This window comes from Armigeres subalbatus, chromosome 3 (genome assembly GCF_024139115.2).
Source record: "Armigeres subalbatus isolate Guangzhou_Male chromosome 3, GZ_Asu_2, whole genome shotgun sequence".
Classification (NCBI taxonomy): Eukaryota; Metazoa; Arthropoda; class Insecta; order Diptera; family Culicidae; genus Armigeres; species Armigeres subalbatus.
Window position 1 is genome coordinate 314,547,806 of NC_085141.1, and position 121,896 is coordinate 314,669,701.

Here is a 121,896-nt window from a genome sequence, read left to right on the forward strand (position 1 = left end):
CAATGAAGACATAGGCAGGTTTATAACATAAGGCAGATTACAGTGGGTTGGACATGTAGTGCGTATGCAGGAAGAGAGACCAGCAAAAGAACTTGCAGAGAACCAGGAACAGGACGTTGGCTCTGGGGTGTGCAATCGAGGAAGATGCGGAAGCAGCCGCTGATGCATTTTGGAAATACTGTTAGGTATTCCTTCGAAATGTCTGTGGGGATTTGCTCAAAATTTTCTTAAAAGGTTCCTACTACACTTTCCACCAGGAATTTTCAGGAATTTTCTCGGCAAGTCCTTTAGAAAATTCTCTTAGGAATTCCATCAGAAAATAGTTCATTCTTTAATAAATTTCCGAATGAATTCATGAAGGAATATTTTATGCTTTACTTTCCCAAAGAGATTTTCCAAAAAGATTTCCCAAAGAGAACCTAAATGGATTATTCTTTCTAAAATAGAAAAATTCTGCATACATTGTCATAGGATTTTATGAAGGAATTCCTAATGAAATTTACTGAGAAATGCCTGTAGGAATTAAAAAAAAATCATAGTTTCCTCCAGAAATTCTTTCAGAAACTCCACCAAGAGCTTTGTTGGCATATTTAGGCAAATTTTTCTGAAACTTAGTTATTTTGAGATCAAAACGACTGAAGTGTATCTAAATCCTAAATTGGAAATTATTGGAAGTTATTACCAATTTGTTCTATGACACCAAAATCTAATTCTTAACACATAGGGGTCACGAAAAAGTGAAGCAGGATTTATTGTTAAAATTTGATTAATCAAAATCAAAGAGTAACAAAATAGTGGTAATTCAAATAACATTTTGAAATCAGGTATTGATTAGTATCGCCGGCAATTTACTATTTTGAATGTGCTGTTTGATGATCGGCAAACGCAGAATATTGCAATTTTAATCCACTGAAGTCGGTTTTTATACGGGCGATTCCTACCGTGTGAATCAAACCGCGTTAATCCAAAAATCCGCGGTAAAATTGATTTTTTCAACCATTTATTTTTTCATCCACGCCGGTTCACGCCGCCGCCGCCGCCGCCGCCGCCGCCGCCGCCGATAAAAGTCAACGGCGCGCCGCCGTGACGCCGCCGCCGCCGGGGCAAAAGTGACCACCACGCCGCCGCCGCCGATGATATGATCGGCGCACAGGTCTAGCCCTTGCAGCAGCCTCATTAGTTTTAGGCCACCAGACAAGGGAAGCGTAAGTTGTCCTGGGACGGACAATGGTTTTATATATCCACATGATCATACTTGGTTTTAGGCCCCATCTTTTACCAAGGGTTTTTGAACAAACCCAAAGTGTATTGAGACCTTTCTGCACAACTGATTGGAGATGAGAGTTCCAATTAAGCTTTGCGTCGAGTATGACACCTAGATATTTTACTTCACTTGAATAAACTAATTGTGTTTGATTCAAGAAAAGGGGTTTCAGTTGTACCTTTCTCCGTTTGGTGAAAGGGATAATGGAAGTTTTTGTAGGATTTATGCCTAGTTGATACTTTTGACACCAGGAAAAAGTGTGATTTAGGGCAGATTGCATTCTTTCCACTATAACACTTTCGAATTTGCCTCGTACAATAATGACAACGTCATCAGCATATCCAACCACTTCGAAGCCTCTTCTCTCTAAGCTGTCTAGAAGCTCATCCACCACCAGTGACCACAACAAAGGAGAAAGCACTCCGCCTTGCGGACACCCCCTTGTTGCTTTAACAGTGATTTATGAACCGCTAAGCTCAGAGGAGATTTTCCGATTAGCTAGCATAGCATGTACCCAGGTAACAATGCATGGGTCGAATTTTCTCCTCAACATTGCTGACCCTATAGACGAATAAGAAGCGTTATCAATATCAAGAAATGCTACAAGAGCAATTTCTTTTGCATAAAGTGTTTTTTTTCGATTTTTTGAACTACCGTATGTAGTGCCGAGATCGTAGATTTTCCACTTTGATAAGCGAATTGATTTTTTGACAAAGGCATTGCTTTCATAAATTTGTGATTTATGTACTCGCATAGTACCTTTTCCATAATTTTGAGCATTACAGAGGATAAACTTATCGGCCTGAATGCTTTGGGGTTGGTTTTATCTCTCTTGCCTGCCTTCGGAATGAAGACAGCCCGGATTTGACGCCAATCGTTAGGTATGTGCCCCAAAATCAGACTCGCCTTAAAAATCTCAACCAAGGGTGGAACCAGTGTTTTCTCCTCTTTTGGATCAACGCTGGAAATATTCCATCCATGCCAGGAGACTTAAATGGCTCGAAAGATCTCACAGCCCTCTCAACCCTGGCCCGAGTGAAAGCTTCCTTTGCAACCTTTATTGCGTCAGACCCAGAAACCCATGATTGGATCTCTTGTGGATCTGAGACAGCAATTCCAGTGCCTTGGTCGCCGATGCTCGACTCAGGGATTGAATCAGGGAAGTGGATCTTTAACAATTCGCTCAGTGTATCGCTAGGCTCTACAGTGAGCGAACCATCCGTCTTTCGGAGGCTACCCACACCATTGGAGTGGTTTTTTGAAAGAGTTTTTTGGAGTCTGGCCACTACGGGTGTATTCTCTATGCTTTCACACATTAGAATCCACGATTTCCGTTTGGCTGACCTTATTTCTTTGTTGTAGTTCGTCAGGGCCTTTCTGTATAGGCTCCAATCGCCGGTTCGCTTAGCACGACTACGCGCAGTTTTCCTAAGCTTCTCAAGAGTTTTATTCCACCATGGAACGTCTCTACTCGAACTAGTTGATTTAGTTGGACAGCTCTCTTGGTAGGCGTTAAGGATTTTGTTTTTAATGGATTTGGACGCATCTTCCAATTGTGTTATGGACTTGATGTGACTTTCTATGATGTACTCTTCGGATCGTAGGATAGCTGAGTAGGATTCCCAATCAGTTTTCTTAGGATCTTTAAACGTTTTTTCCATCGTTAGACCCCCTTCCCATTCGAAGATGATGTGTTTATGGTCTGACATTGATATTTCTTCAGAAACATGCCAGTTTTTTATTTTATCAGAGATAGACCGACTACATAGAGTCAAGTCCAAAACTTCCTGACGAATGGAGTTTTCAAACGTGGGCTTGTCATTACAAATGTTACAACATTACAAATGTCAATGTTCTTGGAAGAGAGAAACTGTAACAGGTACTCACCTCTGGTGTTTATATTGGTAGGTACTTCCCCATTAGACTGGCCCAGGAAACAAAAAGTTGTCTAATTCCACGGGGCACCCCCCAGGATTGTGTCTTTGGGTGAGAAAATCAATCTCTGAAAATTTCAGCTCAATCGCTTGTTGCATAAGCTGGCGCATTTGATTTGAAGTTTGTATGGGGATTTCAGCCAAAATGTATAGGAAAATACACCTCCGTCACTCATTCGATCTGGAAATTGGTTCTGATTGCTCGATTGACCTCAGAATTGCAAAAACGGCAGTTGGTATGCTACAGAACAATTCCACAGAACATTGTATGATGATTAAATGAACTTTTATATGTGTTTCGGCTGATGCGATTCGATCAAAAAACCCAAAAATACACAAATCAGCTCCTAATAATTCAGCCGAAAATTATATAAAAGTTTATTTAATCATCATGCAATGTTCTGTGAAATTGTTCTGTAGCATACCAACTGCCGTTTTTGCAATTCTGAGGTCAATCGAGCAATCAGAACCAATTTCCAGATCGAATGAGTGACGGAGGTGTATTTTTCTATACATTTTGGCTGAAATCCCCATACAAACTTCAAATCAAATGCGCCAGCTTATGCAACAAGCGATTGAGCTGAAATTTTCAGAGATTGATTTTCTCATCCAAAGACACAATTCTGGGGGGTGCCCCGTGGAATTCGACAACATTTTTTTCTCCCCATAGTAATCTGGGCCAGTCTATTCCCCATACGGTGTGATGTGCATTTGCGTCGCACCCTATGACGAAGGGGATGTTGTGTCGGTGGCTGTAGGCTACGAGCGCAGCTATTTCTGGAGGAGGGATTTCGTCCACGTCACCTGGGAAGTATGCCGAGACCACCAAGATCTCTCTACTCCCTCTGGCGGAAGGTACCTCCATCCTGACCGCTACGATGTCCCTTTTTATGAATTCTGAAATTGGAAAGTATTTACAGTTGTTACGTAATAAAATAGCCGCTCTAGGAGAAAGCTGGCTGTCATCATATACCAACTTACATGAGTGTTGTGGAATACCTTGTATTCTGGATTTATTGACCCATGGCTCTTGAATGAGGGCCACAGTTAAATTCTCTTTGGTGAACCTCCGACAGAGCACACCCGTGGCGCTCTCAGCATGGTGGAGGTTCACTTGCAGAACTTTAGTCGCCATTTCCGGGGTTCCCGCTTTTTTCCGGACGACGACTGTCCGGCTTTGGATGTTGCGGATCATCAGGATGTCGTTTGATGTTACAGTTTGGGTTTTCTCTCTTCCCTGTAGCAACCTGGCCCGCCAGTTTCACCTCTGTGGTCAAACTGTCGCTTTTTGCACCCCCTTTGCCCTGTTTAGATACCTTTGGTTTGGTACCACTAGAGCAGGGGGTCGCATGTAAGCTTCGAGCTTTTCCTTTAGAGGCGGACAGACTAGCCTTTATGGTGCTTTTGGGTGAGATTTACTAACCTCGCCCGAACCGGAGGCTTCCTCAGATTTCTCTTGGGTCGGCCTTCCAGTTAGCCGAACCTCGCCCGAACAGGAGGCCTCCTCAGATTGCTCTTGGGTCGGCCTTCCAGTCGGATTGGCGGTAGCGGCAGTCGGTTGATCTGTAATCTTCCTTAGTTGGATTTCAGCAAATCGGTAGTTGAGGGTGTATTTGGACTTCTTCAACTTTTCCATCGACGCACCCTCTACTGTGAAGATCCATTCAACATGAATATCTTTCAGAATGGATCGTTTCACAATACGCCAATTAGTTGTTGTGATGTCATTTTGGCTTTCTATGAGAGCCTTTATTTGGTCGTCATCATAGCTGGAGCTTTGTGGGAAGAATGCTCGGATCATCTCTGGACGTGGAATCGCCACTTCGTCCATTGCCATCAGCTCTGCACCTTCCCAGGGTTTCATGGATGGGGATATTCTCTTTAACCACTCAGCAGTCTCTTGATCCTTACAGATTAGAACCATGTAACCGGACTTGTAGATGAGGTTGTTGAATTTGGGTTTTATTGGCTCGTTTCGCTGTTGAACTACTCTGAGAAGGAGTGCTTCTTGTAGAAGGTCTAGCTGGGCTGTAGTGAGTTGGACGGTGGGAAAGTCTTTGGGTATTATCCCGACCTTCACGCTTTTGGCCATATCACTGTAGCTGATACCAGCTGTTTTCCTCATGGGTGGGTTTTGTTGTCCAGACACGTTTTTTCTGAGGCGCGCGGTTTGAGGACTGTTGGGCGCGCTCTCTCGGATCCAGATAGTGCTTCGCCCTTTTTTGTGAACCCATAGTTTTCGGAGACCCATAGTGTTATATACCAATCGACTCAGCTCGACGAAGTGAGGCGATGTCCGTTCGTGTGTATGTATGTGTGTGTGTGTGTGTGTGTGTGTATGTGTGTATGTGTGTATGTGTACAAAATTTTGTAGACACACTTTTTGGAACTTAGCATTGGCCGAAAAACTTTCAACAAATTTCATTCGACTAAGAACCCTGTCCCATTGTTTGCTATTGAAAATTGGCCAGATTGGACTATGGGATCAGAAGTTATGGCCAAAATACTATTTTCTATGCGCAAAACACGCTAAAAAACACTCACTCACATTATTTTTAGTTTTTTTTTGCACGAGAAAGGCACCAACACCGCTAGGTGGATTAATCAGGGTTTTTTTTAGAAACAATCACGAGACGATAGGTTTAACCAGGATAATCAGGGGACCGATCGAATCCACACCACCCTAACATAACCGGGGCCCCACAGAGAAGGATCCCAAAATGGAATCGCCACAGGACAATTAAAAAAATCCTTTGCTTTTACACTTCTATTACAACAACATTACCTGATATTTTCTCGCTGTCTGCTTCAATTGTTATCTACGACTCATTTTTATCTACTATTATTTACCTGTTTTCTATATTCTTTCATCATTTTCTCAAATTCTATCATATAGGGGAACGGTTCGGCACTTCATCTCATAGCTCCCATTTCCGTCCCATCAAAAACAAAGCAATGAAAAAGGTATTTGATTTGTTTTTTATTTTTGTGATTTTTTCAGCAGTGCGCACGCATGTTCACGAAAAGAAGCGACAAGATTGATGCTGTATTTCTCTGTTTTGCGTTGAGATTAATATATGTTCAGTGAGATGTGAGGCACGGCAAATGCTGGGTAAAGCGTACCATTGCACTATGGGGAAAAGCGTGGCCATTAATCGAAAAATTTACTATCTCCAGTTTGTCTAATTTTTATATTATATGAAAGTATATAACCTTGATAAGAGAATCGGAAAATATTGAAGCGCTGTGTTTATTCAGTCAAAATATATGGGCTGGTGAAGTGAAAAAAGCTGATAAAAATTAAAAAAACATGACTTACTTTGATTTGTATGTTAAGGCTGTGAACCATTCCACCGATTCGTTTAACTTTTAGTTAAAATTTGACAGTTCGATGGTTATTTCGCCGTGTTTAAAAATAACCCTCCTCCGGAGCATGGTTAGATTTGACAGTTCGATAGTTAAACTTTGTTCGCGAGAAAATTGGCGCCAAATCCATTTCGCTCCAAATAACTTCCAATCTGTCAAAACTCAAATGGGTCGGCTTCGGAGTAAAATTTTAACCACGATGGGAAAATAACCATCGAACTGTCAAATTTTAACTAAAAGTTAAACGAATCGGTGGAATGGTTCACCGCCTAAGAAGTCAATTTTTCTCCAAATATAAAGTTTTATATACCATTTCAAAGCTTAAAACTTTAGGTTTTCGATAGTTTGGCTGGTTTTCACGCAAAGATAAATATCAAAAAGTTGTAGAAGAAAAACTTTAATTATCATAATATATACTACATAATATATAATGCTTCGCTATAAAATGGTCCCGCAAACCTAATGTCCCCAAATGTCCTGTAAATGGGGGATTGAAATATAACTCTAGTACCACCTTTTAGTGAGTGATTTGCTTGCGCATATTTGCGCTTTTACGAGAACGCTGCAATAAAAGTTTTCTTGAAAATTGTGGTTTTTATTCTCTATACCTCGTAATGATTAGAAAATGAACAACATTATCACTAGAAATGTGATTGTTTGCTATTTTATACGTGCTGTGTTGAAAAAAAAACAAAAAAAATGTTATGAAAACTCATATGTGGATATGTACGTGACCCTACAGTCCGGGTTCGAGTCCCATCGAAGGGAAAGTGGTTACCTCCAATACATTTTCCAAATCAATATTTTCCACATAACGTACATATCCACATATGAGTTTTCATAACATTGTAAATTAACGTCCAAGTCGGGTGGTTTAATCCCCGGAAATAAGCAATTAACTTTGATTGAACCAAAAAAATTGCCCAAAAAAAAATAAAAATTAAAAAAATCATGGGTAATATTTTTTAAGGGTTAACAATGGCCCTTAAAGGGTTGAAAAAGGATGTTAAATATTCCTTCACATAATATATGTTGCATAGAAACAGTTTTCATTGAAAAAAATATTTTTGACCGCCCATTTGTATGAGAATTCCCCATAGTGCAATGTTACTTCACGTACCTGAAGGAATAAAATAGATCCCATTTCGCGGTCCTTAGCCTCTATCCAGCAACTCCTATCCTTACCTCTTCGTAGCGCTGGCCGTGATGCAAAGCAACCTTAGGGAAGATCGGGTAACCAAACCCCGGCGGGAACTATGGTCGTATGCTGACATGGAAGGGGGAATTTGCTCCTCTCCGGAGGTGCAAATCTGATCGAGCGTCTGTTCTCCATGTTAGAAGCGGCTCACAACAGCGTCTGCTTTCCATGTTAGGGGTGGCGGATCATCGCCGAGTGCCAGCGATGGACTCTAAACTAAACTGTGCACACCAAGTTGCATCGAGAAGGCAGCCCCTTCAACGCGATTTAGGTAGCGCAACCCTAGTAAAGAAGCCTACCGAAGATTCTTTTTTTTTTCTTTTTTTTTTACAAGGGAGAATGCATTTAACCCTTTTGTTACCGACAGGGTACCCGGGTACCTTTTTCGTTTTCAAGTGAAATTTTTTTAGGGTTCTGAACATCGCAGGAAATTGAAACTCCGTGACATCTTCAAACTCGGCAAAATTAAGGTTTGGGTGGTACGAAAGTTAAAATCCAGTAAGGGGGCTTGGGGAGGGCTTCTGAATATTTTTACCCGTAACGTACCGACAGGGTACCCGGGTACCCACGTTTTGGTATGACCATAACTTCGTCAGTTTTCAACCGATTTCGACGATTCCGTTTGCTATGGATTAAGAAATTCATCCTCTATCCGTTCCATGTCACATAGGACCGATCCGGATTACCTGGTTACCGGAGTTCCGGATTTGCTAGACCATGTCTCAAAAATGGAGAAGTTGATCTTATAGAATCCAAATGATGATTTCTTGTACCCTGAGCTACCAGTTTCGCAGAAAATTCGAGGATTATGACTTCCCAACGTATTAGGACCACGTGAGCATATGGACTCGGAACGAACATCCCGGAATAGGTTCCCGTGGGCCCTATAGTGGCCGCAAATTCATTCCTGGCAATATGGGTATCAAAATTCTTGAAATTGTTTCGGGAACATGTTATTCATATAGTTGAAACCATAGGATGGATATGATCCGGAACGGTCATTCTGGAACAGGTTCCCGGAGGGCCCGTAGTGGCCAAAAACTCATTTTGAATAAACCCTAGCAATATGGGTATCAGAATTCTTGGAATTGTTCCGAAAACATGTTTTCCATGTAGTTGAGACCATAGGATGGATATGAACCGGAATGGTCATTCTGGAACAGGTTCCCGGAGGGCCCGAAAGGCCCGTAGTAGCCAAAAACTTATTAGAATAAACCCTGGCAATATGGGTATCAAAATTCTTGGAATTGTTCCGGAAACATAATTTCCATGTAGTTGAGACCATAGGATGGATATGAACCGGAACGGTCATTCTGGAACAGGTTCCCGGAGGGCCCGTAGTGGCCAAAAACTTATTAGAATAAACCCTGGCAATATGGGTATCAAAATTCTTGGAATTTTTCCGGAGACATGTTATTCATGTAGTTAAGACCATAGGATGGATATCAACCGGAACGGTAATTCTGGAATAGATTCCCCGAGGGTCCGCAGGGGCCAAACACTCATTTAGAATAAACCCTGGCAATATGGGTATTAAAATGTTTGGAGTTGTTCCGGAAACATGCTTTCCATGTACTTGAGACCATAGATTGGATATGACCCGGAACGGTCATTCTGGAACAGGTTCCCGGAGGGGAGGGCCTAAAGTGATCATTAATTCATTTGGTAGAATCCCTGGCAATATGGGTATCAATATTCTTGGAATTGTTCCGCAAACATAATTTCCATGTAGTTGAGACCATAGGATGGATATCAACCGGAATGGTCATTTTGGAACAGGTTCCCGGAGGGCCTACAGTGACCATAAATTCATTTGGGAGAATCCCTGGCAATATGGGTATCAAAATTCTTGGAATTGTTCCGGAAACACGTTTCCATGTAGTTGAGACCATAGGATGGATATCAACCGGAACGGTCATTCTGGAACAAGTTCCCGGAAGGCCAGCAGAGGCCAAAAACTCATTTAGAATAAACCCTGGCACAATGGGTATCAAAATTCTTGGAATTTTTCCTGAAACATGTTATTCATAAAGTTGAAACCATAGGATGGATATCAACCAGAACAGTCATGCTAGAACAAGTTCCCGAAAGGCCTTTAGTGGCCACAAACTCATTTAGAAGACACCCTGGCATCAAAGTTCTTGAAATATTTTCGGAAACATGTTTTTCCAAGAAGATGGGACTGATGTTGGGTCATCAGGCTGAATGGCTGTTAGGCCGAATGGTTATTGAGTCGAATGAGAAGTGAGGAGTGAATAGTGAGAAGTGAGCAGTGAGAAATTGAAAGTAAAAAGTGAAAAGTGAAATGAGAGAAATGAGAGAAATGAGAAGAGAGAAGTGAAAAGTTACACAGTGTTGACCCGATTTTGTCACTCCCCGATTTTATCTACCTCCGACTTTATCACATTTTCGACCCGATTTCATCACGTTCCGCTTTTGTCACGTTTTTGACCCATTTTGCATCCATAATTTTTTTTTGAAAATTTCAGTCGTTCTTTTTATTTTTGTAAATTATTCAGCAAACACCAATGATACTTACAGCGTCTGTGGTTCATTATAAATCATTTCTGAGTACCTGTCAAGAATTTTTAAGTCTTTTTGACAAGAAATAACGGGAAAAGAAGAGAGCAAGTGTTTCTTCTAAATGAGGGTCCCCTCGGAAACCTGTGTGAGAATGACCGGTCCATTGTCAAGCCATCTTATGGCCTAATAACCCAACAGATCATGCATGAATTTTGATACCCATATTGCCTGGGCTTCTTCAAAATGAGTTTGTGGCCACTTTAGGCCCCACGGGAACCTGTTCCAGGATGACCGGTCCGTTGTCAAACCATCCAATGGTCCAATTACTTATCAGATCATGCTTTCGAAACAATTTCATGAATTTTGATACCCATATTGCCAGGGTTTCTTCAGAATGAGTTTGTGGCCACTTTAGGCCCGACGGGAACCTGTTTCCGGAATAACCGTTCCTGGATTAATTCATAAAATGGTCCTGTAACGTAGTTAAGTTATATTCTTTAAATTTCCAACGAAGTTGATTAGTCATCACGCAAGAAATCTTCATTTGGTTGAATATACATATATCTTCAATTCACACATACTTTGGGACTTGGCCCAGTTAATCCGGAATTCCGGTCACCAGGTAATCCGAATCGGTTCTCTGTAACATGTATCGAATAGCGGGTAAGTTCCTGCACACCCTACATGCTCTGTTGCACCTCTATCATACCTTGTGAGTCTGACTTGTATGCTCACCTAAACACTTGATTCACGCTCATGCACTCCAACCGAAGATTCTACAGAAAGGAAAAAGTAGAGCAAACGAATTGATTCAACGGCGACTTACCCAGCAACGAATAAAGGACAACGATTGGAAAGTCGGATCTTGGAACGTGAGAGCTTGTTGGGCTCCTGGCTCGTGAGCTGCAGAAGGTCGGCGTGAGTGTGACAGCAATCCAGGAAATACGGTGGCCCAGAACTGGAGAACATGAATTCCGGGCGGTGGATCCCATAGCGAACACTTCATTCAAGTACCACATCTACTATAGCGGCGGTGACAGAGCAGAACGAGGAGTTGGCTTCATGGTAATCGGGAAGCAGATGAAGCGTGTTATCCGGTGGAAGCCGATAAGCAACCGCATTTGCGCGTTGAGGATGAAGGGCAAATTCTTCAACTATAGCCAGACCAGTATCTATGCCCCAACAAACGATAAGCCTGATGACGTGAAGGATGAGTTCTATGAGAGCCTTGATAAGAAGAGTGCCCAACACATGATGTAAAGATTGTCATCGGGGATGCAAATGCGCAGATCGGAAGAGAAAGTTTGTTTCGCCCTGTCATTGGTATGGAAAGCCTTCATTCCGCTACCAACGATAATGGTCGGCGACTACTGATGCTAGAGGGATGCAAAAATGGTAACCTGGCTTAGAAACCTCACAGATAGTACCTGTGGAAGTGCTTAATAAACACTAAGCTGCGAGGCGGCTCTGTCCCAGTGTGGGGATGTAATAGTAATAAGAAGAAGAAGAAGAAGAAGATAGATGTAAGGTCCTTCAGAGGTCCGTGTAATGGCTATTAGTCATCCGACTGGAGGTAAAACAGACAAACCCGATCAAGAAGAGAGTCTGAGCGAAGAGAGCTGAATTGTAGATAGGAGATATAGGTACCGAGTAGAGTTGTACATGAATAGGTGAAATACATTTCAGTTGTTCTGTGACTAGAATCTAAATCAGACGTATATCAGTCTTGTGGTCTTGAGAAAACCCCCATCACCAGTTAAAACCCAGTTATAATAAGTGGCGACAAGGGTCAAATTTACCTAAAGCGCAGTCTTTTTTAAGATTTGTTAGAACATTGAGCAACGATTTCAACAGTTACCCGTGTAGCATAATTTTATATTTTTAAAAGTAGTTTGTAAGACATTTTAAGGTGACAAGTCGTTTTATAGGTGGAACTAAGTAACAGTGAAGTTCTCTAAGCAACTGTAGAAGCACGTTATTACCCGTGGCATATTAAGTGCGCCTTTTGTTCGTGCCATCTTTTGTGTGCTTACGTTTCATTCACCAAGTTTATCGACCGCCACATTGTTATAGTACAGTGAGCCAAAAAGAACTTTGTCTTTAGTTGAAAAGTGAGCAAAGTGAGAAACCCCCTTGTGAAATTATCACCAAGCTTTTAACTTTCGGCAACGCCGAAGAATTTCAAGAAGAGCGTTTCTACGGCTGATCATAGTCAGTGAATTACCTGGAAGCTTTTATCAGCGCTGGAGGTGATAGTGTGCATCGTTTGTTTTATAAGCTTTGGGTGTACAGCATTACCGATTGTAACAGAGGATCGAGATCAAACTTTGGAGAAGGATTTTAAATTTGGTTGTGCTGCTGTTCGTCGCTGTCGAAAGATTTTGCGAGCTTGCCAAATGGATTTGCATTAAGTTTTAAAGCTTGTGCAGGTATGTGATTTTGTTTTTTGTCTAGATATCTCATTTTTTTTTGTTTAAGTGTGGTTTTTTATTTTTGCCTTTCTCGTATAGGGTAACCGTACCCTTAGTGGAGGTAGCACCAATAGTGGAGGTAGTGGGGTTTTAACGAAATTTATCATATTTATACACTTTATGGTGGTTTCAGTTGATGCGTCGTGCTTTAAATATCCTGTTAAATGCAACTTATCCTAATATTTTGCTTGGAAAACTATTGAAAACAATGATTTTCCTTAACAAAATTGACTCCCTTGCACCTATAGTGGTGCAACTGTACCAATAGTGGCGAGTCTAATAAGAAACCAATGGATAGCACCACTATGGGAACCAAAATTAATTTTTACCTCCACTAAAGGAACAGTGTACCCATAGTGGTGCAAGCAATATTTGTTGATGTTAAATGACATCTATCTCATTTTTGTTAGCAGATTTATTAGTTTTTCTATTGACTAAGATATAAAAGCTGTAAATTTTCCATAATTATCAATTTTTAAAAAATATATTCTTTTGTGGATCTACTAATACCTCCACTATTGGTACCTTTACCCTACTAAGTGTACGGAAAGGCTATAGAACTGCTCCAAAACCGAACTTTTTATAGAAGGCTCGGAGACCCATAATGTTATATACCAATCGACTCAGCTCGACGAATTGAGGTGATGTCTGTATGTGTGTATGTGTGTGTGTGTGTGTGTGTGTGTGTGTGTGTGTGTGTGTGTGTGTGTGTGTGTGTGTGTGTGTGTGTGTGTGTGTGTGTGTGTGTGTGTGTGTGTGTGTGTGTGTGTGTGTGTGTGTGTGTGTGTATGTGTACAAAAATGTGAGACACGTTTTTGGGCATTTATCATTAACCGATTTGCTCGCAACAAGTTGTATTCGACGCGGAATGCAGTCCCATTGGTTCCTATTTAAAATTAGATCGATTGAACTTTGCGTTTCGGAGTTATGGCCAAAAAACTGTTTTTACGTGCAAAAAAAAGCAAAACGCTCCAATCTGGACTCGAACTCGTGATCTCTTGATCGGGAAGCGGCTACTAAACCACAGCACCATCAATACACATAGTATGTGGCAAGATACATACAAATAATCGAATTGGGCATATATTCATTACCTCTATAAGCATCAGAGTTTATCCTGCTAGGGTACCGATTCCTATACTGGAAGTATTAATGGATCGAGAAAAGAAAATATTAGCTTTTACCGTTGGTTATTAAAATATACAGTTTCAATACATTAACTTAGAGCAAGATTGCCGGTGGTGAGTATAAGCCGTTTGGCAGCGCAGTATCATTACTTGACACTTTTCCGGTCGCTACTAAACGCGCTGCTAAAACAGTAGCGCAGCGGACAGGTGATCAAATTTGGTAGCGCGATAACAGCGCTGCTATTTGATGAACTATTAAACGTCACCTGTACGGAATGCAGCCACCAAAATGATAACCGAAAATAGTGACCAGTGCGAAAAAGAGTGACTAAACTAAAATGACAGCGTTGCGAGGATGATCAAAACACTCGCGCCCAGTAATGATGCTCTAATAGATAAACTATTGAAATCGCTTGGATACGCTGTTACTTTAATTGAGAAAAAAGTAGATTCAATATTGATTCGAGGATGTAAATGCAAAATTATATTGGTATAATTGCATAATTACATCCAAACTAGTAGACACATAGAGTAGAGTGGGGCAAGAGTACGCACTTAGTTTTCAATCGATCATGTGGCCCTTATGAAGCAAGCTTCTGCATATCAAATCAGTGTCGATGATTCATATACTCTTCCTTTATGTTACCCAGTGGAAAAAATATTGAAATTATTGAGATTCGTTTTAGTAGAACCCTTATTGCAAGACAAGTGAAAAACGCACTCTTACCCCACCGGTGCGGTGGGGTAAAAGTGCGCATCGGGTGGGGTAAGAGTACGCATTTATCCAATCATATGCTTTAAGTATATATTAACACAAATAAGAGTTAATAACATTTAATTGATGTTTAATGAGCATATATTAGGGAATGTTTAAAGATTACGTAACTCTTAAAGGGGGAGGGGGTCCTAAAAATGTGCACTTTCATACGAAAAACCAGTGTTTTTTATATATACAAAAAACTACAGAGGTAAAAATATATATCAGGTTTCGCGTGGCGTATACAAAGGCATTTTCCTTAAAGAAAGTCCACCAATCACGTAACGTAAAATTTGGCTATTTCATCACCCCTCCCCCCTATCTTACACTGTTTGTATGAATCCTCTAAAAATTATATGGATCTTCATACATCTCGCAACCCCTCCCAGCTAAACGTTGCGTAATTTATGAATGTTTCTTTTGTTTAAATGAAATCACCATTTAGATGAAATTGTGTTTTCGTACTATGTTTAGGTGTACAACAAGTCCTAATACAATGTCATTATTTCGCTTCAGTGCTTTGTTCGCTAAGTCCTTTCTAACACCGAATTACTTCAACTTATCCTAAAAACTTGTGATAATTTCGAATTCTGTCCCTTTTTTCTTAGTTGTGGATCTTTACGCTTTGGAAGAAGTCTTATTTCGGCCGGAGATACGGGTTTGACATCATAACTTGAAGATTCATATGCGTATTCTTGCCCCACCGATTCCTGCGTACTTTTACCCCACAGTCCCAAAAATTATTCAAGTAATGGTTTTGACTTCTTGGAAAACCAACCAGATTGGTGTTCTGTACCATAAAGTACTCTATACAATAGGTTATCGAAATGGTATAATGTTCATCTAATTGAACGCATATATGGTAATGAAATACCAGTTGCGGAAACCCAATTATTTTTAGCAAAATGACCAAAAAGTTATCTAACTCCATATCTCCCTTGTTGTTTATTCAAATCGTTTACAATTACACATGATAATAGTTGGCCAGAATACCTGTCAAACTGAGGCAGTGCTGCTAGTTTCTCTTTTTTTATTACTTCAAAAAATCGTAAACGTACTCTTACCCCACGCGCACTCTTGCCCCACTCTACTCTATGTGTATATTAATGGGAAGTATCAATAAGAACCCCTCAGGTTACGGGTGCCCTATGCAAATAACTAAATAGTAATTTTTTTGGTGACCTTTTTACGATAGGACATCCGTTCAATAATTAAAAATCACAATTAATTGCATATTATTCGGCAACTCGGCCGTACGAAAACCATTTTTTTGTTAAATATCTTGGCTGTGCATATGCACAGCATATGTTTCGAAATGGACAAATTGATATGAAATTTGCGAAAAAGAATCCACGTGTCTTGGAGGGACTCGAACCCTAGGAGGAGGTTGAGGGTTCGAGTCCCTCCAAGACACGTGGATTCTTTTTCGCAAATTTCATATCAATTTGTCCATTTCGAAACATATGCTGTGCATATGCACAGCCAAAATATTTAACAAAAAAAAATTAAAAATCCTCTTCTCTGCTAAACGTTAGACCTAACTTTTCTCATGTCTTATTGCTATCAAGCGCTAAGAAAAGCACAAATACCCTATATAACAGCCTGTAAATACTCCTCAGTCGTCATATAGCAATTTCAAAAAGCATCGTGCTTTGTTTACCACGTTCAACGCTTTCCCGTTCGAATGCGCCTAAAAGAAGGAATTGCAATGTGCCGTCGCGCAGTGGTGGTCCCCCATACAAATGCTCGACTAAACCTACGATTGCGCTTAAAATTTAGCAACAGTAATTTTGCAACGCTGAATTCATTTTGAAATTTAAATAGTTATCCGACATATGCTATGCTATCCAAAGACTTCCGGAAGCCAATGACTTAGGATCACAGCAGCGTCTTAATTCTAGCCTTGAAACAGTAAATTTCCCGCTTTGGTGCAGCAAGGCACAATTCGCCAAACTAACCACTGTTAAGTGACAAAATATATATTTCAATGCATCATATCAGTTCTTTCCGAATCTTTCCCGATACAAAATTTAGTCAAATTTAATTTTCCCATACATATATGTTACACCATCAACTTGTGACTTGGTTCATGTTTTAATTAAATTTACCAACTACAATTAACAAATTAACGAAATTATCATTGACTAAATGTGCAAAATTAAAATAATATCAGCTTCACGAAAGAACGATTTGTTTTGGGTTTTGTCTGGGTTTCCGCCACTGTGGATCGGTCGGCTTAACCATCGTAGCATCAGCGGCAAGCCGTGCTTCTGTTCTATTTTTACGCATATGCATTAGACTGGCCCAGGAAACAAAAAGTTGTCTAATTCCACGGGGCACCCCCCAGGATTCAAATATTCCCATCTTGCAATGTTCTGTGAAATTGTTCTGTAGCATACCAACTGCCGTTTTTGCAATTCTGAGGTCAATCGAGCGATCAGAACCAATTTCCAGATCGAATGAGTGACGGAGGTGTATTTTCCTATACATTTTGGCTGAAATCTCCATACAAACTTCAAATCAAATGCGCCAGCTTATGCAACAAGCGATTGAGCTGAAATTTTCAGAGATTGATTTTCTCACCCAAAGACACAATTCTGGGGGTGCCCCGTGGAATTCGATAACATTTTTTTCTCCCCATAGTAATCTGGGCCAGTCTAATATGCATGCATCATTCTTTGCGGCGATCAATCAGCATACGGGAGCGCAGCTGGTGTGCGGGAAGACGCGGGACGCATGCGCATTCGCTTCAGTCTCTTGCCGTCGGATGAATATTGCCGAAGGAAGCATCACCAACACACATCGCATTGCGTGCGGCAATGTTCTATTTTTAGCTCAGCTGGGTTGAATGTTGATCCGAGCAAATGAGATTTGGGGATACTGGTTCATGAGTATGTATTACGGAAAAAATAAAATTTTGGAAAGCTCCGCGGAAATAACGCGCAGAGGAAAATTACTGTCTACTGAAACTCGGTGGGCAAGTTTGATTACTGCCAAGATAAATCAAAAGCTATTTTGTTTCTGCTAACAATCATTAAAGAAAACTGTTGAGTACATATCGATTCTCAACTTATTTATTTATGTTTCGTTTCCTGCCTCCATCATCTAAAATTCAGACCTGAATTCTTTCAAATATTCCAAATAATCAGATGGATTCAATTATGGAAATGTCATGAATATAAATATAAACAATACACAGCATTACGTTCCATTGATTATTAGCATGGAAAATATTAAATACAATTTTTTTTTGAAGGCGCTTGAATTTTCTAGTATTCAAAATTTTTCTTGCAATGCGTATTATACCACACACCTAGAAAATATGAGTTTTGAAAAAAAGATGGCTTACACGAGGATCGAACATAAATCCTCTGAATGAGAGCCTATCACGTTACCACTGAGCTATCTTTGTTTCTTGAGGTATTAGTGTTCGAAGAACAAGAGGCTACGCGATTTGCAATAAATAACTATTTCCCTACATCAAGACATAGGCTGCTTGTGCATACGTGCGGTAACGCACCGGGGGCTGTGCTTTGGTTCGGTGGCATATAATCTGAACCGATAAAAAGTTTAGTTATATCGGAATATAAGTCATGTTCGGGATTTGAGTCAAAACGGTACGATTGAGTTTACGTCAGGTGCTTTTGTGTCATTTCATTCAAATAAGTCACATGTAATTTATATCACAATATTCTAATTGTTTTGGAGCGCAGGTAAGCAACTTCATAATCAATTTCAACATTTTATTTTGAATCCTCTGTAAATGCATTCTTCCTGGCGTTGCAGCAAATAACCCATATTGGCACAGTATATGTAAAACATGGCTGGCCTAACAATTAGTTTGAAAATCAAATTTTTTTTTAAGATTTTGATTTTCTATAAATATTCACTTACTATTTTTGTACCTTTTTGCTTGCATACCTTCTGTGTGGTTTTTGATAGTTAATTCATTCATGCTATACATAAGTCCTAAATCTTGGACTTCGCTAGACCAAATAATTGGAACCCCGTTCATAGTGACAGCATGTCTGTTAAAAGAATTCAAATAAAAAGCACTCGGATTATGTAGGAGAAAATGAGTTTTGGTAGGCTTCGGAGAAAATTATCTATTTTTGGAAGTCAGTAGAAAAAGTATTCAAACTTTTCTATAATCCAAGTATGTTTTAGATAATTTAATAGTCTTAGTTCGATCATTGACAAACTACAATGACTCATTCCAGAGGTTAAATGTCAAAACGTGTTACAGCAGAGTTCTAGTGCGATTATTTTTCTACAGCTCTGCCTAATAGTTTGTTGTTTTAATTCAACTAATAACAGAGTTAAAGCACTAGTTACTAATACTAAATGATAACAAAATTTCGATCAGTCTGTATAATAAGTTACTGCAACTAGCGCTATAACTCTGTTATTAGTGCAATAGAAACAACAATTAGGCAGAGTTGTAAAAACCTTCGCTCTAGAAGTCCTCCACATATCACTTTTGAAATTTATCCTCTGAAATAAGTTATTGACAAACTACTTAATTATCGAAACTATATTACCAAATGATCGAAAACAGCCTTGCTTTAATCCATAACAAATTACACGAAGGTAAGCAACTATTTTCGATTTTCCGATATATGTTATCATTACGATATAAAGTATTGCACAATATGAGCTCAAGAATGCTGATTTTGGTAACACTAGCTCTGTCACGCGTTATCTATCAGATTTTGTGCTTGAATCGTTTACCTGTAAAGAGTGATCTGATAAATAATTTTGGATCAGTTTAGAAATTAAAATATTCAATTTTAACCATACATTCATACCAATTACTGCGAAATGCTTTCCATATAAAGAAAAGCAACCCCAGTAGAATTCTCTTCAGATTTTTTTAAGTCGGATCAAATTTATAAATCTTGTTGAAAAGTGTTTGAATGATAATGACAAAAATGGAACTCATCAGCAAAAATTTACCTTTCTCGTCAAAAATGTTCATTCCCTTAATCGATTCTTTGGCTTAATTGAGGTCAACATTCCCAATTAACCTATATTTTTTACGCCACTAAATATTTTTTAAATTCAAAACAAAAATCGAAAAAGTGCTGTTTTTTAAGATTGACCCGATTTTGAACGAACATCGAGTGAATTTTTGCAGACCGGTTCACACATGCACACGTTTTCGGTTTTTGTTTTCGATTTAATAAAAGATATTTTAGTTACTAGATAAAGATTGTCGCTTCGGTTCCCTTTGTTCTGCTGTCCGGAACATGTTGGGTATCAAGCTGTCAAATCGTATGGATTTTCCTTCATTGACATTTAGCTCCCCTATCATCGCCGGCAAAAGATGTTCCGGACAGCGACGACAGCGACAAACTTTATCTTGTAACTAAAACATCTTTTGATTTAATGGATTTAATATTTTAATAGGAAAGCACTCGAAAGTTTGACAAATGAAAACATTTGTTTTTTCTCACCACGGTTTTTTTGCTTTTCTTGAATTCAAAGCAAACGATACGAACTTTTTCAGAAGAAGTATGTGTATGTGCATGTATGCAAAAAAATCTAACTCATTTTTCGAAATCTTATCCTGAACCGATTATTTAAACGGCGAATCCTGTACCATTGTTTCACATTAAAAATCAGCCCGAACTCACTATGGGCTCAAAAGTTATGGCCAAAATACAAATTTTTATAGGGACACGGCAGGTATTTCCGTCCATCGTCATAGGGGCTAAAACCAACGAAAGCAACGTACATTTGCTAGAACTCCACTATAGCAGAACATTTCTCCTGAACTTACGATTTGGTACATATGCGTTTTACAAAAAAGCGTCTCTTTTATTAGACTATGACGAACAGACGAAAATACCTGCCGTGTCCCTACTATGCCTGAAACTCGATTTGTGCAATTGCACAACCTCATCACATTTTCCGGGCACTCATCCGGCACTCACTCAACCTCATCCGATTTGCTTGTAACAAATTGCATCCGGCAGCAATTATAACAAATCGGGACTGATTTGCGATTTGGGCGTAACTTATTTCGTAAACAAACATTGGAATGCAAATTCTTGATAAAGCAAGCATTTCATGAGAAAACTATAGTATGCATTCGACAGATTAAGCTTCCATCTATCAGATAAGGGAACTAGTTTCGGAAAAAACGCTTGCATTATACGGAATTCACGAAACAATGTTTGTTTACAAAATAAGTTACGCCCAAATCGCAAATTGTTCCCGAAATGTGAATTTTAAATTCAATCTATCTTTATTTACGAGATCTTCGACCCTAGGCCGGTTCATCTGGTATAAATAAATGTGAAAAATAAGTCTTATTCACCAATTGTTATTTTAGACTTTTCATATATGTTTATCAACTATTTTGAACGAGCGAGAAAGGCATCATCACCGCTAGGTGGATTAATCAGGGTTTTTTATTTTATTTTTCATTCGATTTTTTTTTGTTTTGTGTAAACTTATTTTTATTTGTTTTCTATTTTATTTTGTTCATTTACAAGGATGTCTTTAACAACGACTTGCGATCCATTTATCCCTGGTACCATCCCTTTCGCCCAATACGTAGAACAGTTAGGCTGTGAACCATTCCACCGATTCGTTTAACTTTTAGTTAAAATTTGACAGTTCGATGGTTATTTTCCCATCGTGGTTAAAATTTTGCTCCGAAGCCGACCCATTTGAGTTTTGACAGATTGATAGTTATTCGAAGCAAAATGGATTTGGCGCCAATTTTCTCACGAACAAAGTTTAACTATCGAACTGTCAAATCTAACCATGCTCCGGAGCAGGGTTATTTTTAACCACGGCGAAATAACCATCGAACTGTCAAATTTTAACTAAAAGTTAAACGAATCGGTGGAATGGTTCACAGCCTTAGAATGGTTGTTTGTGCATAATAATTACACGGAGGATAGGTACAAGGCTTCGTTTCTGGCTGTTTGTGGGACAGAAGTGTACTCGCAATTAAAACTTCTGTTTCCAGGGCAAAATTCCAAAGATTTGGCATATAAAGATATGGTTGAGGAGTTAAAAGAGCGCTATGATAGGAAGGAATCCGAAGTCATTCTTCTTCTTCTTATTGGCATTACATCCCCACACTGGGACAGAGCCGCCTCACAGCTTAGTGTTCATTAAGCACTTCCACAGTTATTAACTGCGAGGATTCTAAGCCAAGTTACCATTTTTGCATTCGTATATCATGAGGCTAACACGATGATACTTTTATGCCAAGGGAAGTCGAGACAATTTCCAATCCGAAAATTGTCTAGACCGGCACCGGGAATCGAACCCAGCCACCCTCAGCATGGTCTTGCTTTGTAGCCGCGCGTCTTACCGCACGGCTAAGGAGGGCCCCGAAGTCCGAAGTCATACACAGTTATAAATTTTGGACCCGCAAGCAAGGACAATACGAAAAGTCTATCGATTTTGTTTTAGATGTGAAACATTTAGCGGAGGATTGTGATTTCGGCGCGTTTAAGGATCGAGCAATTAGAGATGTTCTAGTAATTGGAATCAATGATAGGCAATTGCAAAAACGTTTATTTGATGAGGATGATCTTACTGCGGCCAAAGCGGAAAAAATTATAGTAAATCAGGAGTGGGTTGCAGAAGGAGCAAATTATATTAAAAAGGACGACGATAAGAGATTGGGCGTAGTTGTGCGTTTAGGACGACGTTCTAAGCTTCCGACTCCGCCAAAACCTAAATATAGAGACAGAAGCCGCAGCAACAGTAGAGATAGATCGTTTTCATACAGAAATAAGTACAGAGGAAAGTTTAATGGAAGAAGAGGAAATGACACCATTCGAGATTACAGTAGACAAACATATTTATGCTCGTACTAGCTTTATGTACCCGGCCTTGCTCGGAATTGCCAGTTTGGTTTGCAGTTTTCTTTTACAATCGGAAAATGATAAAACCAATTGGTCAACAGGGTAATTGTGTTTACTTATTCATACTTTATCATTTGATTGAAAGAAGGGTTTTGGAAACATTGACTAATTTTGAAGAAGGGATTTCAAACCCACGGATAGGCCAACGTCTATTTCTAAGAAAGAAAAAACATTCATCGATGCCATATTCCGGGCAACGCATATTTTTAAAGAAGGGATCACACCCACCATTGCCTTATTCCGGGCAAATGCCTACTTTTAAAGAAGCAATCACATCCACCATTCAGAAGGAAACACATTAATCATTGCTTTTCACTGGGCATACCATTATTCCGATGAACAATAATTATCATTGATTTATACCCAGCAAATGCTTGCTTTCTATGCAAGATTTTTCTGATGATGTTCATAATTATCCCAAATGTCCTTCATGTCGAATGACCTTAGGCCAAATAGTGTTATGTTAATGGTCTGCTTCATTCAGGGATATGTCATTTTCAGCGAAATGTCATATTCTGGGATATGTGTATCGGGAAGTATCGTTTTCGGGAAATATCATTTTCGTTAGTCATTTCCGGGGAAATGTTATTACCTGGAAAATGTTATTGTCGAGGATTTGCTATTTTTAAGGAATTCGGGCAATTTTTTTTTTTCGGAGCATTGTACAATGTCAAAGAACCTCGGATGTTCTAAATAAAGGGATTTTAAATTAAGTCGTTCTCTAAACAATACCCAATCCCAATACCCCCATCCCATTCCAAAAGTCCCTTCCAGCCTCTCTATAATATTTTCCTTTTGATAGGGATTACGTGTTTACGTGTTTGGTTTGAATTGACCTATGCGATAAAAAGGTATACTAAACTGTTCGTTTAATGAAAATACCCTCTCTCTCATTAAGCAATGGCACTCCTACCCAGTCTGATATAGACAGATAATATGGGTTACAAATTTGGTGGACATCGATAAATGGGTTCAGAAGTCATGCTGAATTGATTGATAACTAAGCAATACCCCTCTCCCACACCCTCTCCCTTTTTAAATTACTTAACCACATCCACTAAAATCGCTTCCTTAGGACACACAATATTTTATACAAATTTGGTTTAAATCGGTCATGAGGCTCAGGATTTACATTGAGTTGATGGATTGCTATACGATACCCCTCCACCTACTCTCCCTCTTTTGTAAAGAGCATCCCTAACCTCCTATCGTCGTCTCCTTATGACAAAGAATTTGTGTTCAGAATTTGTTTGAAATCGGTCAAGGGGTTCAGAATTTACACTGAGTTGAAACTGAGCAATACCCCTCCCCCCACACCCTCCCCCTTTTCCAAAGAGCACGCTTAACCCCCTATCGTCCCCTTCTTAAGATAAGGAATTTGTGTTCCAAATTTGGTCGAAATCGGCCTAAGGGTTCAGAATTTACACTGCATGGATCGATAATTAAGCAATACCCCTCACCCATACCCTCCCCCTTTTCCAAAGAGCATGCTCAACCCCTTATCGTCCCCTCCTTAAGATAAAGAATTTGTGTTCCAAATATGGTTGAAATCAGCTATGAGGTTCAAAATTTACACTGAGTTAATCGATATCGAAGCAATACCCCTCCCCCCACACCCTTCCCCTTTTCCAAAGAGCATGCTAAACCCCTCTATCGTCCCCTTTGTAAGATAAAGAATATGTGTTCCAAATTTGGTTGAAATCGGCCAAAGGGTTCAGAATTTACACTGAGTTAATCGATAACTAAGCAATACCCCTCCCCCCAAACCCTCCCCCATTTCCAAAGAGCATTCTCAACCACCCTATCGTCCCCTCTGTAAGATAAAGAATATGTGTTCCAAATTTGGTTGAAATCGGCCAAGGGGTTCATAATTTACACTGAGTTGATCGATAACTAAGCAATACCCCTCCCCCCACACCCTCCCCCTTTTCCAAAGAGCATGCCTAGCCCCCTATCGTCGTCTCCTTAAGATAAAGAATGTGTGTTCCAAATTTGGTTAAAATCGGTAAATGGGTTCAGAAGTTATGCTGGAACATACATACAAACATACATACAAACATACAAACATTGAGTTTTATATTATATATATAAAAAATAAAAATAAAAATAAATATAAATATATATATAAATATATAATATAATATAATATATAATATATAATATATAATATAGAAGATATAGAAGATAGAAGATAGATAGATAGATAGATAGATTGCAAAAATGTAGGGCACATTAGAAAGTATTGCTATAAACTAAAGCGAGTCAATTCACCTAAAGCAAAATCCAGTGTAAACTTTGCAGACTCACCAAAGCCAACTTCCTCTAGTACATCGGGGTTGTTCAAGCGATTAAAAAAGGACATCGAATCGGACGTGATTTCAGATTCTGAGAATGATATGCGCGGCATGACGATCTCATCAATTAATAAAATAAACAATCCATGTCATGTGGAGGTGGTTGTTGAAGATAGACGACTGTCTATGGAGATAGATTGTGATTCTGTGGAATCAGTCATCTCCGAACAATTATTTGTAAAACAAATTGAGCCACCTTCCTATGCATGTTTGCAATAAGCGTTTAGTGGTAATTGACGGTAATAGATTGAAGGTTCTGGGTAAGGTAGAAGTTTTAGTCAAATTAGGAAACAATCAGCAGAGGCTGTATTTAGTTGTGTTGAAATGTCAAAGCGATTTTGTACCTCTCATGGGACGGACCTGGCTGGACGAGTTTTATTCGGGATGGAGAGAAACTTTTACTAGCCCTGCGACAACAACTGCTGTCAACGTGTTGAAGGAGGAAAAGACAGTTACTGATTTAAAAAGTAAGTTTCCTAGGGTTTTTGATCGAGATTTTTCGAAGCCAATAGTTGGTTATAAAGGAGACTTAGTACTAAAAGACAATACTCCAGTTTTTAAGAAAGTATACCAGGTCCCTTTACGCTTAAAACAAAAAGTTTTGGATTATTTGGATGGTTTAGAAAAAGATGGTATAATAACACCCATTGAAGCTAGTGAATGGGCTTCTCCGGTGATACTTACTTGATACTTGATGGGCTACAGCTCTTCGATGAACCTACGCCGAATGGAGTATCCTTCTCCACTGGACTCGATCCTGGGCCAATCGCTTCCAGTCGCCCTGAACATTGAGCGCCCTCAGGTCCTCTTCAACTGCAAAAAGCCATCGTGTACGCGGCCTTCCACGAAGCCTGCGGCCTCTTCCGGGTTTTCTACCAAATATTATCTTCGCTTGACGTTCTTCCGGCATACGAACAACGTGACCAGCCCACCGTAGTCTGCCGTGTTGTATAAGCTTAATAATATCCAGCCCTTTATACACCTGGTACAATTCGTGATTCATGCGACGCCGCCAGATACCGTTCTCCTGTTTACCACCGAGTATTGTCCGCAGCACCTTACGCTCAAACACTCCGAGAGCTGTCCGATCCGATCATGGTCGTATAAAGCCACCGGAAGAATCAGAGTAGTATACAGCGCGAGTTTTGTTTTCGTTTGCAGACTACGGGACTTCAGCTGGTTACGAAGTCCGTAATAAGCCCTATTTGCAGCTGCAATACGCCTTTTCACCTCGCGGGTAACATCATTATCGCACGTCACTAATGTTCCAAGATACACAAATTCTTCTACCACTTCAAATTTTTCACCATCCAGCACCATTTCACTACCACCACCACTAATGAACCCACGTTGATTGCCAGCGACCATGTACTTCGTTTTGCTGGTATTGATCGTGAGTCCAATCCTCGCTGTCTCCCTCTTAAAAGGCGCAAAAGCCTCTTCCACGGCACGGCGATCAATTCCGATAATATCGATATCGTCTGCAAATCCCAGGAGCATATGCGATTTTGTGATAATGGTACCGCTTCTTTGCACACCGGCTCTCCTAATCGCTCCCTCGAGCGATATATTGAACAGGTAGGTTCGAGAGTGCATCACCCTGCTTTAATCCATCTAAGGTAACAAATGACGTCGATATTTCATCCGCAACCCTTACACTTGATTTCGATCTGTCCAACGTTATACGAATCAGCCGTATCAGTTTCGCCGAAAAACCATGTTCAAGCATAATTTGCCATAATTCATTCCGTTTCACTGAATCGTACGCCGCCTTGAAATCAATAAAAAGATGATGTGTCTGCAAGTTGTACTCCCGGAATTTATCAAGGATTTGTCTCAGGGTAAACATTTGATCCGTCGTTGATCGGCCCTCACGAAAACCTGCTTGGTATTCGCCGAGGAAGGACTCTTCAAGCGGTCTCAATCTGTTGAACAGAATACGGGACATAATTTTGTACGCCAAATTAAGAAGGGTTATTCCTCGGTAATTGGCGCACTCCAGTCTGTGCCCTTTCTTAAAGAGAGGGCAAATGAGGCCGTCCAACCAGCTAGCAGGCATTTCCTCGTCTTCCCATATTTTCGACATAATATGGTGCAGAACTTCATAAAGCTGCTCACTGCCATGTTTGAGAAGTTCAGCCGGGAGCTGGTCCTTCCCCGCAGCCTTATTGTTTTTCAGCTCTTTGACAGCTTTTTTAACCTCATCAAGTGTAGGTGACTCCACAGCTTGTCCATCGTCGCTAATATTTATTCTGTTCACCAATGCACCGTCACTTCCTCCATTCAACAAAGTCTCGAAGTGTTGCTTCCACCTGGCAGCCACTTCAGTTTTATCTGTCAGCAAATTCCCTTGTTGGTCGTTGCACATGACGGGAGATGGCGCTGTCTTTCTCCGCACGCCATTGACAGACTCATAAAACCTCCGCATATCGTTCTGCTCCATTTTTTCCTGCGCCTCACTAATCACTTGTTCTTCGTACTCTTTTTTCTTCCTGCGGTGGGTTCGTTTTTCGGCTGCTCTCGCTTCCTTGTACCGATCTCTATTCGATCGGGTATCCGACACCAACATCCGGCTTCTGGCAACGTTCTTCTTGTCTGTCACTCTCTGACACTCCTCATCGAACCAACCCGTCCTGGGTCGCCTCTGTGCAGTGCCTACCACTTCTCGTGCTGTTGTGCTCACCGCTCCATGGATCGAGTCCCATAGATCGTTGATGTTGTCGCTAACGTTGATTGCACTTATCCGTTCGTCGAGCTTCTGGCGGTACTCAGCCGATATTCCTTCCGCCGACAATCGCTGGATATTGTAACGCATCGTTCGCTGTGATCTTTCGTTCGATACAGTTGACAACCGTGATCGAATTTTACTGACAACGAGGTAGTGATCAGAGTCCGAACATTGGACCTCTGAATGTCCGCACATCGATAACGTCCGCGAAATGGCGCCCATCCACCAGAACATGGTCTATCTGGTTGCAAGTTTCACCATTTGGGTGTCTCCAGGTGTGCTTTCGGATGTTCTTTCGTGCAAAGTAGGTGCTACTGATGGCCATCCCTCTGGCAGCAGCAAAATTTACTAGCCGTAGGCCGTTGTCATTGGTAGCGGAGTGAAGGCTCTCCCTACCGATTATGGGACGGAAAAAGTCCTCTCTACCGACCTGAGCGTTAGCGTCTCCGATAACAATTTTCACGTCATGCTTTGGGCACTCTCCATAGGCTTTATCAAGACATTCATAAAACGTGTCCTTCACGTCGTCGGATTTATCGTTTGTCGGTGCGTAAACGTTGATTAGGCTGTAATTGAAGAATTTGCTAATGGGTTTCCACCGCATCACTCGCTTCATCTGCTTGCCCATCACTACGAAACCAACTCCATGCTCTGCTTTTCCGCCGCCGCTGTGATAGATGTTATACTTGAATCCAGTGTTGGTCGTGGGGTCCACGGCTCGGAATTCACGTTCTCCGGATCTATGCCATCGGACTTCTTGAATAGCAGCCACGTTCACTCCGACCTTCTGCAGTTCACAAGCCAGAAAGCACACTCGTCCAGGTTCATTTAGGGCCCTGACATTCCAGGTACCGAGTTTCCAATCATAGTCCTTATTTCGTTTCCGGGTCGGTTGCCAAAAATAACGTTCTCTTTTTCTTCTATCTCCATTTTTCGTGGTATTTGAGAGGCTTCAGTAAGCTACCTTACCGGGGTCGCGTTACCTACATCGCGATGATGGGGCTGCCACCTTAGGTATAGCTGACGCGATACAGCATTTCGTTAATCAGCCGCTGGGTACCAGGCAGACGTTGTTTGAGAAGCACCTGCTGGTGAACAGACGCTCGAGGCGTACCTTCTCACTCAAGCTGATGTCAGAAGGACAACAGTGCCCAGGCTGCACTACCAGCTAAGTACACAACCCTTAGCTGGCGGTCTTTTGTCATCGGACGACCCGTGGAAGCGTGAGATAGGGACTTGTGCGGACCAGAGCTCTGTTGGGCGCTCCTTCCTTGATGTCAACCCACCATTTTGCATCTCCGGTGATAGCAGTGGTAAAAAAGAATCAAGAAATCCGTCTCGTAATAGACTGTAAGGTCTCAATCAACAAGGTTTTGGTGCCGAACACATACCCTTTGCCAGTAGCTCAGGACATTTTTGCTACTTTGGCCGGGACAAAAATATTTTGTTCTTTGGACCTAGAGGGGGCCTATACACAACTGCCACTAACGGAGAGATCCAAACGGTTCATGGTAATAAATACACTAAAAGGACTTTATGTTTACAATAGGTTACCTCTAGGAGCATCATCAAGTGCCTCAATTTTTCAAAAAGTAATGGAGGAAGTTTTAAAAGGATTGGACAACGTAACATGCTACTTAGACGACGTACTGATATCCGGAAGAGATTTTGAAGAATGTAAAAAAACCTTTATTTAGTTTTAGAACGATTGGCTAAGGCTAATTATAAAAGTGAATTTCAATAAATACAATTTTTTTGTGAATGTTCTGCCATATTTGGGCCACGTTTTAACTGACCAGGGTTTATTACCTTGTCAGGAAAAGGTGGATACTATCCGTGAAGCCAAGGCTCCACAGAACGTTTCGGAGCTCAAGGCTTTTTTGGGATTGATAACATACTGTGCAAAATTTATTCCAAATCTATCTACTCGGATTCTTTGTCTTTATGGTTTACTGAAGAAAAATGTTAAGTATGTTTGGTCAGATGAGTGTAACAATGTGTTTAACGATTGTAAACGTTATTTTCTCAAACCGAGACTTTTGGAGTACTTTGATCCGGAAAACCCCGTAGTCATTGTAACGGATACATGTACCTATGGACTAGGGGGTGTCATGGCTCATGTGGTCAATGGAGAAGAAAAACCAGTGAGTTTTACATCTTTTACGCTAAACGAGGCTCAACGAAAATATCCAATATTGCACCTTGAAGCTTTGGCAGTCGTGTGTACCGTAAAAAAAATTCATAAATTTTTATACGGAAAAAAGTTCATAATTTACACTGATCATAAGCCTCTGATAGGAATTTTAGGAAAATACGGTAAGAACACGATCACGGTCACACGATTGCAGCGATATATTATGGAGCTTCTATATATACGATTACGATATAGTATATCGACAATCGTCACAAATGGGAAATGCAGATTTCTGCTCTAGGTTCCCATTAGTGCAACAAGTTCCTGAAAAATTAGATGGCAAATATATCAATAGTTTAAATTTCACTGAGGATTTACCAATAGATTACAAAGAGGTTGCATTAGAAACCCATAAGGATGAACTATTAAGAAAAATAATGGAGTTTGTACATAAAGGATGGCCAAATCGAGTGGAAAGGAGCTTATTGGATATACACCCAATTCTGTTTTTACACGGTTTTTTTTTACACGGCCGTGTAAAAAAATCCAATACAAAATTATTGCAAAGTTGCTCCATTTTGCATGATTCGTCGAGAAATCATAAAACTTTTTTTACACGGATTTTCATATTTTGAGCTGAAAACTTTTTTTACACGGAACGTATCCCCCGTGTAAAAAAAAAGATCGGGTGTATACTCTCATCATCAAGACTTAGAGCAAATTGGCGGCTGTCTGTTGTTTCAAAACCGAGTTTAAATTCCTGACACAATGAAGCAAAAAGTGATGAAAATGCTTTACATAAATTACTCTGGCATCAACAAAATAAAGCAAGGAGAACAGTTTATTGGTTCGGGATGAACCGAGATCTGGAGAATTTTGTGGAGTTTTGTAAAATTTGTAATGAAACAACATCTCTTTCCAAGAAACCACCTTATTCAGAAATGCCGATTTTTTTCATTTTAACAAAAAAACCTTTTTGGTTATAGTTGACAGCTATACTAAGTGGATCGAAGTCGAATATATGAAGCGAGGTACAGATCACACTAAGGTAATTAAGTTGTTTCTTGAGATATTTGCACGTTTTATGTTACCAGATGTGCTGGTAACTGATGGTGGCCCTCCTTTAAATTCTATTTTTTTCATAGAATTTTTCAAAAAGCAAGGTATAAATGTCCTAAAAATGTAATGGACAAGCTGAGAGAATTGTTCGTCTAGTAAAAAACGTTCTAAAAAAGTTTTTGGTGGACCCTGATGTCGTATCTCCGAGATTTTCTTCCAACCGCTGATGAAATTTTGCCGACTATAAAGATTTGAGCGACTTAAAATTTTCTGCTACAAAAAATTTAGCGACCGTTCATCACAAGAATAGTCCACAGAATGACGGCTGTCCGTTTTTTTTTAATTTCCATTTCACTTCCGTATACGAATTTGCGTTTTTCCATATCCTGTTCTTCGTCTATACACTCCTAGCTTGTATCACCCAACTCAACCAGTTGGTCAACAATATTTCAAATCATAATAAAAATAATGCAAAATATATGTTATTTACGCAAGACTCAAAGGATTATTATTTTTTTCGTTGTGTAATTACAATCTCAAATATCTTACAATATATTTATTAAAGTTATTCAATTTCATAACTACTTCCTCCTTTCCTCGCGGAAGCTATCAAACGTATTATTTGTATAAACCCTATTCTGTATGTTACACATTCAGAATCGTCATCTCGATGATTTGAAATGCCTCACATCTCTTGCTATATCTTTTGACGTCATTCTATTTTGTTTTTCTCTCTCATTCCTTTTCCATCGCACCGTCAGAATCGCATTGCATGGCAAAACAATTTTTTTGCCTTTTTCGTATATATTTTTTTAATTATTATTAAGTGAAATCGCGAATGATCCAACTTATCCGAAATGTTGGATTACTGGTAAGTACTTTTTTTTTAACTATTTTATTACTGGTCCGTCATGAATACTACATCTTTTCCCTTCTCTACTCTAAGATTATAAAAAACTATTTTTCTTTACATTGCAGTTAAGCTATAGACTAACGCAAAATGAACTCCCCCAAGAAGTTATGACGTTTGAGCGGGTCGCATAATGAACGCAAAATGAACTTTTGTTCGAGAAGACGACCCGCTCAAATGTCAAAATCCATCGGGTGAGTGAATTCGATGAACCGCTGCACAGGTCTATCGCCAATATTGTAGTCACCGAGAAGATTAGAACGAACTTTCATCAATATGTTTGAGACGATATCTTCTTATGTTTTCTTTCTCGCGGACAATGACGGACACCCAGCATCGCAAATTGAAGCTGCAATAAAATCTGGGATTTCGGAAATAATGCAGAGCCATGATTCTCGGCCTCGATAGCAGTGATTCAGCACTACGCCTACACTCAGGCAAATTGGCTATCGAATATCATAATTCTGCCTTTTGGAAATTTGCCACAAGTTAGAAATTTGAAATTCAAAAGGACTCATTATGAAATAAAATTTCATGGCCAATGCAAAACATAACATTTTCTTAAGGTTCATTTATGAAATTATAATGAAGCATTATGAACGCTGTACGCAGGACATTAATCAATCCATAACCCTACCTTATGAATTGCAGAAGTAATATTTGGGGGCCATAATCACACCTTATGAAATTCGTAATTAGAATCTTAATCAATTCATAATGCAGATTTATGAATTTATTGTTGGATTTTACTGCACATTAATGCATTCATTATGCTGCATTATGAATTTTAAATTCGAGTATAATGGAAATTTTCTTCAATTGTGAACATGTGCTTAATGTCAAAAAGTTAAAGATTCCGGTTCATTCAGGCATGCATGCATTTATTTCAAGTGAGCTTTCCGGTTGTATCATGGACATCAAGGGGGTATGAACAAATATGTGGTGTTCCAAAATGCGAATCGTTGATTGCATTTATCAGTCACTATTATTATTATTCGTATTGAAACTTTTTCTTTGTACTGTTATTATTTTACTAGTGAATACTTTATATTTTACCGTTGACCATTGAACACTTCAACTTGCTTAAGATCCCCTCGATGTTAAATGCAACCGCACTACTTATAATGCTTTACAATATGAGAACATCATTCTCTTCACTACGACGCGTTCCATCCGATTAAAGTTTCTTTAAAATGAGCATGATGCCTTTCATAAAATGCCTTATGATTCCCTTCAAACCAGCTTTAAAAAATGCCAAAAGGTGTCTTATGAAATTCAGTATATGGAATGAATGAATCACGTACTTCCCAATAATGAAATTTAAAGAGCTCAAGATGAAAAACATGAGAGACTTATGATTCAACGATTTTCAAAAATATTGTATCTTCATAATTACTGCCTTATGTATTTCGTATGTTCATTTGCCTGAGTGTAGATTCAATACTGCTCTTGCAGCCTACCGAGAACCAATCGCTATATATTGTGACTTCAAGGCTACACTAGAAACAACATTTATGCAACAAGTTAAATAGAAAGCGGTAAAAAGATTATGAAGATAGTCACAATCTGAGATGTCACTATTGAGCTTTTTCTGGCTTTTTCTGTTTATAAAATTTATGAATAAAACGAAGCAATCACAGACTACAGAGCATTGAAATTTATTCAGTAAAAAATTGTCACCAGAAGATTCTCGCGATTCTAGTTGTAAACGTGATAAACAAAGTTATTATCAAACCTTTGTGGTCGGACTATTGAGCTTCTGTTCCGAAGGGATCGTTGTCTATCGTGTTGGATTGAATGAGGACAATCAATCGAAGAAGATTCCCCATCTCCATCAAGTGTCGTCATCACATTTTCCAATGGACTTGACGTATCGATTTCTTGAATCGCTGTTATTCCAAGTTCAGGAGCCTTCTTCACCTCCTGCACATTTCTTGCATAATGCACACCCGTTTGACTCATGACTACAACTTTTGCTCCTTCTCTAGATATCACCCTGAAGCGCTCCGAGGAAAACACTGGGTCAGTCTTAGTTTTTTTCTGTTGAGCGAGGAAAACCACGTCTCCCACATTAATATCGGAATCTCTCGCACCCCGGACCCGATCTGCATACTGTTTACTCGAAAGTTTTGACTCGGCGTCTCGGTCACGCACATCTGCACGGTCAAGATGAGTATTTCCATTCCATAGGCTCGGAAATGTTCCTCTATAACGCCAGCCCACCATTAGTTCAAAGGGAGTTATTCCCAAACGGGAGTGCGGAACCAAAGTGTTGTGTTTGTGGACGTACTTTTGAAGAGCGTAACGCCAATTTGTTCCATCCAGTCTGGATGCCGCCAAAGCTTTGATAACGCCCTGATTCTGACGCTCCACGGCACCATTAGACTGCGGACTGAGTGGTATCGATTTGCGAATGCTGATTCCTTTTTCTTCCCAAAATTCAATGAACAAAGCGCTCTGGAAAGGAGGACCGTTGTCGCTTTGAATTACCAACGGTAATCCCCAGGTTTGGAAAATCTTACACAGAGCGATGTTGGTACTTTCCGCATTTAAGGATTTCATCTCAACTACTGAAAAAAACGAGAGTAGGTGTCAATAACGATTAAAAATTCGCCTGAGCCAAAATTAGTAACTGTTAAAAAATCGACTTGCAGGATTTCCCAAGGACCATCTGGAAGCTCTCTGGAAACTAGGGGAACTGGAGGGTTACGCTTTGCTAGAAGTGTGCAAGTTTCACAGTTTTTCACGTGTTTAGCAGCTTCACATGACATCTTTGGCCACCAAAAGAATTGACGCATGATGCGTTTCGTGGCCATCTCACCTACATGACCGCCATGCGCGCAATCCAGAGCCTTTTCACGAAGTGCTTTGGGTAGCACTACACGTTCGTCCTTGAAAACTAGGGGCCCGAGCTGATGTAACTTTTTCTTATGTGCCTCGTACGCTCGGAGTTCCTTTGGCCATCGATTTATCTCAACAGCCTCTCGCACTGATACTAGTTCGTCATCGCATTCAGAAGCGGATTCGATTTCGCTCCAAGTTAGCTCCATGCAACCTGTGTCCAGTACGTATAAAAAGTGTTTTTCTTCATCCTCGTCGAATGGTTCGCTATTTTGAGTATCAGGTATTAACCGAGACAGAACATCGGCTACGTTTTCGTTACCGGGGACTCGCTCAATAGAAAAGTCGTACGGCTGCAACCTCAGAGCCCAACCTTCTGCTCGTGTAACCGCTCGTTTTCCCAATCGATGATTGCTGTTAAAGATATACTGATTTGCCTCTGCATCAGTACGGATTACGAATGGTCTGGCTAGCAAATAGTAGCTGAATCGCTCCACGCCCCATACAACAGCGAGTGCTTCCTTTTGTGTCGTCCTTGAACCATTAGAGCAAGTCTGCGCCTCATCAGCATGACATCCGACCCTGAACCAAAATACGATCGCAGGCGATGCATGGCATTGGAAAATGACTGTGAGTCTGGATCCGGAGCGTCTGTAGACGATTTCGTATTCCGGAAGATACCGAGCAAACGAGTACCAGCCTTTACTCGGAACACAGTAAACATTGTCGACTCGTCATCAATTCCTGCCAGCTTCAAAGAGTCACAAAGCAAATCTTTCCACTGCTCGAATACTTGTCTGTGAATGTCCTCTCATTCCGGCGCTTTGCATTCAGGAACGTTTATAGAAGCCATCGATAGATTATTCAAAGAAAAAAGGAACTTCGACTCGTCAACACTCTGGGTCACTCCGGTCTGACGACGCGTGCTGCTGAAACCGGGTTGTCCACCAAAATCTGAGCTGGGACTAACCATCACCCGATTATCTCTTGCATACATTATCGCCTTTAACTCCTCGATCTCCTTCCGTGATACTTCCAGCTCACTTGCAAGCCGCGCACTAGTGGCCTTTTCTTCAGCAAGCTCTCTGCTCAAACCCTTTGGTTTACTACGCTCCTTCTCCTCCTCTTGCTCACGAGCAAAATTATCATCTATTACCTTTCTTCCAGCCGCTTCTCTTGCTAGGTATTTAGCTTTAACTTTCTCGTTTTTGTGCTGCGGAGCTCGCACGTACTTTCCTAAAATAAACAACATAAAATATAGAGTCCTACACGCTCTACATTTACTATATGCATATACTAGCAGACCCGACGAACTTCGTTTCGCCTAAAATTGATTTATTTTCTGATTAGATCTCGAGTTATGAAGAAATTGGTGTTTCATTTGTATGGGAACCCCCCTTTCCAAAGCGGGGAGGGGTCTCGAACCATCTTAAGAACCTTCCCCGGCCCCAAAAACCTCTACATACAAATTTTCACGTCGATCGGTTCAGTAGTTTCCGAGTCTATAAGGCACAGACAGACAGAAATTCATTTTTATGTATATAGAAGAAGAAGAAGAAGATAAACATATACATAAAATATGTATATATTTTTTTAATTCTATTCGCTTCTTCTTTTTTTTTGTTGTAGTCCTACTCGCTCCTATTTTTTATTTTTTTTTGTTGGAGTCCTACACGCTCCATTTTTTTTCTATTTAGGAGGCCTACTCGCTCCTTTTTTATATTTGGGAGTCCTACGCGCTCCCTTTTAGTTCAAAGGCCATAACCTTGTAGTAATACGGCCAATTTCCACACATTGAAAACCCCCAAGAATCTGTAATTTCCCCTTATATTTACTTGCCGACTGCGACATGTCGTATCTCCGAGATTTTCTTCCAACCGCTGATGAAATTTTGCCGACTATAAAGATTTGAGCGACTTCAAATTTTCTGCTACAAAAAATTGAGCGACCGTTATAAGTATTATTAGTATTCATGACGGACCAGTAATAAAATAGTTAAAAAAAAGTACTTCCCAGTAATCCAACATTTCGGATAAGTTGGATCATTCGCGATTTCACTCAAGTGTAATAAATTTAAAAAAAATATATACGAAAAAGGCAAAAATTTGTTTTGCCATGCAATGCGATGGAAAAGGAATGAGAGAGAAAAACAAAATAGAATGACGTCAAAAGACATAGCAAGAGATGTGAGGCATTTCAAAACATCGAGATGACGTTTCTGAATGTGTAACACACAGAATAGGGTTTATACAAATAGTACGTTTGATAGCTTCCGCGAGGAAGGGAGAAAGTAGTTATGAAATTGAATAACTTTAATAAATATATTGTAAGATGTTTGAGATTGTAATTACACAACGAAAAAAATAATCTTTTGAGTCTTGCGTTAATAACATATATTTTGCATTATTTTTATTATGATTTAAAATATTGTTGACCAACTGGTTGAGTTGGGTGATACAAGCTAAGAGTGTATAGACGAAAAACGGGATATGGAAAAACGCAAATTCGTATACGGAAGTGAATTGGAAATTTAAAAAAAAACGGACGGCCGTCATTCTGTGGACTATTCTTGTGATGAACGGTCGCTCAATTTTTTGTAGCAGAAAATTTTAAGTCGCTCAAATCTTTATAGTCGGCAAAATTTCATCAGCGGTTGGAAGAAAATTTCGGAGATACGACATCATCCCCTCTACATGAATGCTTAAAATGGTTTTGTATGTGACCGAAAGACTTATTTGTTTAATTAAGATAACCATAATTCATAAGCTAAACTAAAGCTTAGGCTGCAGTGTTTTCAATAGTAAAATGAAAGATTCCCATACCAACAACTCAAAACAATGTCCAGAGCTACAATCCAGTTTCAAAAGAAAAAAACACATTAATGTTAGCGAATTATTGGAATGGCAGAGGAATTCAGGAAATTACTTGGCAATTCTAGGAATTATTCCTAGGTAATTCATTCTTTAATTCAAGTATAGTGGCTGAATTGACCACTATTATTCTTTTCGTAACCTACATGTTGTTTGATTCAGGTCATTTGTTGCTAAATTTGGTAATTGCTAGAGTATTCTAGAAATGGTTTGAAAGCTTACGAATAACGAATCTGGAATGTTCCTCCGGGTATTTTTGGATAATTTAGTTGATAGAGTTTCTACAGGAGTCATTCCAGAATCCTGATGAAGAATTCCTTCAAAACTTAGAAGAAAATTTCCAGATTTCCAGATTTTCCGGAGAGTCCCTCCTTCTCTATGGCTCTACATTCCAACTGGAACTAAACTTAGTAATTTAGTATGTATTCTGTTAGCATTTCCTCAGTTATTAATTGAAACCATTTAATACTCGCCATTGCATGAGTTTGTATCTTGTGCAAATACAATGGATACACTATTCCCAGGGAATCAGAAACGTTTACCACTCGAAAACATCCTAGATCGGACCGAGAATCGAACTCGCTATCTCAGGATAGGTAATCCTACGGCTTTGCCGGCAAAGCTAACTGGAGACTTTTTTATTTTTTTGGGGAATTCCTGCATAATTCTTAAAAGAATGTCTGGAGGATTTCTTCGAAAATTTTTGGACATTTCCTTCGGAATATTCCTGAGAGCTCCTTCGAGAATTCTTTCATGATTTTGTTTAGAGTTCGTTCGGGAAATTCTGTTATAAGAAAACTGGATATAGATGAACAAGTGTCTCTTTTCCTCATAAATTACAGGAATACTTGTTTAGGAGGGGACAATTAATTTCCATCAGAACGTTTGCTTTCCTATAAACCAAAGATATTGATAGATTTATTGAACCCAAAACTTGATTATACCCAATGATGAAAAACAAGACGATGGTTGTAAAAATCCAGACACTGCGTCTGACAATTTTTCTAATTTGAAGAACGGAGATCTGATATATTACAAAAAATATAAATAAAACAGATGCTAGAAACTGGTTACCAGCGAAATTTCTAAAACATGTCTCTCCTAATATATTGCAGGTATCTTTGGGGAGCAAGTTAGTTTTGGCTCACAAGCGCCAGCTTAAAGCTCTGCCAGTTTCTCGCCGGAAAACAACGAAGGTTTTGGTTTTCCAAGGAGAGAATACAGATAGCGACTGCTTTACTCACCGAACCAACAGTATTTTCGAGCCTATCAGTAACAGCATCAGAACTGGGAAAAGAAAGCCTGATGATTTCGAAGAAGACGTCGATGTTTCGTCGGACTCGAGCTCCGATTTTTATGGATTCGCAGCTGATTCCCCAATTTTCTCAGGCGGAGATCGTTGTTCAGCGTCTCAAGAGGAGCAGAGCAAGTTACGCCGTTCAAAAAGAAAAATTAAGAAGAGGAAGAAGGAAGAATACGTTTATTATTAAGAAAAAAATAACAAACTGTCGGAAATAATAATTTAAGTAAAATGATGAAGTAAGAATTAGAAAAATTAGTATCTACTCAGCATGAGTTAGTGCTATCGATTTCAAATTAAAAAAAGGTAATCAGGCATGAAGTGCGTTCGATAAAAACAGTAAATGTAATTTGTATTTAATGATGAAATAAAATTCTTAAGGGATAAGAAGCTGTAATGGCTATTAGTCAACCGACTGGAGGTAAAACAGACAAACCCGATCAAGAAGAGAGTCTGAGCGAAGGGAGCTGAATTGTAGATAGGAGATATAGGTACCGAGTAGAGTTGTACATGAATAGGTGCAATACATTTCAGTTGTTCTGTGACTAGAATCTAAATCAGACGTATATCAGTCTTGTGGTCTTGAGAAAACCCCCATCACCAGTTAAAACCCAGTTATAATAGTCCGAACATTGACTCGGATCATTACCTTGTAGTTGCAAAAATTCGGGAACGACTTTCCAGCGTCACGAATTCACGAAACAACAGAACGATGCGTTTCAATATCCAACGCTTGTCAGTTTAAGGAGTTGCTGAACAGTACCGCCTTGGCGAGCGGATAGGAGATGCCACCGGATCTGGCGACGTCAACAGAATGTGAGAAAATATCCACGGAGCTGTGACGGAGCACAGGAAGTGTTAGGCACTGCACAGCGACGCCAACGAAATGGTTGGCTTGATGAGGAGTGCCAGCGAGTGAAGGACGAGAAAAATGTCGCCAGGAGTCGAATGCTAGTGGCTCGTACCCGTTCCAACAGAGAGCGGTACAGTGTAGCAAGGGCAGAAGAGAAACAAATCCACTGCAGAAAAAAAAGCAACACGAAGAGAATGTGAGAGAGCTGAAGCGCAGGAGAACATGGATAGAAACAATATGCGGAGGTTTTACGCAACTGTCAATGGCGCGTGGCATAAGACTGCGCCAGTGCCTGACATGTGCAATGACTGAGAGGTGAATTTGCTGACAGACAAGACTATGGTGGCAGCTAGGTGGAAGGAGCACTTCGAAGATTTGATGAACGGTGAAAATAAAGGTGTATTAAGGAGCAGGATGAACATAGTTCGCGACGGTCAAGCTGTGGAGCCACCAACGCTAGACGAGATAAAGAAGGCTCTCAACGAGCTGAAAAACAGTAAAGCTGCTGGGAAGAACGAGATCCCGGTCGAGCTTCTCAAACACGGAAGTGAGCAGCTGCATCAATCAATCCACCACATTATCCAAAAAATATGGGAGGATGAAGAGCTGCCTGCCGGCTGGTTGGATGGCCTCATACGCCCAATCTATAAGAAAGGGCACAGACTAGAGTGTGCCAATTACAGAGGGATCACCTTTCTGAACTCGACGTACTAAATCCTGTCGCGTATCCTGTTTAACACACTGAAACCGCTTGAGGAGTCCTTCGTCGGCGAATATCAGGCAGGTTTTCGTGAGGGCCGACCAACGACGGATCAGATGTTTGATCAATTCCGGGAGTATAACTTGCAGACTCACCATCTGTTCATCGATTTCAAAGCAGCGTACGATTTAGTGAAGAGAAATAAGCTGTGGCAGATAATGTCCGAACATGGTTTTCCGACGAAACTGATTAGACTGATACGTGCAATTCTGGATGGCTCGAAATCAAGTAGTCGGATTGCAGAAGAAGTGTTAACCTCGTTTGTGATTTTAGACATATTGAAGCAGGGTGATGCACTTTCGAATTTATTGTTCAACATTGCACTCGAAAGCGCTATTAGGAGATCTGGCATGCAGAGGAACGGCACTATCATCACACGGTCGCATATGCTCCTGGGCTTGGCGGACGACATCGACCTTATTGGAATCGATCGCAGAGTTGTCCCACTACAGAGGGAGACGGTGAGGATAGGCTTAACATTTAACTCTACCAAAACAAAGTTCATGGTGACAGGTAGATATAGAGGAAGACCTAGTGGTGTTGGTGCTGAGGTAGTTCTTGATGGGGATGTGTTTGAAGCTGTTGAAGAATATGGACGAATTTCGCGCCAACTTCACCAGAGGTTGGCAGCACCATCTCAGAATCGAATGAACTTGGAGGGCATTATTATTATTATTCATTCAGACTAAGGTCGAAGTGGCCTTTGTGGTATTTAAGAGTATTCTCCATTCGGCTCGGTCCATGGCTACACGTCGCCAACCACGCAGTCTACGGAGGGTCCGCAAGTCAGCTTCAACCTGATCGATCCACCCTGCACGCTGCGCATTTTGCCTTCTTGTGCCCGTCGGATCGTTGTCGAGAATCATTTTCACTGGGTTACTGTCCGACATTCTAACTACGTGCCCGGCCCCCGGCAGTCGTCCGATTTTCGCGGTGTGAACGATGGATGGTTCTCCCAGCAGCTCATGCAACTCGTGGTTCAATCCTGGAGGGCATTAATATATGGTATTTCTAAGCCACTCTGCAAACTTAGTTTTCCAAATTTGTCAAGAGTAACATTTGATGAGGGCCTATTTTCTTCATTGTTTTTTTTTTAAATCGATTTACCTCTAAAATGACAAGACGTACAAAAAAGTGTTGTATTTCCAGAAGTTTTTAGGAAAAATATCAAAAAAATAAATAAACGATTTCTACACTGAAAAAAATAGTTTAAAAATTAAAATCGATATTACAAAAAAAACCTCATCTCAGTCTATCATCAACCAACGACACATTTTGGACGTATTAAAATTTGTTTAGGAAGCAATTTAGCATAATCTAACATTAATGTGGACCACCATTTGAAGAGAGCGTATATTTTCCTAGTTTTCTTATATCAATGTTAGACACAAATGACCAGATTTACAAAACTGTGATGTTTGCTAAACTATTGTAAGTCTAAACTGTAAAACCTGAAACATAAAAGAGCGTTTCGTTCACCGAGAAAATTAATCAATGAATGTAAAGATTAAAATTGGCTTAAAAGAAAAAATGGAGATATTTTTTTTGTATCAGGTAAACATTTTAATTCCAAACGATGAAGCCCGGTAGATAATTTCATTGGGGGGGATCTCGGATAAACGCACATTCAAAAAATTATTACCTTTTGTATTTTTTTAATTTTTTCTTCAATTTTATTAATTACTACATTTAATTGATATTTCTACTTGAATACTCATTAATTTGTTAATTTACTCGAACAATTTGAAAACTTTTGGGTCTTCATCTGAGTTGGAATATTTTTTAGCCAGGATGAGCGATTGGTACAAAAGAATGAAACTTTTGTGTGCCAGTTATAGTTTTTGCTTTTTTGAAAAGTTCATCAAACTCTTCTGCCATTGTTGAATATTGCTCATTCGAGATATAACAGAAATGTAAATTAGTGATATTTTTGTCTGTTTGTGTAACTGCCCATTCGTACAACTCCCGAAAAGTCTTAAGGTCTGAAGGAGAGCGCTATTACCATACTAAAATGTCTATTACTCGGAATTTGGAACGAATTTCGCTTATTCCAACTGACAATCTCTTTGTAATTTATCAAGTAATGTCCCTAGAAAATTTTGTGGACTTGCTATTTCCCAAATTTGAATAAAGCATTTGTTGGTTACATTGATGGATAAAGTGGAACGTATTTCTTATTTCATGATAAAAATAATGAAATATACAAAAATATTCAAAAATGACATTAATAGAATAAATGATAACGAATTTGAAATTTAATCGTAGTTGGCATTTGAAATGCCAGCATACTAAGAAGCGGAGAGAGCCAAGGCGTAACACTTTAGGCTGTCACTCAGCCGGTCTATGTTCGATGCTCATCCTGACTCTCTTTCGGTTGGTTGACGCTGGCGCATTTCTCGACTTGCTTTCGATGAAGACGAAACATACTACCCCCGGTTGAGGTAACTCAACGATTATTAGGAGGCGGTGAATTATCTTCGATGGGTAGTATGGACAGCTTATTGATCGGCCGACGATAGATTGAACCTCCAACCAAGATATCGACAGTTCTGACCAAACCGTCATCTCCAGGATACACAGCTGTGATGCGACCTAATTTCCACATAAGCGGAGGTTGGTTTCGGTCGTGAAGCAAAACAACCATGTTTTCACGGATGTTCGGCATGACTCGGAGATTTTTCTTCCTGGGTTGAAGAGTGTTCAAGTAGTCTCGGCTCCACGCTCGCCAAAAATGTTCGCGCATAGATGCTAGATGCTGCCACCTCGATAAACGGGTAGCCTTAACGTTCTCCATTGATGGCTCCGGTATAGCGGTAAGGGGGCGTCCAATTAAATAGTGCGCTGGCGTAATCACTAGCGGATCTACCGGATCATTGGAAACGGAGAATAGTGGTCGTGAATTAAGCACCGCTTCTATCTCAACCAAAACTGTGGATAACTCCTCAAAAGTTAGCTTCGTGTTCCCGATGATTCGCTTAAGATGGCTCTTGGCGGCTTTAACGGCAGCCTCCCAAAGACCCCCGAATTCAGGAGCGTCAGGAGGGATGAAACACCATTCTATTTCACGGTTTCGGCAGAATTCTTCGATGTTGTCAACGGTTTGCTGATCTTGAAACTGTTTGAACAAAGCGTGCAGTTCGTGATTGGCACCTCTGAAATTGGTGCCATTATCTGAGTGCAACTGGTGTATCATTCCTCGTCGTCCTATGAATCGCTTCAAAGATGCCAAGAAGGCATCAGTGCTCATATCGGATACCGCTTCGAAATGGACCAACTTGGTGGTCATACAAACGAAGACGGCTATATATGCTTTCACCAGGGTGGGTCGACGGGCTCCTTGTTTGACCAAAATGTGTCCTGCGTAATCCACACCGGTTACAGCAAATGGTGCTGACGGCACAACTCTTGACGCTGGAAGGTTTCCCATCAACTGACTAGTATTTGTTGGGTTGACTCGAAAACATGTCACACACTTACGTGTAATTTGACGAATGGTGGAGCGAGCGTTTAGAAGCCAATAATGTTGTCTCATCGAATTTATTAGGCCAGATTGCCCTATGTGAAGCTGATCGACATGCATTTGTCTCACCAACTGGCGTACCACCGGATCCTTGTCCGGTAAGATGATGGGATGACGACTTTCAAATGGTAGCTGGGAACGAGCGAGTCGACCGCCCACACGAAGAAGTCCGTCAAGGTACACTGGGTTCAAATTGCCCAACTTCTTACAGGGTTTACGGGCAACAATACGTTGAATCTCGTCTCCAAATTGAACCAGTTGAATTACGTGGATTATGGTTTTGGTTGCCTGACGTAGCTCCGGGATTGTCAGGTGTTTGTCCTTCTTTCGCTCGCTTGGGTTGCTTAGTCGACAATTAGCAGCAAACCGCAAAACGTAACCCATCACACGTTGGGTTTTGCGGAAGCAACTGTATTTTGAGAAAAATAGAAAAGGTTCGATACTCACAGCTGCGGTGACGATGACTGATTTCAATTCTGGCAGCAATGGATCTGGAATGGTTTCGACTGGATCGGTCTGATAATTGACTTTCTGAAGGAACTCTGGTCCATGCCACCAAAGACTGTTGCAAGAGGTAATTGGCCGCGTGAGACGATGTCGGCCGGATTCTGTAGCGATCGGATGTACTCCCACCGGTGTGCATTAGTAAGTTCTTGTATTATAGCGATTCGGTTACGGACGAATAATTGAAGTTCATTGAGTGGCTTTTTGATCCAGGCAAGGACGATTGTACTATCGCACCATAGAACTATTTCCCGAAATGCCATATCCAACGCTGGCACTACTTTCGAAATTAATCGGGTCAACAATAACGCGGCACAAAGTTCTTTCCTTGGAATGGAAAGATCGTGGAGAGGTGCCAACTTAGATTTACTTGTTAGTAGGCACAACTTCGCTGAACCATCGGTGAACAAACTTCTTAAGTAGATACACGCACCATATGCCACCGAGGAGGCATCGGAAAATCCGTGTAGCTCGAACGCCACTGCTTCTTGGAATATCACGCATCTTGGGATGGCAATGCTGTTTAAACATGAGAAGGAAATTTGAAGTTGTCGCCATTCTTGTGCTGTGTCGTTGTCAACCGGGTCGTCCCATCCGATTTTGAGCTGCCATAGTCGTTGAGCCAGTAATTTAGCCAATACGACTGCTGGCGAAACCAGCCCGAGGGAGTCAAACGTCAAAGTATTTAGCGATGGCCGAGTATATTACTCTTTTGGTAACACATTGTAATGGTGGTGAATGATTCGAATGATGTGCGATGTACAACGTGTCGGCAGTCGGATCCCAGAGTAAGCCTAAGATCTTAATAGCTTCGTTCACGCCTCGTTCCTCTAATGGTACCACCTTTTCCCGTTCCTCTACTGGAATTCTCTCGAGAAATGCTTGGGAATTCGAGCACCATTTATGTATCGGAAATCCACCACTTATCAGGAGCTGTTTTAATTGTTGTTGAGCTTCAATGGCATCTTCCACAGTGTCAGCACCTGATAAAACGTCGTCTATATACGTTTCGTTCTTGACTATGCGAGCGGCGAGCGGATAGGACTCCCCCTCTTCTTCGACAAGCTGTAGTAGGCACCGGGTTGCTAGGTATGGTGCAGATGCGGTACCATAGGTGACAGTACACAATTCAAAAACATGCAGTGGTTGCGATGGATGGGGTCTCCAAAAAATTCTCAAGAATCGACGATCTTGTTCCGCTTGTAGGACTTGTCGGTACATTTTGGCTATGTCTCCGGAAAATGCAATCTTGAATTTGCGGAAGCGCAAAATGATGAAAAATAAATCATTCTGGACCACTGGACCGACTCTTAGGACTTCATTTAATGACAGCTTTTCTGGTGACGTCTTCGCACTTGCGTCGAACACAACACGACACTTGGTGCTTGAGCTAGATGGCCTCAATACTGCATGATGAGGAAGAAAATACTTCTGTTGATTGAATGAATCGTCAGCTTCATCGATGCTGCGGCAATGTCCGAGGGACTCATACTCCTGCATAAACTCCACATACTGCGTTTGTAATTCGGGATTGTTCATCAGTCGCTTCTCCAGTATCAGGAATCGTTTCAAAGCCAAAGCACGGTTATCGTCCAACTTGGAATAACTATCATTAAACGGAAATTTAACGATGAATCTTCCGGATTCGTTGCGCTGGTATGAAGCTAAAAAATGCTACTAAAAAATCTAATCTAAAAAATATCTCCTCTGCTGACAGCTTGGGAACGTCCGGAACTTCTTCTATTTGCCAGAACTTATGGATCATACGCTCGGTGTCCTCAAGAGACGCATGGTGAGTATACTTGATGGAAACGTTGGAAATCTGTGGCTCGACGACTACACCAGCGACAATCCACCCAAGTTGAGTGTCCCGCAACAAAGGCAAATTGTCTGCAAGGCTGAGTTGGTTCGGTTTCAATATATCAAAAAATAATTCTGCACCGATCAGCATGTCCACTTTGTCGGGGTTATGGAACTCAGGGTCGGCCAAAGTAATTCCATCAGGAATGTTTCAAATGAGATTGATGTTGACGGTATGGTTCCCGTTACATTCGGGGTAACTAGACACTTGAGACTTGCCTGATAACTTGACACTCGGGATCTGAATTTCAATGTCACTTTTGTCGTAGCCAAGCAAATTCGTCTTCCGATTTGCTTCTTACCAACGAAAACAAGCGTGGAACACCGAAGGATAATTCGCATGTTCTCGCCTCAAAAACAGAACACTGAATGATCGTTTATTTTCACCGTTCCTGTCAGCCTACTGAGATTGAATTTCAAATTTCTTCTCATTAGCTTCTTAGTATGCTGGCATTTCAAATGCCAACTACGATTAAATTTCAAATTCGTTATCATTTATTCTATTAATGTCATTTTTGAATATTTTTGTATCCAGCTTTCCACGTTCGGTAATGGCGGCTTGTCGGTGTGTAAAAATCAACCGTTCACTGTACTGTTTGACACTAGCTGGAGGAAAGCTCACTGGCGTTCGTGGGTGAGGGGAAGGGAAAAAAGGCCTCTTCGCCAGTGAGTTTTCCTCCAGCTAGTGTCAAATAGTACAGTGACCGATTGATTTTTAAACACCGACAAGCCGCCATTACCGAGCGTGGAAAGCTGGATATTTCATTATTTTTATCATGAAATAAGAAATACGTTCCACTTTATCCATCAATGTAACCAACAAATGCAAATGCATTTTTCGGACTCACTTTATTCCCCACAACTAAACTATTGTACAACTAAAATTTTCGCTTCTCAATACCTCTCTCCGATGATTTGAGACATAAAGGAACCGACTTTTGCTAAACCCAACTGACAAAAGTTTTGAAATTTTTCAACGATCATTTTGATGTGATAAAAAGTATATGTAACCGCATTAAATTTTGAAGGAAGCTCTTTTCACCTCAACCTCAAGAGTAGTCAATAGGCCTTTTCATGTGACACTGCCGGGACTGCACTTGTTTACAACCGCTGAACAGGCCTGCAAGTCCGAAGCTGTCACTTTCATAGAAGAACTGTCAATTGACGATGAAATCAGCTGTTTTTAAACGTCTCGTGAAAAGGCCCATACCATATTTTCTTGTGGCGCACGGCAGGAAAGGATCGATAGAAAGTCCGTCAACTTGGTATGTAGCGTGTCACTAGAAAAAAGCGTATTCCCATTTGTAAACACGAAGATATCAAATAAATAAATAGAAATCAAATATAGGAATGGGACGAGATAAATAATTGACAGTAAATAAGACTAGAAGTTTCTCCAGGAATTCCTCCGGAAGTTCCTCTGGGAATTCCTCCGGAAGTTCCTTCGGGAATTCCTCCGGAAGTTCTTTCGGGAATTCCTCCGGAAGTTCCTTCGGGAATTCCTCCGGAAGTTCCTTCGGGAATTCCTCCGGAAGTTCCTTCGGGAATTCCTCCGGAAGTTCCTTCGGGAATTCCTCCGGAAGTCCCTTCGGGAATTCCTCTGGAAGTTTCTTATGGAATTCCTCTGAAAGTTCCTTCTGGAATTCTTTCGGAAGTTCCTTCTGGAATTCCTTCGGAAGTTCCTTCTGGAATTTCTTCGGAAGTTCCTTCTGGAATTCCTTCGGAAGTTCCTTCTGGAATTCCTTCGGAAGTTCCTTCAGAAGTTCCTTCTGGAATTCCTTCGGAAGTTCCTTCAGAAGTTCCTTCTGGAATTCCTTCGGAAGTTCCTTCGGGAATTCCTCCGGAAGTTCCTTCGGGAATTCCTCCGGAAGTCCCTTCTGGAATTCCTCCGAAGTCCCTTCGGGAATTCCTCCGAAGTCCTTCGGGAATTCCTCTGGAAGTTCCTTCGGGAATTCCTCCGGAAGTTCCTTCGGGAATTCCTCCGGAAGTTCCTTCGGGAATTCCTCCGGAAGTTCCTTCGGGAATTCCTCCGGAAGTTCCTTCGGGAATTCCTCCGGAAGTTCCTTCGGCAATTCCTCCGGAAGTTCCTTCGGGAATTCCTCCGGAAGTTCCTTCGGGAATTCCTCCGGAAGTTCCTTCGGGAATTCCTCCGGAAGTTCCTTCGGGAATTCCTCCGGAAGTTCCTTCGGGAATTCCTCCGGAAGTTCCTTCAGGAATTCCTCCGGAAGTTCCTTCGAGAATTCCTCCGGAAGTTCCTTCGGGAATTCCTCCGGAAGTTCCTTCGAATTCCTCCGGAAGCTCCTTCGAATTCCTCCGAAGTTCCTTCAGGAATTCCTCCGGAAGTTCCTTCGGGAATTCCTCCGGAAGTTCCTTCGGGAATTCCTCCGGAAGTTCCTTCGGGAATTCCTCCGGAAGTTCCTTCGGGAATTCCTCCGGAAGTTCCTTCGGGAATTCTTCCGGAAGTTCCTTCGGGAATTCCTTCCGGGAATTCCTCCGGAAGTTCTTCCGGGAGTTCTTCCGGGAATTCCTCCGGAAGTTCTTCCGGGAGTCCCTCCGGAAGTTCCTCCGTGAATTGCTCCGGAAGTTCCTCCGTGAATTCCTCCGGAAGTTCTTCCGGGAATTCCTCCGGAAGTTCTTCCGGGAGTTCCTGCGAAAATTCCTCCGGGAGTTCCTCCGGGAATAACTCCGAATGTTTCTCCGGGAATTCCTCCTTCCGAAAGAATTACTTGAGGAACTTCCGAATGAATTCTTGGAAGAGCTTCCGTATGAGTTCCTGGAGGATCTTCCGAATGAATTCCTTGAGGTACTTCCGGAGGAACTTCCGAAATAATTTCTAGAGAAACTTCCGAAGGAATTCCTGGAGGAACTTTCGAAGGTATTCATGGAGGAACTTCCGAACGAATTCTTGGATGAGCTTCCGAAAGAATTCCTGGAGGAACTTCCGAAGGAATTCCTGGAGGAACTTCCGAAGGAATTCCTGGAGGAACTTCCGAAGGAAGTCCTTGAGGAACTTCCGAAGGAAGTCCTGGAGGAACTTACTTTTTTTGTCTTCTTTGTCTTACCTATCTTATTTGTCTCATTTGTCTTATTGGTCTTATTTGTCATTTTAGAGTCACATCGATTATTAAAAATCAATGGAAAAATTAGGCCCTCATCAAATGTTACTCTTGACAATTTTTGAATAACTAAGTATGCATAGCGGCTTAGAAATACCAGATATTTATGCCCACCAAGTTTCTTTTGATTCTGAGATGGTGCTGCCAGCCCCATAGAAGGATTGGCGCGAAATTCGTCAATGATGTTTCTCGTGAAGTGAAAAGACGTGTTGCTGCTGCGAATAGGGCCTTTTACGGATTACGTAACCAGCGTAGGTCTCGCAACATACAGACAGAAAGGAAATTTGCTCTATTCAAAACTCTGATTCTTCCAGTGGGCCTTCATGGACATGAAGCATGGACGTTAAAAGAGGCTGACTGAAGAGCTTTCGGGGTTTTCGAGCAAAAAGTGCTGCGAACAATACTCGGAGGGAAACTAGAAAATGGTGTGTGGCGCATACGCATGAATCATTAGCTGTATCAAGTATACAAAGAAGAAAATATTGTGAATCGCCAGGCATAGGTGTATCGAAGATGTAGCCAACCAGGTATCCAGGTAGGTATTCTAAAGGTGCACTTTATCTGACGCTACTAATTGAAACGACTTTTTTTTTGACAAAAGACTTTTCGGCCGAATTACCAGTTCGGCCATATGTTCCTTTTGGTCCTATGTCGCTTTCGAATTCAAGCTATTCCTATTAAAACCTGCCATGTGTAAACATGGGAAACACGATCGATGATTAACATAATTTAAGACTCTCATAAACAACTCCCTTTTGAACGATGCTGGGTCATTAGGCCGAATGGGCATTAGGCCGAACGGTCATTAGGCCGAATGCCCATTAGGCCGAATGGTCATTAGGCCGAATGGGAACTGGGGAATGAGGGAGTAGTGGAAGAAGAAAAAAAGAAAAAGTAGAAGGAAGAAAGAAGAAGGAAGGAATTAAGAAGAAGGAAGAAGGAAAAAGAAAGAAGGAAGAAGGAAGAAGGAAGAAGAAAGAAGGAAGAAGCAAGAAGAAAGAAGGAAGAAGGAAGAAGGGAGAAGGAAGAAGGAAGAAAGAAGAAGGAAGAAGGAAAAAGGGAGATGGAAGAAGGAAGGAGGAAGAAAGCAGAAGGAAAAAGGAAGAAGGAAGAAGAAAGAAGAAAGAAGGAAGAAAAAAGAAGGAAGAAAAAAAGAAGGAAAAGGAAGAAATAAGAGGGAAGAAAAAAGACGGAAAAAAGAAGAAGGAAGAAAAAACAAGTAAAAAGGAAGAAGAAAGAAGGAAAAGGAAGAAGAAAGAAGGAAAAGTAAGAAGGAAGATGGAAGTAGGAAAAAAGAAGAAGAAAGAAAGAAGAAGGAAGAATAAAGAAGGAAGAATAAAGAAGGAAGAATAAAGAAGGAAGACTTGGAGACGAGCCAGCCTCGGGCTGAAAGTTTCCTTAATAAATGCACAAAAAAAAGAAGGAAGAATGAAGAAGGAAGAATAAAAAAGGAAGAATAAAGAAGGAAGAATAAGGAAGGAAGAATAAAGAAGGAAGAATAAAGAAGAAAGAATAAAGAAGGAAGAATAAAGAAGGAAGAATAAAGAAGGAAGAATAAAGAAGGAAGAAGGAAGTGGGAAGAAGGAAAAAAGAGGAAAGAAGAAGGTAGAGGGAACAGGGAAGAAGAAAGAAGAAAGAAAGAAGAAGGAAGAAGGAAAAGGAATAAGGAAGAAAGAAAATGGAAGAAGAAGAAAAAAGGAAGAAAGAAGAAGAAAGAATGAAGAAGGAAGAAAGAAGAGGGAAAAAAGAAATACGGAAGAAAGAAGAAGGAAGAAGAATGAAGGAAAAAGAAAGAAGAAAGAAGGCAAAAGGAAGAAGGAAGAAGGAAGGAAGAAGAAGGAAAAAGAAAAGATGGGAAAAGAAAGAAGTAAGAAGGAAGAAGAGAGAAGTAAGAGGGAAGAAGAAAGAAAGAAGACGGGAGAAAGAAAGAAGAAGGGAGGAAGAAGAAGGAAGAAGGAAAAAGGAAAAAGGGAAAAGGAAGAAGGAAGAAGAAAAAAGGAAGAAGGAAGAAGAAAGATGGAAGAAGAGAGAAGGAAGAGGGAAAAAGAAGGAAGGAAGGAAAAAGAAGAAAGAAGGAAGACGGAAGACGGGAGAAAGAAGGAAGAAGAAGAAAAAAAAGAAGAAAAAGGGAGAAGGAGGAACGAAGAATGGAAAAGGAAGATGGGAAAAGGAAGAAGGTAGAAAGAAGAAGGAAGGAAGAAGAATAAAGAAGGAAGAACGAAAAAGGAAGAAGAATGAGGGAAGGAGAAAGTAGGAAGAAGGAAGGAGGAAGAAAGAAGAAGGAAGAAAGAAGAAGGAAGAAGACAGATATACGAAGGAAGATGGAAGAAGGAAGAAAGAACTTCTCATTTTTAACTTTTTGCTTCTTTTTGCCAATTCGGCCCAATGGCCATTCGGCCTAATGACCGTTCGGCCTAATGGCCATTCGGCCTAATGACCTTCGGCCAAATGGCCTTCGGCCTAATGGCCTGACACCCTATTGAACATTATCTTCAATACTCGACGCATACGGCATAAGTGAATTTTTGAGGCGGGTGCAGAGCAATTTTTGTGACGATATGAATCTAACAACCTTTTATCTGAGAAGCTTCCATTTGAAGAAGGGATGAATATCAGCGTAAAAACTGATCTATCTTCATTGGCAAAAGAAAGGAATGAGCAAATTCTATACCAGCGAAAAATTGAATAGCAATATCAAGAAAATAGAAGATATGATTGAGATAAGTATTGGTAAAATTTAGTTACACCGATTTTTTGAACGAATGAATCCTAGTGGTAAATACGGAGTAACAAGCAATATGCGTTGAAGCAAGACTGAACTAGTAAAATAATAATCCGGCATTTCGCAATCCTTTAGAACGCACGCTCCAACACTTGATATCCAGAAAATAAACTACATAATTTATTGATTGGTGTGACCTTTTTTATAATATGGCACGCCTGATACAAACAGTGTCAAATTCAAGATTCCGAAACATTTCGAAAAATAAAAGTTCATGCCAACAAATAAACCTAATTCAAGCAATTTATTTCACAACCGAAATCCGCATTTCCATACTTATGATATGTTTTAATGCAATATGTAATATCTCAAATGAAAAGGTTCAAGTACATCCAATCCCTTTTCTAGCGATTTCCGAAAAAATATTGCGGAAAAAGACCAACATTCTGTGAGAAACTCACAACAAATATTCTGGTTTATGATGTTGATTGTTGATGAATCATAAACAAGTATGAAGAAATTAAAATGATTCATCGTCCTATAGGGAATGAAAGTTTTCCCCCTATATTCTGACAGTCTCAGTCGAATCCCACAGGATTATGCCTACAACTAAGCGTCATCCAAGCATCTCAATTATTCTAACAACCACTAGTGGTTCATTGGGTTTACCTGCGCCGGTAGCCAAGCCGGTTTTTGATGTTTACGTTGGTTCATCAAAGCGTGCATCCCACATCTGCTCACATCAATTACTCAGAGACAGATCTCCATCCAAAGCTTAGAGCTGAGAGCTCGAGCCAGAAAACCCCAACCCAGCGGAAACGATCTGCGGGGGTTGCATACAAGCACGCTCTCTCGGCGTAAAGCTCATTGCAATGCAACGAATCCGTTAGTTGGTTTAGAGGGTGGTGGGGTCATCTGCAACGACTAGGCAAACAAAATTCCCGCGTGCGATCGTTCGCGGTTTCTCTCAGCTCAAAGTGGCGCGCGCGAAAACTGAATCCATCCGAGGCAGTTTTGCTCCAGGTAGCGGCGAGATCGGTCACTAAAAATTTGAATCTGAAGGGTGCGTGAACTATCAGATCATCAAGAGAAAAGATTCACTCGAACGTTTAGAATTTGGATTTTATTGTTCTAGTTTGGATTCGGTTTCAACACTTTTTGACAGGTGATCAGAACGCGTGAAGGTGCGCGGGAGATTGCATTTGCGCAGGCACGTGTCGCAGATTTTTGAATGCACCTGTCGGGTGCCGGCCGTCGTGGACGCAAAGAAGTGATGCAGCAACAACAAAAATAGTGTGACAAGTGCCAAATTTTCCAACCAGTGAATTGCGGTTGTTACTATTGATGCATGATTTATTATATCACCGAGAGAAGTGTGGAAAAGTGAATAAAATATAGAAGAAATTGCGCGCCGTAGGAGCAAAGATCAAGAGTGAAAGGTTTTTCGGTGGTGGTCGAAGAGTAGTTTAACTGTAACGGCCAGAAGCGAATGAAAGATGGAGAACAACGCTTACATCGGCGAGGAAACCGGGCAGACTCGAATCGAGGGAATTACCGTGACAAATGGAAGTATTATTTACCAGGTATGTAATTGCTCTGGCGCAAACAAAGACAAATGAAATGTGGTTTTATTATGCATATTTGGTCATCATTGCGTTCATTTTTTTATGACTTGTTACACAGAACCGTCTGCATTTTTTTTCTTGCAAAGATTTACGAATTCAATGTTTATTTTTGACTTTCTCGTACATTGAAGGTACGTAAAAGCTCACTTTAAACTTGATCTTTTTTATGATATTCTAACAGTGACCATTTTTATATTTCTAAAATAAATGTGCTGATTTTTATATTAAATGGATGTGCTTCATGTCCGTGTGGTTAGTGTCGACAGGCATTCAATTCTATTTTAGTGCGGAGTGTGGGTTCGATTCCCACATTAGTCGCAAAACTTTTCACAAGAAAAAGTATTCGACAGAGCCAATGAACGTTGCATGTTGATACATTGTCTAGTGTGGTGCTTCCTTCAAAGAGCGAAAAACTCTCTGCAGGCATTAAACATTTTATAATATTGAACGGGTGCTATAGGGTTAAAGCAGGCATTTTTGTCTTTTCGTCATAGTCTCGATAACCAATGAAAGATACACTTTTTTGCCAAACTCATCTGTACCTCAGGAGCTCAGGAGAAACGTTCTTCTATAGTGGAATTCTAGCAAATGGACTTTACTTTCGTTGGTTTTAGCCCTTACGACGATGGCCGAAAATGCCTGCCGTTTCCCTACCTACCCAAATCTCATAAATCAAATCCTGGTGCAAGGATTTTTTTGCGGTTACGAAAGAATCATTTTAATCAAGCTACAGAAAAGAAAATTTTGGTTCCAAAAAGCGTCTACTTATGCATTATTATTTATTAGTTGAACCTAAATTGATCTTTGTTCTGAATACAAAAATGACAAAATACGAAGAGCAAATATGGAAAAGAGTTCGCATATCTACATATAATTGTTCCAATTTTCAATAACAAGGGAGAATGATGTTGAAGCCGTTTAATTGAATGAAAAATGTTCTCAGACAGCAGGGAAAACCTTCCTGTTTGGATGATGCAATTTTGCTGAATAAAACTAGCATACGTAGCAAATGTTACACCAGTTAGAAATAAATCACCATTGACAACTGACATATCAGCAAGAGAAAATTCCAGGTTAATTGTTAATAGATTATTTGCACAGAGGGAGAACGGTGCATCATGGTTAAATATAGTGAAGAATGGAATAATCAGTGCGTTTGGATCGAGTTAAAAAACGATGATACAGTTGATATCCCATTGTTGCATTCAAAGCGGACCAGTGATATAGAAATCGGAAACATTACACAGGTATGTTGCTAGCTTCAATGGGTATAATGATCCTTGGGAGATTCTTTTGGGGCTTCCGCGAAGCACTCATCGATTAAAAATTTTAAATGTTTTCGTATTATTTAGAAGGAGAAAAATCAACAGTGCGAACGTCAATCACAAATGGGACATAACTGCCTATATGAAGATCGGGCTAAAAAGAATGTAATGTTATATTCTAAGTTGCTCTTTATTGGGCCGCCAACCGTCAGTCCTTCTGTAAACCGACCGCAAGCGCGGCTTCATCTCCTGTACCACCAACCAGCGAGAGCGGGGTCTGCCCGATAAACGTCATACTTACTACTCGGCCAGCCCAATATAATATGCGGTATTTTACTAGCCTGTGAAGGACTGCGTTTTTGTACGCTCGGTATAGCTCGTAATTTGTGCGTTTCCGTAAATGGTTTCAAAAATTAACCAGAGAATATCAGTAACTATTCTCTTATTGGTTTTTGGAAATTCTTTTAATCAAATTTCGTGATAAGGTCGTTCAAATGGTAAACAATGGTTTTATCCTGCAGTCTACCGAAAAATTCCATGCACAAATTAATTAAGCAGTCGGGTAAGCAAATGTTTACAAAAACGCTCTCAAGAATCTCAGCAAAGATGAATGTTCTATGCTAGTGACGGCAATTTGGTTGTCGAATTTCAGTCGCGACCTTGACCTCGTAATTGCATTTAATTTTGAGGTATGACTACTTTTTAGTTGGGTCTGACCCGTAACGCTGGGGAGACACCTTTACGTGGTGTGTTACGGGGTAAGATCTACCACGGTTACATTGCTAGCTACAGGCAAATCCTGACCCAACGAATACCTTCCTCATTATCCAACTCCGTGGTACTTATGAGGGTGTCGCTAAGTCGGTGGCCTCTCGTTAAGTAAGTACCACATCAACACTTCCTTCCTCTCCCTAGTTACGGTGAAGATGGGCGTGGCCAGGAGTAGTAATCCTCATGCTTTTGTTATTTTTGTTTAAGACTGGAATCAAGGAGCACTCCTTTTCTTGATTTCTGATAGCATTCTAGATGAGGATCTCAAAAGTAAAACATGAGTATCACTAGTGTCCAATCTACGAATTACACCGTAACAATGCTAATGCTAATGCTAAATGACTACTTTTTAGTTGGGTCTAGGTTCATCCAGCGGAAACGGGGAAGGGTCATTTGGCCGAATGCCACTAGGCCGAACAGACCATTAGGCCGAAACCAATCTGGCCGAAAGTCATTTGGCCGAAAGGGTCATTTGGCCAAAAGGGTCGTTTGGCAGCAAGGGTAATTTGGCCGAAAGAGTTATTTGGCCGAAAAGGTCGTTTAGCCGCAAGGGTAATTTGGCCGAAAGAGTCATTTGGCCGAGTCATAAGGTCGAAAGGGTCATTTAGCAGAAAGGGTTTGGCCGAAAGGGTTTGGCCGAAAGGGTAGTTTGGCCGAAAGGGTCATTTGGCCGACAGGGTCGTTTGGCCGAAAAGGTCGTTTGGCCGAATGGGTCATTTCGCCGAAAGGGTCGTATGGTCGAAATGGTCGTTTGGCCGAAAAGATTATTTAGCCGAAAGGATCATTTAGCCGATAGGGTCATTTGGCCGAAAGAGTCATTTGGCCGGACTGGTCATTAGGCCGAAAGGGTCATTTAGCCGAAAGGGTCATTTGGCCGAAAGGGTCATTTGGCCGAAAGGGTCATTTGGCCGAACTGGTCATTAGGCCGAAAGGGTCATTTGGCCGAAATGGTCATTTGGTCGAAAGGGTAATTTGGCCGAACAGGTCATTTAGCCGAATAGTTCATTTGAAAAGTGAGAAATTAGGAATGAGAAGAGAGACGTCTCTCTTCTCACTCCTCGCTGTCAAAAGTGAGAAGAGAAAAATGAAGAGTGAGAACTAAGAAGTCTCACTTCTCACTCCTCATTTCTCACTGCACGATGAAAAAGCGCAAAGAGAGTAGTGAGACGTCTCACAACCCACTTCGCACTCCTCTCTTATACAGTGAGAAATAAGAAATGAGGATTCAGAAGTGAGACGTCTCACTTCTCACTCCTAATTTATCACTTCTCGCTGTAAAAAAGAGGAACGCGAAATGAGTAGTGAGGCCTCTCACTACTCACTTTGAGCTTCTCACTTTTGACAGCGAGAATTGATGAATAAGGAGTAAGAAGTGAGACGTCTCATTTCTCACTTCTCACTGTGAAAAGTGAGTAGTGCGAAGTGGGTAGTGAGACGTCTCACTACTCATTTCGCGCTTCTCACTTTTTACAGTGAGAAGAGAAAAATGAAAAGTGAGAAGTGAGACGTCTCTCTTCTCATTCCTAATTTCTCACTTTTCAAATGAACTATTCGGCCAAATGTCCTATTCGGCCAAATGACCCTTTCGGCCAAATGTCCTATTCGGCCAAATGACCCTTTCGGCCAAATGACCCTTTCGGCCAAATGACCCTTTCGGCCAAATGAACCTTTCGGCCAAATGACCCTTTCGGCCAAACGATCTTTTCGGTCAAATGACCCTTTCGGCTAAACGAACGGGTCAAATGACCCTTTTGGACAAATGGCCCTTTTGGCCAAATGACCCATTCGACCAAATGAAATTCGGCCAAATGGTATATTCGACCAAACAACTTTCGGCCTAGTGGCATTCGGCCAAATGACCCTTCCCCTTGCGGATCTAAATGATCACAATTCTGTGCTGTTAGACATCCGTTGGCATACAACAATGTCTGATATTATTCCTCTGCGTTGATGAGATGCCCGCAAAGAAAATAGTATTATTGTGGATAGGAATGATCATAGGAATTCTGCGTTGTGGGACATCTGAAAGCACGAAACAATACCTGAGTTTATTCTTCCACGCTGGTGAGACGCCCGTGAGAAAAATAGTGTTATTGTTAATGATTAAAATGCTGTACGGTGGGATACCCGCTATATATGGATTGAATTTATCACAATTATCCGTATGCATGGAACAATGGGTCGTATGAATAAAAAGTAGCAAAACTCAGCGCTTGTAGTATCTACTCAAAAATAAAGTCCACAGAGAAAACTACATGTTTGATATGAATAAAAACATTTTCGAACTTATGGCAAATGCTACATTCGAACTTAGCCTTTACTACAGTTTACTACCATTTACTACACGGAGAAACGTCAAAACAAAATTGACCCCATGATGGCGATGATGATTTCATCATTTTTTTGCGGCTAATCAACAAAAGACATGTCTGTTTTGTTTGTTTTCCCTAAATTGGACTTCTATTTTCAAGAACAAAGCCGATTCGCTTCGATTCTGATGAGTAATCTGCATTTGAAACATGAGTAGCAACGTCTTGAGCAGACTACAAGAAATCAGTAGTAAACTCTTGTTTTATTCATACCGAATCAGTTGTTTGTAGTATGTTCGAAATGTGTAGTGTAGTAAAGTCTCTTTTATTCATACGAACATGTTCCACAAGTGACGTTTACTACTGAAAATGTAGTAAAGTTGAACTTACTACTTTTTATTCATACGACCCAATGTCTGAGTTCCTTCTTCTGCATTGAAGAGAAGCCCGCAAGATTTTATAATCGGAATAGTCACCACAACTCAATATGTTAGGACTTCCAAGCCAATATTCTCTGCGTTGGTGAAAAAAACGTTATTGTTGATCGAAATTATTACAGTTTTGTCCAGTGAAACATACATATGCATGGAACAATGTTTGAGTTTCTTCCTCTGTGTTGAGAAAAATGTATTATTGTGGATCCGAATGATCACAATTCTGCGTGTTTGACGCTCGAGTAGTTATGAATCGAAATGATCAAAATTCTGCATGGTGGGACATCCATGTGTATGGAACAATGCCCAAGCTTCTTCTTCCCGATTGATGAGATACCCATAAAGAAAATAGAGTTGTTGTGGATCGAAACAATCACAATTCTACGCGGTGCGGCAACCGTATGCATGGAAGATTGTATGAGTTTCTTCTTCGGGGTTGATGAAAATGTGTGAATCGGAATGATCACAATAATGCGTAGTGGAACATCCTTATGCATGAAAGAATGTCTGAATCTCCTCCTTTGGGTTGTTAAGACGCCCGCAAGAAAAGTACTGTCATTGAGGATCAAAATAATCAATCCTGTGTGGTAAGAATCTCGCATGCAAAATAATGTATTTAAAGCTATTTTGTCTGCGATAGTAGAAAGCAGACAGTTGGGACATGTTTTTTTCTGTTCGGATGTGCCACTTTGACGAGTTAGTAGATCTATTGTGGCATTACCCGCTTCCTTAGTGTATAAGTGCAAGTCAGAAGAAATAAAGTATTGTGACAAGGTTCCGCTATTTAGACCCTTCGCTGAGAGTTATCTCATTAAAGGCGCGCCCCTTATCAATCAATACTTACTCCTGTTATGAGAAAACCAAAACAGTAATACTGTCATTTGGCCATGCATCGGAGCCCTAGCCATATCCGTGTCTTGCTTCTAGAATATCACCAGTAAAACACCAAACCCGGGATTTAGCTCTATCTACAAAAGCATTTCAATCTAGAGAATTTGTTGAGTAACAAGGATTACCGTGTGTTCCTCGAACTACCAATGCTTACCAGTTCATGAAAAGTTAGTACGTATTTAAACCCCTAACTAGATTTATTTTTCCGGCAGTCAGTTCAGCCTAGGATAATGACTCCGAGGTTTCTAACTAATTGCTAGAAAAGTGGTTTCCGCTGCATACAGTTTAGCCTCAAACAAGAGGAATTTGAGTCTTTCAACCATCTGCAGGGTAAAGTTATTTTTGTTATACTTAAAAAAACTGGTATCGGTATAGAGGACTAAATACGATGAATCTCTGAAGTACCACAACTCATTGCCCTAGCTCGAAAAATGGATTATGCTAGGGCTCGGTTTGGTAGATCTTACTCCGTAAAATACTACGTAAAAGTGATCTACCTAGCTTTACGGGGGGTCGTGACATGTTACACAAATTACACAATATAAAGACAAAGAATTCTATCGGCATAAATATTCTATATCCTATCCTTACAGATTTTGTCTAAGCTCCCTTGCAATATATGGCCGACCCATTTCCATCCACGTTTTCGAACATCTATTGTTATCGGTATTTGATGGCTTTTATGTTGCTCGGCACTGTAAGGCCGTTCGAATTATAAATTTTAGACATCATCTGCGTTATCTTTGCCTAAACACAACACGCTTCACGATAGAGTAGTACATTCGAATTTTGGTGCGTGGATCAATCCGGTTGGGTCTCCAAATATTTCGAAAACTCGCCCCAGTCATTCTGACCCGTGGTTCCATGTTAATTCCAATTTTGTCATCTGATGATATCAGTCTGTCAGGATATTGAAGTCCTACGATCGTACGGCTACTGCAAAGTTTGAGGGGCTTTTCCCGTTGACACTCAACCACCTGGTCCTGCGGGCGTTGATAGTGGACCCATACGGTCAGCTCGTAAAGAAGCATACTGCCAGCTCGTAAAGCACACACAAAAGAGCATCGGAGTACTTTTATAGCGTTTCGTTTTCAATAGCCGAATCAGAGTCGTCTAGATGTTCCACAACAAAAAACTGCCAAAACAGCTCAAGGTATGGTACACGGTCAATCGCACCCACCAAGATCTTCCCGATTACGCTGAAAACATGATAGCCAAACGCAATTTCATCGCTGCGTTTATTACGGACTCAAGAAAGCACCGTCTTCGTCACCGGTGATCCATTTCCAGAGGAGCCAAATACAAGTCCTGACAACTGAAAGCGGCTCTATCGAAGTAAGTCAAACACTGTTGGCAGCAGACGGGAGAAACGGGCGCGAGTGGACTCCCCGGTCAACGATGGTAGAAAAGCCGCAACAACCGGCGATAATCGCCTCCTCTACGATATTTCACGACGCCCGATTGGAGCAAAGACAAATCCGTGGGTGCCAGAAAAAAACGCGACATGTCATTCACTCATCGATTCAACTGATCAGCTGAAACGTTGGTTCGACCACTGAACAACTTCTTCAAGTTTTGACGACTTATCCTAATTCAGATATAGGGAAAGGTTGACAATTCTCTGACGGCAGCAGCTAAGATTCAGCCCGGCTGATCATGTGAGAACCATACAGGGACCAGGCCAATGAATTTCAATTTTTTCTTCTTTATTAAAGAGGCTTTCAGCTCTTGGCTGGTTCACCTCTGAGAAATGAATTTCAAGAGTCCCTCCATTTGGTACTGATTGACCACGGAAAAGCCTTCGATCGTCTGAATCAAGAAAAAATGAGGGGCGTCCCTTGAAGTAAAGGAGGGCTAGACAAAATCCAGAGTCCAGCACAATATATTCGCTACCGGTCTTATAAGCGTTTTGCGCCTCCGAATTTTTCTGCTGGTATCGTTATCGGCGGTCACCCCAAGTACACGAATTCTTCAACCACCTCGATTTCGTCACCACCGATAGAAACTCGTGGTGGGTGGCTTACATTGACCTCTCTTGAGCCTCTTCCTATCATGTACTTCGTCTTCGACGTGTTGATGACTAGTCCAATCCGATTAGCTTCGCTTTTCAGTCTGATGAAGGCTTCCTCCTCTCCTCCTTCCATCCTCTCAAAGTTACGTGCCATGATATCAATGTCGTCGGCGAAACCAAATAACTGGACGGACTTCGCGAAAATCGAACCACTCGTGTCAATCCCTGCCCTTCGTATTACTCCCTCCAAAGCGATGTTGAATAGCAGACACGAAAGACCATCACCTTGCCGTAACCCTCCACGCGTTTCGAAGGGACTCGAGAATGCCCCTGAAACTCGAACTTTGCACATCACCCGATCCATCGTCGCCTTGATCAACCGTATTAGATTATCCGGAAATCCGTTTTCGTGCATTAGCTGCCATAGCTGGTCCCGAACGATTGTATCATATGCGGCTTTGAAGTCGATAAATAGATGATGTGTGGGCACGTTGTATTCGCGGCATTTCTGCAATACCTGACGTAAGGCGAACACCTGGTCTGTGGTAGAGCGTTCACCCATAAGTTTCCGCCTGGTACTGCCCCACGAACTCTCTTGCAATTGGTGTTAGTCGGCGGCATAAAATTTGGGAGAGTACCTTGTAGGCGGCGTTCAGCAATGTGATTGCGCGGTAGCTGCTACAATCCAGCTTATCGCCCTTTTTGTAGATGGGGCACACGACACCTTCCATCCACTCCTGCGGCAGAACCTCATCCTCCCAAACCTTGGTAATCACCCAGTGCAGCGCTCTAGCCAGTGCTTCACCACCGTGTTTAAACAGCTCTCCTGGTAGTTAGAAAGCTATGCTACTCTAATACAAAAGTCTAGGGTTGTACTACTTACTTAATCATGCAAATTTCTCAATGCTAATGCTATGATGTTTTTTTTTTAACAAAATCACGAAAGGTTCGCAGAGAAACCATATTCCTGAACGTATGTTTGAAATGTGCATGACAATAATGCTTTCTAGTAGAGAGTCATCAGCGTGGTGCGGTCACGGCCATGATAAACAGTATAGTCTGAGACATTTGCGTGGCCAATTTGGTTGAATCAATCAAGATTCCATTATGGTCAATTTAGAGGCAGGTTAATACTAGTTTTGGTAATTTCGGCATCAGACACAAAGTGAGATAGAAATTGATTTTATTGGTCTTTTTTTGTAAGAAATATTCTAATCAATGCAAAAAAAGATGTGGAATCAATTGGTATAACACAAGCGAGCGGAAAGTAGGTGAGGATGACCTAATAACGTACTCCATGTGCTTTTTATATGTGTTATACAATGAAAACTCATACAGGTATCAAATCAATTCAATCTGCCGACACAGCAGCAACCTGTTTGGTTATTGATGTTAGAACATTGAATACATTTTTTTACGAAAATGGTGGAAGAATAGCGATTCTACATAGAAGACAGTTTTAACGCGGAGATACTACGTAAATCAAAACCGTGTGTTTAATACAGAAATCCCCGTGAAACAATGAAAAGACGGAAATCAGCGACTCCAGTGTAACTTTATTGTTCGCTCAGAACATAGTATGAACATTACCACCACGATTGATTTAATTTGTCTACCCACTCCCTGCCTCATGGGTGAATTTTAGACCATATCCGCCTACGAAATCTGTATAAGTTCAAATTGGGCAGAGTTCCAATTGTAAGGTATTGCTAGTCACTGTTGTTCGGCTTAACTTCCATCCAAAACGGCTTGAATAGGACCGTTGGAGCAGATATACCAAAGTCAGGTAAAATAGTTAATGAATCTTGAGTATATATGTCGTATATTATCAACGTTTCTACATATATAAATTCTGATATAAATCCTTTCAATTCAATTTGAGACCACTCCAAATGAATTCGAACACGCTTGATAATAGTTCAATCTGGCAGCAGCGTGGCGCACGCGTCCCTAGTCACGTTGGAATCACCAGTACGAAAGCTCTCAAGAGCGACTGGACCGCGATCAATGTGTTCTCTAATGCCGCCGCCGTCAAAACAAAACAACTTTGTCTATCACTTGAAAAATTGATGTCAAATGATGTATTACCGTTCAGGATTCGGCGGGTTTTCTTATATTTATTGAGAGAGGGTTTTTGCTGAGCACATTTACTGAAATTCAATAACAAGATACTTTGGTATAGAAAGTACAGGACAAATTCCAGGGGAAACAGATTTGCTCGTTTGTTTTCAAAATTCACGGTTCTTTCAATGTTGTCGTAAAAATCGCGGAATTATATTATTTACACTAACTCGAAAAGGGTTTCTTACCCCATTCCCGGCCTAATATGCATGCGACTGCATTATTTAATTAATATTTTTGACAGGAAGCAACTTTTCCTAAATTTCGTGTGCCGTGCAATACTGCAATGGGGTTCACTTCTGCTTAAAAATAGCTATTCTTGCTAAACATCATTTGAAAAAACTTTTATTTGATTTAAATTAACGAGGTCTAGCACTAATTTCAGTCATAGCGATTTCATTTCCGGCCCACTTCCAAACCGGTTCCCGGCCTAAGCAAAATTTCGCTCAATCTCTCAACACCTTACTCTCATTCTCTCTTGGGACGGTAGAAAATGCGACGTAAACAAAAATAAGCACGTTCAACGCCGACATGATGCCAGATGGTATTTATAATCATTTTTATTTGGTTGAAAAGATATATTCACTCATCCAAATTACTTCCAAACGCTTAAAAACTATATTTCTGTCACTTTTTGAAATCGAGAGAATTACAAATAACATGATACGGTCAACTAATTAGATAGTTTTCCTATGAACGTTGAAGGATTTTGTTCATACTGAAAAAGACTCCTGGCCTTCTGGCAGCACGGTGTGGCTAGAAGTTCTTAGGCCGAGGTGAATTTTTGTTCGGTTTGAGGATACATTTTTAAATGTATTCTAATATGTTTATATTAGTTCTAGTGAAATAAACAAATAGAAAAGGTTAAAGTGCGTGAGTTTAGAATTTTTGTGTGGTGATTAACAGCTTCAAACAATGATTGTATCGAGAACTGTGACGATTTTCAGGTAGGTGTTTATATAAAAATACCGTTTTGTAAAAGTGGAAAGATTCACTCCGGCTCAGTGGTGTAGCAACGGAGAGTGATTGTTCGGAATGCACATTTTTATTTTCTATAATTGGACCAATTAGGAGTGAAATAAATGGTTGAAAAATATTGAGTATTGTGCGAAATGAATGGGAGTGGGCCGGGAATCGGGTCCATAGGCCCAAGTAGTGATTTACCCTATACATTTTTGAATTTTCTAAAATTTATTTCTAGAGGTCAAAATGCTAATGTTTTTCTTCCATATAAGCATATGAACAGTAAGCAGCATGTTTGAATTCAGACACTTTATATCCGTATAATGTTTCAATTATCGAATGGATGTTGGATAGAAGCTGCACGATATAAAGTAGACCATCCTGAGGATCCCATAGCTTAGTAGGCTACACGTTCGTCATTTAGAGGAACGTTCATGGGTTCGATTGCCAACCACCTCACCAACCTTCGCCCAGTCACTGGAGGACGTGCTCAGCGGGATGACCGTCCAATGTTCGACCATCAACCAGTAGCTGCGATAAATGACTCTCCTCGGATGTATTCATCTACAGATTCAAACAAAGGTAGCCGAACTGCCTTTACACAATGATGGACAACTGGACTGTGGTAACATGAGCAAAGCAATATTCACTTCAACGCTGCCGATAAAGTATAAGTGAACCATCCATGCTGACGTGATAAGTAAATGTACAAATAAGCATTTTCACGAAGTCCGTCCAGTTATTTGGTTTCGCCGACGACATTGATATCATGGCACGTAACTTTGAGAGGATGGAGGAAGCCTACATCAGACTGAAAAGCGAAGCTAAACGGATTGGACTAGTCATCAACACGTCGAAGACGAAGTACATGATAGGAAGAGGCTCAAGAGAGGTCAATGTGAGCCACCTACCACGAGTTTCTATCGGTGGTGACGAAATCGAGGTGGTTGAAGAATTCGTGTACTTGGGCTCACTGGTGACCGCCGATAACGATACTAGCAGAAAAATTCGGAGACGCATAGTGGCTGGAAATCGTACGTACTTTGGACTCCGCAAGACGCTTCGATCGAATAGAGTTCGCCGCCGTACCAAACTAACTATCTACAAAACGCTTATAAGACCGGTAGTTCTCTACGGACACGAGACCTGGACGATGCTCGTGGAGGACCAACGCGCACTGGGAGTTTTCGAAAGGAAAGTATTGCGTACCATCTATGGTGGGTTGCAGATGGCGGACGGTACGTGGAGGAGGCGAATGAACCACGAGCTGCATCAGCTGTTGGGAGAACCATCCATCGTTCACACCGCAAAAATCGGAAGACTGCGGTGGGCCGGGCACGTAGCCAGAATGTCGTACAGTAATCCGGTGAAAATGGTTCTCGACAACGATCCGACGGGAACAAGAAGGAGAGGTGCACAGCGGGCAAGGTGGATCGATCAGGTGGAGGACGACTTGCGGACCCTCCGCAGACTGCGTGGTTGGCGAAGTGCAGCCATGAATCGAGCTGAATGGAGAAGTCTTTTATGTGCAGCACAGGCCACTCCGGCCTTAGTCTGATGATAAATAAAAAGCATAAATATATGACCAAGATATCAATGGAAATAAAAAGGCACTGTAGTGCATGATGTCGGCTCAGTGATACCTTATAATACGCATATGGTCGGAAGAGCTTATACAAATGTGTGACAATTAAAAAAGCGACAGTCTGTTGAATTATTGAATTGATCATATTGCAATTCTCGATTGCCGGAATGCCGAATTGTGTTTAGAACTTAGTTTAGCCACTGCGCGCATGGGTTGCAGTAGAAATTGTTTGACTAATTTTATAGCTCATTATTATGGAACGTACACACGGTCAAGCAGTTTGACCAACATTGACTCCACCTCCCGTTTATTCAAACATCCATCAAGTTTTACCAACAGCGGCACGAACAATCAATTTATTCGACCAACAATATCACACACGAACGACCGAAGCAACAACTTGAGTACCAACCATCAAAAAATATATGAGAGTTTGTGCAACTTCCCTACAAATGCTCAAACATGTTCGGCGAACCTTGACTCCACCCCCGACAACTCAAACCAAAATCAAACCGTTTTAATTTTTTCCAACCGAGCCGCCAACTGTCAAATGGTTGTTCAAACAACTTCACGCACGTTCAAACAAAGCAGCAACCGAAGCGTTTTCTTGGGGGCGAAGTCAATGTTCGTCGAACTGCTTGACTGGTGTGTACGTTGCATTAGGGGTGGTGGAAATTCGCGGCAAAATTTTCAAAATTTCGCGAACAACCAATTCAGAAAATCGAAAAATTAAATTATATTTCGGTGCAAAAAATAAAAAAGACAATGTAGATTCCATATTTATTTAAATTGTTGCGTTTATTAATTTCATTTTCTTTTTTATTATTATTCCTTTACATTACTGGTCAAAAGCACTTGGTTGGCCAATATTTTTCCGTCAGCTTTTGGCGCTGAGAAGTGTTGATTAAATTGTACTGTCTGACACTACGTTCAGCATCTACCGAGTTTCCATGAATAGACAGGTATTTAACCGCTATTTTGAAGAGCTGACGACAGCGATCTCGGTTTGCAAACCAAAACTTCGGCATTCCGAATAATTGTATATTCTTTGAGGCCAAATTGACCCGCCAAACAATTTTATTGGTGCCATCGATTAATTCTCTTATTTAGGATAAACTTTCCTAAAGAATCCATATTTTTTTACGTCTCTAACTATTTTTAAAATTTGAAAGAAAAACAAAATTGTTCTTCAATTTAATTTTGGCTCAACATTCGACCAATTCAGGACCTTGCACTTAAAAAAAAATTCAAGACGTCAAAAAATGCGTTGTTTGTCTAGTTGGTATTGACTAGGTCAAGAAATCGACTGAGGCAATAGAATGGAATAAAATTATTGACGGAGAAGGTTAATTTCGCGGTTTTTCGCGCAAATGTTTAAATTTCGCGGCTAACATCAAATTTCGCGGATTTCGCGGCCTCCGCGAACTTTGGTGGCGGTCACGGCAGCAGCAGCGCGTCATTCACGTCCGTGAACCAATCACTCAATCAGCATCGGAGGTAATCGTTGGTGAATCTGGCAATCGATGGCGTCTGTAGCGGCGAACCATCAGAAGGCGGTTGCGCGGTCAAGTGGTTGCTATAAGTGAGGCACATAAATTAAAATAAATCGGTTCTTTTCAAGACCATCATTATGTTTGGAAAAAAAGGTAGAGCTGAGATGATTTTTCCAAATTTTTGCAACTTCTCCAGTGAATTTGTTTCTGTTCGGTTATGTTCTGTCCTGTCAGTGATTCAAAATGTGTATTGTTGAGAAGACTAACAAGTGAAAGTTGATTCTAAACGAACTTTTTTCATAGAACACTTGGCGTCGGTAGCGAAATCGTAGCGTCAGTGTCCGTCCGAGCAGCGACCATCGACGGGTGGTTGCTGCAGTGATTGGAAATGAATTTTATTCAAAATGCAAAACATAATCGCTCGGCTACGGCAGAATGCTTTCATCGATAGAAGAATCTCAAGTACGTGCCGAACAAATGACGCTTCAATGATTTTATTCGTACAGTGACTGAAGGAAATTCGATGGCGTCAGAATTGGTGGTCGTCTGCATCTGGTTGCCGCAGATTTTTTTTTTCAGACGGGATCCACACCGATGGAACTGCTCTTCGATGAGACTAATAAAAAAATTACGCGCGCTCGCGAGATAGTAGCTTTCTTGTATTCCATGAAGTAACACCATAAGCCCCGCCCTTTTGGCGAACGATTTTGATTACGCATTCCCACATTCACTGTTAAGGCTATTAAAACTGTTAAACACACAAACTGATGGTGACTACAGAAACACATTGTTGAAAATAAATCGGTGCTTGGCACAACCAATATTATTATATATTCGGAAAAAAGTTAAAGACAGTACACTGTGATATTGTGGTTCTCAATGCCATTAATCGATCCTTTTCATAATCCGAGCGAACATTTTCAAAGTACAAACCATAATCACTTGAAGCGCATCGGTGCGAGATGTTACAATAAGCTAATTCGCATGGTGACTGAAGGAAATATAATCGGTAGTATCGGTTCGAGTGGCGCCCGTCGGCAAGTGGTTGACAAGAAAATTTATTGAATATAATAGCGTGATTATCGATTTGGCTGTTGTCCGCGTAAGTGAAATTGACTCGCAAGATGCTAACTTTAGTTCTGTTGCTTTCAGTAATTGGACATTAGGGTGCCAACGGAATGTATGGGAAAAAAATTGTCATCGAGTTTCAAAAACGACATTGCTCACAAGTTTCATTACCCCAAAATATGACCTCATGCAAAATTTGAGCTCAGTCGGACATGATTTAGGGGTGCCTAAAATTCATCAAAGTTTTGAAATTTTTAGCCGTGAAAATTTTTCCAAGGGGGAATTTTTGTTAAAAGTCGTTTTTTTCTCTCAGAACCTTTTTGGGACTTGGAAATTTTTTCAGATGATGAATTTTTTTTTCCTTTCCTTTAACACCGGACGATACGCAAACGTTTTCGTAGCCAAAAATATCCCCCTTTGCAAAATTTGGGCAAAATTGGACATGATCTAGGAGTGCTCAAAATTAATGAAGACTTTATTTTTTTTCTAACAAGGAGGAAATTTTTTTTTGTTTCTTGATGCCAAAGGACTCAAAATGCATGAAATTTTGAAAATTAATTTTTTGAAAAAAAAACGACTGTTTTGGGACTTTGAAACAATTTCTTATGGCGAAAACAATTTTTCATCGAATTCAAAAACCGGACGGTACGCAAACATTTCCTGAGCCCCAAAATATGCCCCTATACAAAATTTGAGCTCCATCATGATTTAGGGCAGCTCAAAATCTTGCAAGTAAAATTTAAAATTTTTTGTGACTTTGAAAACTTTTGATCAGATTTGCGGAGAAAATTATCAGATTGCAATGTTTATTACACTGAGGTTTATTTTTTTTTTCAAAAAAAAAAAATCTCAATGTTTCATGCATTTTGAGTCCTTCAGCATCAATAAACAAAAAAAATATTTCCCCCTTATGAGAAAAAAAAAAGTTTTGAATTATTTTGAGCACCCCTAAATCATGTCCAATTTAGCTCAAATTTTACATAGGAGGATATTTTTGGCTACAAAAACGTCTGCGTACCGTCCGGTGTTAAAATTCAATGAAATACATTTTCATCATCTGAAAAAGAGTACCAAAAAAAGAGAAAAAAAATCGATTTCTTTCCAAAAAAAAACTGACGTTGAAATAACGTCAGATCTCAACGTTTCATGCATTTCTAAGTCATTTGACATCAAAAACAAAAAATATCGATTTTCGATTTTTCCTTGGGAAAATTATCATTGGTAAAAATGTCAAAACTTTGATGAATTTTAGGCACCCGTAAATCATGTCCGATTGAGCTCAAATTTTGCATGGGGTCATATTTTGGGGTAATAAAACTTGTGAGCAATGTCGTTTTTTGAAATTTGAAAATGTCATTTTCATTGGCACCTTATTGGACATGCATATTATTCAAAATAAATTGGTTCTATTCAGAACCACAATTTTATAAGTACAGGAGAAAACTGATCCTAGACGAATCCTCGTCAAAGCGCAAAACACAATCGCTTGGCAACGGTAGAAAATCGGCGTCAGTAACGGAATCACGAGCGTGCATCAGAGGGAGACGCTGCAATAAATTTATTCGCAAGGATGGTGTTTGTAGCTGTTAAAACCATATATTTACATGATGCTAGAATTGTCATTGTACCAGAAGGTTTTGCGTAATTTACATCGGGCGGTCGTGTCTTGTACACAACCCTTCGGATTTTCAAATTTGCTAGTTCTTGCTCAGTTATTGAACCAATTGATTATCCCTGGGAAACCAAGATTGGTACCACATCCGACGATACACTGCTCGCGATAGATGGGGGGCGGTCACCCAACCGGTGATTGTTAGATTTTCTAACAATTCTGTATAAGAACCTACCAAAACCTTTATAAGAACTGAGACATTACAATTTTGCAAGCTTTTTTTGACGTAGGATTACGTCTTTCCGGAACATTGGGGGGTCATTCTGCAGTTTCAAATTTGAGACCGTCACGAAAAGTGGTCAGGAAGTATGGGCTAATAACTCAGCCGTCTTTCAACCGATTTTAAAGATTTTGGTGTTAATCGATCGACGAACTCTTTAAGATTTTGCTCAGCTATCGAAAAAATGCATTCAAAGTGCTGAACTATTGAAAAATTGAATTTTACTAGGCACTGAAAATCGGTAAACCAACCAATCGCGATGTGCATCGCAAGCACAGACATCAAAATCGTGCAACCTACGGGCTCGACTCCAATCCTCAGTTCAACTAAATTTTCTCGGAGAGCGGGCACAACGATGACGCCCGTAGGAGCAGTCTCAGCAGAAAGTGAAACATCGAAAGGCCATCGCTAAAAGCAACAATCTTCGGACTATCGTTTAGTTACTGTTAGTGGCGCATTTTGGAAAGAAAACCGCAGGGTTGTTACGACTACGCGGATTTCGCGATTTTCGCGGATTTCGCGGTTTTCGCGGATTTGGCGCGGATTTACTTAACGATTTTAGGGCTTCGCGCGGATTTGGCGCGGATTTAGTTTTTGGTGAAAATTCAACAAATAAATTGCTAGATCTAAGGACGTTTATTTGAAAATTAGTGGTCTAAATAGATGGGCTTTATTACCGTTAGCATGTTCTATAAAAGTTACGTTTGAAGTCATTTACTCACATTATTTTTCGGATATTTACAAGCCCATATTGAATGCCATGATTACAGTTTTGAGTATTCATTAAACAAATGTTATTAGGAGAGGGGCGCTACTTGTTGTCATTTTTAAGCTATTCTGAAACATGACGCGTCTTATTTCGTCGTAGTTCCGAGATATTTGTCAGTTTCTGGTTGATGTTTTACGATGAATCACATAGCATGATATATCATATCATTTTTCGAAAGTTTTTTTGTCAGGAATTCTCATATTGTATTGAACATTTTATATTGCTTCCATAACATTCTTCTAAAAATTGAAAACACAAAAATGTGCCTTGATTTTATGCAGATGCCTTATTTTAATAAGTTTTCCGCAGAAATTCGTTGAATTATTAAAATGCAATTTTTAAAAAGTATTTCTGAATAAAAATTGCAGGAGCCATTTTTTGCGACATTTTGGATAACTCCTTTTTATTTTGCAGGTATTTTTGCAGGAGTAATAAAAAAATCGAAATCTCTCGAGGAATTTTCAGAAATATTCTATGAGGAATTCAATAAATAAATTTCGACAGCCTAAAGAGGATTTCTGCAGAATTTAAAATCCGAAAAAATTATAAAGAAATATTTTGGAGGAAATTCCATTGGAATTTTTGGAGCGCTGACCACAGAAATTACTGTCAAAAAATCCACAGGAATGTTCCCGGACAAGAATTCATCACATAATGTCTGCAGAGATTTCCAAAACGATTTCCACAGGAAGAAGGAAATTTTCTACTGTTTTTCAGCAAGAGTTTTTGCAGAGATTTCCAGGAAAAATACTGTGAGAATTTATGTTGCGATTTTCTCCAAAATTCCTGTAATATGATGATCACAAGAGTTTCTGTAAAAAATCTTTAAATATTGCACCTCGAGCTAAACGAAAGATATTCCGGGAGTTTTCTGTTTTCTTTTCAATCAATTTCTGCAAGAATTTCCAAAACGATTTTTGCAGGAATTAATTAAGGGATATCCACATGTAGTCTCTCTAGTATAATTTACTTGAATTTATGACAAAATTTTCGAATGAATTTCCGCATAAATTCTCGGGGGAAATTTTACATAAATATCCGGAAGAATTTCCACAGACGTTCTAGGGAAAATTACGGCGACAAGCAGTTGGATTTCTGCAAACATATACTGGATAATTTCAGAATTACTGGGATGAACAATTTTGATATCAATTCTATTAAAATCAACACAGGAGTTCCTGCCGGAAAAAATCGGATGAATTGGCGCTAAAAATGTCAATTTCTGGAATTTCCTGCATGAGCTTCTAGAGAAACTTGTCACAAAAATTGAAGGATGACTTTCAGCACAAATTCCGAACTTTTTTTTGCGGGAGTCTACGCAAATTATTCCATAAAATTTACGAAGATATTTCTGCTGAAATATTCCTCTGACATTTTTCGAAGTATAAATCCTTCAAACTCAGGATTCTGACTTGCAAATCAAAAAAGCTTGAGCAACTATGTCAGATTTTGTATTATTTGTTTCTTGTTATTAAAATAATTGTTATACAGAAGTTTTGTTTAAAAACATAAAATTGTATGGTCTAATTCCTTAATCTCGACGCCTTGTGATCAATAATTACAACAAAGTTTTTTTTTAATTCTGAAGAAATTGCGGTTTCTGAAGATTTTTTTATTATTTGCCAAGATTTTCTATAATCGTTCAAATCTGGCCTAAACATTCCTTGTATATCAATGCAACTGATAAAGTTCGATCAAGGAAAATTCCACTGACAATAACGGAACAAAAAATGCCAAAACCATAATCTCATCTAATCAGCGGTACAGTAGACGTTCGATAACTGCAAGTCATTTAACTGCAATGCTTTTTAACTGCAATAGTAAGTAATTTTATAAAAACGAACTCGAAGAGAAGACATTCAGTAAAATATTGTGATTACTGAAATTGATATTTCACGTGTATTTGCTAAGAATTTAGTTTAGGGTCGCGGATTTGGCGCGGAATAAGTTTCATGTCGCGCGAAAATGGCGCGGATTTGATTTTAGTCAGCGCGGATTTGATTTTAGTCAGCGCGGATTTGGCGCGGAAAATATTTCAGGATCTTCGTAACAACCCTGAAACCGGTTCTTCTTAGGACCAAAATTTTATGAGAAGATAGAGTTGATTGCAAAAATGGCAGCGATTACGGTCCCCGCATACCAGTGGCGTCACTGAAAATGTTTTCTTAATAGTGACTATTTAGCAGAAAAGTGAAATTTTTACGCAAGATACGGACTATCGTTTGTTTGCTATGATTGATTAGAAAGGCGCATTGTGGATCAAAATCAATTCTTGTCAAATGTACTATTGAGAGGTAGAGCCAAAATATTTTCTTCAAAGTGCACATCATAACCGCTTGGCGACGGTAGAAAGTTGGAATCTGCTATCTATTAAAAGTGCGGGAATTAAACAATGATGACGTCTCACATCATTGAGTTGCGTCAAATGAGATTTTCCCAAGATTCTGATTTCGGCGTATCTACTTGCTGTTTATTATTGGAAAGGCGCGTCATTGGAAACAAAATCATCTTTTTACATGGGAGAAGGTTGAACCGAGACAAAAATCTGCAAAAAATGCAAATCATAATCGCTTGGTGACGGGCAAAGTTCTTTGGCTGTAGCAGCCGATGCGCTCCTTGCATGGAGACGTTCCAAAACAATGTATTAGGATGGATGACTTCTATCGTGTTCCAGCGGCAAATTCTAAATTGGCTGACAGTGGCATCAGTAGTGGAAATTCATTACAAAATTTTGATTTCCGGCGTGCACGGTACGAAAATTCCTCTCCTCTTTGAGTGAGACTGTGACCCTAAAAAGGGCCGTTTTAAGTGGAGCTACTTCCTCGTTCATTCATTAGGAGCTGACTTACTTGGTGACGACTTTGGAACCCTCCGAAACGGCGGGCTTGGCCAGCTCGACACGCACGAAGATACTCGACGCCTTCGATGAGACGCCCTTCTTCTCAGCCTTTTCACCGTCGGTGATTTCTGGTCGGCGCTGCGATGTAATTGTCCTGCCGAATTTCCGAGAAGTAGTAGTAGTAGTTTATTACTACTGATGAGACGCCCTTGATGATGTTTCTTCTCAGCCTTTTCACCGCCGGTGATTTCTGGTCGGCGCTGCGATGTAATTGTCCTGCCGATTTTCCGAGTAATAAATTGTCCTGCCGATTTTCCGTGAAAATCAGACTTCGGCTGGTCAGAATACGTTTGCATGGAGTTCGAGGCCCCGCCCCTTTGAGCGCCGTATCATTGGCATCGGCTTGCTTGCTCCGCCTTTCTTTCGTTCGTTGCCAATGCATTCGTACATAAGAAGGGCCTCTTCTTCTCCTTCTTCTTCTTCTTCTTTTACTTCTTCAAAGTGCAAATTATAATCGCTTGGCATCGGCTTGTTTGCTCCGCCTTTCGTTCGTTCGATGCCAGTGCTTTCGAACATAACCAGCGACTATTCTTCTTCTTCTTCTTTTACTTCTTGAAAGTGCAAATTACAATCGCTTCGCGTCGGCAGCAGCGCAAGCGCTCTTCGGAGGGGGATGCTGCGAAAATTGATTCGCATGATGGCGTATATCGCGTTTTAGCGGTAACTTATCGAGCGGCTGACATTGGGGTCGGTAGCAATGAAATGATTTTTTTTCTAGATTCTGCTTCGGTTTTGTTGCTGCTTGTGATTGGGAAGGTGCATTACTGAAAACAAATGGGTTCTTTTCAGAATCATAATTTCACACGAGAGAAGATTGAGCCGAGACAAATGTTTTTCAAAGTCATAAGCTTTGTTGCTGCTTGTGATTGGATAGGCGTATTGTGGAAAACAAATTGGTTCTTATAATAACTATCATATTACATGGGAGTATTTTGAGCTGAGACGAATTTTCTGCAAAGTGCAATTCATAATTGCTTGAGAGCAACAAAACAACGCCGTATTTAAATAAATATGAAAATTGCTAACATTTGAGTAAATTTTCAATCGAATATCATCTCTAATCCCAGCACCTACTAAACAGGGGTATTCTTGAAATAAACATTTTCTCACCAGGTTCAACTTGGCATTCAATATGCATGCATTCTCTAGCACAGACATCACTTTTCAATAGCTAACGTGATGCAATTTTCATATTTTTTTCGATATATATTTAGTGTCTCGTATCACATCGGTGAAGTGAGAAACATTAGTTGTGCTTAGAAGAAGTTTATTTGATACTAGTGAATACAGTGCGATGTCGCAATACTTGACAGCGAAGTATAAACGCGATTCCAGGAAGCGTGAAAGGGATCAACAATCGGACGCACCTTCAAAGCTTCCAAGGACAGACGCTGATCGGGCACGGAGTTATCGGGCCAAGTTGAAAGCGGCCAAGGGTAGTACGTCGTCGGCTACCGGTTGGGACGCTGGCGAAGGGCCCTCAACTCGAGGTAGGAAGTTATTATTAGCAGCAAATGTGTAAATACATATCAATAATGTGAACTAATCTTCAAATTCTATGATGACAGTATAGAAATTTTGCATTTTATCATTTTATATAGCAGATTTATCTATAAATGTGAAATTATCAACGACTATTTTCTATTTCACCTCTATTTCTCTTTGCTTGTCGTCGAATGTATTACATTGTTATTACACATAATTTATATATTATTTTCAATAAATGTAGCATTGACAACATGGTAAGTACTTTTTACGGCTGAAGTTCTTCAAGTACTTCGAAATACACACCTAAAAATAATCATGTAATTTTAGGTGCTGTGACAACGACATATTCGAGCGTCATTTTTGACGTAAAGTTAGGTGATAATTTAATTTTACATCACAACTTTATTGACAAAAAAATTGAAGGATTAGAACGAGAACCGAACATAAGCCCGCTGAGTGAGAGCCCAACACGTTACCACTCAGCTATCTTCGTCTCTTGAAAGAGAGGTGATCGAAGTAAAGCATGTTCCACGATTTGCACTGAACAAGTATTTCACTGCATTAAGGCATCGACTGCCAGAGCGTTAGGTGCGTCGTATCGGGTGCTGTGTTTGGGTTTCATGACATGTAATTTTGAATCATCTAACATTGAAAAATATGCGATTCAGTTTATGTCATGTGGTTTTGTGTCATTTTATTCACGTACGTCACCTGTAATATTCATATTTTTTTGGTGTGTATATACTGCAAATGTTTACTTATCAGCTTATTTAGCCTGAATTGTTTGTTGGGTTTTTATAAATCGCTAAACGATAAATGGAACAATATAATTCCAATCTCAAAAGCCCAAAAGTTCTTAGATATTCAATTTGTTAATATAGTTCCGAATTCATTCACTTGGTAGGTTACATTAGCCTGCCAGTAGAGTTGAAATCACACAATCTGTAAGATTTGGTCCTTTGATTTGGTGTTAAATTAAATTTGCAAATCGATTGTGTTTGTATTATGCATCCATGTATTAATGGATATGATTTGAACCGAATTTCTATTTTGTCTTGAGTTTGAATTTCGATATATTTTTCGGACATATTATTTAATTGTTCTGAATTTGAGTATGATTCGGATTAAATTTGAATTAAATAGTTGGAGCTTCTCAAATATTATTTTTATTTAATGAATTATTGGGTCGTATTAAATCTACGGTGTCTTTTACTTGTTTATTATTTGATTCAATTGAATGTTGAATTTTGTGTTTGGAACAATAACATATTAGATTCCAGCGAATCGCAAAATTTTAACAAATAGATTTTTATGACATAAAGTTAAGATTTACTTAAACTTTTGGATAGTGTGTTTTGTACAAATATATCCTAAACACATGCTACATGAATTTTATATTACTATGCTATTGTTGTTTATAGTACGCTTGGCAATAATTTTTCATGTTTTTAAATGTCTTATTGTACTTGGTACAGTCATTTTAAATGCGAATGCATCTGTCAATTATGTATATCTGTCTGTAAATAAGGATTAATCTTCCCGTGTTACAATTTCTTCGAGTAGAATTCAACTTAATCCGTGCTGATACGGTCGTAAACTCTGATCATGAAGATTCCGACGCCGGTGTTGTGATGCAGTCCGCAAGAGCAGATGTCGATGATGAGCGTGGTGACTTTGAAGAAAACGTGTCTGCTGTCGCTGATGATGGCGAACATATTTCTTCGCTTTTAACACAAGACAAACCCAATTTCGATCAGGCTGATCGGGAGTTCCAGAAACGTTTCGTGGAAAACGATTTCGGTTGCGCTTGTGATGTGTGCTAGAATCTGGTTCAGGAATGATTTGAAACCAATCTCCGACTCAAATGCTGCCGTGTTACTGGCGACAAATTATTTCGAAACGGTGGAAGGATTTTTGGCGTGTGCTACATGTCGAACAAGCCTGAACCGCGGATCAATTCCCACATTGTCGCAATCGAATGGCTTTACATATCCCAAGTTTCCGTCCAATTTGCCTCCGCTAGACCCACTCACCACAAGACTGGTGTCTCCCAGGATCAATTTCATGCGGTTTCGTCGTTTGCGGCATACTGCAGGTTTGTGGAAAAGTTATTTTAACTTTAAAATGTATTACATCAAATAAATATATGATTTTCCTAACCTATTTTCATTAACATGCAACAGGTAGTTTGGCAATAATCGGCCAAATTATCAACATTCCAGTCGACGTGGCCCAGATGGTAGGCGAACTTCCCCGCCAACTGGATGACGACTATGCTATCAACGTGTGCATCAAGAAACACTTCATACACAAATCAAGTTACTTGTCCGGCTACGTGAAGAAAGGTACCGTTAAAGCATGGCTGAACTATCTGGTTACTACACCGCTCTACAGGCGGAATGGAATTGTTTTCAATGAAGAAAACTTGGCTGCGATCGGACAAACAGAGCAGACGGATATTTCGGAGGAACGTAGGGCAGTAGACCTTGAAGTCGTCGACGAGATGAACGAGGTAGAAATGATGATTGGACAACAACATACGCTCATGTGGAATGAAGACAAGTGTCTGGAACTTGCACCGGCACAAAATCAGAAACCACTTTCCATTATCTACGATGAGTTTGCTGAGGAGCTGTCTTTCCCTGATATTTATCTTGGTCATCCGAGATGCTTCAACCGTGAAGTCCATGTGACAGCGTTCATGATGGCTACTAGCGAGGTGCGACGTCGGGATCGGCGGGGCGCGAGACCGGAGCATATTTTGTATATGGCCATGAAAATCATGCGGCTGCGGGTATCGGAAGGATTGAACAATACCTTTAAATGCATGGGCACGGCCAACATAACAAGGGCGCAGTTGCAAGATCGGGAATTTTGGAAAGCTGTATTGAGCGTAACCTCTCTTTTCTGAAATCTATTCCGAACTCCGTTCAATATTGGCAGCAAAGAAAACGGGATGTTTTCGCCATGATCCGGCAGCTGGGGAAACCCACGATGTTTTTGACGATGAGTGCAAATGAAATTAGATGGCCTCACCTACTAAGCATTCTGCGGAAGCTTTCCGGTGGCTCTAACATTGCGGAAATGGACGATATTGTGCAACAGTTGTCTGCACTCCAGCGTGCTACACTTGTAAGCGAAGATCCTGTCACGTGCTGTGCATATTTTCACAAGTTGGTAAACATCTTTCTGCGCCTTCTGTCATCGACCAGGTTGAGCCCGTTCGGCAAATACCACGTTGTAGATTATTTTAAGAGGATCGAGTTCCAGCATCGTGGCAGCCCGCATGCACATATTCTGCTCTGGCTGGCGAACGATCCCCGTGAGGATGTTTCCGAAAGAATGCCCGCTACTGTTGAGTTGATCGATTTTCTGTGCTCCATCAGATCGGAAGATCTGCCTGAGACCTATGGCAATCAGGTGGGTTTACTTTCGCATAGTTTCTAGCAAGTAATCACTCACAATGTCAAACCCTTTTAGGTTCATAAACACACGTTTACGTGTTTCAAGCGAAACGATAAACGTTGCCGGTTTAATATTCCGTACTGGCCAATGGATCAAACCAGAATTCTGATCCCCATTACAGCCGGGGATGGCCGACTTCAACAGCTAAACAGAAAGGCAGCGAAAATGCGAGAAGCTCTTGAAACGAAGGTCTACGATAGCCTTGACGCGTTTCTCGTTGATAGCAGTTGCACGTACGATTACTACTTGGACGTGATTCGCTCTTCCATTCGCCGACCAACAGTTCTGCTGAAACGTTCCATGACGCAGCTTTGGACCAATCCATTCAATCCTTGGATCGCTGAGAAGCTCAAATCCAATATGGATTTGCAGTTTGTGCTGGAGGAGTTTTCATGTGCTGCTTATGTTGTGGAATACGTAAACAAGACCAACAGAGGCATAAGTAGTTTACATCGTGACCTCATAAAGCTCCAGGAAGAGCATCCAGACCAGGACTACAATGGATTGCTGAAGAAGGTCAGCATAAAAATGTTAAATTCCGTGGAAATGTCTGCCCAGGAGGCTGCTTGGTATTTGCTTCGGCAACCGATGTCAGAAGCCAGCCGCAAGGTACCATTCATCAAATGATATAGTTTTCACAATTTAGAATTCAATTTCGTTTTAGGTTGAGTTTATTGCGACAATGTGGCCACAAGAGCGAATAAAATCCAAGAAGCGGAACAAACAGATGGACGAAGAGGATCTCGACGACAATTCCACCGATGTGTGGACGCTAAACATCATTCAACGGTATGAACTGCGCCGAGGAATGGATGATATCTGCTTGGCGGATTTCGCAGCATATTATTCGGAAGAAAGATCCACGAAGCATTCATATAGACTCCGTTTAGTTCCCCGTGTATTGCGTTGGTGCTCGTACAGTATGGCGGAAATGGTCGACTATAAGCGTGAGATGGTTCTCCTCTTCCTACCGTTCAGGAATGAAGTCTGCGATGTACTTGATCGGAACAAGTTCCTGAAGTTGTATGAAGACAACGAGGCCGCCATTTTGGCAAAGCACAAGGAGTATGACTGCGAAATGAACTTGGATCAGGTTGTGGAGGAATACATCCGCATATGCAGCGAAGACGATGAGCAGCAGGTGATTGCCGACCAGAAGCGCGATGAGTTCGTCCGCACGATCGTCATGGAGCCGAATGATGACGATATTCACAACTTGCCAACAGGACCCTTGGCAGCTGTCGTCAAACAGCGATCAAATGTCTTGTCAAAGCAAGAATATTGTGAAATGGTGCGTGCCACGAATGCAGAGCAGCGGGATTTGATCGTGCAAGTAATCCACAGCTTGCATTCCTCTGAAGAAAACTGCAAACCAGTGCAAATATTCTTCACTGGCCCGGCGGGCTGTGGCAAAACGTTCACTTTGCGCATTCTAATGGAGACAGTGAACCGGTACAGCCAAGCTCATAATAAGCAGCACAACGCTTATGTAGCATGCGCATCCACTGGAAAAGCAGCGGTCGCAATAGGTGGAACAACAGTGCATTCCGCATTCCGGATTTGCATGTCGCGTAGGCAAAGCTCAAAGCTGAGTTTCGAGGCATTACAACTGTACCGGAACGCCTTCGCCAACGTGAAGCTCATCATTATCGACGAAACAAGCATGCTGGGTGCTGATGTCCTCAACACAGTACATGTCCGGCTTCAAGAAATCACGGGGAACTACGACGATCCATTCGGTGGAATGCCGATCGTATTTTGCGGCGATCTTCGTCAATTGCCACCGGTCAATGCACGGGCGGTGTTTAAACCGAGCATAAACTCCATGCATGGCGCCGTTTTATGGCAATCTCTCGACTTCTACCCATTGGTTCAAGTTATGCGACAAACCAACGAGCAGTTCTTCAGCATTCTCACAAAAATTGGCAACGGTGAGCGGATGTCGTCTGAGGAAATTGAGCTTATTGAAAGCAGGTTCCGTACGGAGGAGTGGTGTCGGCAGCATGTCCCTCGAGGGATCCGGTTATTCCATCGGAACGCTGATGTCGAACGGTATAACTCTGTGGCGTTGATGGATCGAGAGGCTGTCGAATGTACTGCAGATGACCTATACTCTGGTTATAAGGACAATTCCCAGCTGGCCAGTGCTCGCACAAAGGTGCATAAGATGAGTGTAGTAGAGACTGGTGGCTTACCGTATCTGTTGCGTCTTGTTCTTGGTACACCTTATATGCTGACCACCAACGTGGATGTCGAAGATGGCATCGTGAACGGAGCGATCGGAGAGCTCATGCATGTTGAGTACAACGAAGGAAACTCGCAGCAACAGGCAATCACGAGGCTTTGGATGGCATTCGAAAATGAGTCCATTGGGAAGATGTTGAGAGTGAAGGCCAGACCGCTGGTGTATTCGAGACCTGGGGTGCTACAAACAGGCTGGACTCCAATCGTCAAACGATCGGCGAACGTAACCCTTAACGGTGGTGTTAAGTGTAAAGAGTTCAGTTTCCCGTTGTAAGTGCGTGTGCCCTCACAGTCCATAAGTCCCAGGGAGGCACATTCTCGGAAGTCGTATATAATTACGATAAGGGTCAGGAACAGCAGCTAGTTTACGTTGGTCTTTCCAGGGTTACATCAATCGACGGATTGTATCTGACGAATGCCAGTAACTCATTCCGGTTCCACCACGGAAAGGGTTCTATGACCCCTAGAATGAACGACCTTCGGACGGAACTTGAACTTTGAGTAACCATCGTATGCGCACCATTACAGACGATATCATGGAAGCTATAACCGCAAACAGGTTGGCTTGTACGTTGATGAGCATCAATGTACAAAGTTTGAATGCACACTCGTCGGACATTGCAACAGATCGGGTGCTTACCGCCGTTGATTTGCTTGCAATGAGCGAAACTTGGCTTGACAACGGCACAACCACAAACATCAATGGATACCTTTGTGTTTGTCAAGAGAAGCGTGACGGAACAAGAGCGGGAGGAGCCGTTTCTCACGCCATTACGAAGCTCAATGAAAGCTATGACCCAGTATTGAGTGTAGCAGACGAATATGGGGACTGCTGTGCTGCAAAGGTTTCGATCATGGAAACCCGCACGTTACTGTTTGCGGTATATATTTCACCAGGTATAATCAAATAGTATATTACTATGTCTGAAACTTGATTATGCATATGTACAACATGTGATAGATTTAGTTCGGAAAAGGTATTGGAGGGTAACCGCCCCTTCGGTGGGGTTTGATCCCACGACCCCAGTTCGCATGACAGGTGCTTTCCCTACTAAGCTACGAAGGACCTCCGTCGTCCACCGCAGCTTAGCGGGTACTGATGAAACCAAATTCCCAGCACCAGGTACCAGCCGATCTCTCGCAATACATTTTCAGAACTAACTCTCTCAAATGTATTTTTGTACACAATGTCAACCAAGTAGGGATGAGTATTTAATACTTGTCCGGCTCCTACACACTTGCTTCATCAGCAACGGCGCTCAATGAAGTAGGGTTGTGTGAGGTTGTGCCAGTTTGGTCGTCAGATCCCAACACGACCACACAAGCGAAGAGAGATCGCCACTCGAGATCAGTACATTCAAAGTTAATTGCCTATATGCCGGGTATTAAGCCACCCGAGTGGAAATTAATTACTATGTCTGAAACTTGATTATGCATATGTACAACATGTGATAGATTTAGTTCGGAAAAGGTATTGGAGGGTAACCGCCCCTTCGGTGGGGTTTGATCCCACGACCCCAGTTCGCATGACAGGTGCTTTCCCTACTAAGCTACGAAGGACCTCCGTCGTCCACCGCAGCTTAGCGGGTACTGATGAAACCAAATTCCCAGCAGCAGGTACCAGCCGATCTCTCGCAATACATTTTCAGAACTAACTCTCTCAAATGTATTTTTGTACACAATGTCAACCAAGTAGGATGAGTATCTCTCTTCGCTTGTGTGGTCGTGTTGGGATCTGACGACCAAACTGGCACAACCTCACACAACCCTACTTCATTGAGCGCCGTTGCTGATGAAGCAAGTGTGTAGGAGCCGGACAATATTAAATACTCATCCTACTTGGTTGACATTGTGTACAAAAATACATTTGAGAGAGTTAGTTCTGAAAATGTATTGCGAGAGATCGGCTGGTACCTGCTGCTGGGAATTTGGTTTCATCAGTACCCGCTAAGCTGCGGTGGACGACGGAGGTCCTTCGTAGCTTAGTAGGGAAAGCACCTGTCATGCGAACTGGGGTCGTGGGATCAAACCCCACCGAAGGGGCGGTTACCCTCCAATACCTTTTCCGAACTAAATCTATCACATGTTGTACATATGCATAATCAAGTTTCAGACATAGTAATTAATTTCCACTCCGGGTGGCTTAATACCCGGCATATAGGCAATTAACTTTGAATGTACAAATAGTATAGTTGTGTTTGTCTTTAAGTATGTTGCATTAAATTTTGTATATTTACTAGGTACCACCCTGAAGCAAAAGAAATATTTCTTAGTGCGCAACCTCATAAAGTACACCCATGTTGCCATGCCCGTGGTAGTGTCGGGAGACTTTAATATTGATGTGACGAAAGAGGAGAACAGAGATTTCATCTGGTTCATGAAGCAGTTTCTCTATCTGGATTGTGCTTCGGATCCAACTATAGCGACTACTCTGGGTGGCACATGTCTCGATCTAACGTTCACCCGGAACGTAAGTGTGGAATGCAGGAGATACTGCACGTACTTCTCCTACCACCGGCCTATTTTGTCGATTCTTGCGGTGTCCCGAGGTAAAACTAATGATTTAGAATTAAACATAGTTCTCTTCATCAGTTATGTTATTTTATTCTAGAACCGATGCCATCCCAGTGAAGTGAATTAACGTCACTGATCGTCGTTGTTCCGCTAGTTCATCTGCCGAAACGTTCAATTTCAACCTGAATGACCAATCATTGACATCAGCCGGACAGTCCGTAGCAAAAATAGATAATTGATCCTGAAAATGAAACTTGAGTATTTGGTAACTAAATTTATATTTAGATCATAATGTATTTAATATGAAACATTCTTTCCGTTTTGTTCTTTTCTTTGTTTTCTACAGATTCAGCCCAACAGTGGATTGATACATCCTTCAACATTCATCGGGACCACGGCGTACATCACTTCAAAAGGCTTCAAGCCAACATAAACAAACGGCCCTTTTCAGGGCCACCAAATATTCATGGAGGAAGATGTTGTTAAGGCTGTTGTTTACCGATCTTCTGTTTCTTTAATACTCTGCTTATAGTTATAAACCGAAATGAGTTTATAGTAACAATCGGGTTTTCGCCCATTTATTTCCAGGATATGCGACATGCCGAGGATATTCCAACTCAGATTGAATATACAGCCCCATCTTCAAAAATCAGCAGCAAGAAACATATTCAGAGTTTCAAAATAAAATCTTCTACACTTACGTAATCCTACGTCCAATTGGCGGTCGTGTCTCGGATACAACCTTCTACTTTTTACAATACATATTTGTTTAGGTCTTACTCAAGGAATTTCCTAGATGGCCAAGAAGTTATGCTAAGACTAAGAACACATCCTATTACTCGTGTGTTATTGTGTTTGGAAAAAAAATGTACACAATCATGCATCGAATGCTCTCAATATTACCTAATAACTATGGATGGACATTTTAGAACACTGCACTGTGTTGTGAGTCGACTAAATCAGATTGCAGAGAACCCTAAAAGTAAAAGAAGGTCACACATAAAAAAACATCCCAATACCTAATAAACCAAATCTTCTAAAGTCACCTTTATCCATACTCAGAAAGAACAGTTGACCCATAAATGCTTAACTGTTGCAAATTCATTCACTTCTACTGTCACAATCAGTGGAATAAACATAAATCGGTGTTGCTTCCAAGAAGCATTACAATTCATGGGGGAGTTAATGAAGGGGCACTTCCCCATTAGAATGACATGATTTTTTTTTTTATTTTATGATTTCCTGCGTCGTACTTTATGAACATCTTTTTATTTCATTACCAAAAAAACAGCTGAGAGCTACTAACAGATGGCTTTGCTGGGTTTAGTTCTCTTCTTTCCAGGTGGGGGAACGAAATTAAAACCAAATGTAAGCGTTACAGCCCCATGCAAGCAGGCTTGCAAAACAAAAAATTTCTTCCTGCATTCAAAACTTTTTGTCCAAAATAAATATGTGCCAGTCTATTCCCTATGCTTGATGCGGCTCAGCTTGTAACTTGTTCGGGGGTTTCCTAATCGCAGTAAACTTATTGCTCTGGGCCTGGCGCCAACCCCCCCAATGTCTATCCTTTCGGTTTATGGCTTTCGATTTCGTTTGTCCGTTCACTCGGTGAATCGGTTCGAACGGGTTTGGTCTGGCTGGAGCCGTTTTGTCTAGCTGCATGAGAGCTAAGCGCGCTGAGAGTTGAGTCATTATGCAATTCACACGATATGCTGCTGCGGTACACGTGCACAGTTGAATAGGGGGCAAATGGGTTTAAAAGCTTCATTGAGATGGTGCATACTGGAGATGAATAGTTACTGTCGAATACACAATTCGTTTTAGTTATTGGAACATTTATGCGTTTTGAACCATACTCTTCCAGAAGAATGCTAATGGCCGTTGATTTGTTCATGATGTTTGCACCGATCACAACAACTACATGCCGTTGAAACTATTAATGAGTGGGTTGTTATTATGCTGGGATGTGACTTGAACACCTATGCTAATGAGATCGTGACTTTGATGACCCTGTTTGGTTCTATATGCTATCCATGACCTAGCATCTGCACAACCAGCGTTATTGATTGCATTCCGATAATGGTTGTTTGTTCAAAAGCTAATCCCCAAGTATTAATCGAAATCGTTGCTTATCTATGTAAATTATCGTTCACAGAATGGTGCCTTTAATGGACAATCACATCACGTAGCCATCAACACCCCCGCAACGAATGACAACAACAACAACCCCCCTGATGACCCGACTCCCACCGTCCGAGAGAAATGGGGCAAAAATATAGAATTCCTGCTGTCGTGCGTGGCCTTGTCGGTGGGTTTCGGAAATGTGTGGCGCTTCCCCTACACGGCGTTCAACAACGGCGGGGGCGCCTTCGTCATCCCGTATCTCATCGTGCTGTTCGTCGTCGGTCGACCGATCTACTACCTGGAGATGGTTTTGGGTCAGTTCTCCAACCGGGGCTGCGTTAAAGTTTTCGATCTGGCTCCACTGATGCGAGGCATCGGGGTGGGTCAGACGGTGGCCATATTCACCGTCATCACTTACTATGCGGCCGTGCTGGCCATCACCTTCCGATATCTGTTGGTGTCGTTTAGCGCCGAACTGCCTTGGAGCACGTGTGATCCCTCGTGGACGGATTGTGTCAATTCGAGCTTCATTGGGACGTTTCCGATGGGCAATGGCACGAAGATTCAATCGTCGGCGGAGTTATATTTTCAGTAAGCCTCGACATTATTGTCTTTGCTGTTGACAACAGAATGTGAAAAGACTGCTTTCATCTATTTCAGGAAAACCGTGCTTCAAAAAGCGGATTCCCTCGACGATGGCATAGGAATGCCAGATTGGAAATTGGTTTTGTGTCTGGCGGTTTCATGGATTTGCATCGTAGCCATTATCATTCGTGGAATTAAAAGCTCTGGAAAGTTCTCCTACTTTCTGGCTATTTTCCCATACGTCATTATCTTCATCCTGCTGATACGATCTCTGACGCTGCCCGGTGCATGGACGGGGATTCTGTACTTTTTCCGACCACAATGGGACAAGCTGCTGACTATCGAAGTGTGGTACGAAGCGGTGACTCAGTGCTTCTTCTCGCTAACAATTTGCTTCGGAGGACTGATTGTGTATTCATCGTTCAACAATTTCCATAACAACATTTACAGGTAAGTGTATTTGACATCATATGTCGAGAAGAGGAATTAAAAAGTCATCAATTCATGAGGCATCATTGAAGTTGAATATAATATTTGTACGGAACTTATTTGGTGGAGTTGTTCTTCAAGAATATGTCCATAAGCTACGTTGTAGTATTTGGGATTTTAACGGATTTGTTTTTATCAGAACTCACGTTCCAGCTGAACCGACTACTGGCGTTTTAGGCAATATAATCACTGCCGAAATTTTTATTGCATTTTATCGTCTATAAAATGCAATGCAATCGACTGATTTATTGATAAGGTATCTAGAAATTCTTTGGAATGTTTTTCCAAAAACATCCAATTCAAAAATTATTTCAGCTATTCCTTCGGATACCATCGGAAATTACATTCCCTCCGAAATTTCTGCACTTCCAGCAAAAATCCTTTCTACAAGAGTTCAGTGCGTGTTGGCTCTTGTTTCGGACGGCAGAACGATCGCGCGATTTGCCGAAATTTTGTGTTTTGTTTTGTTTTTCCCTTAGGACGGTTCGTAAGTAAATTGATTAATATATTTTATTATTTTTACAGCATATACTGTTATTGACAAACGCTCTATATTGTCGAATAGAGCTCCCTATTATTCACCTTTCCCACTAACACAAATTTTCCTTCCCGAGACATCTATGAAGGTAGTATGGGTTCCCTGCATCTTCACTAGTAGATGTTGAACTAACATTCCTTCCCTTCCTTCCGTGATTGTAAGGACGTGGCCAGGTATACAACTGCTACTGTATAGGAAAAGGTACTAATCCCAAGTACCAATTTGCGACAATATACAGTAGATTGCTCAATTCAAGCTCTGTCTGGTGGGGAGCGGGTGTCGCGGGAGAGGGTTCTCTTCGTCGACTTCCCCTCATTTGAATGAAAGTGACAGGCAGGGAGTTTCTTTGCAGTTTATCACCTCAGAATGCAAGTTCGCATTGTTTACTTTCGTTCTGAAGTGATAAACCATAGAGAGATCTGCTGCTTGTCACTTTTGTTTAAGGGAGGGGGGGGTCGACGGGGAGAGTCTTCTCTTGCGACATTCGCCCTTATTCCGGATGGAGCTTGAATTGAGCATTGTATAGCCACCCACGATTTGTACAATCACATATGCTATGCTATGCTATGCTATCCAGCAAAAATCCTTTCTACAAATCTAACACAACGAAACTCCTAACGGCATTTTCTTTTAGAAATTTCTTCAGAGATTCTTTAAGAAATTTATTTGGAATTTTTTTTTCAAGAATTTCTTTTAAAAGCCTTTGAAAATTTCTTCTTCTTAAAAACTTCCTCCAGGAAATCCTTCTTTTAGTAAAACCACATGAAATTTGCTCCGAAATTCCTGCAGGAACTAATCCGGAAATTTTGTTGAAAGAATTTTTCCGAAAATTTATTAAACTATGAAATAGGAAATACTAAAGGAATTTTCGGAAGAGTTTCTGAAGGAAATTTAAAAGGAATGTCCAGATAAAATTCACGAAAGAACTCTTGAAGTAATTTCTGAATGATCTTGAAGTAATTTCAGAAGTGACACCCGAAAAAAATATTAAAAGAATATCCGAAGGTCTCAATGAATTTCTAATTAAATTTCCGGAGGAACGCCCGAAGGAATTTTAAAAAAAATCGAAAGTTTTCCTGGATAAAGTTTCTAAGAAATTTTTTAAGAACTCCAATAATAATAACAGGAATATTTGTAGAATTTTTTTAAGAAAACCATCAAATAATTGCTGAAGAAATTTCTTTAAAAAAAAGGTCGAAGAAATTCCATTTGTCCAGAAAAAGTCGAAAAAGATATTATGTCATGTGGAATATGTCATATGGAATATGTTAAAATAATAAGATGACTGTTCTCAATATTCGCTGTGGCTTATTCTCATGCCAATTTGTTGTTAGCTATTTGCTATTGTTTGTCATTAGCTATTTTAAATTTGAAGAATGATTTTTCTCAGATAATGAATGTCGAGCTTATACTCTTCATCTCGTAAGATGCATGGTTCATGAATCACTTCCAATTCCTCTCCATACAATACAAAAATTAGGAGTAGTGGAGGAACTCCTAGGGGAATTACGGGAGGGATACCAGAAGCAAATCCTGGACACACTCCTGTAGTAATTCCTGGACGCGGTCCTGGAGGAAGTCCTTAAGCAATTAGTGGAGGAAGTCAAGGAGCAGTTAGCCGAAGAATTCCTCGAGCAATTAATAAGGGAATTCCTGGAGAAAATCCTTCGGAAACTCTCCTCCGCCAATTCCTCCGAACATTCCTCCAGGATTTCTTTTAAAGGATTTCCTTCGCGAGTACCTCTAAGAATTCTTTTTCGAATACCTCCAGGAATTCTTCCGACAATTCCTCTTGAAGATTTTCCGACTCATGGAAGTAAATTATGCCACATTAAAAACTATTTTCTGGGTTACTGTGATGGTCCCTTGAAACAGATTCTCATGGATTTTCTATTCCCCAACTCGATATTTCCACGAGTAGATGGTCCCTTCAAGATCGAATCATAGAGGTTTGACTGTATTACTGATTCTCAGCAAAATATTTACTGTATCTGAGCAATAGAAACGTCACTTTGACTGAGATCTCGGCAAAAATCATGTTTGCTGAAATTCGGCGGTGCCCATCTTTTCTGAAACTGAAATAAAAAATGCTGAAATCTCGGCGAAAGATATTAATTAGGGACTTATCACTATCTCTTAGGTGGAAGTCTCCAATGGTCGAGATCTGTCCTGGCCACGTCCTCGCGAATGCTGAGGAAGGGGATGGATGGTTTGTTGGACACCTACTTAAGAAAGATGCAGAGAACTCTACGACCTCTCATAGGTGCCACGGGATTGGGATTGAGTGGAAGGTTATAACAGTAGGAATCGTTTTGGTAGAACGTGAAACACAGATAGATCTAAATCAGCAGGTGGGAGCCGGGGTTTAAGCGTACGACCTCCTGCTAAGCAGAGCGGTAGCCACTAGACCACCGAGCTCGTATGTTTTTTGGTTATTGATTGCATGTCATGTACATTCAAACATTACAGAGTTTTGTGGTAAACAAAATTGCTGGAGAAATTTCCGGAGCAATTCCTGGAGAAACTCCCGAAATAATTTCTGAAGGAACTCCCGTAGCAATTCCTGGAGGAATTTTCGGGAGAAATTTCCGTAGGAATTCCTGTAGAAATTTCCAAAGGAATTCCTGTGGAAACTCCCGAAGCAATCCCTGGAGAAACTCCAGGAGGAATTTCTTTAAAAAAATAACTTACGTAGGAATTCTTTGAGAAATTCCTGGATTAATTTTTGTATATTCCTGAAAGAAATATCGGAGGAATTTCTAGAGGAATTCCCGGAGGAATACCCAGAGAAACGCCCGAAGGAATTTCTAAATGAATTCCTTAAGGAAAAAGGAGTTCCCCGAGAAATTCCAGAGGAATTCCAAGAAAAATTCCTGGAGGAATTCGTGAAGGATTTTCCAGAGAAATTACTGAAAGAATTCCCGGATCAACTCCTATAATAATTCCCGGAGAAAACGCTGAAGGAATTCCTGTAGGAATACGTGGAGCAACTCCCGGAGGAAGTTGTTGCAGGAGGAATTCACTGAGGAATTTCTGGAGGAATTCACGGACGAACTCCTATAAAAGTTCCTGGAGAAAACCTCAAAGGTATTCCTGGAGGAATACGTGGAGCAACTCCCGGAGGAAGTCGTGGATGAATTTCTGGAAGAATTCCTGTAGGAATTCCCGCAAGAAATCACAGAGGAATTCCTGAAGAAAATCCCGGAGAAGTTCCAGGAGTAATTTCTGGAGGAAATCCTAAAACAGTTGCCGAAAGAATTTCTGGAGGTATTCCCGAAAGAGTTCCTAGAAGAAATAAAGAAGGAATTCCTGGAGTAATTCCCGGAGGAATCCCCTAAAGAATTCCCGCAGGAAACCCTGGAAGAATTGTTGCAGGAATTCCTGGAGGAAATCTAATAGGAATTCCCGCAGGAACTTCTGGACGAATTTCTGAAGAGATTCTTGAGTAGTTCGAGTAATTCCAGCAAGAAAATCCTATAGTTCTAGAGGAACTCCGTAGGAATTTCAGGAGAAATTGCTGGAGAAACTCCAGGAGGAATTCCTAGAGCAATTATCAAAAAAAAATTTAGAGGAAACCCAAGAGGTGTTCCTGGATAATTTCCTGGAGGAATTTCTTGAAGAATTGCCGAAAGAATTTCAAGAGGAATTCCCGGAGAAATTCTTGGAAGAATTAAAGGAGGTGCTCCTGGAGGCATTCCCCGGAGGATCTGGGAGGAATTTTCAGAGGAATTGTGGAATTCATAGAGGTAATTTTGAAGGAATCCCAGGAGTGATTCGCGAAGTAATTCCTGCAGAAATATTCCCGGATGCGTTCCCCGCAGGATCTGGGTGGAATTCATGAGTCGGGTCGGAATTTCATGAGGAAATTCTGTAGGAATTCCCGGAGGAATCCCCGGAAGAATTCCCGCAGGTATCCTCGGAACACTCGGAAGAGTTTTTGCTGTAAGTTTTTGTTTGCTGGAAGTATTTTTAGAAGAATTCCCGAAGGAATTGCAGGAGGAATTCCAGGAAGGATTCCTAGAGGATTTCCCGGTGTAATTCCTGAAGGGATTCCTGGAAAAAAATTTGGAATAATTCCCGGAGGATATTTTAAAGGGCGTTCTGTAGGAACTTCCGGAAGTATTCCTGGTTTAATTTCAGGATTAATTCCTGGCGTAACTTTCGAAGGAACTCCTGAAAGAATTCTGGTTGAAATTTCTGGAGCAAGACCGGAAGCAATTGAAAGAATTGGAAGAAAAATTTCGGAATGAATTCCTGGTAGAATTCACGATAATTCCTCAGGGAAGTCTTATGACGATTCCCCAGATATTCCCCCAGCATTTCCTCGGGAAAAAAGCGGTTCCAATTCGACTTGTTTACTTTTTTCATCGATAAGAAGCCAGCAAAAAGTTCAACTCATGCCAGAATTATTTTCACGATTTCATACTTTTTCATACGTTGCCATTTCGACAGTTTTTCACTCCGCCGGTCTCTGGTTATAGGGTTGCTAGTGCTGATTAGCTATCTCGTTAACATCCCCGCTTGTGTGTCTTAGCATGAACGCTCTGGAAAATACCTCTTTCACAAAGAATTCCAGAAGGATTTTTTTGTGGAAAATCTCTAGTTGTTTTTTAAGCAAATCTGAATTCCTGGAGAAATTTTTGAGCAAATTTTTTAAGGGTTTCTCGAAATGTCACTCAGCATAATGACCAGCAATTTGCAATAAAGCTAGAACATATTTATGTAACTTGGAAAAATGCTTTATTAAAAAAATGTATCAAACCCATTATCCTGCTTGTTAACTACTTTGTAGCCATCGGCGTGTTAAAAATATTCGGTGGTAGACTATTTTCCAACCAGTGCGTCATCTTTCGGAACCGACGTATTCTTCCTGCAAACAAAGAAACTCAGATCGCATCGCATCTGGGAATCCAACCTGGAATTAGGCAAAGGCGGGTCTTGTTGTCAGTACTGACGCAATACCCATTCGACTGGAAACAAAGTAGAACTGTCCGGACAAATAATCAACTAGTTTGAAACTGCCGTGCGGAAAAAAAAAACATTCAAAAACGCCAATTTTACTTGCGGAATAATAAAAGATATTTTAGTTACAAGATAAAGATTGTCGCCGTCGTCGCTGTCCGAAACATCTTTTGCTGGCGAGGATAGGGGATCTAACTGTCAATGAAAGAAAAATACATACGATTTGACAGTTAGGTTCCACGCATGTTTCGGACAGCAGAACAAAGGGAACCGGAGCGACAATCTTTATCTGGTAACTAAAATATCTTTTGGAATAATGCATCAGTGCAGGGGTCTGCGAAGCGGCCATGTTTCTGATGCCAGCATCAAAATCATCGATTAATTTAATACGAAGGCGTAATCATAATCGTTGAAACCTGCCATTGAAAATATATTTTAAATATCATAATATTTTGGCAAAGTAGAGCGCTTGGTGTCGATTAAAATATGAAAATTTATTAAAGACATTAATATTCTTGTTGAAATACACCTCGCATTCATACTTTCGCACAAGTTCTTGAAAAATGATGAAAAATAATTACGTCTATTTGGAAAAAATCACTTCGGAATAGTGGCCTGTTTACAAAAAAAGAATTGTCAGTGGGAAACCCAATTTCAATAGAACAATGGGAAACTCAAAGATGTTGGCTATTGTCAAACGTAGTGGGTAGGATTGGGGTTGCCAGATACCTGATGATCCCGCTAGAGAAGACGTTATTCTGTGTTTTCTTTATTGCGCATAAGCCCCAAAATTTTATTCCCACCTTTGGGTTTCCGCGCCGAGCACTCAGCGCCCGACTCGGCGACAAGGAGATAGTCGTCAAGTTGGTACTACTGATTTTTTGACAACTGATGTCGATTGGTTGTGTGAGTGCACCGGTGTCAAAAAATAGAGCTTTTAGCTGAAAGTTTTATTGTCAAATGCACATTTTGACAGTAATATAGTTGTATGAGTGAATACAATGTGTAAATGCTCTATCGCGGAAGCAGTCGCTGAAGACAAGTGTCAATGATTTCAGTGACGAAACGAAAAGTTTCAATGCAAAAAGCAATACTGCAAAACGCCTGCTATTGCCTAAGTGTTCGTTTTCCTTATGAGCTTCGTACTGTCCAAGGAATTTTAGTAGCGGAATCATTCCTTGACCACTGCTTGTCATATCTGTTTGTATAGTACTTTAGAAGCCCATACCACCCTTTAAGGAATTTCTGTATGAATTGCTAAATAAATCCGAAGGATTACGTAAAAGAATTCTCGAAGTTAATCCTGGAGGAAGTTCTGAAGAAATTCCTGAGTGAAATTTTGAAGGAATTTCAAGAATTCCTTCCTGGAGTTTCCAAAGGGATTTCTTGAGAAAGTACTGACAGAGTTCTTAAAATTTATTCCGAAGAATTTCCTAAAGGAATTTTTAAAGGTAATCCTAAAACAACTTTCGCAGGTGTTGTAGGCACTGAAATTCTTCTTAAAAGACTGCCTTCTTTAAAGTTTTGAAGGAATATTATGAGGATTTATCTCCGATGCAATTTTCGGAGGATTTTCATCCCAATATCCAAAGAATTTTTTGCAGAAATTTTAGTAGGAAATTCCTATAGAATTTAATTTGGAAATGCTGTTCAGAATTTCCTTCAAAAATTTCTAAATTATTATTATTATTAAAATCTTTATTAAAGAGGTTTTTAGCCCAAGGCTAGTTCACCTCCGAGAAAATTTCTAAATTCATTTGAAAATTTCTTTAAGAATTCCTTTGGAAAACTCTTCGGATATACATGGAAAATACTTCGGGAATTCTATCAGGAATTCTCACGGAAATTCTTTTAGGAATAACTTTGTTTTAGAAAAAATCCTTTAGGAATTTCTTCGGGAAATTACTTTTGGAAATGCCTTGAGAAATTTCTTTGAAAATTTCTTTCGGAAATGCTTCTAGCGATTCCTTCGAGAATTCCTTTGCAAATTCTTTTAAGTTACTAACGAAATACTTTTCAGAATACATTTGGAAATTGTCCAAAAATTTTCTAGAAGAGTTCTTTTTTTTTGATTTCCTTTATGATTTTCTTTCGAAATTTGGAAATTCCTGCCGAAATTTAACAATTTGTTTAAATTATTTTTATCAGCAATTATTCCAGGATTTTCTCAAACAAATTCTTCCAGTAGGTCCTTGAGATTTTTTTTCTGAAACTCTAGAAAGAAATTGAATTCTTTTGAAAATCAGAGATTAATTCAGACGATCTTTTAGGAATCATTCATATATTACTTCAAGAGTTCCGACGGAAATTTAATCTGGGAATTCCATTGACATTTCCGTTAGAAACCCTTTTCCAAAAAATCTGTTAGGATTTTCAGTTGCATTCTTCAATAAATTGCAGGAAAAAATCTTCCAACAAAATTTCCGAAATAATTCCTGCAACAATTTAAAAATGAATTTTGTATGGTTTTACTAAAAGCAAGAAGAAGTTCACGAGGATGAACTTACAACAGCCTTTTCGGAGGATTTTCCGAAGGAATCCCTGGAGGAATGTCAAAAGCAGTTGATGACGTATTTTTTCTAAATTGTTCTTGAAGGGAGTTCCTGGATTGGAAAGAATTTCTGAAGGATTTTCAAATGAATTTTACAGGAATTTACGAAGGAATTTTCAATAGATTTTTCGAAGAAATCTCGCTTAACTTTTCAAAAGGACCTAAGTAACATTTTTTTCATGAATTAATTTGAATAGCGCAATCAACAGAACATCATGAAAGCTATTGATTGCGCTATTCAAATTAATTCATGAAAAAAATGTTACTTAGGTCCTTTTGAAAAGTGAGGCGAGAAATACTTATCAGAATTTTCAAAGAAATTCCAAGATTTATCCCAAAATCCTTTCTGGAATTAATTCTTTGAAATTCTAGGAAAATCAGTTTTTTTTTCAATGCAATGCAATAAATAAATTTCAGGGAAAATATTCGATTTGGTGGGTCACGTGCCCCATCGTGCCCCAACTAACCTCCGCCAGTGAATATAATGTTCTAAAAGTCACAAACTAATGCAGTGTTTGCTAAACAAATCAGGAACAACTATTCCATACATCACAATCTTTCCGATAGAACTGGTGACTGGTGATCACATGATCCAACCCAAAAAAAATAAGTTTACAATTCAAATTTATTTTTTTCCTCCCATCCGTACCAGACACGCCGTAATCATCACCTGGCTGGACACGTTCACCTCAATGATCGCCGGATGCATCGTGTTCGGCATCATCGGTCATCTGGCGCACGTTACCAACCAGGAGGACATCCAGAAGGTGGTCAAAAGCGGTCCCGGACTAACGTTCGAAACCTACCCGGATGCCATCGCCAAGTTCGATTTCGTTCCGCAGCTGTTCTCGGTGTTGTTCTTCTTTATGCTGTTCCTGCTGGGAATCGGAACACTGTTGGGTATTGTGACGTCCGTCATCACGGCCATTCACGATCAGAACCCCAATTGGAAGCGATGGAAGGTGGTTTTAGTGGTGTCAAGTGTTGGATTTTGCATTGGACTGGTGTACCTGACTCCAGGTGGGCTCTACATTTTGGACCTTATGGATTACTATGGAGCCACATTCGTCACACTTACCCTGGCCGTCTTCGAACTGTTGACATTTGCCTGGATCTATGGAGTTGACCGAGTTTGCAAGGACATCGAATTCATGCTGGGCATCAAAACAGGATTGTTCTGGCGGATATGCTGGGGAGTAGTAACTCCCTGATGGCGATGACCAAGTAGCAGAGCAGACACAGCGGACACAGCGAAGGCGATTTCGGATGAGACCGGCGGAATTAATAAACACGCGGAATTAACTTTAGAGAATAGTTTTAATGACGGACTAAATGAAATAACACTTGCTCTTGGCGAATGATAGACGCGAACTGATGTTCGTTAGTAGGCGAATGTTGCCGTTTATGTCGTACAGCTTGGGGTGCACGGAATTATTGTAGCGGAGGGTTGACATCGCTCTCCACACTCCTCCTCGATGTGTAGCCTCAGCACTCGATTTATTCAAGTCCTAGTAGACTACAGAAGCGGCTGTGCTTCATCGGTCCCAATGGTTTTGTCAGTATGTCTGCGGTCATTAATTCAGTTGGACAGTATTCCAGCACAATTTGTCTCTTCTGACACAGTTCCTGGACAAACTTCTCTCGGTATCAATATGCTTGGACCTGCGGCTAGATCTCTCGGTCCGAACAAGGTGAGACACCCCTGGTTGTCCTCTTTGATCGTCGTTGGTTCTGTTTGGTTTTCCTCGAGATCAGCGAGCAGTTGCCGTAGCCAGATGGCCTCTTGGCAAGCCTCACTGAGTGCCACGTACTCGGCCTCCATGGACGATAGCGTTACGCTGGACTGTCCACGGCTGGCCCACGAAATAGTTGCTCCACCGAACATAAACGTAAATCCAGATGTTGACTTTCGGCTCTGTAGATCGCGGCCCAAATCGGCGTCAGAATATCCAGACAGTGGTTCGTCGTATTCATAGCCCAACCGCAGACTGCAACTCTTCGTCTTCTGCAAATATCGCAGGACTCGCTTTGTGGCTGTCCAATCGGATTCCGTAGGAGCAGCGAACTTTCGCCTAGAATGGCCGCACTGTTAGCTATATCCGGTCTCGCCACAACAGATAAATACAACAAACTTCCCACAACACTTCTGAATTTCGCTGGATCCTCCAGTGGTTTGGTTTTGTCTTCGATCTTCAAGTATCCCGGATCCATTGGAGACTTTGCTGGCTTCGCATCACGCATTCCATGGGTATTCAGTAGCTCTTCAATGTAGTTCTGTAAACGAATCTTGTAACCTTGTTCTTCTCGATGAACCTCCATACCGAGAAAGTGACGGACATCTCCCAAACAGGTCAACTCGAACTCTTCACTGAGACTCCGGATCACCTTCTGCAATTCATCATCATCGGTAGACGCAACGAGCATATCGTCTACGTATACCAGCAGGAAGACACTGACTTTCCCTCTCTTCTTCACGTACATACACGGATCGGCGTTCGACTGTTTCAGCTGCTTGGACAACGCATCAATGGAGGCGTTTGTTCCAACAACGTACCGACTGCCGCAGTCCGTAAATGCTTTTCTGCAATCGACAAACTAGCTTCCATCCTTTCTTTTCCCAGCCAGGTGGCTGACGCATGAAGACTTCCTCTTCTAGAACTCCAAAGATAAGCGGTCTTTATGTCCAGATGCTTCACCGTCATCTTTCGCTTGCCGCCACTGTTAGAAACGTCCGGAAGGTCGCGTGTCGTGTTACAGGAGCGTACACCTCCTCAAAATCTACCCAAACCGTTGTGTGTAGCCCCTGCGCCACAACTCTGGCCTTATGCTTTTACCACCTTGCCTTCTTCGTTGCGTTTCAACGAAGACCCACTTTGGATCCTACTAACTTCTTCCCCTTCGGTAAAGGTACCAGCTCCCAGGTATGGTTCCGCCGATGCGATTCTAGCTCGTCTTCCATAGCAGCTCTCCAGTCGGCGTTCTCCATTGCATCACGGTAGTTCACTGGTTCTTCATGTACACACGCTGCGGTACCTGCCGCGTAATCCAATAAATATTCCTCCAAATGTCGCGGTTACACCGCGGGTTGCCCGTGTGAACGGCGCATGGTCTCCTCTCGTGTATGCATATCGTCCTCGGCATCTTCAAAATCTTCCGCATCAGAAGCAGCGCTGTCTTCCTTGCAGTACTCTTTGATCGGAAGCAGTTTTATCTCCTCCTCGTCGCGAGTCGACTGTTTTTCTTCAAGCGGCTTCTCAGGTGTCGACATTGGGAACTCGACGGTAGTCGTCCCATGTCCCAATTCGAGAAATCGCGCATCCCGACTAACTGTTATCAAATCTGTTTAACAGTCGACGAATCGATAAGCTTTATGCTCCTTCGAATACCCCACAAACCTCAGTTTTCGGATTTGCTATCCAACTTGCTACGCGCTTCGTATCCGGAACATGCACGTAGGCCTCAGCGCCAAACACCCGGAGATGTGCCAGATCCGGTTTACGTTCCACCACAGTTCATAGGGAGTTTTCTGGATAGACCTTGACGGTAAACGGTTCTGCAGATATGTTGCTGTGAGTACCGCCTCACCCCAGTACCGCTTCTCCATACCAGCATCGATGAGCATGCAGGTAGCCATCTCCGTTATAGAGCGGTTCTTCCGCCCGCCACGCCATTCTGCTGGGGCGAAAACTGAGGTAAGCTGTGGCTTAACCCCTTCAGCACGATAGAAAGCCTTCAACTCCTTGTTTCTGAACTCGCCTCCTCCGTCGGAGCGAATCACACTGAACCTTTCTGCCAAACAACGTCTCCGTCCACCGCACGTCCTTGATCAGATCCGTCGCTTCGGATTTCTGCTTCAACAGGTAGGTGACTGTGAAGTGGCTGTAGTCATCGATGAGATGCATAATATAGCGATTGCCACTGGGAGTGGTAGTCTTCATTGGACCACATAAGTCCGTATGGACGATATCGAGAACTTGATCCGCTTTTCGCTCGATGACAGGAGGAAAGGGCTGTCTGGTCGACTTTCTTTCCATGCAACACTCACAAACAAGACGTAAACCACAGTCGCTTACCTTAATGCCTGTTGCAAGACTCTTCTTGACGACTCGTTCAACGGCGGCCCAATCTCTATTGTCCAACCGCCGGTGCCACTGATGTTGGCAGTTCACGTTATGCTCACCCGTCGATGCTTTGTGGGATTTCTCGATTGTCCGCAGGTAGTACAGGCCACCGTAACGACAGCCAGTCGCAACGACATGCATCCATGATTCGGCAACCTTCGTTGTTGAAAAACACTTCCAGTTTCTTCTCGGCCAACTTCACTACTGAAATCAAACGGGTTGCAAGACCATGGACGTATTTCATGTCATTCACTTCGATTCTTACCGGTTCACCGCGATCGTCCACTCCACGAATCACACCACTTCCCTCACCGAGGATCTCAGTTTTCTTACCGTCGGCGAGTGTGATCCAACCACCGGAAAATTATTCCAACGAATCAAAGATTCCGTGATCGTTTGTCATGTGGGCACTTGCCCCACTGTCCACGATCCAAGAGCGCGATTTGATTTCGTTTCCACCGGTAAACGCGACATTCCAGCCTTCGCTATGCACTGCCTTTGCTTTCGGGTTTTCTTCTTTCACAACTGTTTTCTTCCTTCACCGGAGCTCAGGTATTTCCGACAGTCACGGCGCAAATGTCCCGGTTTCTTACAAAATGGCACACGCGGGTCTCCTGGACCTTTCTTCCGAACGCATCGCTTTCTCGCTTTCGAGCCGCCACTTTCGCGTTCCAAGCGACGATGGAACTCGTCCATTAATTTCGATTTTACCACGTCAACTGAAATATCGTCATCAGCCCGATTGTCTAAAGCGGTCACTATTCCGTCGAACGAGGGGTAACCACGCAAAATCATGCAGATTTTTCGTGTCTTTGTCTAGTTCGGTACCCGCGGCATCCAACCGATCGAAAAGTTCATCGAGCTCGCGCAAATGCTCTTCCAAGTTTCCGCGTTCCGACAAATTCGACGCGCACAACTTTTTCAATAAAGAAACCCGCACCGACCGTGTTGTTTTCTGGTGGTACGATTTCAGGCTGAACACATCATGCGCGGAAGCACTGTTTTCACAATTGGCAACTGGTTATCCTCGATGGATAAGATTATTGTTGCCTTTGCTCTTCTCGGTCAGCCTTGACCCACTCATCGTCCTGATCATCTTCGTCAGGGGACGGCATCTTGCACTACGTGCCACAGATCGTCGCGTTGCAACAACATTTCAATTCGCACTTTCCATACCTGCCAATTGGTGCCGTTGAGTTTGGTTATGGCAAATTTGGCATCCGACATGGTTCTTCTCCGTCACACACTCAGCGAAAAAAACAAGAAAACGTTTTTGCAAAACACTGCTCTTCACGCGGAGCTTTTCTTCGTTGCCTGTTGCTCGCAAGCCAACAGCACGCCAACGATGCAAAAGCGTCACCACCACAAGCACACAGTTTTTTCGCCTCGCGATACTCCAATCGAAGCCAACGACCGGATTATTTTTCACCACCGATTCCGTCTCAAACTAAAAACACTCTCTGGGTCCAAAACCTGATGGCGATGACCAAGTAGCAGAGCAGACACAGCGGACACAGCGAAGGCGATTTCGGATGAGACCGGCGGAATTAATAAACACGCGGAATTAACTTTAGAGAATAGTTTTAATGACGGACTAAATGAAATAACACTTGCTCTTGGCGAATGATAGACGCGAACTGATGTTCGTTGGTAGTGGTGTTGCCGTTTATGTCGTACAACAGGGTGCACGGAATTATTGTAGCGGAGGGTTGACATCGCTCTCCACACTCCCATTGTCGTGTTGGTCATTCTGCTATTCAGTATTATCAATTACGTTCCGAAGGACCTTCCTTCCGGATACAATGGTAAGCTTGAACCAGATTGCTTTTTCTCAACTCAATTTGTAATTCTTGTTATCATTACAGCCTTCGGATGGTGTCTGTACACTGTGGCCGTGTTGCAACTTCCTGCTTGGGGATTTTGGGCGTGGTACAAAAATCCCAGCAGCGGTCCGATCGCCAAGTTGCAAACAGTGCTGAAGCCTATGAGCAACTGGGGACCGGAAGATGCAACCACACGTGCCAAATACAACAATTTCATCGACGAGCACGAGACAGCGCCTCCCTCAAAGGGAAGCTGCACTGGTGGATTCGTTCGACGGAAACTGTTCGGTTAATGGGAAATCCACCCCCGCACCACCCACCACTAACGATTCATTCAGCATCAGATTTCACCAATTATTTCAGATGGCGGACATTGATTATTCGTAGCCGTCATCACTTAGACTGTGGTACCTTCCTATTTGATATTTAAATTATATTGACGTATGAGCGGAAGCTAAAGCGATGTATGAAAAGTGAGAATGCTTGAAAATAAATTTAAGCGGAATTTTGCGGATCCCACCGCACGTAATAAAATTTTCATCAGGTGTTTCAATTGGGTTTAAAAATAGCGCCATTCATGAACGGATGTGAAACCGTACGCGAGCCAATGCATCAAGAAGGAAATTTAGACACGTACTGTGACGAGTTCATGTGGAATAAATTGGCGAAATTAGGGAAAATATTTGATGGATTGTGTAACGAATTGATACGTCAAATAATGTTAACCCCCAACAAGATACCAGTGGTGAAAATTCATCCAAATCAGCTATAAAGCAAAGGTATTTCATTAGCGTATCGTTGCAGGAAGCCGTAACCGTTTGAGGTTTTGTTTAGGCATCTTTGGTGACACTCGCTTGCGAGCGATCACCAGTAAGGTAAGACTGCATAATATACCCCCTTGGGTGGTTTTAAAAATCGATTTTGCTCATCTAAGTCTGTATCATGTTCTGAGTGTTCTTCAAAAATCTTGGATAGAAACTGATTTAGCACACGCCGTTTCAAGTTTGCATGCAAATTAGTATGGAGAAATCTTTTTTTTAATTATACTGATTATGGCGCTTGCCCATTAGGCGCAAATTAAAATAAAACCTACATAACTGAAAGGAATTCGCAAGAGTTTTTACTCAACGAAAACCCCATCTTTATTACACTATTCAACAAAATTTAACTCAATAGATTTTTTTACGCTGAATTCAGATACATATTCAGATTTTCTGTAACATTTCCAGTTTTTGAGATGATTATTTATTGCCAGACTAAGGCCGGAGTGGTCTGTGCAGTGCATAAAAGTCTTCTCCATTCAACTCGGTCCTTGGCTACACATCGCCAACCACGCAGTCTACGGAGGATCCGCAAGTCAGCTTCCACCTGATCGATCCACCTTGCCCGCTACGCACCTCATCTTCTTGGTCCCGTCGAATAGTTGTCGAGAACCATTTTCATCGGGTTACTGTCCGACATTCTGGCTACGTGCCCGACCCACCGCAGTGGTCAGATTTTCGCGGTGTGAACGATGGATGGATCTCCCAGCAGCTCATGCAACTCGTGGTTCACTCGCCTCTTCCACGTACTGTCCGCCATCTGCACCCCACCATAGATGGTACGCATGCAGCACTTTCCTTTCAAAAACTCCAAGAGTCCAAAGTACGTACGATTTCCTGCCATGATGCGTCTCCGAATTTCTCTGCTGGTATCGTTATCAGAGGTCACCAGTGAGCCCAAGTACACGAATTCCTCAACCACCTCGATTTCGTCATTGCAAATACAAACTCGTGGTGGGTGGCTTACGTTCTCCTCTCTTGAGCCTCTTCCTATCTTGTACTTCGTCTTCGACGTGTTGATGACTAGCCCAATCCATTTAGTTTCGCTTTCCAGTCTGATGTAGGCTTCCTCCATCCTCTCAAAGTTACGTTCCACGATATCAATGTCGTCGGCGAAACCTAATAACTGGAAGGACTTCGTGAAAATCGTGCCACTCGTGTCAATCCCTGCCCTTCGTATTACTCCCTCCAAAGCGATGTTGAATAGCAGACACGAAAGACCATCACCTTGCCGTAACCCTCTGCGCGTTTCGAAGGGACTCGAGAATGCCCCTGAAACCCTGTCGCCCTTTTTCCCGAGCAACACAAGTCTGACAAAAAAGGTTGCAGCAACTAAGTTGTGACTAAATCTGGTCACATACGAGTTGCAATAACCTATGTGGGACATGTGTGCTGCTAGGGTTGTAGATTGGACACACGATACCTTCCATCCACTCCTGCGGCAGAACCTCCCAAACCTTGGTAATGACCCAGTGCAGCGCTCTACCACCGTGTTTAAATAGCTCTCCTGGTAGTTGGTCAACTCCAGGGGCTTTGTTGTTTTTCAGCCGGCTGATCTCCTCCTGGAGATTCGGAGCCGGAAGTCGCATGTCCTGCGCGCGTGCTCCTAGGTTCATTACCATACCGCAACCGTTGTCTGCCACATCGCCATTCAGGTGCTCTTCGTACTGCTGCCGCCACCTTTGGATCACCTCACGCTCGTTTGTAAGTAGGTTCCCGTTTATGTCCTTACACATATCGGGCTGTGGCAAGTGGCCCTTACGTGGAAGGTTTAACTTCTCATAAAACTTTCGTGCGTTATTAGCGCGATACAGTTGCTCCATCTTTTCACGGCCTCGATCTTCCTTCTGGTGCTTTTTCCTCCGGAAAATCGAGTTTTGTCTGTTTCGCGCCTGTTTATATCGTGCCTCGTTCGTCCTCGTGCGGTGTTGCAGCAATCTCGCCTATGCTGCATTCCTCTCTTCCACTAACTGCTCACATTCGCCGTCATACCAGTCGTTTCTCTGATCCGGAGCCACCGTGTCTAGTGCAGCGGTTGCGGTACTACCAATGACGGATCGAATATTCCTTCAGCTATCTTAAAGAGACATTGCGCCTAGCTGCTCTTCCGTTGGGAGTGCCACTACCAGCTGCTGCGCGTATCCTTGGGCTAGTCTACCGTCTTGTAGCCGCCCAATGTTAAGCCGCGGCGTCCGACTTCGACGCGTGTTGTTCGCCGTCGAGAGTTTTGAGCGCAGGTATACTGCAACAAGGTAGTGGTCAGATTCAATATTCGCACTGCGGTAAGTGCGGACGTTCGTGATGTCGGAGATGAATTTACCGTCGATTAGAACGTGGTCGATTTGGCCTACCGTTTCTTGGTTTGGTTATCTCCATGTGGTCTTGTGGATATTTGGCGGGGAATGAAAGTGCTTCGGACTATCATTCCGCGGGAGACTGCAAAGTTTATGCATCGTTGGCCGTTGTCGTTCGATGCGATACTATCCGGTCCAATGACCGGTCTATACATTTCTTCCCTTCCTACCTGAGCGTTCATGTCACCGATGACGATTTTGACGTCCCGCAGTGGGCATCCATCGTATGTCTGCTCCAGCGGTGCGTAAAACGCTTCTTTCTCGTCGTCGGGTCTCCCTTCGTGTGGGCAGCGCACGTTGATGATGCTATAGTTGAATAATCGGCCTTTTATCCTCAGCTTGTACATCCTTGCGTTGATTGGCTGCCACCCAATCACGCGTTGGCGCATCTTGCTCAGCACTATGAAGCCGGTTCCCAGCTCGTTGGTGGTGCCACAGCTTTGGTAGAAGGTAGAGGTGTGCGCCGGTCCTATATTAGTCGGCGGCGGCCGTTTTAGCCGGCGGCGGCGGTGGCGGCGTAAATTGGCGTGGCGATTTTTTTTATTACGTTTTTAATTTTTTTGTCATTTTTTCGGAATATTTGCATAACATTAAAAGAAGAATCTTGTGAATTTCGCATGAAAAATCTAATGACCTTCTCCAGAAAATTCTATAAGTTGTTCTAAAATTTGGAAATTATCTTCGGATTTTCCACGGGAATTACTTTGAAGTTTCGAGAAATCTTTTGAATTACCAAGATAAGCTCTTTGGAATTTTCGAATAAAATTGTTTGGAATTTCAGCAGAAAATTCGTCGCAATTTATATGATGAACTTCTGAATTTTCACGCAAAAATATACTTAACTTCTACAGGAAGATCTTCGGAAATTCACAAACTTCGGAAAGTTTCTATTGAGTATTCTTTGAAATTTGCACAACAATCTTAATAATTGCAAGAGAGTGCGGATGGTAGAATGGTTGTTTTAATGTTGACTTTCTCAGTCTAGAATAATTAGGACGGCTAGTTTGACATGGCCAACGATAAAACAGTAAATTCTAAGAAGTTTACAAGAAAAATTGTCTGTATTTTTCACGAGAAATTCTCCGTAAGTTTGAAGGAAACTTCTTTAGAATTTCTGCGGAGGATTGTTCAAAATGTAGATTTCAATAAAAAAATCTTTGGAATTCAACGGAAAATTGTTCGAAATTATTGAATTTCTATCGAAAATTCTTTGTACAGTAGACGTTCGATAACTGAAAGTCTTTTAACTGCAATCCTTTTAACTGCAATTCGATAGTTACATAAGTTTTGCAGTAATCTGACAGCTGAACTTCAAAACGATGTCAAAGTCGATGATCTGCATTACTTTGTATAATCAGGTACACTTCTATTGCATCTGACGTCGTCTGTAAATTGTTTGACGTCTAGAATGCGTCGCAGTCAGGCCTATGCTAAGAGCTCATGTTTAGCGTAGCCAACACCAACACCAACGCCGAGCAACGTACGTCAAATCTAAAAAAGCCTAACATCATAAAACATCCAAATTCAGCTTTCTTCAATATGCAACTTTAATCGGGAATATTAATTAAATATTCAAAACTTATTCTACATGATCAATTTTGATTTTACTTACATGGAGATCAACAATTTGTCTTTTATTTCACCGTGAAAAGCTTGAGCAGAATTTAAAAATAAATCCTGCTCTTTTATTGTTGTGGATATTTTTAATTATCAAGCTACAATCATTGGTGTTGTTGACGATTGTTGACATCTCATGCAACTGACAGCGGTCTATCTGCACACTGTGCCCGGGACATGGTGGCTATTTTTAAGCTAAGGGAGTTAGATAGGGATGTCTATAGCCTGGTCGCAGTTATCGAACGGCATACGCTAACTGAAACGAAAACATATTGCAGTTATTGAACGAATAGTGCATTGTGAAAAAGAAATTCTTGGGAAATTCTATTGGTCGAAAGCGACATCCGGTCGAAAGCGACATCTGGTCGAAAGCGACATAGGGGTAGCGGAGGTAAAGTGAACAAGCGGGGTAAGGTGGGAAACGGCTTGTTTATCCCCTGTTTATGCATTTCTCGTATTATTTTCCATGCTACACCATAAATCAAGCATTCCATGCTCTCCGAGCTATTTGAAATCATGAAATATCTATTTAACAGCTAGATTTTAGTAAAATTTTGCGCGCTTTTGCAAAATGCTAGTTTGATGTAATTTCGGCACTGTTGCATTTAAGCCATGAAAACTCCGAGTTAGTAGTTCTAAACCAAAATATCGTTCACATCGTTCATTTGGCTTGTTATGAAGTGGAACTGGTTGATGGATAATAGTTTTTGCTTTTCTCGTACAGCAAAGTTGTACTGAAAAGCTATTGAACTACTCAGGGCCGGATTTATGGGGGGGGCCGGGGTGGCGTGGCCCCGGGCCCCCACAAATATTGTGTACCAAAACCAACCTTTTTTGAACATTTTGGGGCCTCCACATACCGTCGGCCCCGGGGCCCCCTTCCGGCTAAATCCGGCCCTAGAACTACTCCAAAAAACAACTTTTGATAGAAGGCCCGGAGACTCATAGTGTTATATACCGATCGACTCAGTTCGACGAATCGAGGTGATGTCTGTATAGGCGTATGTATGTGTGTGTTTGTAAGTAAGTGTATGTATGTGTGTATGGGTACAAATTTTGTAGACACACTTTTTGGAACTTCTTCTTCTTCTTCTTCTTCTTATTGGCATTACATCCCCACACTGGGTCAGAGCCGCCTCGCAGCTTAGTGTTCATTTAGCATTTCCACAGTTATTAACTGCGAGGTTTCTAAGCCAGGTTACCATTTTTGCATTCGTATATCATGAGGCTAGCACGATAATACTTTTATGCCCAGGGAAGTCGAGACAATTTCCAATCCGAAAATTGCCTAGACCGGCACCGGGAATCGAACCCAGCCACCCTCAGCATGATCTTGCTTTGTAGTCGCGCGTCTTACCGCACGGCTAAGGAGGGCCCACAATGGTCATTTGGAACTTAGCATTACCCGATTTACTCGCAACAAGTTGCATTCGACGGGGATTGCAATCCCATTGTTTGCTATTGAAAATTGGCCCGATCGGACATTGCATTTTGGAATTATTGAAAAATCATTGTTTTTTCCCAAGGGTCCCCCCTTGGAAAACAAATTTCAAAACCGAAAAAAAAAACTTCAAGAATGGTGGCAATGCATAGTAATTAATGCAAAAACATGCAAAATGTTAGAAAATATGTGATCTACTCCCCTAAAGTGCTTTTTTTTTACCTTTCTTATGTGATTTTTTCAGTACATTTTACGAAGACGATTCCAATTTCCAGATTACGGCAGAGGAGCCAACGTTTCATTCACTTTAATAATACACAGAGAAAACAAAAATGGTTTTCATAAATGTTTTACACTTTACATTTAAAAGTTGATTTGTTTTCCTAAAATTAAAAGTTCTTTTTTTACTTTGGAAGTTATATTTTCAATTTGAAAGTGTTTTTTATCTGCACTCAGTGTAAATTTAAAAGTTTTTTCTTTCAGTGTAAGAAATATAGAAATGTCAAATCCACAAAAAAATATTTGCGCGAAAGTAGCCATCAAAACAGAGTGCAAAACAAAATCAAAATTCACCTCCCACTCCAAAATTAGTTTAAAATGTCCGCAGCGCAGGAGCTAATTTTTATTTCCGGATTGCTAAGAAAGACTACATTGAAAATATTGAACGAAAGGTAGGTTCTGAAGATGGTTCAGCCACAGTTTCTAAAAATTGCGATAAGTGAATAATGTTTTCTTTATCTTTATTAATTTCACCAGGCTATTGGAAATGGCTCATTCGTACCGCAGTTTGCCGTCTCCCGCCATGATAAGTGATCATTGATCACCACGTAACGGTTTACTCCCTGCCGCAAAACTCAAGTGTATGCTGAATCGGAAGCTCCATGCTACGATAAACCGAAGGTAAGTGGTCAATTAAAACTTCCACGGCAATAATCTGAGTTTTGTGTTTTATTCTCAAATTTTAGTGTTTGCAGTGACCCGCAGTGATTCGCCCTACGGGGAATGTCGATCTTATTGAAGCTTTCCTTTTTCCTGTTGGATCAGCTAATCGAAAAAATGCGACAGTATGGTTCCTGAAAGACCAGCTTGTACTGTGGAACGGGAAGTTGACCATCCTTGACCTGAACCTGGATGTTCATCAGCGTTGACAAGTAAGTACATGTTCTTATTTCAAACAATTATTACGCAAATTTCCAATGTTACTGCATTTGCCATTTGCACAAAAACAACTTATGTATGACGTGTACCTATTAATTTTGGTTCATTTGAATATATTTTAGTGGAATTGGTGTCGAAAAGTACAAACGGCCAGGCGACCGCAGTGATTCTGAGGAAATCGCGGATCGAGACCATCAGCGTCGGAGGACAGCCAGGAGAGGAATCTCGTTTTTCAAAATTGAAAATGATTGGAAATAAAATTCAATATTTCTCCTTTCTTCAAAATTTGTCATGTTTTGATTATTCTAATAAGAATATTACCCATATTACCATTTGAAACAAACAATATCATTCTTTCTTTTTTACTGTGTATATTTTTTCGTTTTGACAGTTCTACAGTTTATTTTAAAAGCTTGAACTTTTAATTTTATAGTTTGAAATTACTTTCAAAACGGCAGTTTCTAGACTTTAGTTTTAATTTTTCGCAACTCTACGAAAAAGAACCAACGCTACTTTTTAATTTTACCAATGCTTTTTTCAATTATACCAATGATATTTTTTTGTGTGTATAGGCGTACAAAATCTAGCATTTTTGACATGCCCTCAAATAATCCGGAATTTCTCCTGCGGCCAGAGCATGATTCTTAACCCGTTTTTCAAAGCTAGATGAATTTCCTGCCGGACCATGCCAAACCAAAAAAAAAAAACCTGGTAATATTTCACTAGGCAATGGTCAACTGAATATTGAAAAAAAAACGGGCCTATCATTTTGACCAAGCCCGGTACGTCTGCTTGTCTGTGATAAAACGAAGGGTTTATACCTGTCAGGTAACATTTTGAATATTATTAAGAATATGTATTTGGTTTGAAATATTTTTATCGACTTATTTGCTTCATCTTCTTCTTATATATAAAAATGAAATGGTCTGTGTTCGTATCCGCATAACTCAAAAACGGCTGGATGGATTTTTTTCATTTCTTCAGCAGAAACATTCGTTACAGTTTCCGACGGGTTTATATGATATTTCCTAACGCGAAAATTTAGAGTAAAGTTGAGCAAACCGTGAATAACTAAAATTATGATTCCTATACGAATTTTGCATGGGCAGTTCGGAACGCACATTCTCGCCTACTGTGCAGGACAACGTCTGCAGGGTCAACTAGTTTACAATATTGTTCACTTTACCCCACCGCCTGACCATTTTACCCCGCCCAAAACAAAATTGAACTATTTTGGACTAATTTTAAATGATCATAATAACATATTTAAATATTTTTTTCATTTTTTTTTCACAACAGGCTTTGTCAGCCAAAAAGATAAGCTTCAACACACCTGCCTTAAACAATGCTATTTCTTGATAGCCACTTGATAAACAGCAGTAGTACTTTGGGTGTCCAATTTACCCCCAGCACCCCTACGACCGAACTGGTAAATTGACCGAATAGGCCCGAAAATGCCGTTTGGACAGAATGGGTCATTTGGCAGAAAATATCATTTTGGTCAACAGGTCATACGGCCAAATGTCAATAACTGAACGGGTAATTTGCAGTTGTTGAACACCCATCATACTCAACAAAGAGCAATCATTTTTTTTTCTCTGAAGAAGACACCGATGTCGAAAATTTGGACAATTTTTTTTTTTTATAAATCAGACTGCATAACCGAAAAATATAAAAAATGAGCGGATAATTAAGTCAAAAATATCCATCCGTTTGGCCTTATGACATTTACATTGAAAAAGCCTTTTTATCAAACGACCGTTGAAAGAAATCTCGCTTAACTTTTCAAAAGGTCCTAAGTAACATTTTTTTCATGAATTAATTTAAATAGCGCAATCAACAGAAAAACATTGAAGCTTTCGATTGCAGTGCTCAAATTAATTCATGAAAAAAATGTTACTTAGGTCCTTTTGAAAAGTTAAGCGAGAAATTTCGAAACTATTCGAAACTATTTAATCAAATAGTTCATTTAACCAAAAATGCTCTTTGGTATAGAAATTGCCATTTAGCCCGAGAATGTCATTTCTGCAAAACAACCCTTCCGCCCGAACGAACTTTTTTTGTCAAATGACCTATTCGGTTGATCGTCTATTTGGGAAAATGATCAATTGATCCGAATGACATTTTTCAAAGAAGTTTGCAGGTAGGACGGGGCTTTTCTGCCAAATGACAATTTTCAGCCGAAGGGCATTTTCAACCAAATGACCTGTTAGAGCAAACAACTTTTTACAAGTCCGGCCAAATTTTCCTAATGCTTTCAGCCAAACTACATTTTCGGACAAACCACCTTTACCTGATAACAGTTTCCGTTAAACTTTAGTTTTGCTAAATGGTACTTGGCTAGATGTCTTTTGACCTAAGGGCCTGTATCGACTTAAAAATAGAGAGGCTACGAAGTTTTGTTCAATGGTCAATTGACAAAAAGTCTTCGCCAAACGAGTGGCCATTTTTGACCATATTACCCGTTCAGCCCGAGGTTCAGTCATTGATATTTGGCCGTATGACCCGTTGGACCAAATGACATTTTTGTTCGAATGCACCATTCTGTCAAAAAACCATTTCGGCTAAACGGCATTTTTGGCCAACGATCGTTTTGGCCAGACCACCTGCTAGGGCAAACGGATTTTTCGACCAAATAACTAGCTCGGTCGTCGTCGCTTTCGGTCAATGGAATTTCTCAAGAATTTCTTATCGAAAATAGAAAAAAAAATTCTGAAGAAATCCAAAAAAAAAAAATCTTCAAAATTCCGAGCATTTTTCCGTTGTTTTATAGTTGGCTATGCCAAACTAGCCGTTCTCCCTGCGAAAAAACCACTCTTATAATCAGGGCCTGATTTATGGGGGGGCCGGGGGGCCGTGGCCCCGGGCCCCCACAAATCTTAAGTACCAAAACCAACCTTTTTTGTATATTTTTGGGCCCCCACATACCGTCGGCCCCGGGGCCCCTTCCGGCTAAATCCGGCCCTGCTTATAATGGATAAAACACCTAGCCGTCCTCAATAATCTAGATGGACAAAGTCAACGTTAATGCGTCCTTTTTACCAGTCATAATTTTCTGTGTAAATTTCGAAGAATACTCAACAGAAACCCAATAAGAACTTTCCGTGTACGTTCCGAAAATTTCCTGTGGAAATTTCGAACAACTTCCCGTGAAAACTCTGAAGAGATTCTCATATAAATAAGCCATTTTATGAGACAGATTCGAACAGCTGATCGAAATTTTGAGTGAACGGCTCGGTCTTTGTTTTGGTAAATTTGCATGCAAACCATCATCATTTCATCATCATCATCATCATTTCATTTCATTTTCGCAAATGTTCCTTGTAAAATGTAAATATTAGTGTTAGGTCTCCTGTCATTTGAGCTTTCTATAAAATGGCTTATTCGTTTTTTTAAATTCCAGCGGGAAATCCTTTGCAATTTTCTCACGGAGTTTTTCTTAGCTTTTACGGAGAGCTTTTCTTGGAAGAGCTTTGTATGGAACTTTCATGGAAACCATTGGTATCTTCACGAAACATTCTCTGGAGTTTCAACATTGTAGAGATCTATCAGAAAATTATTCGGAATTTCCACTGAAAATTTTGCGGACTTCTTCAAATTTGAATCGGAGTGAAAAATTATAGATCAGCGGCGTAACACATTTTAAACGGCGGCGCGCCGATGCAAAAATGTCGGCGGCGTGGCGCGGCGGCGCACACCTCTAGTAGAAGGTAGCCGCTCGATGCCCGCTTTTCCACACTTTCTGTCCTGTTCAGCAGATTCCTTGCAGCGCTACGACGTCGAAGTTGCGGGGATGTAATTCATCGTAGATTATCCTTTAGCCACCTGCGAAGCCTAGCGACTTGCAGTTCCACGTTACAAGCTTCCAATCGTGATCCTTTATTCGTCACCTAGGTCGTTGCCGATTGTATCGAGTCGTATTATCTTCGTTCGTAATGGTTGTTTTTTTAAAAACGGCTTATTGGGCCTGCGCAAATCTCCTGTCTCGTCGGAAGGCCGTCGTGTCAGGTATGTCAGGACTTGGGCTTGTGCGCTTTGAGCGGCACACGGTCGCTTTGGCGGAGCCAACTTGCGGATACATGCAGCTTTTTATAGAAGTTTAACAGAGCCCACTTCCAATCCTCACCACATGCTAGGCAGGCACCACAACTCGCAGATGGCCTGGGGAGGGATCGTCAAGCCCTTGGACAAAGTCCCTGCTGCCCGCGATCCGAGCTCCACAACCTAAAAGGTCTGCAGTAGTTTGTAAAAGTAACGAGTGAAATCCTATCGGCTCAATGGAACTGCTGGGATGTTTAGCAATGTACGGATACATCGTTTAGAACTCGGTTGATCGGGTAGATCGTATGTTCAGAACTCCTGGCCGTTTTGGAGACGCTGAAATAGGTGATATTAATTCAAAACTCGATATTTTCATCCTATGATCACATATATATTTTTGGACATAATCTCTTTCTTGGACATTTTGTTCTTAGATATATTTTCTGATGGACTCCAGAACAATTTGGACGGCCTAGGACATCTGAAAAAAATATGTTTATATCTTTTGAGTTTTTTCTATACTAGCTTTGGCAGGATCTGGCGGAAAAAACCCAAATCTGTACGTTAAATCCATGTAAAAAACTCTGTTACGTTTAGTTTTGTTTAACTATAATAAGTCACTACATGTTCGTCAATTAGCTGTAAACACACATGAAACAATCGCCACGTACGCCTAAGCAAAGCGCCATTACTCGATTTATCAAATCATAAGGAGTAAATTATGAAATTAAACGAAACACGATCTCGTTCAGTGTATTTTGCTCGAAAACCAACCGACACTTTAAATGCGCAATCGCACAGTCCACCCCTGCGATAGGAGGAACGAAAACATAGAAAGGAAAAGCCGATAACTCATTTTGACATTTTCGGTTTCCGCCAACGAGAAGCGACAAGCACAAATCTGGCTGGCAGAAAGTTGCACCGGGACGCGATTGAGCGGACGAAAAATTTCGTTTGACGGTTAGTGCGGTGTTTCGCGGCTTCATTGGACCCAGAAGTGGTCAAAGTTGGTGGCACTCAACGGTCGTGTGTTGATCGGCGATCAGACGGCCCAACAACAAGAAAATCGATCGGCAAACAGCCTAGAAGAGGGGAGAGCCGTAAGTGCCACATGCGTTTGTCATTTCCCTGCATAAATCAACCACCACCCGCTCATTACAGGCCATTCCGTCCGCATAGAAAAGCCGGAAGAGAAACACGCCGCCGGTCAAACACAGAAGTTCGTGTGTCTGCTGTAAGTAGTCCTTTCGTAAGACCTAACCTCCAAACTAATACGGGCGTCCACTTAGGTACTTTCGCCGGTTTGGCAGTCGTCGTGCGGAACTTGAAAAGCCGCTCATCGATGAAAAGTGATCCGTTTGAGCGCAAGGAAAGGAACGAGCGTCTTCGCATCTAGCAAAATCAAAGGCCCCGAAGGGTGAGTTTATTTTGATGGAATCGGCGAAACTCGTTATTTATATTGCCGTTGTATCATAGGGCTTTTGTTTCCATCCCGGTTTCTTCGACCAACGCGCAATTCCCACCACCTTGCGAAAAAGCGGACAAACCGAGAGAGGTCGGAAAGCAGACGACAGGCAAGGCAAAAAAATGAAACCAACAATTCCGCGGGAGCGAGTTGCAGAGCACTGCTTTCTCTAGCTGGTTCCGGAGACGGTGGTACCGAAAAACCCTGCGTTAGTGCACGAAAGCGGTTGGGAAAAGCGAGTATCCGAAACTCGCTAGTGTGAACGGAAAGCTCGTGAGCGACGACGAGCGCAGAAAGGACCTCGGAGGGACCCCATCCAGCATACGGGTCGCGCTGGACGGCCAGAGTGGTCTCCAGCAGAGGGATCAGCCCTGCAGCTCGTGGCGAGTGGTACAGCACGGCGAACTTTGCAAAATGCGTGCGTGGTGCGACGGCAGACGGCCGTTCGCGATAATGATCGGCAAAATAGGGGGACGCCCCGAAGACCGTGAGTAAAAAAATCTGTATTTTGTAAGGAAGAAGACATAGAGAAGATAGAAGGTAAAGCGAGAGGAATCAAGATGACTAGGAGGTAGGAAGAAGAAAGAAAAGTGGGTGCTTCACCCGAAATACATGTATAAAATCTAGATTTGTGGCTTTATTTGTTTTGTTGGTGTTTAGCCCTCCAGTTTTGTTTGCTTTGTGTCCGCTTTGGTAGTTCTGCTCTACCCGCTACCGGAAACTCGCAATAACTCGCCCTGAAAGGGTTAACACTGATGCACCTTAACAGCGATTGTGCCCATCTTTTTACCATGGTCGATTGCCAACACTAAATAATTATTTTTGTTTCCGTTGTTCATTCCAAAAGTAATTCTCGTGTGAATAAAACGTTCAACTAGTATAGCTACTGTCTTTATTTTGTTTCGTTCGATAAACCATTTTCCGATTCTGGGTCTAGTGTCCGTTTCGTTTTTTTATCGGTTTGGTCCCTTTTTCTGCCAAAAGAATATTGATTACTTGTAATGTAAAGAAGCTGATAATAATTGTTTGGGTGTTAATGTGTAAGTTATTGTAACGTATCAAATTTCATTGCAATTGCAAACTAGCATTAAGTTATTCAATAAGGTCAGTTGGATGTAAACATATGAACAACATACAAATGTTGGTTCAATAATCGCTTAATATATTCTCAGCATAATGAATTATGATACAATTACAGTTGCATTTATCTGAATTCAATAAATGGCACAAAGCCATCTTCTGCTGGGCTGACTTGATATAAATAGTTCTTGTATTATCAGTAATTGCAATTAGACTCAACAGTAGTTGGATTGTGAAAAGTTCTTGGTTTCGGATTCAGCTAGCACAAGAAAAGTTAACCTTTTAAATTGATGGTCTAAACAGAACAGATTTATTCGCTTTCTTCCCGACTTCAGAAACCTGAGCCTAATCTTTCTCACGCTCACACCTCTCTCCGATCTCTACCTCTCAACGTATCTCTTTCAACATATTTAGTTAACCTTCGAGTAGACACTACAGATTGAACCTTATGCTAACTCAATCAAGTATTCCACCTATTGTGATACGGTTCTCTCATTTCAATTTTGTGGTGCAGCATGAAAATATTAGGAATCTAATATTTTATTTTCATATAATGTTACAATAATATTATCATATTGTAATTGCCCTTCGAATAGTTAACATCCACGTCTGAGCGAGTCAAAATCGCCGCTATTGATGATGCCTCGAAGCGCATTGGAGTAGTCCAACGGAATTGGTTGGCCCTTGTCGTCCAGCACTTCGGTAAGAGTTAAATTTCCCGCATCGTTCATAGCAAACTTCCGCAAAGTAATTCCCGTCAGATGCGGCGACACCAGTCCAAGCGGTTGTGCCACACCGATTGGAACAAAGATTACCGGTGCCAATCCGAGATAACCGTAATTGTAAGCACAATTGCCGGGAGGTGACGTTGATTGAACACCCGGTGGTGGCGCTTGGTGGTTCTGGTAAGGAACGTAGTAGATTCGTGGAAGCGTTGAGTTTTCACTGGAGATCGCCCTGGTGATGCGGATATGCTCGTTTGGATGATCGTTCGGCCGGTACATGTACTGGGTCGGCTTCAAGAGGTTGACATTCAAGTCAACGTCAATGAGGGGATCTGAAGGATAAGAATCTGTAAGTAATGAAATCATGTCGATTAAGGTATTTAAGCTGAAACCTGATGGCTTTGGTGTAGTCGTCGTTTGATAAGCAGGGGTAATTGTGGATGGCGTGGTTGAATGCCCAACTGTTGCTGATGGTGGTTTTGAAGTTCCAATTGTATATACGGGTGAAGGTTCCGTCGTTGTCGCTTGTGAACACGAGCATGGAGGCGAAGTAACAGGTTTCTTGGTCGTACTGCTAATCGGAGTTGTCGTTGATGGTCGTTTGGTGGTCCAATTAGTGATACCCGGAGGCTTGTAGATGAGCTCCGGTCCTAAGTTACTTGGACTGTTTGCGGGAAGTAGCCCACATCCTTTAGGAAGCAAGAATGCTTGCAACGAAATACGATCCGTCAGGAATACGAGAAGAGGCTTATTCGGTTCCACAACGCGGTAGCCCATCCGGTCTGATATGTAGTGTGTCACGTGGAGCCTTTTTTTAGGGTCGACATAGCCGTAACAGCCGTACGTAACGTCATTCTGATCACGACGCTCATGATGAAAATTGCCTTTCGGTGTCAAGGGGTATCCGTAATTATACGTACCTGAAAAAGTATAAATGAGGTTTATTCTTTTTTCCTCGCATCATAAACTCAAACCCAGCTATTGTTGACTCGAATTTGAACTAGTTATTAATTATAAATAATTAAATATGTAATAATAATTATTAGTTACTGTGCTTACCGGACGGTGAATTGAGTTGGAAATATTGATCATTAGCATGAATATGACTAAGGTCCACAATAACAACCTGAAATTATTTAAGTTTAATGAATAAGTTTTTGATTCATTCAGTAATTGAAGAACTTTACCAAGCTTATCAGCAATGCTTTGTATAGAGTTACCATTTTACTACCGAACAACAATTTTACAGTCTCGCCAGAACGGTTCGTCCTTTCATCATCAAGCGAAATCACCTAATGAGGTGTAGAAGCAATTAAAACAACTTTTATAGTAACGATCCAGAGAAACAGTGCCATTTATTATAAACAGAACAAAAAGTACCTTCAAGTGATCCTCACACAGAAACTTATGTTGAGCATAAAACACGAATAACTTATCCTTACTGATTGATAGGAGCGAACGTCTGATTCAGTTTGAGTCACACTAATCCGGCAACTGAATCGAATTCTTCCGCTGCACGGCTCTATGAGACGAGAGGATAAAACGAAATCCTTTCGATGAGAAACGTCGTCTTTAGAACAAGCCAAACAGGCTCGATTGATGATTGCAATTACCTAGTAATTGCTTATCGTCTTATTAACAGTCCTATTTGAAGTGTCTGCTTGATTTTAACTGACACGGAAGCATGACTTATTTCTATAACCGAGTGAAATTTTTAAATCACAAAACTATTTATATGAGTCGAACCTCCCACCTTTTGAACGAACACGTTCTACCGCTCCCTACTGATGATGCTTTTAAGAAGATCCACCGCCAAGCATATGTGACATGGGACTCTAAGCCCTATGATGCAACTATAGAAGCATGAGGTGAGAATTAAAGTGGAACAAATAAAGCAAAACTGGATCAGAACCGTGGTGAGCAATAATGGTGCATAGCATGTGCCGAGCCATGTGCAGCACGCAGCAGTGATTCAGGTGTAGCAACCGGATAGGAGGCAGCGTTGACAGCAGCGAACGATGCGATGGTTTGTTGAACTCCCTCTGCCGCGCTTATAATAATGATCTTTTGTTCAACTCTTTATTGATGAGGGACAACTGTTGATTTGGAACTGATTTGCTGGTTTTTGTGGGCATTTCAGTTTATGCTTATCAAAAGAGTTTTGTCACATTTATTAATGTCTAACGTAACTTTTGCAAAAGTAACAATTTAGATAGTTACAAGTATTTAAAGAAGGGCAAATTTGATTCGAAATCGAAAAAATAGGAATCTCAATGTCTAAACATTAAAACCGGACTGACCTCTACAGTACATAAAAGTTGTCCCATACGGATCTGCCCATAATGCACGTTTCCAACCACGTATGCGGGGTCAGACCGCATTGTGCTTTCGTGCTATGCGGTTCTTTTCTCTTTTTGCGGAAGGAAGTTTTCAATGCTACCCAAAGCTATTTTAATTTCAACAGTGCTTCTCAGCGCTATTTATATCCATTGATCCCGTTACGATCTCTGCTTGGACCCGTGCCTTTGCAGGGACACCGTTCTGAGGAAAAACCTCTTAGAAAGTTATGTTTCCACGCTCAGCAATGAACATTAAAAAACCCAGATTAATCCACCTAGCAGTGGTGCCTTTCTCGTGCGAATAAAAAATAGTATTTTGGCCATAACTTCCGAGCCCATAGTCCAATCTGAATCTGTGAAGGCGATGAACCGCAAACGCGATGGGCTTTCGGCCTTCGAGGTGGCGACGGAACAGCTGGACGCCATCATCGACTTTGCGTCATCGAAGCATAATATCAGTAAGGACATCAAGAGGAGCTTGCAGAAACTTCGAAAGTCGATGCTGGACTCCAAGCTGGAGTGGGCGGTCGGGACGGCCAAGTGTGAACCCGTGAAATCCGTGGAGTCGAGGTCTACCCAGACTGAGGCCCAAGGATTCGCGGACTCGGGCAAGGTCGAATCGACCGGAGGCGTGCCAGCGAAGACGGTGGTACCAAAGTCTACCCAGACTGAGGCTCAAATATTTGCGGGTACGTCGGGGGTGACTGCTCCAAAGGGCCGCTCCAAAACGCGGAGGGTTACTACCCCGTAGAAGGGTAGTGGGGGTTACGGCAGGCTGAGAGCTCCCAGCCGCACCAGACCAGGGAAATAGAGGGGGATGACGCCTACTGGACCCTGGTCAAGAACAAGAGGAAACCGAAGACGTCAAGGGCCGAAAAGAAGGCCCAGGCGAATGAGGGTAGCAAGAAGTCTAGGGTAGGCGCCAATCGCTCCAGGGGCGATGCCCTAGTCATCAAGACGGACGAGGCTAAGTACTCGGACGTCTTGAAGGCAATGAGGAATGTAGAGATGGGCGCTCCGCTCAGGAGCTGTTCGAAAGATTCGCTTCCTTACATTGAGCTGATGAGCCATGGATATTTTTTAAAGAAGCCCAGCTCAGCAGCTCATTTTAAATTGATGAAATCATTGTCAAACACGCGCCTAGAGAAACTCCCTCGAGCGTACGCACTCGAGTACGCGCGCTGTTGTATTTTGTACAACACAAACGAAAATACCACGCTCGCGGTACACAACACAAGCGAGCTTGTATGAGCATTTGTAGCATTTGCTACAATCTGCAATAGGCTAAATAGATAATAGGCAACACAATCTTTAATTTAGAACATAGCATTCTCCATAAACCAATTAAATTCACGTACGCCAAATGGTAGGCCAGTAAAAGCATAACGACACTGATCGATTACCCATAAAACGATAGGTCGCGATTTCCGCCGCGCTCGATTTCGCGAGATCAAGGTCGGGTCCAAGGAAGTTTTCGGGAAGATTGGGAAAGAGAGAGTCGTGGCTGCACCCGAAATTGCACGAAGAGCCAGCGGTCAAATTAATATCTCGCAATTGTCCAATCGGTCGAAAAGATTCGCGGGAAATCCGAATTGAATTCGGCGAGGTCACGTTCCTTAATCTGAGGATCACGGTTTCGCTCACTTTCGTCCGAACCGCAGATAACAGTGGAAGGGTCTTGCTTTGTTCGTGTAATCGTAATTCATTTTGTAAGTTTAAAGCAACGTGGTTGAACTTGATATTTGTATTTTAATGATTCCTCCTCGTATAGTTTCGATAGTTGTGCAAAAATATAGTGTGCGTCGTAGGCTAGATTTGTGTGCTCTTAATCAATCTAGGCCAGGTAATGTGAATCGTGCTATCGTGAAATCTGTGCAGTGTTGTAATTGTTCTGAATAGCCGACGGCTATATATCTCTTCCCAGCGCCAGGTCAGCGGAGTCCCCAGGACGAAAGACCCCGGCACCCGTCATCTTGTCCGGTGGGAAGCGATCCGTCTCTACATCGCTTCAGCGGGGAGTTGTGGTCGTCAATTGCCACCATCGACCAAACCGCCATTCGTCGACACGTGGAAGTCGCCAACCACCATTCATTGGCCCACGTGGCGATCATCAATCGCCAACCGACATCAGCGGTAACAGCAGCGCAGGTACAGCAGCAGCAGTAACCATCTGGTGAGTCCGGCCCAATTGTTCTTTGCGTGAAGTGTGGCGTCCGCTGAGGACGCCACGGAGAAGTTTTTTGTGCCAACCGTAGGTTGAAGAGCATGACTTGCTAAAAAGTTCGAACTTTGGATGAATTGAGGTTGGGTGTCGGCGAGAAACTAAAACGTGCGCACGTACCGTAACAGGGTGTCTACTCAACTGTAAAAACAAAATTCCCTGATTTTTCCAGGTTTTTTTCCAGGTGTTTTACATTAATTTCCAGGCAAAAACAAACGTGCCATATATGGGCACCAACATTTCAAAAGGACGAAACTGCTTTTGTAAACAAGAGCTTCTCACGTCGCTGGTGGGCTTGTTTGTGCCCGCCCACGCAATCCAGCGCTATCGAAGGAAAGAAGAGGATTCGCCGCTTCTGTCAGTGGTGTTAAACAGCGTGCGTGGACTCAAATTAGCCCACCAGTGACGTGAGAAGCTCTTGTTTACAAAAGCAGTTTCGCCCTTTTGAAATGTTGGTGCCGACATAGATTTTAGCAGTAAAATGATCAATTCAAAAAACTAAATATTGCAAAACATATTATTAATTTTGAAGAATATTTTGGTGTCTTCACAAAACAATCAGCTCACCCAGAAATCGCTTCAGTCATTCAATCAAAATTCCTTCAGGAATCACATAGGAAATTCCTCCAGGTATTCTTTTGAAAATTTCTCTGTAGATTCCATGGGAAAATCCTCCGGATTTTAATAATTGCTTCAGAACTTCCTTCAGGATTTAATTTGCAAATTTCTTTGCTAAAACTTTGTAAACATCGCAAGGAATTGCTTCGGAAATTCCTTTAGAGATGCACTTGGCGATTACTTTACGATTTTTTTTAAATTCCTTTAGGTGTTTGTTCGAAAATGTCTTTTGAAAATCCTTCGGAAATACCTTTATAAAATACTTTGCAGATTTCTTCACATATTTTCTGATTTTTTAGGAGTTTCTTTGAAAACTTGGTTAAGAACTCTATCGCAAATCTCTTTGAATTGTATTTCAGCTGTTTTTTTTAAAGAAGCTTAAGAAAACTTCTCAAGGAAATGTTCCGGAAATTTGTTTGGGAATTTCTTCAGGAACTTCTTACGAAAACTCCTTCAGGAAATGTGTTGATGAAAAATATTAGATTGCTGGGTCCATGACGTTAGGCATAATACCTTTTTTATGTCGTGAGCTGTTCTTGGGGCATTTTATGCTTAATATCCTTGATGCCTAACTTCCTTATACCTGTTCGCGTGGCCAACATCTAGTTTGTTCTAGTTTGTGACCAACATCTAGTTTGCTTGGACCTAACAGCCACGGTACCGGTACTATAAGTGTCAAACGGCCAAGTTATAGCCTATTCAGATGACGCCATTTATGATCATAAATATCATGATAAACAATAACCTGATTTTGATAAGAAAATTATTTTGAGCTTTTTAGTGGAATGTTTTCACCTGTCATAAGACGAGTTTATACAATCCCATTGAATTCCACCACTTAATTGTATCTTGACAGATACGTATTTCGACCTCAACGGTAAGGCCGTCTTCAGTGTCTCGTACTTGACTCGAAGTCGAGTCAAGTACGAGACACTGAAGACGGCCTTACCGTT

At 41.2% G+C, this 121,896-nt stretch overlaps 4 protein-coding genes and 2 long non-coding RNA genes across 6 annotated transcripts; 5 read left to right on the forward strand and 1 right to left on the reverse strand.

Annotated features, from left to right (window-relative positions):
- The first annotated feature begins 53,086 nt into the window (after positions 1–53,086).
- Positions 53,087–102,120, forward strand: LOC134225356 (sodium-dependent nutrient amino acid transporter 1-like). The gene is made up of 6 exons (XM_062705353.1): positions 53,087–53,646; positions 86,026–86,585; positions 86,655–87,029; positions 95,772–96,320; positions 100,966–101,045; positions 101,106–102,120. The coding sequence occupies exons 1-6, from the start codon at positions 53,560–53,562 to the stop codon at positions 101,354–101,356; spliced, it is 1,902 nt and encodes a 633-aa protein (XP_062561337.1). The 5' UTR covers positions 53,087–53,559; the 3' UTR covers positions 101,357–102,120.
- Positions 60,757–84,303, forward strand: LOC134219767 (uncharacterized). Its single transcript, XM_062698634.1, has 10 exons — positions 60,757–60,838; positions 77,211–77,447; positions 77,831–78,540; positions 78,591–79,067; positions 79,128–79,721; positions 79,777–81,604; positions 81,649–81,807; positions 81,885–82,253; positions 83,597–83,826; positions 84,217–84,303. Exons 1-10 carry the CDS (start codon positions 60,757–60,759, stop codon positions 84,301–84,303), a joined length of 4,773 nt encoding a protein of 1,590 aa, XP_062554618.1.
- Positions 102,121–105,806: 3,686 nt separating the features above from the next.
- On the forward strand, positions 105,807–108,803 carry LOC134220861 (uncharacterized). The gene is made up of 4 exons (XR_009982086.1): positions 105,807–107,967; positions 108,053–108,196; positions 108,262–108,447; positions 108,577–108,803. It is a non-coding gene; the product is annotated as an uncharacterized LOC134220861 (long non-coding RNA).
- A 4,573-nt stretch (positions 108,804–113,376) lies between these two features.
- On the forward strand, positions 113,377–114,559 carry LOC134220862 (uncharacterized). The gene is made up of 4 exons (XR_009982088.1): positions 113,377–113,595; positions 113,657–113,729; positions 113,785–113,912; positions 113,972–114,559. It is a non-coding gene; the product is annotated as an uncharacterized LOC134220862 (long non-coding RNA).
- Positions 114,560–115,310: 751 nt separating this feature from the next.
- LOC134220863 (myb-like protein U) lies at positions 115,311–117,297 on the reverse strand. Its single transcript, XM_062700022.1, has 5 exons — positions 117,146–117,297; positions 116,953–117,057; positions 116,825–116,891; positions 116,158–116,685; positions 115,311–116,097 (listed from the first exon to the last, which is right to left on the reverse strand). Exons 2-5 carry the CDS (start codon positions 116,986–116,988, stop codon positions 115,637–115,639), a joined length of 1,092 nt encoding a protein of 363 aa, XP_062556006.1. The 5' UTR covers positions 116,989–117,057; positions 117,146–117,297; the 3' UTR covers positions 115,311–115,636.
- Positions 117,298–118,107: 810 nt separating this feature from the next.
- Positions 118,108–120,528, forward strand: LOC134222668 (uncharacterized). The gene is made up of 4 exons (XM_062701828.1): positions 118,108–118,125; positions 119,522–119,813; positions 119,876–119,947; positions 120,004–120,528. Exons 1-4 carry the CDS (start codon positions 118,108–118,110, stop codon positions 120,279–120,281), a joined length of 660 nt encoding a protein of 219 aa, XP_062557812.1. The 3' UTR covers positions 120,282–120,528.
- Positions 120,529–121,896: the final 1,368 nt, after the last annotated feature.

Excerpts from the sequence above, each read along its gene's own strand:
- LOC134220863 (XM_062700022.1), bottom strand. The coding sequence starts at position 116,988 with ATGGTAACTCTATACAAAGCATTGCTGATAAGCTTG. Across the intron at positions 116,892-116,952 it reads AAGCATTGCTGATAAGCTTG|GTTGTTATTGTGGACCTTAG; the intron begins GTAAAGTTCTTC and ends AAATAATTTCAG. Across the intron at positions 116,098-116,157 it reads GACTACACCAAAGCCATCAG|ATCCCCTCATTGACGTTGAC; the intron begins GTTTCAGCTTAA and ends CTTATCCTTCAG.
- LOC134225356 (XM_062705353.1), top strand. The coding sequence starts at position 53,560 with ATGGAGAACAACGCTTACATCGGCGAGGAAACCGGGCAGACTCGAATC. Across the intron at positions 53,647-86,025 it reads ATGGAAGTATTATTTACCAG|AATGGTGCCTTTAATGGACA; the intron begins GTATGTAATTGC and ends TATCGTTCACAG. Across the intron at positions 96,321-100,965 it reads CGGATATGCTGGGGAGTAGT|CACTCCCATTGTCGTGTTGG; the intron begins AACTCCCTGATG and ends CATCGCTCTCCA.
- LOC134219767 (XM_062698634.1), top strand. The coding sequence starts at position 60,757 with ATGGTAGAAAAGCCGCAACAACCGGCGATAATCGCCTCCTCTACGATA. Across the intron at positions 79,068-79,127 it reads CTGAGACCTATGGCAATCAG|GTTCATAAACACACGTTTAC; the intron begins GTGGGTTTACTT and ends AAACCCTTTTAG. Across the intron at positions 83,827-84,216 it reads ATCTAACGTTCACCCGGAAC|ATTCAGCCCAACAGTGGATT; the intron begins GTAAGTGTGGAA and ends TGTTTTCTACAG.
- LOC134222668 (XM_062701828.1), top strand. Across the intron at positions 119,814-119,875 it reads GTGTAATCGTAATTCATTTT|TTTCGATAGTTGTGCAAAAA; the intron begins GTAAGTTTAAAG and ends CTCCTCGTATAG. Across the intron at positions 119,948-120,003 it reads TCTTAATCAATCTAGGCCAG|CCGACGGCTATATATCTCTT; the intron begins GTAATGTGAATC and ends TGTTCTGAATAG.